This window comes from Sinohyriopsis cumingii, chromosome 14 (assembly GCF_028554795.1).
Source record: "Sinohyriopsis cumingii isolate HCF-2022 chromosome 14, ASM2855479v2, whole genome shotgun sequence".
Lineage (NCBI taxonomy): Eukaryota > Metazoa > Mollusca > Bivalvia > Unionida > Unionidae > Sinohyriopsis > Sinohyriopsis cumingii.
Genome location: NC_142974.1, coordinates 111,426,206 through 111,566,292, shown reverse-complemented (window position 1 = coordinate 111,566,292; position 140,087 = coordinate 111,426,206). Strand labels below are relative to the sequence as shown.

Below are 140,087 nucleotides of genomic sequence, written 5' to 3'. Positions count from 1 at the left end.
AGAACAGACCCCTGTGGAACACCACAACATAGATAACCTGGGCTGGAGTGTATCCCATTTGCAGATACAATTTATGTCCTGTTGACCAAGTAGGACTTGAACCACAGTAAGGTTGTATCATGAATGCCAAATACATGCTGGAGACGGTGAAGTAATATATCATGGTCTATTATGTCAAATGCTGCAGACAAATCAAGGAGGGTGAGGACTGTAATCTTTCCGCTATCCAACGCAGAGAGAATGTCATTAACCACCTTTAGAAGAGTTGTTTCAGTACTGTGGCAAGGGCGATATGCAGATTGTACATTGCTAAAAAGACTATTTGAATTTAGATGAGATACAAGCTGGGATAGAACAACCTTTTCTAAGATTTTTGAAATGAAAGGGAGATTAGAAACTGGGCGGTAGTTCTTTAAATCGTTATGGTCTAGTGTTGGTTTCTTCAGCAGAGGTTTTACAATGGCAGTTTTGAAAAATGATGGGAATTCCCCAGATGAGAGAGAGGTATTAATAACATCAGTTAGTGGAGGCAATACTGGATCTAAGCACTCAAGCAACAGTGATGTTGGAATTGGATCAAGGTCACATGACTTTGGTGCACTCTTCATCCCAATTGTACGTACGAAATCCATAGAGACAGGTTCAAATGCTACTAATGGTTACCGCTCACATTTTGTATCCCAACTGAATGGTGACGACGAGTCAATTGAAATTGTGGTGTCAAGCTTATCTCTAATGGTTTCTACTTTGTCACGGAAGAAATTTTCAAACATGCACGGAAGGTCGACTTGAGAGAAGGTAGTTGGAAGTGGTTTTGATTTGTTCCTTGACATTATCTTGTTAGTAATCTCGAAGAGCTCTTTGCAGCTGTAACTTTCCATGATCTTAGTAGTGTAGTGGGCTGATTTCGCTGCATGGACTATATTCGTGACATTCTTCTTAGCGACTTCATATATTTGCTTATGAATAGTGAGTCTGGTGGAAGGCCAGAGCCTCTCAGCTTTACGGCTGTCTCTTTGTCTCTTTTAGCGGTGCGAAGCTGGTCCCTAACAATGATATACCATGGAGAACACTTTTGAATTGATACTCTGCATTTGGTAGCTGGGGCATGTTTGTCGGTAATGAACGCAGACAGGTATCGAGTACTTATATGATGTGCAAATTTCTTTATATTATGTGCTTTTGTCCTTATTTAATGCGCAAACTTCTTTATATGATGTGGATTTGTATTTACATGAAGTGCAAACTTCTTTATATGCTGTGCTTTTGTGCTTATATGATGTGCAAACTTCTTTATATGCTGTGCTTTCGTACTTGTATGATGTGCAAACTTCTTTATATGCTGTGCATTTGTACTTACATGATGTGCAAGCTTTTTTATATGCTGTGCAAACTTCTTTATATGCTGTGCTTTTGTACTTATATGATGTGCAAACTTCTTTATATTATGTCCTTTTATCCTTATATGATGTGCAAACTTCTTTATATGCTGTGCTTTTGTACTTATATGATGTGGAAACTTCTTTATATGCTGCGCTTTTGTACTTATATTATGTGCAAATTTCTTTATATGCTGTGCTTTCTTCCTTATATGATGTGCAAACTTCTTTATATGCTGTGCTTTTGTACTCATATGATGTGCAAACTTTATTATATGCTGTGTATTTGTACTTATATGCTGTGCAAACTTCATTATATGCTATGCTTTATTCCTTATATGATGTGCAAACTTCCTTACATGATGTGCAAACGTCATTATTTATATGCTGTGCTTTTGTACTTATATGATGTGCAAACTTCCTTATATGCTGTGCTTTCATCCTTATATGATGTGGAAACTTCTTTATATGAAACTTCATTATTATGTGCTGGTCGATAGCTGCCGCCAGAATACAACTCCAAAGTAACATGAATCTGTCATTACCTTGTTATCAGCAAGTGTGAATTTCATTCATGTCAAAACTAATTGCTTTTAGACTCCCAGCTAACTGTCCAGTTATAATGCCCCTATCTCAGTTCGCTGTGTCTGAAAGCTAGCTTTAAATACGGGATATCTAAACTGTATTGTGCACAATAGATTGTAGGTCTATATTTCGTACCAAAATAAGATTAGCCGACTGTTATTGTGATGTGTTTGATTGACAGGCACTCCAAATACATTGTCTGAATAGTGCTGTGATTTTTATTTTGTTTATACAAGAATACTTAGCATTATCTTGAAGACACGGAGTATGTAATATAATCAAGATTTCCAAGAGGAAGAAATGATAAGAAATATATATTATTTGTATTCAGTATTTTGTAATATCACATAATCAGTGTATCACATACCTACACCTACTATTGTGAGCCTCAATTTGATATTTTATGTATGCAATTCTCTAAAAAATTTAATTGGACTGTGATGTTAATAAATTAAATATCGTAGGCAGGTAGTGATTATATTGCGCGGAAGATACCACGATTCCGTAAATTGCGAGTTTTTCCGAGCCTTGATGAGACGATAGATGACGTGGTCCCGTGACGCAATACTAGCCAGTCCTCCAAGACAAACATATACATAGCAAGCGAGAGATACAGGAGGAGACCAGATTTGGGTTGCTCTTTCAAAAGTTTAATATGCTTCCGATTTATGCTCATAACTATATCTGTTGAATTGTTTGTTAACAATGTGTTTAAGACCTGACATCAGATAAATACAACAGTAAAAAGGTGCTCATATTTCATATTTTGGAATTTAAAAAATTCAATGTAATTTTTAAATAAATACTTAAGCATCGTGTGCTGTGCAAAAATGTGATAAGGATTAAAATGATGGTGCCCAATGTAAAAATTAAAAATTTATCACAATGCAGTAAATTCATTTAAGAAGGATGAGGTTCAATCGTATTATATGTAAATGACATATTTATTACCTACCCCGAACACACACACACACACACACACACCACCACCACCACCACTGAAGGTACGATATCTTGAAAATATACATCCAACACTGAAACGCTGAGAGATAATACTGGATTATGGACGAAGAGACTAGAACGGGACCGAAACAATATTCATTACCATGGAGGTGTAAAAGGCATCGAGAACGGTTTTTATCGGTCGTAACTTAAGCATTAGTCACACACACACACACACACACACACACACACAAATACAAATAAATCTGCAAAGCAGAAATCATAAGTAATTAATTTAAACATTAAGAAGCTTCCTTCTTATGATTCAATCACAGTGTATTTTACATGCAGGCTACAGTTTGCGTATTGACAAATCTGATAGTATATGCATGTCTGGTATAAATAGTTTATGTACTGTACGGGTCAGTGCTGAAATAAATTGTGTAGGCCCAGGCCCAGGGCTGGTGACTTAAATAAACTCACTAGCCCTGACTGAAATTCCACAAGCCCGGACAGTTCATGCCTGTCAAATCTCAAGCCTGGTGAAAAACCTCCCGATTTTGGGGGTATTTCCACACCTACCTCTCGATCTCGTACTATCTCTCGAGTTTTCGCAGACAACTCCCTATTATTACATTATGTTTGTCAATTTTCATTTCTCAGAAGAAAAAAACAAAAACCCATACATAAATAGATGAAACGTATACAATCCACATATGCCATATTCTATTTTATCACTTGTGACTATTGTAGTGACGAAATAATAAATATCATATTTTTCTTCAGTAAATAGAATGTTAAGATTAAACATTATTCACGTAAATGTCAGATTTTTTAAAACACTACAACATAATTGTAGTAATAAAAACATTATTAAAAAAAATTGTCACCAATTATCTTAAATCCCATGAATGATCACCGTGAATGTTGCCTACTTTTCTCTGCAGACTAAATCAATCTCCATTTCACCAGAGAAATTCGGCCAGTCAACGCCTGACATTCCTATACCAGTAGTGAATAGGGATAGTATAGGGTCTATGGGACTTATCATTAAAAACAGCCCTGGGACAATATAGGGTCTATGTAAATTTAACATGGAGAAAACCCTGGGACAATATAGGGTCTATGGGAATTAGCATGGACAAAAACCCCTGGGACTGTATAGGGTCTATGTAAATTTAACATGGAGAAAAACCTCTGGGACTGTATAGGGTCTATGTAAAAGTGAAACAGGGAGGGGTCTCTATTTTGTTTTTAAAAAAAATAAATAAAAAAGGGGTAGGCAATTGAAAGTCTATCTCTTTTCGAGAGATTGGAGTGGCCCTGAAAAGGGCCTTTGGGTTTCTTCTTCTTCTTCTAACACTTCCACTTCTTCAACCATCTTCTCACTTTTGTCACTATTCCTGTCTTCTTTTTCTCCTTTTCTGGCATCCAGTCAGGATGGCCTAGAGCTCTAAACTTTTCCTGAACTTTTATCCAATTCTGATTCAGCCTCTCAAACTCTGCCTGTTTCTTTTGTTTTCCTCATCCTTTCTTTCTTTACTCCATGTCTCCTTTATCTCCTTTACTTCTTCCACCATTACTTTTCTTATTAATTCTTCAGCTTTCTTCAGCTTTTCCAGACCTCTTTTGACAAAGGGCCAATCTAACCATTTCACCATTCCTTCCAAAAAGCACCTTACTTCTACAACATTATCCAAGGCCTCTTTTAACATTCCAATTTTGACATATGCAGGATTAATAAACCCTCTCAACTTCTTCACTTCTTCTTCTTTTATTAACTCCTCTATCTTCTCCCTGGCTACTTTTAGTTTGTTAGCAAAGTCCAGACTGTTTCTTATCCTCCATTCTCTTTCAATCCTTTCCACTACATATTCACTGTATATCATCCAGTAGCATGTTTCCTTGAAGTTGTTGAACAGGTCAGATACAGCTATCATTTTCTTTCCGTTATTCCGTAGAATGGTGCGAACGACGAACACTGTGGGTTCTTATAGTTAAAGCGCGGACGTGATGGAAAACCATAAAAACCAAAAGTTATATTATCTAGATCATAACCAAACAACGCGCGGACGTGAAGGAAAACATCCCCTACTTTTCAAAGCAGCAATAAACAAACCCAAAATCTAGTATTCACACACGCAAAGCAATGAAATCAAACCCAAATCTACTATCCACACAAACCAACTAAAGCTCTTACAAAACCCAATAATCTACTATCCACACAAACGTGCTTGAGCGCTTACAATCACAAACACATATAATTACACCAGGAAAAAAAGAGTCAGTGTTTATATTCACACTACTCTACATACACACACAGGCAAATGGCTTACTATTTCTTTTCTAAAGGTTTGGGTAGCCCTGAAAAGGGCTGTTTGTTTTGAACTCCAGGGCACCTGGTTAATGGTTGCACCTTCCAGGCCTGGCACCACACACACATCTCCTACTCCAATCTCCTTTCACTCTTTTTTGGGGAGAGCAGAGGCGGAATGAGTGGCTTCAGAATCCCAATCTTCTGTCTCTGTGATTCTGAAATTTCCTTCTTGTGTCTGTAGTACAGCCATTCCTCTCTCCTTTTCCTCCTCTTCGTTTTTTTCTTCTCTCCACCTCTTCTTTCTTTCTTCTCTCCTCCTCTTTCATCCTTCCCTCTTCGACGATGGCCTCCGCAGCCAGTTCATTTAGTATGAGCCTGGCATATTCCAGGTGCACATGAAGTTCCAACACTTTCGCTAGCCTTCTGCTCGTTCTCTAGTGTTGATCAATCACCAAAGGTAGCTAGATTGCCGAGCGATTTTCAATTTATAGTTAAAGAGCGGACGTGAAGGAAAACATCCCCCTAAAACAAAAGTTATATTATCTAGATCATGACCAAAAAACGCGCGGACCTAAAAGAAACACTCACTTTTTTACTACCCATTACTATTTAAAAAAATTTCATTAAAAATAATATACTATCCACGTACACGGAGAAACAATAAACAAACCCCAAATCTACCCTCCACGCACGTCAAACATCAAAAAACATTATAATTATCTACTATCCACACAAACGTACGTGAGTGCTTACAAACACAAACACATACACTCACACCACAAAAGAGTCAGTGTTTATATTCACACTGCTCTACATACACACACTGGCAAATCGATTGTTATTTCTTTTCTAGAGATTGGGGTAGCCCTGAAAAGGGCTGTTGTTTTGCTTGCGTGAAGTTGAAGCTAGGGCGATCTTTTAGTTTCTAAGAATGCGACGTCCTCTGACGATAGACTTTCTGACGATAGGTCTGCTTCTTCGGAAAGAGAAGAACTCTTTGGTGTCGATACGACAATCGACAAAGCCTCTGTCAGGTTCAGGTTGCTGCTGATGCTGTTGCTGCTCTCTCTGTTGTTTCTGAAGTCTGTACTTCTCTGTCCATTCTTCTTTCTCCCTGTTCACTTCTTCTCTGAAGAGCTCTTCTATCAGGTCTTCAGTGACTTTTAACATTCTCACATTCTCTATCTCTTCAGGCTTCGGTATCAGACTGCGTCTGACCTTATGCAAATTCACGTAGGCTTCGTTTAGCTTAGCTAGTTTGGAGCAAATCTTCGTAGGAGGATGAGTCGACAGTGAATGGTTAGACTGGAAATTGCCCCGTTTTTTTAAAGTCAAAGCGCGGACGTGAAGGAAAACATCCCTCCACGGTTTTCGAGCCGGACCGTTCAATGAGTGTCATGAGAGGGATAGTAAGAAGTCAAAGAGCATGAATCAAGATTCCTATGTCCAAACAAACCACAAAGGCATTTTTTTTTCTTGAAAACACAACATTATTTATTTAAAATCACTTAACACTAACAAACAACTCTAACATTTTTAACAATAATCAAACAATATAACATCAAACATTTTTTCAAATCACAAACATTTTTTTTTTCAACTAACACATTATTTTGGACAGGGTTGACAACTTTGTGAATGAAATTGTGATTTCCACTGTTGGAAGTCACTAGGCCATTGATGGACACTACGTTTCCTAGCTTGAGACAAAAGATAAGCATAATGGTCACAAAACCATTGATCTACTTTCACATCGTTTCTAGAAGAAGAACGAGGATCAAAATGAGTCACTAAATGTTCTAAGGAATAGCCCAGGCTGCGATGATGCAGAAAATACACTCAATATTGTCCACACACCAAGGAATCTGTGCCTTGTAATTTCACATTATTGAATCGGGTGGTCTGAGCATTTCTTCTCATAAAGTTAATGATATCGTCTTCCAAAGGGGGCAATCCATACGAATCGAAATATTCCACACATCCTTCTTGAGGAAAGTAAACGGCTACCCAGTGGGTTCCTGGGAGATGACTGTCGTCCGTGTTGATCACATAAGCTTGATGGTCTTGAGGTTTGTGATGAGGGAGTTCATCTTTAGCACAGACGACAGGATTCCAAGAAGCAGTGTACGAACTGTGGTTCAAAAGATAATAAAGTTCCCAGGTATCCATGTTTTTTTCTTCTTCTTCACAGGTAATAATAAGTGATCAATTCGATCCTGACATTTTGCTTGAAAATGTCTGACAAGTAAAAGGCGTTTAGCTTCGTCTCCCCACTCTGATTCAGGACAGCTTCGATACGATGAATCTCTTGAGTGATTAATGGTGAACAAGAATGTTTACGCAAGTCTTTATACCACTGATGCAACACGACTTCGTCCGAGATGAGACTCCAAGCTTCGTCCAGATACTCGTCCAATTTTTCTTCTTGACTCAGCATCAGACATTTATCGTGTTGAATTTGACTGGGATGATCGTTATGACATCCATAGCAATCTTTCTTGATCAATTCCGTCATTTTCTCGAGCAAGTGTTTGGCAAAACAGGAGACTAAATGGGCTTCTTGTTCTGGCCATCTCGACTTCATCATGATAACTTCTTCTTCCACGGTCTCCTTACATTTTATGTCTAAAGTTTCTCCACTAGGTAAAGAGGGATAACAGTCTTCCATGGCTTCTAATAGTCTAGAATGACTTCTCTCAAGCTGTTGATTTCTATGGTATTGTCGAATTCTGCATACAGGATGACGTTCACCATCTCTGGTAGATTTGTAGTAAACTGAATTTCCACACGAATCTGGCCCGATTTTAAAGGGTGGAAATGTCCCTCGTCGCTGCCTTGGTCTGGAGTGAAATCAAAAGCCCACAAAGCATAGCCTCCTGCATAATCTTCGTACGAAATACCGTGACTGGTGTTGGTTCCTAATTGTCCCGTGGCTTCGTATAGGGACAAGTACGATCTCAAGTAATTCTTCTTGTCAAAGTTAGGTTCGAAAGGCCGGGTACACAAGGTCTTGCCATCGAGACTGACTTCGATCTTGGACACGTTAAAGTGTTCGAAGTGGAAAGGATTTTTAGCGATAGTTCCGCTGAAGGCTGCATTCTTGACGATACCAACGATCAAACGTTTGGGTAACTGTCCTTGGAACAAAGGATCTTCTATCATGGATCGTTGCCCCGTAGGAATGGTGAAGGTTTTCACTTCCACGCGTCGTATCGGATACTTAGCGGTCGTTCTGCTCAACGTCTGACTGATGTCGTTTCCCACTTTAGGTAACACTTCCACGCGTCGTACGTAGAGCCTGGCTTCCTCGATGACAGTTTTGCAAGCAGCAGTACCTATCAAATGGAAAGCGGCACTGCTACCATTCAGTCTCAGGTGAACATTCACCCCATTCAGCAAATATTTCTCTTGCAACCACATGTCCAAATGCAAACGATCCATCAGTTATAAACTCTGTCCGTCTTTGATTTTATCTCTTCGTTCTACAAATCCCGCATTGTGTGCTTTTTTGTATCAGTTTCTAATGTTTCAAATTCGCCCGCATCGTCAGCTTCCCATACCACACAGGCATTGAGATGAGTGTTCTTGGCGTCTATTCCGTACGTCAAGAGATTTTCCAGGTAGGCACGATAAGGGTAAGTATCCATGCTGCTACTGACCAGTTTGTTATTCAAGTACAAATCCACTCCACTGAACAAGGAATGCATGAAATTGTTGACGGGAACTATTACCTCATCACCTTCTAGGGGCGTATTGTCATCATCTACAACTTTGACTTTCAGGTACAAGTAACTGCTATTCAGATCGATATAATCTTCGGGCTGTCCTTTGATTTCAAACTCGATAGGAGCTGAGGCTGTCAAAGAGGAGACGGGGTGAAATTCCACCCACTGGGATTCTTGCATCGTCATCATGGTGGGGGGGGGGGGCATGGCAAACAGATCCAGTTCCGACTTGGAACAAGCGCAAGATTCTAGGTGCATCATTTTTTTTCTTCTATTTCTTAATAATCGAAAACGTCTAAGTCTCGAACGGTTCTTCTTTTCTTTGCCTTTCTAGCTTTAGACGTGTGAAGTCTGGTGAAAGGGTGTTTTCTTCGTCGTCTCTTTCTACCTTGTCCTTGCTGAATGCCTGACTCGGTAGCGTGCAGAGCATTTATAGGTGTTTCTCGTCGGCCCAAAAGGTCTTTACCCGTTTGCAGCAAGACATTTTTGCCTGCCCTCAAGAAAGCTTCTTTGGGGTTTTGTTTGTCGATGATGACATTTTGGAGAAATTCTTTGCCTTGCGTCAGTACGGCGTCTTTCAAGGCGTGCAATCCGCGTGTCACCATCGGTTTCAACACCGGGGCCACCGAACATATCTCCTAAACCGTGTCCTCGCTGTCGAGCAACCCCTCGGTACACTGGATACATGACTTACAACTCGTGAGAGAACCGTTTTCGAAAATGGAGTTTCACTGTGACTTTTCCTTTGGTGAATGAAATATTTTGTCCCAGATCTCCTTTTATAGCAATGTTGACCGTGTCCAAATACGACTTGCTGACAGGCAAATAGTGAGGATGTACAAATTCGCTGTGGACGTGATAAGTGTTTCCACCTTCCTCGTCAGCGGCCGTGGCAGAATCCACTTTGAAAGGAATGACACGCAGTAACGGTACGGAGGTGTGTCCCACCACGTTGTACTCCACCACATCGGAGTACACAAAGATCAAATTCAGTCCTTGGTTCAGTTCTACTGGGAAACGAAATAGCTTGGCAAAACAATCGTTGTCGGAAATGACTGGCAATTCGTTCTTCTTGAGCATGACCATTCTCATGTCCGTGTCCCCGCCCAACATGTCAAACAATTCAGGACAAAATAAAATGGACATGATTTTATCCCCCTCAGGAAATTTCATCAGGAAGCGACGAGCTGCTTTGTGGTATTCCAGGGTGACACTTTTTTTGACACTCTCCAAAGCTTTAAGAAACACGACATTAAACCTGGAGGCTATGGTGCTGACCAAATGTTGACCACTAAAATAATAGCCTGGGGGAATGAACAACTGATAGGTGGTCCACTTTTGAGTTTTTGAGCTAGGGATTTTTATGTTATATTTGCCATGGGTATCCAAGTACTGTTGCATTGGCTCGTCATGAACTTCCACCGTAAAAAAATTTTGATTGGGAAGGACATTGAGGACTTGGGTCGGGTGAATGATTTCTACTAAAGCCACTTCCCAATGAGCTTCGTGATCTAATGGGATGGCCTGAGGAAATTTGGCCGTGTAACAGCACAACGTGTTATGGGGAAACACTTCCATGGAACTGTGACTAGGTAAGGTTAAGTAAAATTGATTTTGGTGACTCATAATTCCAGAGTTCTGTGGCTGTCCGAGGGGTTACTGGACGTCAGAGGAGTGTCTCCGCCCAAAATGGGGTTGTTGTGGTTGTTGTTGTTGGAGTGGTGACTGCCACTGGCACTGGACACAAGGTTCCCGTTGTTCCCGTTCGAGGAGAATTTCAGGGAGGGATTGGGAAGCAGGTAACCGATGCAACTGCTTAATAAAATGGTCCACAGTCGTTTGTCTCCTTGTTGCAAACTCAAATTGGCGATGGCTGCCCTGATGACACAATACACCACGAAGATTTGACAGAAAAAGACGATTTGCGTTTTAGGCACACGTTCTCCACACCACACCCACAAGGGTTGTTTTTGTAAATCTTGCAGAGAAGAACTGGGTGAAGGAGCGGTCGACGTAGCTGCGTCTGTGTGAAAGGGCATGATGGTCACTTCTTTTTATAGTCGATGACTTGCGAAGCGTCGATCCAAGAATCAAAACTGGGTGGATATCCTTTCCAACGTACTTTGACTTCTTTGACACGTTGTTTGCCTACTTTACGGGTTCTGCGTTCGAGAATGCTTTCGATGTCGTACACGTCGTCTTCTTTTTTGGTGACACGTTGTAACTCGGGCAAATAAAACGTTCCTTTGAGCACTTCTCCGTTCATGTCTTCTAATTTATAGACGGCAGGATGACGGCCATGCACTCGTCCAGTGACACGAAACAATTCGGTCGTCCAGTTAGGTAAGTAACCTTTGTCGAAAGTGCGTTTAGTTTTGCCAATGCGCACCCAATCTCCTACGGCCAACACTCCACTTTTCTTGGGGACAGCTCTCGTCGGGGACGTACCAAACAGGCGCTCAAACACCAACACTTCGTTCTTGGGAGTCACTTCTTGTGGGGCATGTCCAATGCTTCGATGGTAAGATTGGTTGTACGCTTGCACCAGGTGCGGTAAGATGTCGATGTACTTCAGAGTATGGTGATGCGTAAAATATTTCCACATGCGTTCTTTCAAAGTGCGTTGAAAACGTTCCACGATGCTGGCTTTGGTTTCGGGGTTCTCGGTGGTAAAAAAATGAATGTCACGTTTCCTTAATTCTTTTTGGAAAGCTTGGTTCAGAAATTCGGTGCCTTTGTCCGTTTGCCATCGAAGAGGGTGACGACCGCTTTGTTTCAACACCCGTTGCAGGGCTCGCACTAACTCACTGCTCGATTTGGAAGTCAAGGGTACCACCCAGGCAAATTTGGAAAAGACGTCGATAACACAAAACAAATATTTGTTCCCACGATTGTAGCTGGCCAAATGAGAGACATCGGTTAAATCGGCTTGCCATTGATGATCGATGCCTTCCACTCGGGGGCGACTTCTGGAAAACTTGCGTCGAATGGGTTTGTGTAAAGTGTAAGTAGCTTGTTCTTGTAACCATCGTTGCACTTGAGGTAAACGGAGACTTTTCAGTCGCGTTTTGGCAGCACGATACAATTTTTGAACTCCTGCGTAATCTGCAGGATGGGAGGGATCGTAGTAAATGCTGGCTAACACCTTCTCCATTTTTTTGTGTGTTAATAAGTCACCCACTCCTCGGTGATGCTACTTTGGGTGGGACGAAAGGCTGATTTGGAAACGGATTTACGTGTCCGATGGGCTACGGGAGTAGAGGTGGAAGGTGGTGGTGGTGGAGGTGGCAATGGAATGGCTTTGATCTTCTTTTCTTTTTTCACTTCTGGTTTCCCTTCTTTCTTTTTCACTTCTGTCGAAGAAGGAGTGGACATCATCTTTTTAACCCAAGCTTTAATTTCTTCTCGTTGGGGTGTGGGGGACGGGGTCAACAAGGATGCTGCAATCTTACTTGAAATGGGAGCTGCTGACGGTGTTTGAAACACTTCTCGTATCTCAACTTCCTCAGGTCTTCGTGGGGTAGCATCTCTGGTGACCCCTGGGGATGGTAGTAGTGGTGGTGGTGGTAGTGATGATGGTGCTGGACTTTTCATCAAGGCCTTAAAATCTTTCAGAGTGGGTAGAGCTGTTTCGTCTAAAGCTTTCTGGTGAAAGAGTTGCATTTGTTGCAAGAGTTGACCGTACTTTTGCGATATTTCTGTTTCGAACAAATCTTGGCGATCCAGCAATGACTGCAATTCGTGTTGTAACTGGGACATCTCGCTCAAATTGGAATTGGGAGGTAAATGCGGGGTGCGTTGTTCTTGCCAACGATGGTATTCCATCCATCGTTTGTAAGGCACTAAAGCTAGTTTTCGTCCTTCCATGGGATGTCAGGGGTCGATTCTGAGATCTTGGGACTTCAGAGGGCTTTTTTATCTTGCTCCCACCAGTCCTCCCAACATGGTTCCCAAGACTCCTTTCAGCAATGGACCTAACAAGAGGGGTAAAATTCCTCCACGTTGGACCAACATCTTCTTTTTTGACGAATGGGGATTTTCTTTTGAACCATTTGGCGAAGAACGTGACGATGTTTGCCTAAGCATTGTTTCTGGTGTTTGGACAAAGGGATCGTACCTTTCAAAACGTTCAAACAACATTCGCACACGGTATCGATAACCTCTTTGGAGGCCGTTTGAATGAGTTGTTTTCGTAGGGGTGGAGAAGCTTTGGACAGGACAGATAACATGTCCCCATGTTTGACTAAACGAGGAGGTAGTCCTTTCCTTTTCTATCCTTGGGGTTGTTTAGAAAAGGGATGTTTTCTGGAGGGTGACATCTTTGAGTCTTCAGGAGCACCAAAAACACTGATACCCCTACTTGGTCACAGGCCTTTTTTATACTGGAACGCGTCGCCACTGGTTGTCTTTACGTCGTATCAACTTGAAGACAGGCATGCCACGTCGTGCAGGGGTACGCAACGGACTAAATCGAGCCAGTTCTTGCTGGACAAATCCAGTAAACTTTGTAACATGCCCGATCTTTCTTGAACTTTGATTTTGGGAGAAGGTACTTTGTGAGCAGCGGCCACTGCCGCTAAATTGGAGGGACCTGCCACTGGAGAAGTTCTTGGGGTTATCAACGGAGAAGTTCTTGGTGTAATCAACGTCTCCAAGTACTCTTCAGTTCTTGGTGTCATGAACGGAGAAGTGAATGAACCTGAGGCTACCGGAGACTCGGTCACCGCCGTTGCAGGTCGTGGTTTGCAAGTGTAAGGCTGCGTCCTGGCCGAAGTGCCTCTCTTGCGATTAGTTTTTTGTGGACTTTTCTTTTTCTGGGGACTTTTTCTCTGCTTCTTTTTCTGGGGGCTTCTTTTCTTTTTCCGGGGTGGTGTCTGGTAAGAGGAGGGTCCCGCCACTAGAGAAGTTCTTGGAGACACAGGTCTTCTTGGGGACCTGGTCTTTTTCTTCTTCTTCTTCTAGCTTCGTTTGACTTTTTTCTTGGGGAGAACTTTGGGGGCATTAGGATCCCATCTTAAGAGAGAGAGAATGATGACTCCTCCTAGAGTACCGCTCCCTCCAGGTTTCAAAATAATTTGTTTTTTGGTTTGAGTGTCGATGCGAGAATCGGCCAGTTGGGTCAAAGCGACTTTGTTTCGATCAAAAAAACGTTTGGTTTGATGAGGAATCTGAATGATCCCTTGCAGTAATTGACGTGCAGTCACCGTGAACCATCGTAAGACTTCTTTGAGACTAGTTTCTAAGACACAAGCCCGTATTTGTGGATTTTTTTCTCGACTGATACCATACAAGGCACGAATTAATTTAATGGGGAGATGTGATTGAAAGGACGTCATGTTGACGTTGTGTGAGACAGACGAAAAGTGTCTGAGGTTTTTATAGATTTTTTGGTGCGGTTAAGTCGAGGACGGGGACGTGTATAGGACAGGCCCTCCGTCTTGGCACCAGTGGTGAAACAATTGGGTACGAAATCGCAAATCATCGGGGGTCGTAGGTTTCAAATCAACGAGTAAATAGGCGTGTGGAGTATGATTGGCATCGTCGTACGCCTGAGTCAGCCACGGCGTTCCTAACTGTTTGGCTTAGACTTGCACTTGCGATTTATCTCGAGGGCTTTTAAACAAGACCACGTAATGCGCATTGAGACTGATGGTGCGATGGGCTTTACTTTGTTGAAACAAATTTTGAGTGATGTAAACGAGACTGGCATTACTGTGATGCCCTTTGCGCGTGAACCACAGTTTAATTTCTTCTTCGTCTTCTCCTAACATGTCGTTGAAAATGACCAAATGGGTTTGACGGGAGTCAGAGACGATGCCGTCTTCTTCTTTAGGAATGCCTTCCACAAACACGATGGAATCGCCTTGACTTTCTCGCAAGAGGCTGTACGCCGATTACCACTCTTTGTAACACCACACGATGCGTTGAGGTGGACGATCGATCAAATGATGTTTATCTTCGATCAAACGTTTGACGAATTCGGTTTTGCCTGAACCGCTAGGTCCAGCAATGAGCATGTTAAAGGGATGGCGAAGATACAAAGCCTCCCAACTGGCACGATCTAAGTGTTCGTCGATGACTTTGACAGTGGAGGAAGAGGGAGTAGAGACAGCAGAGGTAGCCATAGTGTTAGGAATGTCACTTGTGACACGAAAACAAATAAGACAAGAGTTTATATACTTTTTCAGGACACGTTTATTGAATGTTTCAAACATGAACACGAAAGACAAAAATACATAAAAGCCAAAGGCTTAAGTGCAACGATAAAAGGCACATGATAACTATCAACGTGGAATAAACACAAGTGTCTGTACAACATGTTTTGGGTAATGTTCTGACCAGTTCTATAGGGGGTAAGGTCACACAAGTGTCCTCCCGAAAGGGTCTTTCAGGCATGTCCACGACAGTCCTGTCCTAGGTAACGGGTTCTTCTGGCACCGTCACTAACACTGGTTGAAAAGTGACTTTTTTCCTTGAACAACTCTCGTGCATACTGGGCCACTTCTTGGGTCCAAGCCTCAAAACCCCTTTTTTCCAGGCACGGACATCTGTCCAATGGGGGTGTAAGTCACAAGCTACACACACATCGTCATAAACGTCTTGGGTAGCTAAAAGTTGACGAATCTTTTTTCCCGTAGAGGTCGAGAAGTATCCAGATGAAAACGCAAGGCTTTGAGTAAAGGGAGTCTTTCGTGACCATTTAAGGCCATTGGGGTGGTAAGTACTGATCGTAAACAGTCCACAAGGAATCGGCTGGTAAACGAAATCCTAGAAAACAAGTCACTAAGACACACGCCACTTGTCGACCCAAATTGAACGGATACAGTTCTTGTAATAATTGATGGTAATGATCCACGGTTTGAATATGGTCATTGAGTTCCTTCCATGGAATCTGTTCAATCACTTGTGACATAAGCCGTGGCATGGATTCCTGATTTTATAGTCTCTTTATTTCGAAAGCAATAAAGGTACTTTCTAACTAAACATCTTCGTTCTCCAGTGGGGAATCTAAATCTTGCATACTGTAACCTACACTTCAGAGTTTGTTTAGATGTTTCCTCTTCCGCTAAGCAGATTCCACGTAAAATATATTGGTAATCCTTTAACTTGTCTTCCTCAATGCGTTGCTCTAGGTGAATCTCGAAGTAACCAAAATTACAAACATTTCGTTCATTCACTAACTCAAAGTGTTCAACAAGGTCTGACCACTGAAACAATTTCTGACGAATCAGTCCTCTTATGCCATTCAGGTACCAGTGGTTAAACATCTGGTGACGTAACGAATGCAACTGTTCTTTACGTTTGACTTGTATTTTGACCAGCTCTCGGTAAATGCGTTCTCTCAACTCCACAGGCAAAGCACGAATGTTCTCTTGTAAAGTATCCATGAATAGGTCATACTAAATTCTCTTTCTGACACAAGAAATGTACCGTTTGCACAGACATGGTTTTACTTCAGTGTCGAATTTAAATCGTTTAATCACTAATTTACACATTACAATTCGTTCAGAAGTTTCCTCTTTCACTAAGTTGACATTGCGTAAAAGATGTTGGTAATTCGTTAACTCTTCCTCTGGAATTCGATGCAGTAAGTTTACAATGTAGTAGATAGAATCATCAATAGCAAACCAGTCCTTTTTAAAACTAGGGGATCGTTGATCAATGTCTGTCCAATGGAACACTTTCAACTGAATCAGTCCTTGTATAGCATTCAGGTACCAGTGGTTCAAACACCGGTGACGTAACGGATGCAATTGTTCTTTACGTTTCACTTGTATTTTGACCAGTTCTCGGTAAATCCTTTCTCTCAACTCCACAGGCAAAGCACGAATGTTCTCTAGCAAAGTATTCATGAATAGGTCAGTTCGTACAATTCACAATCTTCTCCTAGAGTAAAAGTAATCCACATAGTGAGCAATTTCTGACCACTGCCACTCAGGGTAACGTTCAAGAATCTCATTGAACTCTTTTCATGTAAACGGTCTAAAGTGATATAATAGGATGAATGCACACTTGACCTAGAGAAATCTAACACACTGATTGACTTTTTTCACTTTCCTCTTGTGAATTTCTCAGCAACAAAAGATCTACAGTTACCCATTGAGATTTCACTCTAGCAAGTCCCTGCCAAACTTCCTTGTAAATCTTCTCTTGCAGTTCTTTAGGTAATGATTCAATATTGTTGTTGAAATGAAGTTTAAATACTGGTCTCGGTGATGTCCAACATTTGATTCCTAACCAATCTGGTTTCTTCTTCTTCTTCAACGACATGGTAAGTTACTTCAATGTCTCGGTCCCACTAAGGGTAAGTAATGACAATTCGGTGACCATCGAGCATGTTCTACGTAGGCCGAATCTTGCGGTTCCCAGTGGTGAAGTGACACACCGCAACTGAAGCACTTGACTTTATCCCCTTCGCCCAAGTAGAAAAATCCGACTCTGGCTAATTCTTCGGGGGTCCGTCCTCCCAGATACTTAGGCCATTTTCCTTTGAACGACTGAAGACGATTTTCAAAGTCGCAGTATTCCGACAAACGCACAGGGAACGAATATTCGTCTTTCACAGGTTCGTTTCGATGAGGGTTGGGTGACATAGACAGGAGTTTGCTCAGGGCTGGATGACATCCGTAGGGGGGTAGACGTGAAAGTGGACATCCACCTTTAAAACGAAACCCAGTAAAGTGTCCAAGAGGACGAGCAGCATCGCTTTCGCATCCCTCAGGTTTGACACGCACAGCATCACTTTCCATGATAGGGGTAGTGAGAACAAAGTTCCCATGATGCTTTACGGCATCACTAAGGTCACAGCGTACAGCATCGTTCCCATCGCAAGGCTCACAATCGCATTCCACTTCAGAAGCTCCAAACTTGAATTGTGCCTTTCTGAACTTGTTTTGTGTTTCTCTGAAAGCATTCATCTTGTTCGCTTGGTCTTGGTAGTCCCAATGAACTATCGATCTTGACCATAGCCCATTTTTATACTAGTCGCAATTCAGTCTTAAGCTTGTACATCGTTCCTTTTTTATGTCTAGTTTTGGAAGGTACTGTCTCTAAGGTGCCGTCATAATTGTACCGTAGTGTAATGGGTGGAAAGGCCATAGAAAGGTAAGGGCAGTGCGGAAACCATCGAGTATGTTCCAGAATAGCTGAATCTTTATAGATACATAGATCCATTCGTAACTTCAGTCCACAAGCGAAACACTGTACTTCGTATCCCAATCCTGACTCAAGTCCCAAGTAGACAAATCCTGTTCTAGCTAAAACAAGCGAAGTAGGTAATCCTTTCCTATCCGTAGGCCATTTTTGAAACGTGTCCAATCCACGGGCACAATCACAATAGTCAGGCAAGAAAACGGGAAAATGGTAGGGTCTGAACTTGGAGTTCTCATCGGGTTTCTCACTCGATTCTTGCTGTGGCGAAGTCATCCTTCTGGTGGGTGGCTGTCCTCTTACAACCAATGTTTTATACCGACATGTCCATACGGCAAAGTAAATTGGTTGGGAAGTCGCACTCGCTTCTGGTACACGATTTGATAGACTTTTTCCAAGGGTCGACTGACGATGTGGTGAGTGGGTAAAGGTACAGTCTTGTTCGGCTCCTAGGTGGCCACTTTAAAGTGTTCATCTTCTTTAGACTGCAAGGCTTCTTTCAACACCCCAAAGTTCACCACTCGACTGGTACGATAATTCAGAGTCAGTCCTTTCACTTTACACTTCGTGTGCACTTCTTGTTTGTCTCGGTATTCGTAGCCGTAATTTTTAGGACCGCCACTGACTAAACTTAGAATCTCGTCGTCGGGGTGCTCGTCTGTCCAGGCTCCTAAACGGTCTCCTTCGATGTCAGGGTGATGCTGACTCGGGTGATGGATGTAAATGCAACTGTCCGTGTCAAAGTACAGGACACGTTCCCCTAACAGTTCTAAAGCTTCGTACAATTTTAAGCGAGCATGAGCTGTCACGTAAGCCGCAATGATGACATTTCCAAAGGGGTCGTCTTGTACAAAGTCCAGATCTTCTTCGTAATTGAACAAGATCAAATTTTCGCGAACGACGTCAACGTGTTTCATGAATTTGGTTTTCTCGTGAATCATCTGGAAGTAGCGGGAAGGTTCGGTCAAATATTCCGTCTTGGGTAAACACGGTCGTTGTGCCATTTTACATCACAAGCAATTTAACATCACTTTGGCAAACGATCGCCTGCCTTCGTTTTTCTCCATGTGGTCCAAAGTGATGCCTTCTTGTGCCCAGTATTTCTCTTTGAATGTCTTTTGGTGTTCGGGAGTGTGACACCAGGAGGGATAGCCGCTGGCTTCTTGCTTTCAGTTTCAAAAAGGCATCCACGTAGTCTGCGAAAATGCCTTTCTGTGTGGGGTCACCCTTGTAGTACTGTTGTGTCTTGGGAAAGTGGCAAATTTCGTACACTTCTAACAGTTGATATCCCATGTCCAGAGCTTTGAACAATTCTACGCTGACCCACGTCCCCGTCAAGGCCCGTTCTTCCTGGGTGTGATGACAAGGCTGATCTTGGTTTCACGTTTCGGCACAAGTACGGCACAAAGGAAACATCAGTTTGCCTTGGCAATGGTGAGGTAAGAAGGGATGGTACAAGTCCGTGGGAGGCAAAACTTTGCATTTGATCAAGCCTTCGTATTGTCGAATGTTTTTCAGGTCGATGTGTTCCGTTAACAATTGTGGGTGTCCTGCAGGAAAGCGACAATATTTGCACACGTAGGGATACAGCGAACACACATCCAAGTATTTGATTTCTTCTCCTTTCTCTTCGTCGGCTTGGTACAGCAAACAGGTGGCATTGGTCCTTCCTCCGTACAAACTATCCCTCGGGTTCAGGGGGTCCATGAACTGGTAGCTTTCCACGAGGCGTTTAAACTCGGGATCGGTTTTCAAACGGTGATCGTACTCGTGTTCCCACATTTCCATCACTTGGTATCCTTCGTGTTCTAACTTTAGGCATCGCTGACAAGTGGCCTGTTACAAGTCTTCCATGGTTCGTTGTAAAAACTGATTTTTAGTGCCGCGATCAGGGTAACAGACGGGACATCCGTGAAATAAGCAACCGTTAAACTCGTACACGATCTTGGGGTTTTCTAAGTCCCAGCCATCGACCGAATGCGTTCCAATGGTCTTTTCGCCTCCTCCGTTGCGGACATGCTGAATCCATTTGTCTTCCTTGTCGCACAAGTAATGTAACCAGCGTAGGGCTTTGACCGAGTATTGACGTTTGACATAGTTGGTCGTTTGAGGACTGATGACAGCCACGGTGTTTTCAGGCATGAATCGTTGTTGGTAGACTAAGGAACACGCTTTGGCAATGGTGTAAGCTTCTTTCAAAGTATCGACCCCTCCGTGTTCCATGAACAGTTCTCGAAATTTTCCACAGCAACGCCGTAAAATGTCCACGTCGGAACGACAATACTTTAACATTTCTTCCTGAAAGTCGAAAGGGTCGGAGGCGTGAGCCTGGTACCAAGCGTAGAAAGCTTCTCGTTGTTCGGTACGCATGTTGTCAGGGTCGTAATAGTGAGCCTCAAGCAAATGGGGCAGAACGGCATGCTGATTGGCTTCGGTATTGAAAGAGTGTGGAAAGTACCCTTTAGCCATTTCTGTCATTCCAAACGTTTTAGGCATTCGACTCAAAGGCATGGCCAAGTAACTCATCGAATCTTTAAACTGCACTTGTCCCACTTGCATGAAAATGATTTTGGCTCCGTTCAAAGTGACTTTAGGACGCTCGGTGCCTTGTTCCGTACAGTATCTGACAAGAAACTGTCCATCGTATCCGGAGAAATTGTGAGCCATCACCGTGGCATGACGATGACAATCTCCGTAACGTTCGATGTCCTCTTGGCTCCATGTCTTGTCGATGGGGTCTAAGACCCATTGTGCGAAATCGGCTAGCGTCTTCGTTCCCCGAAAGATTTTTTCACGCCCTCCAGGAATCTTGCTGCAGTGAGGGCAATAACTCAAGATAGGTTCTTGAATGCACTTTTCGCACGCTCGATGAGCCATGCAGAAATTAGGAATGTGAATGCCGGTCTCTTGCATGCATTCGAAATCGAAAAAGATGAAATTGCCTTTCTTCTTGTGTCCATCCTCTTTCTCTGGTTGGGGTTGGTATTTTTGCACGTATCATTGGTGTTCCAAGTCCACGATGTGATGACAAATGTGACATTTTTTCTTTCCTCGACATACGTGTGCCTTGACAGTATTGGTACATAGGCCTTGTCCACAGGTAGGGCACAATCTCAGGAGTTGACAAGCACAATTCTTCTGTGAACCTTGCGTCTTCAAATGTTGTTGGTAACAGGCAGGGCTGACAAACGTGCGGAGACAAGTCGAACAATGCACTGGTTCTTGTCCTACTCTCAGACAGGGTGGAGAGGCCAAACATCCTGAGCATTTCGAGCCACAATGTTTGTGTTGCTCTCAATTATTATAACCACAGTCACATTTCTCACAGTAATAACCGTATCCCAGGAATGCGGTGATACTGGTAATGGTATCGAAATGGTCATCGTGATGATAGAGATGAATCTATTTTCCATCTTTAAAGTCTTGGCATCGAAACAACAGAGGCCCACGCACTTCTTGAGGGTGCACTTTCAAGGTGTAGCGTGGAGCTAGGACATCTTGCAAGTTTTGCATTTCAGGAATGCCACAGGGTGTGTCTTTGGACAGGCCGGCTTGTTGTAGCAGGAGTTCTGCTTCACTTCGTTGTTTGGCTCGGTCCGATTGTCGAATGTTCTCCCAGTCTGTTTTCCATTCTACCGTGTCGTTCTTGTTGGTATAGGTTCGTCGCACCACAATAGCCCGGCCTAAACACAACTGGTCTTGAGAATTGTGAATTTGGACGAGGCTACGCTTAATGCTGCGAAGGCCGTTCACCAATAATATCTTTTTGCGTCCAGTCCCTTGAGGAGGAGACACGTGGGTCATAAACAGTGTGACTTTTCCGTCGGTGATGTCAAACTGGTAATTGGATTGTTGTACGTGTTGCATTTTGCCCATGACTTTGGAAGGGGTCAATTCTGCATGGCTACTAAACTGGATCCAAACAGGGGATTTCAAGAGATCGTGTTGTATGGAAAGTCTCAAGCGATCGTCTTCTTTGGCTTGACATTGTCGCTTGAGTGTGGTGAGCAAAGAATCCCACATCTCGGTGATGAACCCTTCTGCTTTCTCTAACGGTACGTCGGACTTGAAATTTTTAAACTTCACCGTGTAGGTGTAAGCCGTGGTTCTAAATTTTCTAGAGGAGCGCTTTTCTGTCTCTCGAATGTGATAGTACTTTTCAGGGTTGACTAAGGGTGGTGAACTTTGTTTAGAGGAAGACTCTCTGGGTTTGAATTCTGGTTCACTCATGTCCTCTTCAAAATCACTGGCATGAATATGTGTCAAGACTTCAGCTCTGGTATGATGCCATAGATCACGTTTCTGCCTCTTACTTTCTTCTTCTTCTTTCTTCTTGAAAGTTGAATTGTTTGAATTGAATTGTTTCATCTTGACTGCAAAAAGTCAAATGACTAAAATTTAAACAACATGGGTTACTTTATAGTCATGGCAGACCAGCGTATATAAAGGGTATGTGTCTTGTCCTTTCACTATTCATTTCACTCTCAAACCGAGCACAACGATGGAAGAGACTACACAAATCGAACATTTCATCAGAGCGTTGCGAGGGGTCATTAGAAAATTTCTTCAGACCAGTCGTCGGACTACTCACCTACCTTTCGGGAAAAAAGTCAAGATACTTGCTATATCTGTCAGAAGAAAAGGCATTGGTCTTCAGAGTGTCCAGACCGTCAAAAAAGAAAAAAAGGGGCTAAAAAAGACAAAAGTCAAGATACCTGTTATTATTGTCAAGAAGAAGGACATTGGTCTCCAGATAGCCCGAAAAAGAAACAAGAGGAGTCAGAAGAAGAGAGGGATTCTTCAGAGGAAGAAAGCAGACAGGTGAAGAAAAAGACACAGGAAAAGAAAAGAAGAAGGGAAGAAAGTGAGGAGGAAGAAGAGAAAAAGACTGTGACGGTGAAGAAATTTAAAAAACAGAGAGACTAAACAATGAGACAGAAGAAGTGCATGAACTTTTTAAAGTGTTATGTTGTAAATTGAATTGCAAAATTTGTACCAGAATAGAAAGTCTATAAAATGGAAGTGTCTTTGAGTTTTGATTTTAAAATAAGAACCTACACTAACGCACACTCATACACATGTAATATACGGGTAAAATGTTTCTTTTTGGAGTTATTGGCAATTGAAAGTCTATCTCTTTTCGAGAGACATGGGTGGCCCTGAAAAGGGCCTTTTTTCTTGGTGCAGGGGTGAGTTTAAGCAATCAACTTTAACTGTCTTAAGCCTTTGCCACGGCTAAGGTCTACTTCTGGACTGCGTACTGTTGATGATGATGATTTGGTTGAAATCACTAAGGGTGGCACGATAGGTTTAGTCACAGGGTTGGAGTGTTTAGCTCGGGAAGGTCGTATTCTCTTCGGTCGTGATAAAGAAGTCTGATACATTTGTTTCAGACTTCTTAACTGTACTAAAATGTCTAACAGTACCGTGACCGTTTGATTTTCACACCCTTGTTTCTTTGCTACTGCTACTTCTTGTTGTTGTTGTTTTTTCTTACCTCTTCTTCTTGCTGCTGTTGCTGTAGGAGAAAAGCTTGTTCCGCTTCCTTTTGCTGTTGTATAAATTTCTCGAATTTTTCTTTCTGTCTCTGTCTAAAATTCTCCACGTGCGGTAATGAAGAAGAAGGTGGCGAAAGTTCCGGAACAAATTCTTGCGAGGTAAGAAAATCCACAAAATCCCAATTCACCTCTTCTGAAAGTAAGTCCGGGTTCCCTTGGGCGGTCTCCACTGCTGGTGCACCCCAATTGATCGTTTTCTGAGTTTCCGTCATGTTGAAAAAAAACTGTCGCATGGATTGACTGCACACAGGCGATAGCGAATCTATATAGACCACGTGACGTCACAGACTGCTCTCTTCCGATTGGATGTGGGGTAACTGAATTTTGTAACGCGTGTTTAGATTGGTCAATGAACTCAATCCGTTTCAATCCTTCCTCTACCTATAAATAAGCGCAGTTCACTGCATTCATTCACCTGTTCTCGGCGCCTCAACATGTGGACCGACGTCCAATTTTCAACCCTTGTATCTTCTATGATGCTCCGGACGGACATACCGATGTATGTCCGATCCAAGTGGACAGTTGTCCACGGGACAGACACCAGTCTGTGGATGCGAAGAGTATATGTGGAGCGTCAAGGATGCCTCAAAAGAGTCCTGATTTACGGTCCTGCAGTCAGGCGCAGCCTAAGGACAAGAAGAAGACCAATGCGGTGCCTTTTATGTTAATATATCTTAATATTAACATAAAACCCAAAGGCCCTTTTCAGGGCCACTCCAATCTCTCGAAAAGAGATAGACTTTCAATTGCCTACCCCTTTTTATTTTTTTAAAAAAAAAAATAGAGACCCCTCCCTGTTTCAATTTTACATAGACCATATACAGTCCCAGAGGTTTTTCTCCATGTTAAATTTACATATACCCTATACAGTCCCAGGGGTTTTTGTCCATGCTAATTCCCATAGATCCTATATTGTCCTAGGGTTTTTCTCCATGTTAAATTTACATAGACCCTATATTGTCCCAGGGGTGTTTTTACTGATAAGTCCCATAGACCCTATACTATCCCTATTCACTACTTATACCGTATATGTAAAGTTTAATTTAATTACCATGATTAAATGAAAATAATGAATAAAAGAAGATATCCACGCAGTATATGTGCCCCCAAAGAACTAATTCCGAATAAATATTTTGTTCAGTAAACAGTAGTAGTGAATAGGGATAGTATAGCGTCAATGGGACTTATCATTAAAAACACCCTTGGGAACATATAGCGTCAAGGGAAATTTAACATGGAGAAAAATCGTGGGAACATATAGCGTCAAGGGAAATTAACATGGAGAAAAATCGTGGGACTGTATAGCGTCAAAGGAATTTAAACAGGGTGGGACTGTATAGCGTCAAGGGAAATGGAACATGGGATTTTTATTTTTTTAAAAATTTTTTTTAAAAAAAAGGGTAGGCAATGGAAAGGCTATCTCTTTTCGAGAAATATGGCTGGCCCTGAAAAGGGCCTTTGGGTTTATGTTAATATGCCCTTAACATAAAGGGCATCTGTGGCATCTTCTTTTCCTCAAACTTCGTCTTACAGCAGGGCCATACATCAGAGTCCTCTTGAGGCAATCTTGTCTCTCTATGTAGACTCTTCGTATCCACAAACTGCTGGTGGTCCTGTGGACAACGGTCCACTTGGATCGGACATACATGAGCATGTCCGTCCTGAACATCATCGTTGACACAAGGGTTGAAGATTCAACGTCGGTCCACATGTTGAGGCTCCGAGAATAGGTGAATCAATGCAGTGAACTGCGCTTATTTATAGGGACAGAAAGGATTGAAACGGATTGAGTTCATTCACCAATCCGAACACGCGTTACAGAATTCAGTCAGCCCGCATCCAATCCGAAGAGAGCAGTCTGTGACGTCACGTAGTCTATATAGATTCGCTAGCGCTTGTGTGCAGTCAATCTATGCGACAGTGATTCAACATGACGGAAACTCAGAAAACGATCCAATGGGGTGCACCAGCAGGGGAGACCGCCCAAGGGAACTCGGACTTACTTTCAGAAGAGGTGAATTGGGATTTTGTGGATTTTCTCTCTTCGCAAGAATTTGTTCCGGAACCTTCGTTACCTTCTTCATTACCGCAAGTGGAGAATTTTAGACAGAGACAGAAAGAAGAATTGGAGAAATTTATACAACGACAAAAGGAAGCGGAACAGGCTTTTCTCCTACAGCAACAGCAACAAGAAGAAGAGGTAAGAAAAAAACAACAGCAAGAAGAACTAGCAGCAAAGAAACAAGAGGGTGAAAATCAAACGGTCACGGTACTGTTGGACATTTTAGCGGAGTTAAGAAGTCTGAAACAAATGTATCAGACTTCTTTATCACGACCGAAGAGAATACGACCTTCCCGAGCTAAACACGTCAACCCTGTGACTAAGCCTACCGTACCACCCTTAGTGATTTCAACCCAATCATTATCATCATCATCAACATTACGCAGTCCAGAAGTAGGCCTTGGCCGTGGCAAAGGCATAAGGCAGTTAAAGTTGATTGCTTAAACTCACCCCTTCACCATGAAGAAAAAAGGCCCTTTTCAGGGCCACCCACATTTCTCGAAAAGAAATACAATTTCAATTTGCCAATAACTCAAAAAAAAAAAAAAACACCCATTTTACCCTTATAGTACGTGTCTGTGTATGAGTGCGTGAGTGTACGTTCTTATTTTAAAATCAAAACTCAAAGACACTTACCTTATATCATTCATTTATTCTTTTATCCATTTTTACAATCCAATTCACAACACAACACTTTAATAAAAAGTTCATTGACTTCTTCTTTCTCCTTGTTTACTCTCTCTGTTTTTTAAATTTCTTCACCGTCTTTTCCTCATTTTCTTCCCTTCTTCTTTTCTTCTTCTGTTTCTTTGCCTCTTGTAAATAGAATTGTCTTTTTTCTTCCTCTTCTTCCTCTGAAGAATCCCTCTCTTCTTCCGAAGAATCCCTCTCTTCTTCTGAAGAATCCTTCTTTTCTTCTGACTCCTCTTGTTTCTTTTTTGGGCAATCTGGAGACCAATGTCCTTTTTCTTTACAATAATAACAGGTATCTTGACTTTTGTCTTTTTTAGTCCCTGTTTTTGTTCTTTTTTGACGGTCTGGACACTCTGAAGACCAATGCCCTTTCCTCTGACAGATATAGCAAGTATCTTGACTTTTATCTCGAAAGGAAGGAGAGTAGTCCGTAGGCTGGTCTGAAGAGAATTTTCTAATGACCCCTCGCAAAGCTCTGACGAAACGTTCCATCTGGTTAGTCTCTTCCATCGTTGTGCTCGGCTTGAGAGTGAAATGAATAGTGAAAGGATAAGACACACACCCTTTTATATACGCTGGTCTGCTATGACTATAAAGTAGCTCATGGTGTTTGAACTTGAGTCATTTGACTTTTTGCTTTCAAGATGAAACGATCCCATTCATTTGAGAAGAAAGAAGAAGAAGAAAGTAAGAGGCAGAAACGTGATCTATCGCCTCGTACCAGGGGTGAAATCTTGGCACAAATTCATGCCAGTGATTTTGAAGAGGACATGAGTGAACCAGAATTTGAAACCACCCTTAGTCAACCCTGAAAAGTACTATTCCATTCGAGAGACGGAAAAGCGCTCCTCTAGAAAATTTAGAACCACGGCTTACAAATACACGGTGAAGTTTAAAGATTTCAAGGCTGAAGTGCCGTTAGAGAAAGCAGAAGTGTTCATCACTGAGGTGTGGGATTCTTTGCTCACTGCACTCAAGCAACAATGTCAACCCAAAGAAGACGATCGCTTGAGACTTTCCATACAACACGACGGTTTGAAATCCCCTGTTTGGATCGAGTTTAGCACCCCTGCAGAATTGACCGCTTCCAAAGTCATGGACAAGATTCAACACGTGCAACAATCTAATGACCAGTTTGACATCACCGATGGAAAAGCCACATTGGACATGACCCACGTCTCTCCTCCTCAAGGGACCGGACGCAAAAAGATGTTATTGGTGAACGACCTTCGCAGCATTAAGCGTAGCCTTGTCCAAATTCACAATCCTCATGACCAGATGTGTTTAGCCCGTGCCATCGTGGTGGGACGAACCTATGCCAACAAGAACGACACGGTAGAATGGAAAAGAACCTGGAAAACTATTCAACAACCGGACCGAGCCAAACAACGAAATGAAGCAGAACTCCTGTTGCAACAAGCTGGCCTGTCCAAAGACACACCCTGTGGCATTCCTGAGATGCAAAAATTGCAAGATGCCCTAGCTCCACGATACACCTTGAAAGTGCACCCTCAAGAAGTGCGCGGGCCTCTGTTGTTTCGAGGGCAAGATTTTAAGGACGGAAAATACATTCATGTTTATCATCACGATGACCATTTCGATACGATTACCAGTATCACCGGATTCCTGGGATACGGTTATTGCTGTGAGAAATGTGACCATGGTTATAATAATCGAGAGCAACACAAGCATTGCGGATTGAAATGCTCAGGATGTTTGGCCTCTTCACCCTGTCTGAGCGAAGAACCAGTGCCTTGTTCCACTTGTCTGCGCACGTTTGTGAGCCCTACCTGTTACCAACAACATCTGAAAACGCAAGGTTCACAGAAGAAATGTGCTTGTCAACTCCTGAGATTGTGCCCTACGTGTGGACAAGTCATATGTACCAACGCTGCCAAGGCACACGTATGTCGAGGAAAGAAAAAATGTCACATTTGTCACCACATCGTGGACTTGGAACACCAATGTTACGTGCAAAAATACCAACCCCCACCAGAGAAAGAGGATGGTCACAAGAAGAAAGGCAATTTCATCTTTTTCGATTTCGAATGCATGCAAGAAACCGGCATTCACATTCCTAATTTTTGCGTGGCTCATCGAGCGTGCGAGAAGTGCATTCAAGAACCTATCTTCAGTCATTGCCCTCACTGCAGCAAGATTCCCGGAGGGCGTGAAAAAATCTTTCGGGGACCGAACACGTTAGCCGATTTTGCCCAATGGGTCTTAGACCCCATCGACAAGACGTGGAGCCAAGAGGACATCGAACGTTACGGAGATTGTCATCGTCATGCCACGGTGATGGCTCACAATTTCTCCGGATACGATGGACAGTTTCTTTTGAGGTACTATACGGAACAAGGCACCGAGCGTCCTAAAGTCACTTTGAACGGAGCCAAAATCATTTTCATGCAAGTGGGACAAGTGCAGTTTAAAGATTCGATGAGCTATTTGGCCATGCCTTTGAGTCGAATGCCTAAAACGTTTGGAATGACAGAAATGGCTAAAGGGTACTTTCCACACTTTTTCAATACCGAAGCCAATCAACACGCCGTTCTACCCCATTTGCCTGAGGCTCACTATTACGACCCCGACAACATGCGTACCGAGCAACGAGAAGCTTTCTACGCTTGGTACCAGGCTCACGCCTCGAACCCTTTCGACTTTCAGGAAGAAATGCTAAAGTATTGTCGTTCCGACGTGGACATTTTACGGCGTTGCTGTGGAAAATTTCGAGAACTGTTCATGGAACACGGAGGGGTCGATCCTTTGAAAGAAGCTTGCACCATTGCCAAAGCGTGTTCCTTAGTGTATCGACAACGATTCATGCCTGAAAACACCGTGGCTGTCATCAGCCCTCAAACGACCAACTTTGTCAAACGTCAATACTCGGTCAAAGCCTTACGCTGGTTACATTACTTGTGCGACAAGGAAGACAAGTGGATTCAGCATGCCCGCAACGGAGGGGGCGAAAAGACCATCGGAACGTATTCGGTCGATGGCTGGGACTTAGAAAACCCCAAGATCGTGTACGAGTTTAACGGTTGCTTATTTCACGGATGTCCTGTTTGTTACCCTGACCGTGGCACTAAAAATCAGTTTTTGCAACGAACCATGGGAGACTTGTACCAGGACACTTGTCAGCGGCGCCTAAAGTTAGAACAGGAAGGATACCAAGTGGTGGAAATGTGGGAACACGAGTACGATCACCGTATGAAAACCGATCCCGAGTTTAAACGCCTCGTGGAAAGTTACCAGTTCATGGACCCGCTGAACCCGAGGGATAGTTTGTACGGAGGAAGGACCAATGCCACCTGTTTGCTGTACCAAGCCGACGAAGAGAAAGGAGAAGAAATCAAATACTTGGACGTGTGCTCGCTGTATCCCTACGTGTGCAAATATTGTCGCTTTCCTGTAGGGCACCCGCAATTGTTAACGGAACACATCGACCTGAAAAACATTCGACAATACGAAGGCTTGATCAAGTGTAAAGTTTTGCCTCCCACGAACCTCTACCATCCCGTCTTACCTCACCATTGTCAAGGCAAACTGATGTTTCCCTTGTGCCGTACTTGTGCCGAAACGTGCAACCAAGACCAGCCTTGTCATCACAGCCAGGAAGAACGGGCCTTGACGGGAACCTGGGTCAGCGTAGAATTGTTCAAAGCTCTGGACATGGGATACGAACTGTTAGAAGTATACGAGATTTGCCACTTTCCCAAGACACAACAGTACCGCAAGGGTGATCCCAGTCAGAAAGGCATTTTCGCAGACTACGTGGATGCCTTTTTGAAACTGAAGCAAGAAGCCAGCGGCTATCCTTCCTGGTGTCACACTCCCGAAGACCAAATAAAATTCAAAGAGAAATATTACGAACAAGAAGGCATCACTTTAGACCACATCGAGAAAAACGAAGGCAGGCGATCGTTTGCCAAAGTGATGTTAAATTGCTTGTGGGGTAAAATGGCACAACGACCGTGTTTACCCAAGACGGAATATTTGACAGAACCTTCCCGCTACTTCCAGATGATTCACGACAAAACCAAATACATGAAACACGTGGACGTCGTTCGAGAGAATTTGATCTTGGTCAATTACGAAGAAGATCTGGACTTTGTACAAGACGATCCTTTTGGAAATGTCATCATTGCGGCTTACGTGACAGCCCATGCTCGCTTAAAATTGTACGAAGCTTTAGAACTGTTAGAAGAACGCGTCCTGTACTTTGACACGGACAGTTGCATTTACATCCATCACCCGATTCAACATCACCCTAACATCGAAGGAGACCGTTTAGGAGCCTGGACAGACGAGCATCCCGACGACAAGATTCTAAGTTTCGTCAGTGGCGGTCCCAAAAATTACGGCTACGAATACCGGGACAAACAAGGAGAAGTGCACACGACGTGCAAAGTGAAAGGACTGACTCTGAATTATCGTACCAGTCGTGTGGTCAACTTTGGGGTATTGAAAGAAGCCTTGCAATCGGGAGAGGATGGAAACTTTAAAGTGACCACTTACCAACCGAACAAGATTGTACGTTTACCCACTCACCACATCGTCAGTCGGCCCTTGGAAAAAGTCTATCAAATCGTGTACCAGAAGCGAGTTCGACTTCCCAATCATTTCACCTTACCGTACGGTCACGTCGGTATTGGTCTGTATATAAAAAAGGAACCCTAGGCAAGACCGATAGTTCATTGTGACTACCATGACCGAGCGAGCAAGATGAATACTTTGAAAAAGACATCGTTCCAGTTTGGGGATTGTAAAAAAGTTGTATCTTCCTCTAGTGTGACTAATACTGGATGGATAAGACCCAGACATTGCGACGGAAAATGTCCGGAAGGAAACTGCGATTGTCCATGTGGTTACCATTGTAATTGCGTAACGGAGTTTGCAGACGAGTGCGATTGTGAGCCTTGCGATGGGACCGATGCTGTACGTTGTGACCTGAGCGATGCCGTAAAGCATCATGGGAACTTTGTTCTCACTGCCCCTATCATGGAAAGTGATGCTGTGCGTGTCAAACCTGAGGGATGCGAAAGCGATGCCGCTCGTCCTCTTAGACATTTTACCGGGTTTAAAGGGGAATGTTCACCTTCACGTCTACCCCCCTACGGATGTCATCCAGCCCTGAGCAAACTCCTGTTCCTGTCACCCAACCCTCATCGAAACGAACCTGTGAAAAACGAATATTCGTTTCCTGTGCGTTTGTCGGAATACTGCGACTTTGAAAATCGTCTTCAATCGTTCAAAGGAAAATGGCCAAAGTATCTGGGAGGACCGACCCCCGAAGAATTAGCCAGAGCCGGATTTTTCTACTTGGGCGAAGGAGATAAAGTCAAGTGCTTCAGTTGCGGTGTGTCACTTCACCACTGGGAACCGCAAGATTCGGCCTACGTTGAACATGCTCGATGGTCACCGAATTGTCATTACTTACCTTTAGTGGGACCGAGACATTGAAGTAACTTTTTACCATAATAATCTGTTCATGGATACTTTACAAGAGAACATTCGTGCTTTGCCTGTGGAGTTGAGAGAACGCATTTACCGAGAGCTGGTCAAAATACAAGTCAAACGTAAAGAACAATTGCATCCGATACGTCACCAGATCTTTAACCACTGGTACCTTCAGGCTATACAAGGACTGATTGAGTTGAAAGTGTTCCATTGGACAGACATTGATCAACGACCTCCTGGTTATAAAAAGGAATGGTTTGGTATGGACGATTCTATCTACTACATTGTAAACGTTCTGCATCGAATTCCAGAGGAAGAGTTAACGAATTACCAACATCTTGAACACAATGTCAACTTGGTGAAAGAGGAAACTTCTGAACGAATTGTAATGTGTAGATTAGTGACTCAACGATTTAAATTCGACACTGAAGTAAAACCATGTTTGTGCAAACAGTACATTTCTTGTGTCAGACCAAAGAGGATTTAGTATAACCTATTCATGGATACTTTACAAGAGAACATTCGTGCTTTGCCTGTGGAGTTGAGAGAAAGGATTTACCGAGAGCTGGTCAAAATACAAGTGAAACGTAAAGAACAATTGCATCCGTTACGTCACCAGATCTTTAACCACTGGTACCTGAATGGTATAAGAGAACTGATTCGTCAGAAATTCTTTCAATGGTCAGACATTGTTCAAAACTTTGAGGTCGCTAATGATCGACATGTTCATAATTATTGTTACTTCGAGATTCACCTACAGCAATACATTGAGGAAGACAAGGTAAAGGATTACCAACATTTGTTACGTGGAATCTACTTAGCGGAAGAGGAAACTTCTAAACGAACTCTGACGTTTCGGTTACAGTATGCAAGTTTTAGATTCCCTACTGGAGAACGAAGATCTCTGGCTAGAAAGTACGTGTATTGCATCCAAAAAAAAGAGAATATAAAAACAGGCTGCCATGCCACGGTTTATGTCACATGTCATCCAACAGATTCCGTGGAAGGAACTCAATGACCATATTCAAACCGTGGATCATTACCATCAATTATTACAAGAACTGTATCCATTCAATTTTGGACGACAAGTGGTGTGTGTTTTAGTGACTTGTTTTCTGGGATTTCGTTTACCAGCCGATTCTTTGTGGACTCTTTACGATCAGTATTTACCACCTCCATGGCCTTAAATGGTCACGAAAAACTTCTTTTGCTCAAAGCCTTGCGTTTTCATCTGGATACTTCTCGACCTCTACGGGAAAAAAAGATTCGTCAACTTTTAGCTACCCAAGACGTGTATGACGATGTGTGTGTAGCTTGTGACTTACATCCCCATTGGACAGATGTCCGTGCCTGGAAAGAATGGGATTTTGAGGCTTGGACCCAAGAAGTGGCCCAGTATGCACGAGAGTTGTTCAAGGAAAAAAGTTACCTTTCAACCCGTGTTAGTAACGGTGCCAGAAGAACCCGTCACCCAGGACAGGACTGTCGTGGACAGACCTGAAAGACCCTTTCGGGAGGACACTTGTGTGACTTTACCCCCTACTATAGAACTGGTTAGAACATTACCCAAAACATGTGGTTGTGGTACAGACACTTGTGTTTATTCCACGTTCATCGTTATCATGTGCCTTTTATCCTTGTACTTAAGCCTTTGGCTTTTATGTATTTTTGTCTTTCGTATTCATGTTTGAAAAAAAAACATTCAATAAACGTGTTCTGAAAAAGTATATAAACTCTTGTCTTGTTTGTTTTTCGTGTCACAAGTGACATTTCTCACACCATGGCTACCTCTGCTGTCTCTGCTCCCTCTTCCTCTACTGTCAAAGTCATCGACGAACACTTAGATCGTGCCAGTTGGGAGGCTTTGTATCTTCGCCATCCCTTTAACATGCTCATTGCTGGACCTAGCGGTTCAGGCAAAACCGAATTCGTCAAACGTTTGATCGAACATAAACATGATTTGATCGATCGACCCCCTCAACGGATCGTGTGGTGTTACAAAGAGTGGCAATCGGCGTACAACCTCTTGCGAGAAAGTCAAGGCGATTCCATCGTGTTTGTGGAAGGCATTACTAAAGAAGACGACGGCATCGTCTCTGACTCCCGTCAAACCCATTTGGTCATTTTCGACGACATGTTAGGAGAAGACGAAGAAGAAATTAAATTGTGGTTCACGCGCAAAGGGCATCACCGTAATGCCAGTGTCGTTTACATCACCCAAAATTTGTTTCAACAAAGTAAAGCTCATCGCACCATCAGTCTCAATGCTCATTACGTGGTCTTGTTTAAAAGCCCTCGAGATAAATCGCAAGTGCAAGTCTTAGCCAAACAGTTAGGAACGCCTTGGTTGACTCAGGCGTACGACGATGCCACTCAAACACCACACGCCTATTTACTCGTCGATTTGAAACCTACGACCCCCGAGGATTTGCGATTTCGTACCCACTTGTTTCACCACTGGTGCCAAGACGGAGGGCCTGTCCTGTACACGTCTCCGTCCTCGACTTCATTTCACTCCCCATGAAAAAATCTATAAAAACCTCAGACCCTTTTTCGTCTGTCTCACACAGTGTGAACATGACGTCCCTTCAGTCGCATCTTCCCGTCAAATTGATTCGTGCCTTGTATGGCATCAGTCGAGAAAAAGATTCACAAACACGAGCTCGTGTCTTAGAAGCTAGTCTCAAAGAAGTCTTACGATGGTTCACGGTGACGGCACGTCAATTACTCCAAGGAATCATTCAGATTCCTCATCAAACCAAACGCTTTTTCGATCGAAACAAAGTCGCTTTGGTCCAACTGGCCGATCCCCGCATCGACACTCAAACCAAAAAAACAAATCATTTTGAAACCTGGAGGGAGCGGTACTCTAGGAGGGGTCATCATTCGCTCACTCTTAAGATGGGATCCTAATGCCCCCAAAGTTCTCCCCAAGACAAAAGTCCAACGAAGCCCCAAGAAGAAAAAGAAAAAGACCAGGTCCCCAAGAAGAATAACTTCTCCAGTGGCAGGAGGCTCCTCTTACCAGACACCACCACCCCGGAAAAAGAAAAGAAGCCCCCAGAAAAAGAAACAGAGAAAAAGTCCTCAGAAAAAGAAAAGTCCACAGAAGAAAACTAGTCGCAAGAGAGGCACTTCGGCCAGGACGCAACCTTACACTCGCAAACCACGACCTGCCACAGCGGTGACTGCGTCTCCGGCAGCCTCACGTTTATCCACTTCTCCGTTGATGTCACCAGGAACTGAAGAGTACTTGGAGACGTTGATCACACCAAGAACTTCTCCGTTGATGACCCCCAAAAGAACTTCCCCAGTGGCAGGACCCTCCAATTTAGTGGCAGTGGCTGCTGCTCACAAAGTACCTTCTACCAAAATCAAAGTCCATGAAAGATCGGGCATGTTACACAGTTTACTGGATTTGTCCAAGCAAGAACTGGCTCGATTTAGTCCGTTGCGTACCCCTGCACGACGTGTCATGCCTGTCATGAAGTTGATACGACGTAAAGACAATCAGTGGCGACGCGTTCCAGTATAAAAAAGGCCTGTGACCAAGTAGGGTATCAGTGTTTTTCTGGTGCTCCTGAAGACTCAAAGATGTCACCCTCCAGAAAACCCCAAGGAAAGAAAAGGAAAGGACTGCCACCACGTTTAGCCAAACATGGGGACCTGTTATCTGTCCTGTCCAAAGCTTCTCCACCCCTACGAAAAAAACTCATTCAAACAGCCTCCAAAGAGGTCATCGATACCGTGTGCGAATGTTGTTTGAACGTTTTGAAAGGCACGATCCCTTTGTCCAAACACCAGAAACAATGCTTAAGCAAACATCGTCACGTTCTTCGCCAAATGGTTCGAAAGAAAATTCCCATTCGTCAAAAAAAGAAGATGTTAGTGCAACGTGGAGGCATTTTGCCCCTCTTGTTAGGCCCCATACTGAAAGGAGTCTTGGGAACCATGTTGGGAGGACTGATGGGAGCAAGATAAAAAGGCCCTCGGAAGTCCCAAAATCTCAGAATCGACCCCTGACAACCCCATGGAAGGACGAAACCTAGCTTTAGTGCCTTACAAACGATGGATGGAATACCATCGTTGGCAAGAACAACGCACCCCGCATTTACCTCCCAATCCCAATTTGAGCGAGATGTCCCAGTTACAACACGAACTGCAGTCCTTGATGGATCGCCAAGATTTGTCCGAAACAGAAAAATCGCAAAAGTACGGTCAACTCTTGCAACGACTGCAACTCTTTCACCAGAAAGCTTTAGACGAAACAGCTCTACCCACTTTGAAAGATTTTAAGACCTTGATGAAAAGTCCAGCACCATCACCAGTACCAGTACCGGTACCAGTGGTCAAGACAGAAAAAGGAAAAGAAGAAGAAGAAGAAGGGTTTCAAACTCCACCAGAAAAAGTACGCAAGTTAACAACACCACCTACCTCCAGAATTGGATGGATTAAAAAGATGATGGCCACCCCTTCTTCCTCACAAGAGAAAAAGAAAGTGAAGACAGAAGTGAAGACAGAAGTGAAACAAGAACCGATATCCCCCGCTCAGATATCCTTCTCCTCTTCGACACCTATTGCCGGTCGCACACGCAAAGCCTTGCAATCCAAGAAAATACCCCAAGAGAAAAAGAGTAGCCTCTTCCAAGAGTGGGTGCCTTATTAACACACAAACACAAAAAATGGAAAAAGTCTTAGCCAGCATTTACTACGATCCCTCCCATCCTGCAGGTTACGCAGGAGTTCAAAAATTGTATCGTGCTGCCAAAACTCGACTGAAAAGTCTCCGTTTACCTCAAGTGCAACGATGGTTACAAGAACAAGCTACCTACACTTTACACAAACCCATTCGACGTAAGTTTGCCAGAAGTCGCACCCAAGTGGAAGGCATCGATCATCAATGGCAAGCTGATTTAGCCGATGTCTCTCATTTGGCCAGCTACAATCGCGGCTACAAATATTTGTTTTGTGTCATCGACGTCTTTTCCAAATTTGCCTGGGTTGTGCCCTTGACTTCCAAATCGAGCAGCGAGTTAGTGCGAGCCCTGCAACGGGTGCTGAAACAAAGCGGTCGTCACCCTCTTCGATGGCAAACGGACAAAGGCACCGAATTTCTGAACCAAGCTTTCCAAAAAGAATTAAAGAAACGTGACATTCATTTTTTTACCACCGAGAATCCCGAAACCAAAGCCAGCATCGTGGAACGTTTTCAACGCACTTTGAAAGAACGCATGTGGAAATATTTTACGCATCACCACACTCTGAAGTACATCGACATCTTACCGCACCTGGTGCAAGCGTACAACCAATCTTACCATCGAAGCATCGGACGTGCCCCGCAAGACGTGACTCCCGACAACGAAGTGCTGGTGTTTGAGCGCCTGTTCGGTACGTCCCCGACGAGGGCTGTCCCCAAGAAAAGTGGAGAGTTGGCCGTAGGAGATTGGGTGCGCATTGGCAAAACCAAACGCACTTTCGACAAAGGTTACTTACCTAACTGGACGACCGAACTGTTTCGCGTTACTGGACGAGTGCATGGCCGTCATCCTACTGTCTATAAATTGGAAGACATGAACGGAGAAGTACTCAAAGGAACGTTTTATTTGCCCGAGTTACAACGTGTCACCAAAAAAGAAGACGACGTGTACGACATCGAAAGCATTCTCGAACGCAGAACCCGTAAAGTGGGCAAACGACGTGTCAAAGAAGTCAAAGTACGTTGGAAAGGATATCCACCCAGTTTCGATTCTTGGATCGACGCTTCGCAAGTCATCGACTATAAAAAGAAGAAGTGACCATCATGCCCTTTCACACATCAGACGCAGCTACGTCGACCACTCCTTCTTCACCTAGTTCTTCTGTGCAAGATTTACAAAAACAACCCTTGTGGGTGTGGTGTGGAGAACGTGTGCCTAAAACGCAAATCGTCTTTTTCTGCCAAATCTTCGTGGTGTATTGTGTCATCGGGGCAGCCATTGCCAATTTGAGTTTGCAACAAGGAGACAAACAATTGTGGACCATTTTATTGAGCAGTTGCATCGGTTACCTGCTTCCCAATCCCTCCCTGAAATTCTCCTCGAACGGGAACAACGGGAACCTTGTGTCCAGTGCCAGTGTCAGTCACCACTCCAACAACTACAACCAGAACCCCATTTTGGACGGAGACACGCCTCTGACGTCCAGTAACCCCTCGGACAGCCACAGAACTCTGGAATTATGAGTCACCAAAACCAATTTTACTTAACCTTACCCAGTGACAGTTCCATGGAGGTGTTTCCCCACAACACGTTGTGCTGTTACACGGCCAAATTACCTCAGACCATCCCCTTAGATCACGAAGCCCATTGGGAAGTGGCTTTAGTGGAAATGATTCACCCGACCCAAGTCCTCAATGTCCTTCCCAATCAAAATGTTTTTGATGTGGAAGTTCATGACGAACAATTGCAACAGTACTTGGATACCTATGGCAAATATGACAAGAAAACCCCTGGCACAAAAAATCAAAAGTACACCACCTATCACTTGTTCATTCCCCCAGGGTATTATTTTAGTGGTCAACATTTGGTGAGCACCATTACCTCCAGGTTTAATGTCGTGTTTCTGAAAGCTTTGGAAAGTGTCAAAAAAAGTGTCACCATGGAATACCACAAAACAGCTCGTCGCTTCTTGATGAAATTTGACGGGAGTAAAATCCTGTCCATTTTATTTTGTCCTGAATTGTTTGACATGTTGGGCGGAGACATGGACATGAGAATGGCCATCATGAAGAAAAACGAATCACCCATCGTTTACGACAACGAGTCTTTTAGCAAGTTATTTCGTGCCCCGGTAGAACTGAACCAAGGACTGAATTTGATGTTTGTGTACTCCGATGTGGTGGAGTATAACGTGGTGGGACACACCTCTGTACCGTTACTGCGTGTCATTCCTTTCAAAGTGGATTCTGCCACGAACGCTGACGAGGAAGGTGGAAACACTTATCACGTCCACCGCGAATTTGTCCATCCTCACTATTTGCCTGTTAGCAAGTCGTATTTGGACACGGTCAACATTACTATAAAAGGAGATTTGGGACAAAATATTCCATTCACCAAAGGAAAAGTCACGGTGAAACTCCATTTTCGAAAACGGTTCTCTCACGATTCGTAAGTAAGTCATGTATCCAGTGTACCGAGGGGTTGCTCGACAGCGAGGACACGGTTTAGGAGACATGCTGAAATCGGCCTTTCGTTCGGTGGCTCCGGTGTTGAAACCGATGGTGACACGCGGATTGCACGCCTTGAAAGATGCGGCACTGACGCAAGGCAAAGAATTTCTCCAAAATGTCATCATCGACAAACAAAACCCTAAAGAAGCCTTCATGAGGGCAGGCAAAAATGTCTTGCTGCAAACGGGTAAAGACATTTTGGGCCGACGAGACACACCTATAAATGCCCTGCATGCTACCGAGTCAGGCATTCAGCAAGGACAAGGCAGAAAGAGACGACGAAGAAAACACCCTTTCACCAGACTTCAAGCGAGAAAGGCCAAGAAAAGAAGAACCGTTCGAGACTTAGACGTTTTCGATTATTGAGAAAGAGAAAAAAAATGATGCACCGAGAGTCTTGCGCTTGTTCCAAGACGGAACTGGACCTGTTTGCCATGCCCCCCACCATGATGACCATGCAAGAATCCCAGTGGGTGGAATTTCATCCCGTCTCCTCTTTGACGGAATCAGCTCCCATCGAGTTTGAAATCAAAGGACAACCCGAAGATTACATCGATCTGAATAGCAGTTACCTGTATTTGAAAGTGAAAGTGATCAAAACGGACAACACCAATCCAGGAGGCGATGCTAGAGTAGCTCCTGTCAACAATTTCATGCATTCCTTATTTAGCGAAGTGGACTTGTACTTGAATAACAAACTGGTCAGCAGCAGCATGGATACTTACCCATATCGTGCCTACTTGGAAAATCTCTTGACGTACGGAAAAGAAGCCAAGAATACTCATCTGGATGCTTGCGTGGTATGGAAACCTGACACAGCAGGTGTAGGCACGTTTAGCGACACAGTCCTGACAGAAGATGACAATCCTCACAATGTGGCGTTTAACGACCGTCGTAAGAAAATTCTGCAAGGGCGAAGTTTAGAACTGATGGATCGTTTGCATTTGGACATGTGGTTACAAGAAAAGTATTTGCTCAACGGGGTGGATATCCGTCTGAGACTGAATCGTAGCAGTGCCACTTTCCATTTGATGGCCCATGCCAACGAATACAAAACTATCATTCAAGAAGCCCGACTTTACGTGCGTCGTGTTGAAGTGTTACCTAAAGTGGGAAACGACGTCAGTCAGACGTTGAGCAGAACGACTGCCAAGTATCCGATACGACGCGTAGAAGTGAAAACGTTCACCATTCCTGCTGGACAGCGATCTATGATCGAAGATCATCTGTTCCAAGGACAGTTACCCAAACGTTTGATTGTTGGTATCGTCAGGAATTCAGCCTTCAACGGAACCCACGATCAAAATCCTTTTGAGTTTCAACATTACAATGTGTCCAAGATCGAAGTCAGTCGCGACGGCAAGACCTTGTGTACCCGACCCTTTGAGCCCAACTTTGGTGTCGCAAAGAATTATTTGAGATCGTACTTGTCCCTGTACGAAGCCACGGGACAGTTAGGAACCAACACCAGTCACGGTATTTCGTACGACGATTATGCAGGAGGCTATGCTTTGTGGGGTTTTGATTTCACTCCAGACCAAGGCAGCGACGAGGGACATTTCCACCCTATAAAATCAGGCCAGATTCGTGTGGAACTTCAGTTTGCAAATCCACCTCCAGATCACACAGTGAACGTCATCCTGTATGCAGAATTTGACAATACCATAGAAATCAACAGTTTGAGAGAAGTCATTCTAGATTACTAGAAGTCATGGAAGACTGTTATCCCTCTTTACCTAGTGGAGAAACTTTGGACATGAAATGTGAGGAGACTGTGGAAGAAGAAGAAGTGATCATAATGAAGTCGAGATGGCCAGAACAAGAAGCCCATTTAGTCTCCTGTTTTGCCAAACACTTGGTCGATAAAATGACGGAATTGATCAAGAAAAATTGCTATGGATGTCAAAACGATCATCCCAGTCAAATTCAACACGATAAATGCCTAATGTTAAGTCAAGAAGAAAAATTGGACGAGTATCTGGACGAAGCTTGGAGTCTCATCTCGAACAAAGACGTGTTGCACCAGTGGTATAAAGACTTGCGTGAACATTCTTGTCCACCATTAACCACTCAAGAGATCCATCGTATCGAAGCTCTCCTGAATCAGAGTGAGGAAACAGAACGAATAACCGTTTATTCGTCAGACATTTTCAAGCAAAAAGTCAGGATCGAATTGACGACTTATTATTACCTGTGAAGAAGAAAACACAAAACAATGGATACCTGGGAACTTTATTACCTTTTGAACCACAGTTCGTATACGGCTTCTTGGAATCCTGTCGTCTGTGCTAAAGATGAACTCCCTCATCGCAAACCTAAAGACCATCAAGCTTACGTGATCAACACGGACGACAGTCATCTCCCAGGAACCCACTGGGTAGCCGTCTACTTTCCTCAAGAAGGATGTGTGGAATATTTCGATTCGTACGGATTGCCCCCTTTGGAAGACGATATCATCGACTTTATGAGAAGAAATGCTCAAACCACCCGATTCAATAATGTGAAATTACAAGGCACAGATTCCTTGGTGTGTGGACAGTACTGTGTGTATTTTCTGCATCATCGCAACCTGGGCTATTCCTTAGAACATTTAGTGACTCATTTTGATCCTCGTTCTTCTGCTAGAAACGATGTGAAAGTAGATCGATGGTTTTGTGACCATTATGCTTATCTTTTGTCTCAAGCTAGGAAACGTAGTGTCCATCAATGGCCTAATGATTTCCAACAGTGGAAATCACAATTTCATTCACAACGTTGTCAGCCCTGTTTAAAGTAGGTTGTAAAATGAGAAAAAAATGTTTGTGATTTGAAAAAATTGTTTGATGTTATAGTGATGGATTATTGTTAAAAATGTTAGAGTTGTTGTTTAGTGTTAAGTGATTTTTGAATAAAAAATGTTGTGTTTTGAAAAAATGCTTTTGTCTTTTGTTTAGCTATAAGAATGTTGGATTGATGCTCTTTCATTTCTTACTATCCCTCTCATGAACGTTGCGGCTCGAAAAACCGTGTGGGGGATGTTTTCCTTCACGTCCGCGCTTTGACTTTAAGAACCGGTTTGTTCCCAGTCTAACCATCCATTGTCGACTCATCCTCCTAGGAAGATGTGCTCCAAACTAGCTAAGCTCAACGAAGCCTACGTGAATTTGCATAGGGTCAGACACAGTCTGATACCGAAGCCAGAAGAAATAGAGAATGTGAGAATGTTAAAAATCACTGAAGACCTGATAGAAGAGCTCTTCAGAGAAGAAATGAACAGGGAGAAAGAAGAATGGACAGAGAAGTACAGACTTCAGAGACAGCAGCAACAGCAGCAACAACAGCAGCAACCTGAAGCTGACAGAGGCTTTGTCGATTGCCGTATCGACACCAAAGAGTTCTTCTTCTCTTTCCGAAGAAGCAGACCTATCGCCAGAAAGTCTATCCTCAGAGGACATCGCATTCTTAGAAACTAAAAAAGAATGCCATAGCAAAACAAAAAAACCAGCCCTTTTCAGGGCTACCCAATACTCTAGAAAAGAAATAACGATCGATTTGCCAATGTGTGTAGGTAGAGTAGTGTGAAAATAAACACTAACTCTTTATTAATAGTGGAAGTGTATGTGTTTGTGTGTTTGTGTTAGTAAGTGGTTAAGTAAGTTGGTATGGATAGTAGATTAAAATGATGTTTGTTTTTTTGGCTGTTAGAGGTGTATATTTGGGGTTAGATTGGATTGCTTTGCGTATGTGGATAGTCTATTGAAGTGATTTATAAAAAATTTAAAAATAGTGATGGGATGCATAAAAAGTGAGTGAGTGTTTCTTTTAGGTCCGCGCGTTGTTGTTTTTTTTTGGTCATGATCTAGGTAAGATGAATTTTATGTTATTAGGGGGATGTTTTCCATCACGTCCGCGCTTTGACTATAAATTGAAACTCGTTCGGCAGTCCAGCTACCCTTGTTGATTGATCAACACCACCACCACCAGAAGAATGAACACCAGAATTGTGAAGCTGCTAGAACTCCAGATGCACCTGGAATATGCCAGGCGCATAGTAAACGAACTATCAGCGGAGGCTATCGTAGAAGAAGCAAGAATGAAGAAAGAAGAGGAGGAGAGAAGAGAGAGGGAAGAAGAGGAAAAGAAAAGAGAAGAGAGGATGTCGTTCAATATTCCCGAGACAGAGGATTGGGGTGTTGAAGCGAATCATCCTCCGTCTGCGCTCCCCAGAAGAAAGGTGAAAGAAGACTGGGGAAGAAGATGCGTGTGTGGCGCCAGGCCAGGACGGTGCAACCATTAGATAGGTGCATCAGGAGTTCAAATAAAACCAACAGCCCTTTTCAGGGCTACCCAATACTCTAGAAAAGAAATAACTATCGATTTGCCAATGTGCGTAGGTAGAGTAGTGTGTATATAAACACTAACTCTTTTTTAAGATAGTGTGAGGGTATGTGTTTGTGTTTGTAAGAGTAAAGGTATGTTTGTGCGAATAGTAGATTATGGGTTTCTTTAATGTTTCTTAGCAAATGTGGAGAGTATAGTTGGGGTTATATTATATGAAATGAAAAAGTAGGGGGATGTTTTCCTTCACGTCCGCGCGTTGTTCGGTCATGATCTAGGTAAGATCAATTTTATGTTTTTAGGGGATGTTTTCCTTCACGTACGCGCTTTCAGTATAAAACTAACAGTGTTGGCCATTGGAACCCATTCTACGGAATAAGCAAACAAGAAGATGCCAGCAGCTTCAGCTTTATACAACGATCTTATGGGAAGTTGGTATTGGATGGTAGATGGATTGAGTGTAGTAGAAAGGGTTGAACAGGAATGGAGGTATGCAGTGACAAAAGACTTCGTCTCAAGACAAGTAACCAGCCTCCACTTATCCGTAAATATTGTAAAAGAAATGATAGAGGATGAGGAGAAGAGAATCAGAGGTTTAATTAACCCACCGTATGTCAAAGTGGGTAAGTTAAAAGAAGCGATAGATCATGTGACGAGTGCAAGGTGCTTTCTAGAAGACATTGTAGAATGGACAGATTGGTGTTTAGCGAAGTGGGGGTTAGAAAAACTTAAGAAAGCTGAAGAACTAATGAGGAATGTGCTGACCGAAGAGGTCAAGAAGATCAAAGAAAAGTGGTCAAAGGAAAGAAAAGAAGAAGAAAATAGAAAAAAAAGGGATGAATTCGAAAAACTGAACACGAACTGGATGAAAATCCAAGAGAAGTTCCGGGCCATGGGCCACCCGGACTGGTTGCCGGAAACAGAAAAGAAAAAGAAGAAAGGAATGATGGACAAAATAAGAGGATGGTGGAAGAAGTTAAGAAGTTAAAAGAAGAAGAAGAAAAAACCCAAAGGCCCTTTTCAGGGCCAGCCATATGTCTCGAAAAGAGATAGCCTTTCCATTGCCTACCCTTTTTTTTTAAAAAAAAACTTAAAAAAAAAAAAATCCCATGCTCCATTTCCCTTGACGCTATACAGTCCCACCCTGTTTAAATTCCTTTGACGCTATACAGTCCCACGATTTTTCTCCATGTTAATTTCCCTTGACGCTATATGTTCCCACGATTTTTCTCCATGTTAAATTTCCCTTGACGCTATATGTTCCCAAGGGTGTTTTTAATGATAAGTCCCATTGACGCTATACTATCCCTATTCACTACTAACAGTGTTACACGCCTTAAGACTTAAACCCAAGGAAATAAGGTGGGATTTAACTGTGGGAAAAACAGATTTTAACTGTTAAAATGAAGTCCTAAGTTACGTAAGTTACAATAAAATAGGGCATCGTTTATTTGCCAATCAATGCTGATGTTTACATATACATATTATAGAACATGGTTTCTTTGACGTATGTCCGAAAGGCAGTCCTTTTCACAAGATAAATGAATTGATGAGGACTAACTGTTAATTAGTCACACTGGCCTTATGCTTGCGTACTCAAGTCTAACCTTTAGCTATTATGCAGCTTAGCCACAGCTGCCCAGAATATGAAATAAGGGTATTGTCCTGGGGGATAATAAGGCGTATCACAGGGAGAAATGGCGCGTCCCATGGGCGCTCGCACATTGGGACAAGGGGTGGGGTCAATAGTAGCCTCCCCCCAATTTCTATTGTCAGCCAGTTAAATGAAACTTTGATTTTATAACTGACCTCTTTTCTTTTAGTCGCCGCTATTTAAACATGTCAAGGGATAGTTTTCTATCAGTTCCAGTTATTACAGATTACCGTTTATACATACTACGTGTAACAGGCATAGACTGAAATATTTTTTAATTTTTAATTTTTGTTTAAGATTACTGAAAATGTTTTCTCGAAACATGACCGTGTCAGGGGTTCAGAATCTTGTTTTTTTTTTAGCAAAGCTTCCATTTGATTAAAATCAGATCTCAATTTCACCTAGGACAGAGGTGATTTGATTTGACGATGATGTGTTTAGGTATGTATGTCAACATCTTGAAAATACATTTACTCATTTCATCAGCGCGATCAAAGTTTCCTCAGGCAAACAATTTTTTTTTCCCGACAAACCCGACGGGTACCTAACTTTGAAAATAGGATGGGCCCGAACTAAAATTAGAGAGGCCCCGGGTGTCGGGCTATCACATTTTTAGCACTGCTGGTGTAGATAAAAGATTTGAATTGATTGTTGCAGTTTGTGGTCACTTACTCGGCTTTCTGCCTATTTTCGTAACTCACATGTTTAACACTTTTCGCAGGATTTAAAATATCCAACAGTATGTTTGGAACAGCGACAACTTTTAGTCTAGGCCTAGCATTTGCGTATCCTAGAGCTGTCATTTTTGTTCAGGATCCTTCTCGTAACATTCCTTTAGAAATGTAATGATCACAGAGTTCTGTATGGTGTTGCTTTGAAATCGACTCGCTTGTAATAATTTATCCATACTTTCTTTATGCCTTTATCTTTGGAAATGAAAAAAAAAAATGTTTTCCACAGGCTTTTCTTAATGTGCTATATTACACCCGTCAGCAACGCAAAACGGCATTGGATTTTACTCTGGCAACTTCCAGTTGGAATGCTGGAGTCGCTACTGTGACGTCACACCCCGAAAGTAACCGAATAGGCGCGGAAATTTTGCATACGAGGTCACGGAAATTCAGCTGCTAGAAGATATGCCAATATTTAAATATTGGCATTACGGTCGCAGATGATACTTCAGAATCAGGTTTTCTTCTATAGTGCATTTATTATTATTCTGTTATTACATTGGGTTCTGGTCTCCTTTAAGTTCAATAACAGTTCAATAGCAATAAGTTCAATAACAGTGCTCTCTTCAAAATCAATTTTGGCAATTTGTTTAATTTACATATCATCAATAGGAAAATAAATATCAAGTTCGTTAATTGGATGGGGAGGTAACAAATAATATCACCGTGGTATATTATGTTACACATTTGTATTAGGGAAGACAGCTCTGGCGTTCCATAAAGATGCATGCAGCAAAACATCGAGTGGTGGCTCCAGTTTTCGAATCGACCAATAAATTAGTGTGCAGTGCACACAATTCGATCTCCAAGTTCCCATTCGGTGGTTAATTAAGAAGTCGGTGCATGTCGACATCAACCGGTCGTGCAAGGCAGAAATGTGTGCATATTTAACGTACAGCATAAACGTTCTCCAATTACGAATAAAACAAAGGAATGATATATTTTAAGATAGTTTGAACAATTATTATTAGTAGTAGTATTTATTCATTCTGAATCGATGCCCACGATGCATAACGGATGTGTGTGTGTGTGTGTGTGTGTGTGTTTTGTGTTTTTCACAATTTCCCATTTAAAAAAAAAAAAACGATTTACTACTGTATTGCATGATTATTTCAATCTGCGGAATTTACAACGCATTTGGAAACCATATAGGCAAGTCAATTTTTGTTGTAAAGGTTTTCGATAACTCGGAATTGGTTATCAGTAACTTATTAACTTGCAAGTAAACAAAATTAGCTTCGAATTATGTAGTAACAATAGTAAACAGCTGACTTATGTTTAGATCAGCCTCCCAGATGGCTTCTAGCACCCCGCTGAAACATCTGGATGCTGGTCATGTTTCATTACGAGTCCATATATGGCTTTGCCGTATACATGCAGACGAATTTTCCAGCATGATTGTTTCCCTTGGGCGCCATTTGCTATTTAGATTTACAAGGTGTGCATCGTACAAACATTAATACGCAAAGCCTGGTTACATATATTATTAATGTTGTGCACTATCCATTTTCATTACATTACATAGCTAATTACTGCAGCTGAGGCGTGTATTGTTGTAATGCAGCCGAAAACTCTTCTTGGGTGAAGATATAAAAGTGGTTACTTCCGTATTTTTATTTTCAGGCGTGTTTCAAAATATTTCAGAGGTAATTTTCAGTTCTTCTCACCTTATATTCACGTGAATTACAACTTAAATTATTTTTTGGGAAGATTACTAAAAGCATGTTTACTTCGTTTTCAGATCGTGATAATTTAGCTTTCAGTTGTCGACAACCCTACCGGTTCAGTACTTGCCCTCTGCCAATGCTATTTTGTAACATTACTTTCTTCCTCGAACAAAACTTATGTTTTCCTTTTATGTTTTACATCTTCCTGGACCTTATTACGTCTTTATAATGTTTTTCGTGCACTTTTGTTGGTTTTTTAATTTCTTTATTTATTTAAAGTGTCCCATAGGGTCTTGGCATGGAGGACGCTGCATCCCTAAAGGAAGAGGGCAATACTTTCTTCAAGGAAGGGAAATATGAGGAGGCCCTAAGCAGTTACGTGAAGGCCATGGAAGTGTCCACTTTAAAGGACGCAGAGAAAGCCATCCTATATAAAAATATGGCCCAGTGCCATCTGAAGCAAAAGAGCTATGAAGAGGCTGTTAAGACTGCCTCTCTAGGTGAAATATATAAAATATTTCTTAGCCTGCCCCCTCCCCTCCCTCTCTCTCTCTCTCTCTCTCCGATATCTTATAATAATCAGGCATCTTCTAGAACTGAGATATTGAGATTTTAAAAAACATTCTGTGAGATTTTGTAAATTCTGTGGGATTCGATATTTCTAAGATTATCCACTTACACAAATATGTAAGGTTAAAGTTTACATTGATATGTATGCAGTAGTGGGTGCAATACATAAATTTACCATCACATACATGCTTTTTTGTTTGCTGCTTTTGGGAAAGATAAGCATGTTGTAATGTTTTACATATATATATGTATGTAGGGGTGAAACAATACATTGGTGTCACTTGTTGATGTGTTTCTCAATACACAGCCTACAGTATGATGATACATTATCAGTATGCTAGGCTTTGCATTTGGCGACAGATGGGAAAGAGTGTTGAAAGTGGCACTGTTTGAAATTCTTATCAAATACATTTTTAATTTTTCTTTTGATATAAGCGACTTGGGCCACTTCATACCTGTTTTCACTAACTGCGGCGGTGGATCATGTCAGCAGATGAATAAGACTTTATTCGAACATGATTGCAGCTGGCTGCAAGTTGTCAATTGGTTCTGAGAAGCAATTAAATGCAATTAGTAGGAAATAAGGAACGACTGGGTATTATTGAACAGGTCAGCAAAATGATTTGGTGTCATTTGCACGTGTTGTTAATTTATGTTTGTTGCAAACTGAGAGTTTGGAATGCACTTGGGACTGCTTAGAGTTGTAGAGATTATTCATTTATATAACACTTCTGTGGTCTGAACTTAACTGAGTAACACAGGATGACATGACAAGGATGCCAGTCATTGACTGTAAAGGGCCAGGGTCACTTATATCAATGACAAATTCAAGATTTACATTACAAAACAAGTCTGTGTCAGGCACAAATAATATGGCTAATCTATCTCTGAGAAACAAAGATTTATATCCAGCTCCATCTAAGACAGCTACTAGGTTATTTAGTGACACAATTTGATAGGGGGGTTCATTTGCCATAGTCTGATCAAAACAAACTTACGAAATTCAGTGGGTACATCTACTCTAAAATATTTAATGAGAATTTCTATTGATGGGCCACGTGCTGAGAATTTGGATTTCAGGAAGAAAATTAAAAATGGTCTGGGTGAAAAAATGAGGAAGATATTGATGAAGTGTCACTGACATTGTTCATAAAGACTAAGCAGTATTTTGTATTATCAGTTGTAAAGAAATATTCTTATTCATTCTTGCTTTTCATTGAATGTCATGTGTATCTAATGGTATTATATTGATTAGTAATTATTCTTGTGCTTTAAAATGTATTGAAAACATGTAAAAAAAACTGTTTTATTGTCATGTTTATATAGACTAAAAATAGGGCCATTATAATATTATGCATATATTTAAGTCCTGCATCATGGCATAAAATGGCTCCCTTGGCTGAAAAGTGGCTCCAAATTTTACAATTTGGTTAATTTCATGGTGAAAAGAAAAACATTTCCAAGGGATTCCCTGCATATATCAACTTATCAGTATTGTCACAGTTAGGGTGGTGCCACTTCATATGTGTCAGCATAATTATAAGAAAAATTTCCAGTAGAGACAGATCTTGACTCAATATGCCGTTGTTTTCCTTAAATGGATAAAAAAAAACGACTACCCGTGACTTGTCATAATCACCAGACTCATTGTTTTTAATTGCATAAATGATAAATGCTTTAAAAGGACTAATTTCATGTCTTTGTTTAAATTTAAAATGCATATGGGTAATATCTGAGAAAAAGTAGAAAGAGTACAATTGTCTCAGAGAAGCAAATTCTTAGCTATAATAGGTCAGAGTGCAGGGGTGGAGATGAGTATCAGTACTTGGTAGTTCCTGCAGGCATGAAATAACTGCTACAACCACAGGCACTCAATTTTGTCAGTACAAATTACAGTTATTGATAAAACTCACTACCATTCAACAAACTGGCACAATTTGACTAAGCTACACTGCTCAAAATATACCAACTTGCTGATTCTTTGATCATTATTTTGTCTTTTTGGCACATTTAGTCATATTTGCATCAACGTTAAAGAGACACTCCATACTTGTTCCCATTTGTAGTTTACAGGTTGAAGTAATTTTGTGATGATTTAATAACCCTTTTCATGTTAAGTTTCAATGTTGCATCCAGTTGGATCAAGTTTGGATGGTTATATTTCCATTTCATCATGGAGTGCATGAGCTGCATTCATTTGTAATTGGTGATTGTTGTTTACACCAGGCTGGAATAAACAATAATTACCAATTGAGAATTGAATCTATCATGACATAGAAGAGTATGTATCTCCAAATTTGATTCATGTAGACAAGATACAAAGTAGTATAATAAAAATGTAAATTTAATAATCACTAAATTATTTAAATTACGCTGTCATAGAGATGGTAATATTTTCCATATATGTTGCTGTTATCTTGAAATTAAAAATGTAAGCAATAAAAAATATAAATAATACACTTTAATAATAAAAAGTAACTAATACACTTTATAAATAAAGATGATTATAATATATTTCTTCCATATTTTCAGTTTTTCTTGTCTGTGACCAGCCAAATACTTATTAAATGATATATTGTCTGTCATCCATGATTGTTATTGCTACTCCAGGTATAGATGAAAAGAGTTTAGTTTGGACGTTCAACTTGGTCATTTGATGATTTCCAAACATCTGTTATTGCCCAGTAGATTGCCAATCACTTTGAATTGATATTGACATTTTGGCATAAAAAAATAAATGTACGTGTTGACAGAAGCCCTAGATGCCAAATTCAACAAATTCAACAATTCCTTTATTTTCTAATCATTTGTTTTGACAAGCTGCCATTTATGACTGTTTTACATCTTTTTGATGTTGCCACTGCAATAACAAATGTGTATTTGTTTAATCCTCCACAGCTGGCCTTTCATGGCAACTTCAGTAACATGTGCATCTTTTATCAAAGCAAACAAGCTACAATCTTCAATAAAAAACATCTCCTTCATCAAAGGATGTCAGCACCAAAACTTCACTAAAATCATTGGAATCTAATTCATTGTTGCATTATCCAAAGTGTTTGGAGCATGTTTATTGTGCTGTAAAAGTTTCAGTTTTGCAGGAAAAAAAACTTTATGTCTAGTCTATGATGGTTACCATGGCAGAATAAAACACAATCTAACTTAAAAATCCGTTGAAACTAGATATCTGGCCATCAATTTAATTGAAAATTAGACATCTTACAATGATATTTGTGAATTTTTTTTTCTTCACATGCTTTTATTTTCCTATGAATAGCTGCTTCCCCATGGTAGCCTCAGCAAGATGATAGTTCTCTCATGCACACCAGAATCTAGGCCAATTTAAGTACATGTACATGAGCCATATAAACAATAACTATACATCCCCATACTACTGGTGACAGTATCATAGTGATTTATTTAGTGACACATTTGTTGACAATGGAATATAGATCAAAAGAGGACTACCAGTATTTATATACATGTTTTCTAGTGGGGTGTGACTAATCCATGTATTTTCTAGCATGTGATCCATACTCGATTTCATGGATTTTTCATATATATATGTATGGCACTTAATGCATTATGGATGGTACTGCAGAAATGTAAGTTGTGAATATGCAAGTATACATCTGAGTTGTTTTAACTTTGTCTTTCTTTAATGAAAAGTTCCATTAGTGTTAGAAAGAAGACTTATTTTACTACATATCAGCACATCATATGAGCTAATGGTAACCTTAGAAGAGCATATCTTCTGTTTGTTTTCAGACTCCATAGTAAAGAATTTAATGGTTTTTATGACAAAAAAGTAAGTTTTGCCATCTGAATCCTTCAATAAATACAGTATGATGTATTGATTTATTACTATATAATATTTTGACTAAGATAGTCCAGAATTCTGTGAATTTTTCACATTGGCATAGACCTAATCAGTGACATTGTCATTCAGTTATCTTATGATAGCATGCCTTCTAATCACAGGTTTAGTAAAATTTGTTTTCTTGCCTTCTAATGAAAACTTTCTGATTATGTGATTTCAATCCATGCATGTCTGTGTTTGCACACTCTCTTGTATGCATCATGTTATAGAACAACATGTATGGTACTTAAAATAAAGTTCTGTCTAATTATGGCCAGACTCTGTAGCTCCAGCTTGATTCTGTACAGCAATAAACTATATGGCAATGCATTTGTGAATTATCCTGCTTTTCGGAATACAAACGAATATTACTCCTATCAGTGTAGCTCGCATAAGAGATAATTTGTGCATCTTTGTTTACCTGCATATGATTGAATTGTACACTTTTGCTTACCTGCTGAGAGAGAAATCAAACTTGGCATATATTAGTCAAAGTTACCAGAAAACAATTCCTGTCAATTTTAGCACTTTAAAGCAGGGCCTATAACATCTTGTAAATACGAACTGGTGGCTTACTGGTCGGGTTATTGTATGGTTGGGTTGGCCGTACTCAGATCAATTAACATGATACCACATTAAAACTTAGTGTGAATATATGAGATTCAGCACGTTCCCCTCTGTTTGGTATATAGCTGTCATTTATAATTAGGAAGGAATTGTCATTGACATTTATTGCCGTTAAATAATTGTTATCTATTAAAAAACTTGTCCATTTTAGCCCTTGAACTGTTTTCCAATGATCCCAAAGCTCTGTACCGTCGCTGTCAGGCATATGAACAACTAGGTCAGATAGAAGAAGCTTACAAAGATGCAGCAGCCATGTTGAAAGCAGATCCGAAGAACACAGTAGTCAAATCTGTTATAGAGAGATTGACCCCCATTATACAGGAGAGGGTAACAAATACTTGGTTTTTTTCTTCCCATAGTAGCAGGAAAAGGTTTACATTTTAATAATGATAGTAATTTTTGAAAATTTGAAACATATGTAAGGCTTTTGTATGCACCCAGTGTTACATGACCTTGTTTTATTGAATATTCAAATGGGCACTTACAATAGCCATTTTTTAGTATTTGTTTCAAAATGAATTTGTTTGTGTGTGACATCACAGCTGATGTTCATTTTGAGAGCCATGGTCGTTCAGTAATAAGCATACCAGGCTCATGACTGAAAGGTACAGGTTCAAAACCTGCTGTTGGACCAGCCTGAGCCTGGATTGTCCTTGGGCAAGGCACTTTACTTCAGTTAGCTTTCTTGTTATGCTGTACAAAACAGAACTAAAACCTGTTTATATGTGGCGATTTTGATGATGATAATGGTGATGATTAATAATGGTATTTGAAGAAAATAATTGTTTTTGTAATATGAAATGATTCTCAATATATGTTGTGTTGGTAATACATTTGCAAAGTTTTTTAAGTGTTTCTATTTTGTTCTGTTTTGAATATACACATTAAGCATTGCTTGATAGAGGCATTGAATTAATAGAAAATCATGAGGGTAAATTCTTATAACTACAGGTACTTTCTTGGTATCAAACTTGATAGCCACCTAAATAAATCAGAGAAATGCTCTCATTTAAATATAGTAAAAGTATTTACACTAGCATTCACTGACAAAGATCACTTGCATTATGTTTTCAGCATTGCTGTATTTGTTTATATGCCAAATCTAAGTGCAGACCTTGTAGCTGGCAGATCAAGGTTCATATTTGTTCTGTTGATTACTAGTACTTTTAGCAGATCTGTCAGCATGTTATAAGATGGCAGTTCTTGGCTTGTGAAATTTGTACTTGGACTTGTATGATAGGTTACATGGTGAACTGTATTATATTTACATTTCACACCCTCTGATGTTTCATACATTATCAGTTCATAAAAATAGTAATAACATTTTTGTTCGATTTAGAAACTTCTGTCATCATTTAGAGGAGTTGTAGCCCCTGATTGTCCATCCTCCTAACTTTCATTTCTGCAGCTTACATTTATCAATGATTGTTGGAAAATTCAATTGATTTTGATTTACTGTTATCCTGATCCAATTTATTTTCTTATTTATTTACTGTCATCTTGCTACCTGCTTTTTCTTCCTCTGTTTGTACGTATAGTGCAGAAATAATTCATCTCTGACCTTTGAAATTTAATAGGCTTATTTTTAAGCATAATAGAAAAGGTTGCTGGATCTTGTGTATTGCTTTATATTGATCAAATATTGAATAAGTTTAATTTCCTGCATATCACATCATGTACAGGAGTTATGCCCCTGAATTTTGTTTTCTGTCAGATAATTTTACCGCAGAATTTGTGATGTGGCTTTATATTGATGAAACTTTCCTGAAAATTAGAAATGATAATTAGAAATGAAAATTATAAATGCCACCTATCTGGTACGTGGCTTTATGTTGGTGAATCATATTTGATTTTACAACATTCCATGCTATTATGTACAGGAATTATGTCCCCTGATTGTCAATCTTTGTGACTTTGGTTTCTTCAGCATTGCTTTACCAGGTCTTTTGGGGTTTCAATCAAATCTGGCATGTAGCTTTGTATTGCTTTACCAAATCTTTCTGGATATCAATCAATCTGGCATTTGGCTTTGTATTGCTTTACCAGGTCTTTTTTGTTTTCAATCAAATCTGGCATGTAGCTTTGCAATGCTTTACCAGGTCTTTTTGGATTTCATTCAATCTGGCATGTAGCTTTGTATTGCTTTACCAGGTTTTTTTGGATTTTCAGTCAATCTGGCATGTAGTTTTGTATTGCTTTACCACGTCTTTTTGGATTTCAATCAAATCTGGCATGTAGCTTTGTATTGCTGAGACCAGAAATGAGTTCAAGTTTCAGTGTTCCCCATCATTTGAGGAGTTATGTTCCCAGATTTTCTGTCCTTCCAACTGTGGTTTATCCATCAAATCTTTTGCCTGATATAAACCATCAGATATTTTACCTGATCACTTTACATTTTGATAACTTTCTCGGCTAACTCTGTTTAAATCTGACCCTCTGATAAAGATTATATATTTCAAAGTCAAAGGGATAAATTCTTGCAGGTTAACTCCTATTTCAACTGGCTAGGTGGCTACAACCGTATCTGGTTTAAGCCTAATTTTACTTTCTCTATCATGCTGTACAGCTGCCCTCCATAGTATCCATTTAATCTTACACTCCTCTGTTGCTTTTTTTCCCAGTGATATAGTAAGTTTAAGTGTTTTTTTATGGTGCATTCTATACTGTTTGTTATTGTTAAATTGATTCAGTTTCACCAGAGACATTGTCAGGTGCTGTAATTATCAACTATTGCAACTCCAAGTGGTTTCAATAACACAGTTTAGATTATTTCAATTTATATATATTTGGTATATGTACTTCTTTGTTCCTGTTCTTCATTGCAGAGATCTGAACGAAGTGCATGTAGTGTAAATGATTTAAGGCCATGAAGGATGGACACAAGACATGTCTATACATATAGTTGCTTACATGTCTATACATATAGTTGCTTATAGAGGATGGACATGAAATGTGTCAATGCATTCAATCGCTTGCGCTTTGGTACATTGATAAAATGCAACTCAAGGTCCTCAAAAAATAAGCATACTTCAAGCAAGACTTTTAACATACATCTCACACCTGATTCCTTGATTAGTCGTATGGAGGGTGACAAAGTGCCCTCTCCATCAGAACATACTGCATCCACGAGTACAGTACACTCGCTGATTAGTCTCATAGGTAATGTTGAGATGACCTCCTCACCTCTCAGTCCCATGAAAATACTGATCAACCGGACAGACCATTCCTATAAAATTCTTAGCAAAATGACATTACTTGTGGAGTGATGTGACTGTAATTCCTTAACGTGATCAATACTGACAGCATATCCAATGGTAATATGATCAATACTGACAGCATATCCAGTGTTGTTGTTTTAGGGTTTAACGCCATTTTTCATCACACAATAGGCTATACATGGCGGCCAGTATTAATGGTGGAGGAAGAACCTGGGAAAACCCCAGAAAGAACCACCAACCCACAAGAAGCTGCCTGCAAGCTTTCTCACATGCCCACATTAGCCAAATCTAAGACTCGAACCCACGCAGACAGAGGTGAGATGGCAGTGATCTGTAATGGAGAGTGCGTTAGACCACTCGGCCACTCGGGGCCCCGAATGCAAAGTGTTATTCCCTGTTGATGAAGATGTTGAAACAGAAATGCTTGTAAAAAGCAGTGTAGTTAGTACAAAAACTACACACACAGGGCTTCTAATCCAGTACATTAATCCTATCAAGTCCAAGAGCATTTGAAACCTGTGCAGAGACGGGATAAGTACATGATCAGTTTTAGCATGTCCAGTGTGTATTTCGATACATCTATTCATCTTGTACCAATCTAAGTTCATGGGCCTTCACTAATAGTACAGAATGTCTCCTGCAAAGATGTCAACATCCCTGAATGACACACCACAAAACCATTTGGTTTGTGGTTCACAACATGAACAGCCTTACTTCCTGCATTATAGACCGCTCCGGTGACCTAGTGGTTAGAGCGTCCGCCTCGGATGCGGGAGGTCATGGGTTCGATCCCCGGCCGAGTCATACCAAAGACTTACAAAAATGGTACTAACAGCTGCCTCGCTTGGCGCTCAGCATTAAGAGGTTAGTGTTAGGACTGGTCAGCCCGGTGTCAGGATAATGTGACTGGGTGGGACATCATGCTACATGTCTGCGGCATGATGCCCCAGTGCTAGACATCACTATAAACTGCCACATTGCAGACATCGTAGCGATATGACTGAAAAATTGTTAAAGCTACGTTAAAAATCAAAATCACATCATATCACATCCTGCATTATATGGTGGATAATCAATTTAAAGAAGTCGAACCATGTCCCTTCTCAACTTTGTGGTTCATCTAGGTGTCAGGTATTGTCAGTGTTGATGTAACACCACTCTTAAAGGAAGTTATTAAATCAGTGTACTCTGAACTCTCGAAAGACCAGGTGCACTAATGGAGATTTCAACTCTCAATTTCAACTCATTTGCATGACATGGCCTCGTTGAGGATAGATCTCAATGTAAGATAGGTTGTTGGGCTTGTGATAGTTGCAGAGACAGTGACCACTCCCCATTCATGAAAGTACATCCTTGGACCCACACATGAATTTGCCTCTTTCAGTGGATTCTCTAGAGACAATAATCAAGTGTCGGATCCTTCAAATTTTTTTCTCAGTGTGCTAAGCTAACATTAGAAGTTCATTCTTTTAGTAGTGCAGTCACACTCCTACATGGTGACACAGAGACTGGATGCTCACATTTTTCTCCTCCTCTTGCCTAGATATAATGTGATCAGGTAATCTATTTAATGGAAAAAGCTAATTTGCTGTTAAATGATATTTCTACAATAATGCTTACCTGATATTACAAATAATAATCCCCACTCTTCCCTGCAGTACGAGCATCCTTTAAGGTTTCACTTGGCTAAAATTGGTTTTAGATAGTATAGTAATGGACACATGGCAGGTAGAAACGGGACTTTTCCTGTAGGATTTGATTCTCTTTGTCCATATAATATGTTGACAGCTGGATTCTGAGGGAGGGCTGGATTCTGAGGTGGCAGAGAAACATATCCTAATGTAATGTGATCAGGTAAATAACCCTGGGCTAACATAATTTAATAAAAGATTTGCTTTTTGCAGCATTTCTTAACTAAGGATTTGCTAATTTGAACCAAATTTAGTATGTATAGTTTTATTTGTAATACCTTGAATTCTGGCATTACATCACATATACAGAAGTTATGTCCCTTCCATTGTCTGTGCACCTGACTTTAGTTTCTACAGTGTTTCTTTATCATGGATTTTCAGATTTTAACTATACTTGGCAACTTTATGTTGATGAGATCTCCAAATGAATGTCATTTTTAGCATTGGAAGGAGTTATATCTCTTATTATTTTCTGTTGTCTTTGGTTTCTTAAACTTTGCATTATCGTGTATCATTGAATTTCATCTGCAGTTTTATACTGATGAGATTTTGAGTGAATTAGAGTTCCATCATTTCTCATTCTCATTCAAAGCAGATTTGGTCATTGTATAGACATTCCTGTAACATTATTTCACAGCACAAGCTGCCAATAAAATGTGGACAAAATCAAACAACTGATTTCCTCCATTGTATGACCTGCTAGTGCAAATTGCAATTAATATGGCCCCTTTAAGTGCATCCATTGCTAATAGATCTAGTAAATGTTAATATAGTTACATACACCTTGTTATTCATCCACACAAACTAAGTATTAATGTTCATTAAAAAAATGTATATGTTTTAAAAGTAACCCAACTCATAGTTTTCTGTAGCAGCAAGATGAAGTCAGAATATATTCATGGCAATATTGATTTTAAAAATTAGTATAAAGAACGGGTTTAGAGGTATTGTTGTTGTGCACAGATGTACATGTACAAATATGTTATGTAAGAATACTGATCTAGTTTAATTGATTTCTTTATTGTATGATGAAGAAAATTTTCTTCCCCAAGACCATTTTTTCACATGACAGAGTTCACATTTTCTTTCAAACACCTTTGAATTTTGCATTAGTTGTGGAATACTTGTTGATGTATTAAGGAATCATTTATGTCTTATGATGTTTTCTAAAGTTAATTATTTTTTGTGATGTGCAGGCAAAACAACAAAGTAGCACTCAGTCCAGAGTGTCGCAGATGTTCAACATAGCCTTTGATCCAAATGGCGCAGTGGATAAGCGGATACAGGTAATTTTTTTAAATGATATGAAAGAGATCATATATAGGGAAATATAGAGTATAATTTGTGCTCAGAGACATATATTAAAGATATCATATATGGGGAGATACAGAGTAAAATTTGTGCGCAGAGACATATATTAAAGACATCATATATGGGGAGATATAGAGTAAAATTTGTGCTCAGAGACATATATTAAAGACATCATATATAGGGGGATATAGAGTAAAATTTGTGCTCAGAGACATATATAAAACACATCATATATAGGGAGATATAGAGTGAAATTTGTGCTCAGAGACATATATTAAAGACATATGGGGAGATACAGAGTAAAATTTGTGCTCAGAGACATATATTAAAGACATCATATATGGGGAGATATAGAGTAAAATTTGTGCTCAGAGACATATATTAAAGACATCATATATAGGGAGATATATAGTAAAATTTGTGCTGAGAGACATATATTAAAGACATATATAGGGGGATATAGAGTAAAATTTGTGCTCAGAGAATATATAAAATATATGTACAGGAAAATATAGGGTTCATACTGTATAAGGTGTTATGACTGTATGGTCTTAAATTATGTATAACTGAAAGTAAAATTAGCAAAATTAATAAAATTCAAGAAACAATTTATTTACCTAAAATTCAAAAGAAACTTAGAGTATTGTGAATTACCTCCAAAAAAATCATAAATGCTCTATCACAAGTCCAAAAGTATAGAATGTTCTAAACAAATTCCTGTAGACTTGAATGTTCTGATGTGCCATTAGTCTTGGATCGGTTGATGTACCAATAGTCTTGAATATATTTATGTACCACAGTGATGCAATGCAGTGTCTTTGTATGAGTTCTCAATAATCCCAATGAAGTGTGTGAGTAAAAAATGCCAATGTGCACTTTGTAATTAAACTGAATAATTTAAATAAATAATTCCTTTCAGAGCATATCTGAACACAGCTGCAAACCCTGATCATAGATTCCTAAAGAATAATATGAAGCAGGAATTAATTGTTTACCAGTTCCTTTATATACACATTTTACTTGACCAATGTCACAGTAGAGTTTTCTATAAAAAAAGTACCATTCTTAATGTAAATTTACAGGGTCTAGCATTGATGCAAACAAGACTTGACATTGAACTCGTGCTTGTAAACATCTTGTTTACTTCTTAGAATTATGACAAAAATCAAGTAGGCATTCACAACTCTCAATCACAGACAAAAATTAAGAACACAATTGAAATTAAATTTACATAACAAAGGTTTTCTATATAAGGGATATAGGGTACAGAGTATACAAGTTACCATCTGTAGGGGGAGATATGGTATCACAGTACATTACATCTTTCTTTCTTTGTTGGATATTGATTGCTCATGGATAAAAGGATTAATTTTTTTCCATAAAATCATGTTATTGATCTGAGGAAATTGTTCCATTTCTCTTTCACAGAAAATGCTGGGACTATAAATGTTTTGTTTGCCCATGCATATACAATGTTACATGAGTCTTTTTTAGAATCTTCATACATGGGGAAGGGCCCTGAGTGGCCGAGTGGTCTAAAACGCTCACCGTTCCGGATCACTGCCATCTCACCTCTGTCTGCGTGGGTTCGAGTCCAAGGCTCGGCTAGCGTAGGTACGTGGGAAAGCCTGCCAGTAGCTTCTCGTGGGTCAGTGGTTCTTCCCTGGGTTTTCCATGGTTCTTCCTCCACCAGTTATACTGGCCACCATGTATAGCCTATCTTGTGCTGAAAAATGGTGTTAAACCCTAGAACAACAACAACATACATGGGGACACATTTAGAAGTGAATTTTAGCAACTGCTTACCAGTATAATAATTTAGATTCCACCTCTAGAAGAGAGAGACAGAGTTTGGACATACAGATTAAAGTGGATGGGGATAAAACAAATGAGACAAGAGGAGGAAAAAAGTATGCTTTCCTTACAACCTATATGTCTTCTTAAATATTTATTTGTATCACTCATCAAAGGCTATGAACAATTTGCTGGTCTTGACGAGAGAAGAGGCAGGAGCAAAAATAATAATTCAGCATAATGGCATCCCAAATCTGAGGGACGTAATGGATCAATCAAAGAATGATGAGCTGATGCAGGCAGCAGCTCGAGTTCTGGCAGGTCTTTGTGAAGGAAACAAAGATAGGGTAAGTACAGTCCTCTTAGAAGATACTGCAATACAGGATTCACTTTTTGACTGTAGTAGAGATAATGGCTGTGACAGATTCCTTCATTAATGCGAACATATTTGAATTAGACATTTGTCTTATCTGTCAAGGACGAGATATTTATGTCAATTTTCTGTAACGGTGGCATTAAAGTAGATGATCAGATGTATTGTGCACACTGTAGTATTTATATATTTTGCTTTCCATGAAGCTATATTTTAACATATTGATAATAAGAGTTCGTACAGAATGTTGTCTACATCAGTTTAGACTGACTCTTAGAATTAAGGCTTGAATTTTTGTCCTCCCCAATTTCTCATACTTGGGAGTTTTTAAAAAAAATATCATTTCATCAGTGTTAATACCAAATATTTGTAGTTTTGAGTACATACAACTAATGACAAATATGCTTTTGGTACCTGCTTTAAATTTTCAGGCATTTAATGTGTTTAGAGAGATTGGAATGGGCCGCTTTCGATATCTGATGAGCAAGCATTCAGAAGGTGTAGCCACATCTGTTGGTCATGTAATCCAGAATATTTTGACGACGGTGTCAGATATTGAGACATATAAGGAGGAGGTCAGAAAGTTTGAGGAGGCAAGGAAAAAGGGAGACAATAAGTTGCGTCCTCAGTTCAAATTAAGTGAGTGTTCTTCATCTGATCCTAGTTTGTGCAAACATTAGTCTGTCCAAAAGTTAAAGGGCTGTTTGTTTCTTATTTTTTTTTTAGTTGCTACTGCCAGAATTATGATTTTGCATGGTATCATGGCTTTAATATTTGTGGATGTAAAAACACACATTTCATGGTTGCCAAACATTATTATGTGAGATCCATGTCTCAGATACTTTTGCATAATTGAAAAGAGGATTCATCATAAAATATTAGAAAACAGGTTATAATGAGTTGATTTCCATTTATTATGATTATGTGGTCTTAAAATAAATATTAGATAAAAGTGAGAAGCAACAAGCTTTGTAAAATTAAATAAATAGTAAATAAGTCTTTTGCTGGAACACACTAATTCAATCCAAGATTATAGCCTTATTTGAATTTTCTCTATATATTTAAGTCATTATGTAAAGAATATTTGTTTTAGATGAGCACCATGTATTTCCTGTAAATAAATAATTTGATTAAATACAATTCCAGCCTAAATGAACTATTGGACACAACAATAATACAATTGATTCTGTTTAGATCTTAAAGTACAAATGAATACTTTATAGAATTAAAACACTATTTTATAGCCCTCTACTTGACATCAGGTCACAATCAGCATTTTCTAACAGAAAAACTATTATCCGATAGAAAATAACCCCTAGAAGGTTCCTAATGTTTACAAAATGGAATCTTAGGAATAGAATATAAAATGTGGTAAGCACAATGTCCTTGACTCAGGCCAAGATAATAATCCTATTAGTTAACCAATACTCATAGGAAACTATTTGCTAGGTATGAGTTGTTTACAGTATTTTAAAAAATCAATGATTCAGGTCAAGTTGAAAATGAACTTGATTTCGGACAAGAACAAGTTCAGCATAACAATTTTCCATAGCATATACAGTAGTCCCCCTCTTCAATGGCCCCCCTGACCAGTGGCCACCCGCTTCTTACAGCCAGAATCCATTGGCACCGATTTGTTTGTGTTCAAAAGGCCACCTGGCTAATGCGACCAGCAGTCAGCATATTAGTGCAATAATAATAATAATAATGAGGACTTTGTATAGCGCCTAATCTTTAGAAGCTCTAAGCGCTTTACAGCATTAGACAACACCTATAAGATAAAAAAAAACAAAAAAAACATATAATAATATTATTACAAAAACAAACACCACGAAATTAGAAAAACATTAAAAAATAAAAAACATGCTGAGAATATTTCAGGTAGGAAACTTTATTAGGTCTTTAAGTTTGTTCTTGCAGTTGAAATAAGTGAGTTTTGAGAGCCCTCTTGAATGTGATCACTGTGTCTTTGTGTCTAAGTTCAGTGGGTAATTAATTCCATGTTGCTGGGCATTGGTATGCAAAAGAACGCTGTCCATATGACTTTGTTTTCATAGTGGGAATAATGAGTATACGATTGTCAGAAGAGGAGCGTAAGTATCTTGCTGGTGTGTACACACGGGTGAGATCGGATAAGTATGTTGGACTAGAGTCCAACAGTGAAACGTAGCACAGAGAACAAATTTTGTGTTTGATTCTGGATCGAATGTACCCCTCACAGGGCCACATTTTATTTTAATATATATCCAGAACCAGTATTTTATTCATAACGTGTGTTAAGTAATCCGATTTCTGTTTCCCAATGTCAGATTTGTATTACTGAAAGAAGTGTTGACTAAAGTACATGTACCATTATGGTTAATATATCATTTACACCTCACGAGAAGCCACATTTATTTCATAAAGCCGAGAAAGACTCAAATTATAATCCATACAATAGGGTAAGTACCTGTAATCCAGTTAGCCTTACTGCTGTGTTATCGTGAGATGTCCGATTTAGTCACTCTGATAATTGTTAAGATTACAGTTAATGAACAGTAGTAACAGCTGAGAAGTGGCAGTATTGATGTACAATACAAGTTACCAGGAAAACAGTTTGATAGCCTTTATGGCTTCCCTTGGTAAGATGTTGACCTTGTTCACTTTGATAATTAGTGGCTATTACTACTGACAATATTTGTCAAGATTACTTATTCAAATCTGCGTGATGTTAATGGTACATATTGAAGCCGTTATGGCTTCTCTCACTTAGTGTAAAGAAATGTGTAAAAACAATAGGGTACCAGACTACAAGTAACGAATCACATGACAAGATCACTTCCTTTAAAAACACATGGTAATTTGTTTAAATGCATACAAAATTGGTTTATCAGTCTTGTAGTTGGCAACATTGGAATAACTTACTGCAAAAAAAATCAACATGTCATCAAGGAAAAGAAAAATTCTCAGTTTAGAAGAGAAAGTGAATTTAATTCAACTGACTGAAAAGGGGTGGGGGCTTCAAGGATCCTTGCAGAAAACTGTGATGTCAGAAAGACTCAGATAAACAATACCATGAAAGATAAGGAAACAATTCTGCAGAAGTGGGAAGGTGGAATGGACGGAGAAAGGAAGATTGTTAGAGCCAGGAGATGTTTGTATCCTGATTTGAATGACAAGGTTTTTGAATGGTTTTGCACTGAGTGTGCTAAGAAAATTCCACTCACCGGTTGAATGATCCAAGAAAAAGCAACAATTTTATCAGTTGAAATGGGATCTGATGACTTTACTGCAAGTAAAGGATGGTTGCACAGATTTCAAGTCCGACACAATATTAAGTGTTCTGTCTTTAGTGGAGAATTAGCTGATGTTAATAATGAAGTTGTTGAAGATTGGAACAAAATACTAAATGATATGTGCAGGGGATATGACAGCAAGGATATTTTTAATTGTGACTAGACTGGTTTGTTTTTTAGACTGTTACCAACAGAGTGACAGATGATGTGATCTGTAACATTATTATACAGACAGTTTTAAAACTATATCGATGGTTATTCATAACATTTTTTTGAAAATGATGAAACAGTTTGTTTCACATTGATTTCACAACTTGCATGTGATTTTTAAATGAAAATATTAAATGTTTTAGAATTAAATGTAGGCGTGACTTTCTTCATATGTATTTACTATTCGCATTTGTCATCCCCCTCTAGAAAGACCACCCTCATTATATGGCCACTTCCATGCTGCAATAGGGGTGGCCTTATAAGAGGGAGGCTACTGTAATGAAATAAAATAAATATAAAACCCTCTAACAAACAATGCAAATTAAATATACATAACACAATACAACCACAGTTTTGGGATTAGGCAGTAGTTAAGAATGGGAGACATTGCATTCTTTCAAACTCTAGGCAGTAGTTAAGAATGGGAGACATTGCATTCTCTCAGACTCTAGGCAGTAGTTAATTGGGAGACATTGCATTCTTTCAAACTCTAGGCAGTAGTTAAGAATGGGAGACATTGCATTCTTTCAAACTCTAGGCAGTAGTTAAGAATGGGAGACATTGCATTCTCTCAAACTCTAGGCAGTAGTTAAGAATGGGAGACATTGCATTCTTTCAAACTCTAGGCAGTAGTTAAGAATGGGAGACATTGCATTTTCTCAAACTCTAGGCAGTAGTTAAGTGGGAGACATTGCATTCTTTCAAACTCTAGGCAGTAGTTAAGAATGGGAGACATTGCATTCTTTCAAACTCTAGGCAGTAGTTAAGAATGGGAGACATTGCATTCTCTCAAACTCTAGGCAGTAGTTAAGAATGGGAGACATTGCATTATCTCAAACTCTAGGCAGTAGTTAAGAATGGGAGACATTGCATTATCTCAAACTCTAGGCATGTAAAGTGATGTTATTTAGTGCTTGTGCAATTGTAATCACCCTTATTCTCTTCTTTTGTCTACCTCATATTAGCTATATCTATACCATATTTCAAAATCTGCAACTTTCCATTTCTATAATGAGTTTTCTGGCTATTTCTTTTGGTTATGAAGGGTGAAATGGTGTCTTTGGAAATCACAATTGTGAGATAAGATCCAATATTTCATTCTTTAAGCTTCCACATTTTTATTCCAAATATAATGGCAGCTCCTTCTGTATTCAGAACTTTGTTTACCATTTTCTTGCCATATATAATGGCAACTCCTCCTGTATTCAGGAATTAGTATACCATTTTCAGAACAGAGCCTGCAGTCTATGGATTTGTTGTTGTTGTTGTTGTTGTTGTTGTAGAGTATAACACCATTTTTCAGCACACGATATGCTATACATGGCGGCCAGTATTAATGGTGGAGGAAGAATCTGGGAAAACCCCGGAAAAAACCACCGACTCACGAGAAGCTACTGGCAAGCTTTCTCACATACCCACATAGGCTGAATCCGAGACTCGAACCCACGCAGACAGAGGTGAGATGGCAATGATCCGTAACGGAGAGTGCTTTAGACCACTCGGCCACTCGGGGCCCCCCATGGATTTGCAAATTTGCATGAGTAAAAGGGTCAGATTGAGAAATTCTGATTTCTTCCACATACTGTATTCCCAGAAGATTTGCAAAGAAAATATTCTGGAACATTTGAAAAACAGTAGTCGAGGTTTTGTTCTTTTCTTGTGTCTTTTTCTACATTCATGTGATTAATTTTGTAGGTCATTTACATGAGGTTTTTGGAAATGTTCTGGTTGGGAATTTTTTGTACTCAGCTCTAGGCATTGGAAATAAGGCCTCAACTCAGGCCCTGAAATAAGCTTGCTATCGCTTAGAAAAAAGGATGTGATAGGGATAAGTGGAGGGCATGTATAATTCAGAAACATCATTCCTCTACATTGGATTGACTCATCACCTTTTGAACATTTTTAGGCCCACACTATTCTACTATTCTTTATTTCCTTTGTTTTACCTACATTTTGTAAAGAAATCATTGCCATCTCTGTACTTTACTGAACTGTTCTCACACCTTTTATAACAGAATCACCAAACTTTAGCATGGTTTATAGGTGTATTAAGTATTGAATTTGTATCATATTGTGTGACAGGACTAGTGAGGATATAGTTTTGAAATCAATTGAAAAATATCGAGTGAATTGGGGCCCAGGATGGTTGAGTGGTAAAAAATGCTTGCCTCTGCCAGTCATTGTCATTTCATCTCAGTCCACGTTCAGTTTGAGTCACAGGCTTGACCAGTATCGGTATGTGAGAAGGCTGCCAGTAGTTGTCTGTGGATTGGTGGTTTTTACCAGCATTTTCCAGGGTTCTTCCTGCACCACCTATACTGGGCACCATATATAACCTATCTTGTGCTGATTAATGTTTTTAACAACAAGAACAACAATTGAGAGAATTTTATGGTGAATTATTTAGATTTGCAGCAGAACTAGTTTCATATTTTAAGCCATTTCAGTTGGGACATGATTCCACTTGTACTTTACCATTTCATGTGGTCCATGTCACCACACCATGTCTACCATTTCATTGAAGTGTGCATTTAACTGTGTGATATGACATTATTTAACATGTACTCTTCTGGAAAGAAGGAAATAAAGGCAGAAGGTATGCAAACACTATGTCAAGCAGTGATAGAATGAGTTTAAAAAAACCCAACTAAATCTGGTAAAAATTGAATGTCCAGTGATGCAAATTGCTGTCATTACTGAAAAGAAAACTGTTGGCAGTGATGTGCTTGCAGAATTAGTTGAAAATATAGACAACTTTGAAATATTTACATTATAGGCAGTGGGGATCATTATATTTACTTCAACTGGCTACTAGTGATCTTGATTTCAAAACTGAAATTTACTTTGCTGATGATCTAAATGTGGGACAGTACAGAAGTGGCAAGTAATGGCAGTGATGTGATTGTTGATTTTGATGAAATAGACAATTCAGGTGTGGTGGATTTTAGGCAGGGGGCATTGTTATTTTAACAACATCAAAATGAACTGAGTGGATGATAACTTGTTAATTGGTATTTTTGACAATGATGCAGACTTTTATAGTTTTCAGGCTGACTGGAGTTATGAGAACTACATATAAAATACCAATATTGGATGTGTGCATAGTATGAAATTTTAAAACATTCCTTGATCTGTTATGGTTGATTTCCAATTCTCATTCAAGTAAATTTAATAAAATTATAACAGCTTTTGACATTCTTGATGGATTTTTTATAATTTTGTCTTTAATGGTGCAGAATTCCACACATTTCATACACTTACACATATGACATAAAAATATTGTAGATAGAATAATTTCGTTTAAGGTGAATTATAAAAAAATGTAGAGCATGTTTTTTAGCTTACTTAACTTTTCTTGCAACTGAATTATTATATCTGAAAACTTGCAGTGAAAGAATATATGACTTAAAACCAAATTTTATTCCTTTTAAAATATTTTATAAGATAGAAACATTGTTTGAAAAACTTTTCATGCAAAGCAAGATCAACCAATGTCACTGCATTCTCTCTTGTTGATTTTCAAGTTCTATGCAGCTGCCTTTCTGATTGGGCTTATTATGAAAAAGGCATTCCCTGCTGTTTTTTCCATTGTTGTATTTTTAATTTCTTTTAAAATTAGTATGTATTTGTATTAATATTTTTAGCTGAGGCTGCTGAACATCTAATAGATGAGGTGTTCCATGTGCTGATTGTCATGTTGGAGAGTAACAAGGTTTCAGGATATGGGCGTGACTCGGCCATGGAGCTCATCATTAAAAATGTCACCCGTAAAGATGGACTACACTGGACCAGAAAATTCCTTGACACTCAGGGTATCCTAATTATGTGAAAACAATTTTTGCTAATGTTTATCTACAAATAATAACAAGGCAATTAAAATTTTAAAAATTCTTTAAATGCCACCAGAAAGAAACAACACCTGCAACAGACGTATTTGTTTTTTTACATTCAGAATGTAATACTACAACCTTGTCATTTGAAATAAGGCCATTTAGACCTTTCAGTTCAGGCAGCTTTGGTATTTTGGGAGATTATGCTTGTGGGCTTATATTCATAATGTTAAATAAGCTATATCTGAAAAATTCTGTCCCAAATTTGCCGTCGTTCTTTCATGACTTGCCCATGATTGATGAAAAGCTCATCTGTCACTTTTGAAAAATTGTGTCTGAGGTTTTTAATGAGAAATCCTTTCCAATGATAAAGCCACAACTCATGTTTTAAATAAAGAACAAGGCAGTCATATTTGTGATTATCGTCAGAGGAAAATTTAATATTGCCATGAAATATGTCTTTTATATTTGTTGAATATACAGACAACTATTGCAATTTTGTGATCTGTTAGGTCTCGAGTGTGTGATAAAAGGCAGGAATTTTGTTAATGCTATGTACTTTTTCAGGCAATAATTAGGTAAAGGAAATTAAAAAACAAAATAAGGCAGTTTCTTAAGGCTTTGAAGAAGATTTTTTGGCTCATATAAATATTTAGTCTTTTTCATTTGTGTGAATTTAGCAAAATTTAGCGTAACAAAAATGTAAAATTATATCACATTGTACTCCAACAATGTACACAACTTTGATAATATTAATATCAATACAACTTCATCTTAATTAGTATGGTTGCGAGACAAATTTAAATATATAAATTGACATTATACCATATGTAATGAATTTGTTTTCAGGTATTGAGGCTTTACTCCTGATTGCTGGGGCTGTAAAACAACATCAAACACTGCAGATTACAGACCTATCTAAAATGCATGCCTCTGTTGCCTTGAGCAAGATCTGGGATGATACAATCAGTGATAAGGAGAGAGACATCTTCAAGGAGAAATGCAGTGCATTTTTTAAGTGAGTACATTATATATATAGATTTCAGTTGAAGCCAGGCCTGCTATAGCAACCACCCATGTTGAAAGACCATGTTACAAATGCCGTTTCTACAGGAATCAATACATATTTAACTATGCACAACTAACCTTTCGTTAGTTATCCTTATGAATACCCCAAAACATAGCACAGAAAATGATTCCTAAAATATGTATGGTTGTGCTCAAACCACTGCTGTACAGTTGTTGATTCTTACATTGGCTGATTTGCCTTTTTGTTTGCAATGAAAATATGACAAATTTAGAGTCATTGTAGTCTCTTGAGAGACTCCTGTGAAGAGCTCACTTTTAATAAGAAGCCACTTTGCCAAATACCAGTATCTTTTTGTACTGTTTTATTCCCCATCAAGAGAGACCTCCCTTTTAGAAGACACAGAAGGCATGGCCTTGTAAGATGGTGCCCTCTTTATATATCCATTGTATTTGACTTCTGTCATGTAATTACTGATGTTTCCATCTAGAATATACTATGTCAAAACAGCAGTTAATATCAGTAATTACTGATGTTTCCAAATGAGAATATACCTACATTAAAACAGCAGCTAGTTAACAACAATGTAGTATGCCTTAGCTCTTAGAACTGTGGCGCATCAATATTATTGTATAAGGTGAAACCACTTCACACTAATCAGAAAAAAGGTGCTGCCTGATAGGATGTGGAGGTGTTCCCTCCCATCTGCTGGGGTTCTCTTGTCACCACCCCCCCCCCCAGTACCTGACCAGTTTTGTTATCTTTTTTTTGTAACTCGTCTGAGGGAATTGGTCCTGTTGATTCATATTTCAACTGACCGTTGTGTTTTGTTGATGTATAGTTTTTACACTCCTAACCACCTGTGTTGCCGGTGCAGTCATTGTTTTGGGTCACGTGATGTTTATCATATCCACTTTTTAGGGAAGTTATTATCAGGGCAAATTGGTGCAGCGGTTGTACTGTTTTTATGACTGCTTTAATGTGTAATGTATCTGGGTTGCAGTTAGGATTGACTTAAGAAGCATACAGACAAAATGGAAATTTTTGCATAAAAGTAGGGATAAAAGATGGAATGGCTTGAAAGCTTTTTTAAACAGTTATTTTATATTTACATGTATTGTGTGAAAAAATACAGTTAAGTTCTGATTGCCAAATTTAGGACTGCCTTGGTATTTTATAAGTCCACTGTTTTTGTTTGTTTTTTTTGCCAGGAAATTTATCATATTTGTAAAATACTAATCCTGGTTGAATCATGATATTTTCCAAAGGATTGATGAGTGGATGAATTGTATCATTGTCAGTTGGATCCTAGAATTGGGTATCGTATCATTTTCCTAAGCTGTTTGGGTGTGACACAGACCCAAACTGGGTGGAATTTTCTTGAATGGTATTAAGATCCAGTTTATTGTAGGACTCACTACTAGACAGTGTAGGATATAAATGGAATAGATTCCAAATCCATATCCCTAACAGTTTGATTCTGGGGTCCAACCAAGAGAAGTGGTATCGATGGAAGCGTGATATTTTTTCATGATTTTTATACTTATTCCTTTCTTTTATATGCTTGGCATGAATTTTTTTAATCTATATATTTCAATTTTTATTCGACACCTGAGAGATTGGTGATGTGTATACATTGCTTCACACATGACACACTGAGGCTTCATTTTTTCATTGTAGTATATGATGTAATCATTCCAATACTAGGCTTTAATTGACTTTATTTCCTCACAACAGTTCGTTTACTTCCAGCAAAAGATATTAGGCCCTGAACACCCAAGTTCTCATTGGAGGAGCATGGTAGACTATGCTTGGTCATAATAGACAGATGTTGATCGCTATATTTTGTAGAGTATGTAATTGGTATATCTCATAACATTCTCTATTTTTACAATTAATGTTGTTACTAGAATGTTCAGGATCAGATTGGATAATTTATATTATCTTATTCTGAACATAATTTATGTTGTGTTCATGTTGGTTAAAGTGTATCAGCACCAAGGTCTCCTGAGGAATTCTTTTATTCTCACTTGGGGGCCCTGAGTGGCCGAGTGGTCAAAAGCGCTCACCATTACGGATCACTGCCATCTCTCCTCTGTCTGTGTGGGTTCGAGTCCAAGGCTCGGCTAGTGTGGGTACGTGGGAAAGCCTGCCAGTAGCTTATCATGGGTCGGTGGTTCTTCCCTCAGTTTTCCAGGGTTCTTCCTCCACCAGTTATACTGGCCGCCATGTATAGCCTATCTTGTGCTGGAAAATGGCATTAAATCCTAGAACAACAACAACAACAAAATTATTCTCACTTAAATTCCCTTTTAGTCTCACTTATATGCTGTTTACCACAAAGCTGGAAGGTGGATAAGTAAATAATGAATCCATTTTCATTGAAAAGTTGCAATTAATGGTCTTGTAATCCACTGTTTTATTTGCGAAAATTTTACGAGTGAAGGTCTAAGTTCACAAGTTTTCACTGGTAAAATGTTCAATAAGAAAATACTGGATTGTAACAAAAAAATCTCTGTAGTCTTTGCACAGAATTGGATAGTAGGTGAAGTACCTATTACTAAAAGTTCTTATTTTCAGTTCTAATTTTGATGGAGTTAGTGCCCTTTTCCATCAGTTTTAAATGTCCACTAAAGATCTTAGTAATTAGTATAACTCAAGAACCATCAAAAATATTCATAGACAATATCGGGTCTGTACATCATCTTTAGACTAGATATTCCTTGTATGGGTTTTTCTCATAAGCTTCAGGGGCCCCGAGTGGCTGAGTGGTCTAAAGTGCTGTCTTGGATTCGGCTAATGTGGGTATGTGAGAAAGCTTCCCAGTAGCTTCTTGTGGGTCGGTGGTTCTTTCCAGAATTTTCCCAGGTTCTTCCTCCACCATTAATACTGGCCACCATGTATAGCCTATTGTGTGCTGAAAAATGGCGTTAAACCCTACAACAGCAACTCATCAGCTCCAAAAAAACATTTGGATAGAGTTATGGCTTTCTGGCAGCCAACTTTATGTCTTAACATGGTGTTTTGTTTATAACTGGCATAGCTCGAGAACCATTTAAAATATTCTGATGCAGTTAGTAAGAAAATTGTCTCTGAGACCTACCTGTATCTCTTATGTGTATGGTCTTATCATAATTAACTTCATATCTTCACATAGGATGTTTTTGTGGTGAGCATTACTTAAGAAACATTCAACATACTCAGTTGCAATGAGGTGTGAACATTGGCTTAGATTTTGATGTGCTATTGATGTTATTTTTCTGGTCACTGACACCTCTTAGAGTTATGACCATTGGCAGTGGACTTCATATCTTTCTATGGGATGTTACTTGTGAGTGGTAGAAATCAAGAACTGTTCAACATATTCTGATGCAGCTTAGTATCAACACAGCATGATGGACTTTCATATGGTCTTTGATTGGTATAATTAGTTCCAGTTTGGATAGATTTATGCCCCATGTCCAGCAAGTTTTTGTTTTCAAAAGGGAAACTTGGAACATTGCTTGCAGTCAGCATAGATTTAGAACCATTCAACATATTTGGATGTATTTGGTGAGATCATTGCCTCATAAATTTAGATGTGTAAATATAGATGTGGCTTTTATTGCTTTTGTCTTGTCTTCAACATTTGTACAGAGTTATAGCTCTAGTTGGTCAACAAATGGAAACTTAGAAAATTGCTTGCAGACAGCACCATTCAGAATATTCTGATGTAATTTTATATGAAGATTAATAGACCTAGATGTGGCTGTTATGAATCTTTTCTCATCAACTCAGTTTGGACAGAGTTATGGCCCTTGTTAATTGCCTACATATCTTTTAGCCATTATGACATTTTGTACCATCATAGTTGACATCATTGCTGGTACTGGGCATCCAAACCAATGAGTCAGAAATTATGATTAAACATTATTTTATCCTCATTTAGATGGACAAATACTGTTGTATGTGCTGATGCATGAATGCAGAACCATCAAGGTGAATTCCAAGTGTTATACAAACTGACTATTTTGGGCCTTTGCACTGGTAGATAGTTGAAACTTTGCATGTTCATATGTTTTTTTCACACGGTCAACTGTTGTAATGTGCAAACTTTTGCAAATATCAGAGGCAAAGGCATAATCAGATATAAGTATTAGGTTAAATAATGGTTGACCAGTTTGGTACCAGTTTTAATCACATTTATTGATATGAATAATCTTAAATTTCTTAACTTTGATGTATATTGCAGAGAAGTAAATTTGCTTCTAAATATTGTAGTTTTATATATTTTCATGCAAAAATTTGCAATTAACAATGCCACAATACACAAGTGAAATGAAATAAATGATTTGAATTTTTTCTCTCCCCCATAAGTGATTTGTTTTACAAATTTGATTACTTTTTACAAGTATGTATTGAAATGTATTTTACATCTAGTATTAAAAAAATATGTAACAACTGGAGCTTCTTCCCCTGAGTGGAACACTTCTAAGTAAAGTTGCAACAGTGTTTTCCTCATTTTCCAGCATGGTGTATAAACTGTGCATTTACTTGGAAATTGTGTTTAGTCATAATACTTACAAGTTGCATCTGAAATGAAAAACTACGTGGAAATAAAAATGAAATGGGAAGTGCAGCTAAGTCCAATCTTGGCTTGGAAAATTCTAACTAATGGAGGACTTTCATAATTAAGATTTGCATCACTGACATGTTGATTTTTTTCATGTACATGCCATATCAAAGTTGATGTTTATATCTGATTTTATGAGTGTGTTTCCATTGCAGAGAACTATTTGGAGATGCCAACCTGGACTCCAAGGTTGAAGCTGTCAAGGCTATTTCTACTTTGCTGCAGGTAAATTAGGGATAATTTATTATTTATACAAGATCAGATGATTGGAAATTTACTTCTGTTCGCTATTAGTTTAGAAGATTTTACTTTATGAATCATAAAACATTTACTTCTAATTTGTCAGATGGCTAACTTTCATAACTTAGTAGTTTCTTTTAGCATGCTCATAACTTCCATAGAGTGAGTATTAATTTTTCACTTTGATGGTGGAAATATTACTGTTTTGTTTACAATGAAACAAAATACAATCCACATGACACAAAATGTAATACTCATGATGACAAAATGCAATACTCATGACATGAAATGCAATACTCATGACGCAAAATGTAATTCTCATAATGAAAAATGCAACACTCATGATGAAATGTAATACTCATGATGACAAAAGATGCAGTACTCATGACAAAATATGTAATACTCATGCCATTATTATGATGCAGACATCCTTATCTGGTTGTTAGCTTTAACATATAGAAAATGAATATGTTCTTTTAAAAGAGCATTGTATTCCAAATGTGTAATGTCGGAGCACTTTGGTGCATAGAGTATTGTTCATGGATGTAAAGTATGTTAGATCTGCACTCTTGCACCTTGTAGGAGGCATCTAATGGAGGCAGAAGCCAAGTTGACTTAGTGTTATGTATGCCAGGCTTGCAACAGAAACAGAATTAATTCGAATTCTGCAATCAAATCAGCCTGGGTCAGTTATCTCTTTGCATCCTTGAGTAAGGTACCTTACTCCAGTTGCCTCAACAATAAATAACTTATAGTACATATACACATACATATGAACTATAAGTTGATCTCCCCATGCTGTTCAGGCGATAAAGAGTGAAATTCTCTTTGACTCTCATGAGAAGTCAAGTTTTGCAAGTCTGATTTTTCTGCAGGGGATGACTCATCATCAATGAGTAAGAGTTGCACTTTGGAAAATTAAATTAGCCAAACTCACTGAATAGATAGATAAGAAAAATAATGACAAAACCAGTGTAAAATATATACAGTGATATTATGGAGTGGACTTTGTCAGAAATAACTTGACAACCTATATTTTGTCCATCTTCAAGTCATCAAATCTATCCAAATCAATTCTTTATATGATAATTCTTTGAATTATATTATTGGTCACATACTGGGTTAAAATTAGTAGATCTGAATGAATCATTTGACTGCATCCCTTAACATGCTAATTCAGTATACTTTACAAACATCGAAAGTAAAGTCCAGACTTTCATGATTTGTAGTATCTTGTAAATATCATTGTCTAATGCCATCTGTTCAAGGCCCAAGATTTCATCCTCATTGTCTGTGTCACAAAGTAGAGTTCCGAAATCATCCACTGCCATATGGACACATTAAACATCATCCAGCTCCGATTTTACATCTTTACTGTCATCTGTGGGTGCTTATGATGATTCTGAGCTTTGGCTGTTTAAGTGACATTGTGATTATACAGTCAGAACTCTGTTAAAGGATATGCCACATCTGAATAGGTGTAACTTGGATATCACACATCTGAACAGGTGTAAATTGGTTGTCTTGATCACTGAGAGTTCAAATTGAAAATTGGTGGCTCCATAAAATTAATATCATTTGGGAAAACAAAGTAGGTACTGCCTTTACAAGTAGTGGGATTAAGGTCAGCTGTGCAAAGGTAGTGGGGGCCCCGAGTGGCCGAGTGGTCTAAAGCGCTTTCCATTACAGATCACTGCCATCTCACCTCTGTCTGCGTGGGTTCGAGTCTCGAATTCGGCCAATGTGGGTATGTGAGAAAGCTTGCCAGTAGCTTATCATGGGTTGGTGGTTCTTTCCAGGGTTTTCGCTGGTTCTTCCTCCACCATTAATACTGGCCGCCATATATAGCCTGGCGTGTGCTGAAAAATGGCGTTAAACCCTACAACAACAACAACAACAACACAAAAAAAAGCAAAGATAGTTGTGGGACATTGGTTGGATCAGAACAGATATCCATTTTATGGCTCATTCAAAGGACAGTTGGGGAAGCAAAGTGGATGGTGCCTTTAAAAGCAAAGGGCTTTCCAGCCCACATTTTGCAGTTAGCTCAGGAAATATCAGTTGGGAATTAGATCTGGCTTATGGAAAAGGAAAATATAAATCAAATGAAAACATTTATTACATTAACAGTGTGTTTACAGCAGAACACAAAATTTACTACAAATACAGGTTGTTCAGACATACCAATATACTTACTAGCAAATACCCATGGTAAAAAAATATTGACAAACACTCATCTTCCTGTGGGTAATTTTAAATTTAATATTTTAAGACAATTAAGATCAATAAGTGTAGATATGATTATTATGAAATGAATATTGTAATGTACCACATATTCATTTTGTGGTGCTAATAGTGGCATGAAAACTTACAAATATTTGAACTGACAGTAATTTGTACATACTGCACACATACAGTGTTTCCAATATTACCCCTAGATTTATAAAAAATTTGGTATGTCATCCTTGTAAGACACTGCCTAGAGTGTATGAAGTGAGCAAATATGGTAGTTGTATGTCTGTGCCATACAATAAATAATAATAATAATAATAATGAGGACATTGTATAGCGCCAAATCTTTAGAAGCTCTAAGCGCTTTACAACATTAGACAACACCTATAAGATAAAAAACATATAATAATATTATTACAAAAACAAACACCATGAAATTAGAAAATACATTAAATAATAAAAAACATGCTGGGAATATTTCAGGTAGATCTTTAAGTTTGTTCTTGCAGTCAAAATAAGTGAGTTTTGAGAGCCCTCTTGAATGTGATCACTGTGTCTTTGTGTAAGTCCAGTGGGCAATTCATTCCACGTTGCTGGGCCCTGGTATGCAAAAGAATGCTGTCCATATGACTTTGTTTTCATAGTGGGAATAATGAGTATACGATTATCAGAAGAGGAGCGTACGTGTCTTGATGGTGTGTACACATGGGTGAGATTGGATAGGTATGTTGGACTAGAGTCTGACAGTGAAACGTAGCACAGAGAACAAATTTTGTGTTTGATTCTGGATCGAATGGATAGCCAGTGTAGGGTACAGAGCAGCGGGGAGGTGTGCTCTGATCGTGGTACTCTAAGTATGATCCGAGCAGCTGTGTTTTGAACTTTTTGAAGTTTCTGGAGTAGATACTGAGATGAACCAGACATAATTGAGTTACAGTAGTCTAGTCTTGAAAGTACTAATGAACACACAAGTGTTTTAGTGGCATCAACTGAAAGATATTTGCGAATCGAGCTGATGCGTCTCAGCTCAAGATATGCAGCCTTGCATATGTTCATGACATGTTTGTGCAATGTGAGAGTACTGTCCAGAGTAACACCTAGGTTTCATACTGATTGTGTGAATTTAATGTTGGTGTTGCTGATATTTATTGTTTGAGGTAAAGAATGCGAAATTTATTGTTTGAGGTAAAGGATGCGAATGAGAAAGTCTTTATGTTGCGATCAGAATGGCCTCAGTTTTATCATCATTCGTCTGTAGCTTGTTACATGTCATCCATGATTTCACATCAGAAATGCACCTCTCTACACCTTGGATGGTAGCATCAACTTCAGTTGGTTGGCTAGATTTGTATATTTGGGTGTCATCAGCGTACAGTTGGTGAGAAACTGGATGATGATCTATGACACTTGGGAGTGGCCGAGTGTACAGAATGAACAGAACAGGTCCAAGAACAGACCCCTGTGGAACACCACAACATGGTCAACTGGGCTGGAGTGTATTCCATTTGCAGATACAATTTGTGTCCTGTTGACCAAGTAGGACTTGAACCACAGTAAGGCTGTATCATGAATGCCAAATACATGCTGAAGACGGTGAAGTAATATATCATGGTATATTGTGTCAGATGCTGCAGACAAATCAAGGAGGGTGAGGACTGTAATCTTTCCACTATCCAACGCAGAGAGAATGTCATTAACTACTTTTAGAAGAGTAGTTTCAGTACTGTGGTAAGGGCGATATGCAGATTGTACATTGCTAAAAAGACTGTTTGAATTTAGATGAGATACAAGCTGGGATAGAACAACCTTCTCTAAGATTTTTGATATGAATGGGAGATTAGAAACTGGGCGGTAGTTCTTTAAATCGTTATGGTCTAGTGTTGGTTTCTTCAGCAGAGGCTTTACAATGGCAGTTTTGAAAAACAATGGGAATTCCCCGGATGAGAGAGAGGTATTAATAACATCAGTTAGTGAAGGCAATACTGAATCTAAGCACTCAAGCAGCAGTTGATGTTGGAATTGGATCAAGTTCACATGACTACGATTCACTCTTCATCAGGATTGTACGTACGAAATCCATAGAGACAGGTTCAAATGCTGCTAATGGTTACCGCTCAAATTCTGTATCCCAACTGTATGGTGACGACAAGTCAATTGAAATTGTGGTGTCAAGCTTATCTCAAATGGTTTGTACTTTGTCACAGAAGAAATTTGCTAACATGTCCAGAAGGTCGACTGGAGAGAAGGTAGTTGGAAGTGGTGTTGATTTGTTCCTTGACATTAGCTTGTTAGTAATTTTGAAGAGCTCTTTGCAGCTGGAACTTTCCATGATTTTAGTAGTGTAGTGGGCAGATTTCGCTGCATGGACTATATTTGTGACACACACACAGACAAACACACACACACACACACACAGATTAGTATAACTTTGAAACAAAAGGTGATGCAAGCTCAAATTTCTAGGTTGATCTTAGATTGTGATGGATTGTTCGAAGTCACAGACATGAGAATGCCTTACATGCCATTAAGATCTGATGACGAACAGAGTGCTTGACGTTTAAGTTATCAAAGTTTTACTGTATTACAAGGACTTGATTCTTTCCAAGTATTTTTCAAGATATATTAGTAAATGTTTTGAGAATTTTCTTTCTGATGTAGGGTCCATTTGAGGTTGGAAACATGATACTTGGCTTTGAAGGAGTGACACAGCTAATGTTGGCCCTTGCAGATAGTGATGTATCCATTCACCAGGTAAGTTTCAGTGGATATCTACACTTGTTAGCATAGACAAGGAAATATAATTATATGTCATGAATAAAGTGGAAATGTGTCGTTGGAAGTTGCCAAATTCACCTATGTAGTTAATAACTATATGACTACAGTAATAAAAAAAAATTTCCAAATTTGAAGAGACTTATTACTAAATATATATTTATGTAGTGTGTCATTCATAGAAGGGTTTGGAATAATAAGAATAATAATAATGATGATAATAATAATGTGAGCTATGTACAGTGCCTAATCTTTAGAAGTTCTAAGCACTTCATAATATTAGATAACTTAGAAAAGCATATGCAATGAAAAGGTTACAAAAATAAACATCATGAAATTACAAAATAAAAACATACTGACAAAAATTGAGGAAGTAAACATTATTAAGTCTGTTAAGTCTGTTCTTGTAGTTGAAATAGGTGAATTTTAAGGGCATTCTTGAATGAGATCACAGTGACCTTATGTCTAAACCTAATATGCATTTCATTCCATGTGCCTTGATATGCAAAAGAATACTGTCCGTATGACTGTTTTAACAATGGGAATGGTGAGAATAGAATTGTTGGAAGAGGTCTGTAAGGTTCTTGATGAGTTGTACACATGGGTCAGATAGGATTATCGGACTGTAGCCTGTCAGTGAAATAATAGCATAATGAACAGATTTTGTGTTTAATTCTGGCTCAAGCAGGTAGCAAGTGAAGGCTACAGAGCAGGGGGGAGGTGTGTTCAGTTTTCATACTCTGAGGATGATCCAAGCAGCCATGTTTTGAACTTTTTGACGTTTATGTAATAGATACTAAGATGAACTAGACGGGTGTGAATTACAGTTGTCCAGGCTTGAAAGTACAAAGGAACACAGATTCTGAAGTGTTTTAATGGCATCAATTGAAAGACAATTTTGAATGGGACCGATGCATCCCAGCTCCAGATATAAAGCCTTACATATGTTCAGGTGCCCAATGTCTTGGTGTGAATATCCTGAAATTCTGAACCTCTTCACGCTGCCATAGACAGAAGTCACGATTTTCCTTAAAAATTAACCACCAGAAAAATTTGGTGGAAATTGAAGACATATTTGAATATATTTGATCCATTCAAATATTTTGTGCTAATTGTAATATATCAGTTTCTGGCATATAACTTGAGAATGGTTTTGATCCTTTCCATCTTTCTGGTCATTGCAATATAAGTCTAGACCAGTATCCAGCATAATCAGAACAGTTTGTTTTGGTCCTTCCCAGTCTTCTCAGGTAATGCATGTCATATGATCAGCTTCGTGCCACTATTTAGAACTCTTTGATTAGGTTGATTGTGTTTTCTTCATGACGTTATGTTTTGTTTGTTTTTTCCTAATTAGATATCTACAACATTTGTGTTTACCCATGAACTATAATCGGCAGTATTTCTATAAACTTTTCATATGTGCAAAGGTTCATTCATCAAAGCTGAAATGAGCCAATGGCGGTTTGGAGGACAGTAATACACAGAGCAGTATACTGTAAATAGTGTTATATAAATTTTCATGTATATGTTTTGTAATTTAAAAAAATGTTTTTAATTAGAATAATGTATTTTGAACCCTCTTGTCCTGAATTTCCCTAATTGGCAATGGGCATCTCTTCATGTTAGTGTAATGAGAATGTCCTGTCAAAAGTAACACTTAGATTTTGTAATGACTGTGTTAATTTAATGTTGGTATTGCTGGTACTTATTGTTTGAGGTAAAGAATGTCAATGAGAATAAATCCCACTGCCCACATTGTGAACCTGTTCTCATTATATCTGTGGTCAGAACATACCATCTTTTAAATTAGAGATTGTAATGATTGTGTGTTTAATCTTTAATTTTTAATAAGTTTATATGTTTCTGCATTCAGTGGCCTCGGGAAGTTTGTGGTCTGCATCTTTTATAGACAAATTTTAATGGTCATTGAAGTTCAGTTTGTGATCAGATCTTGTACAGTTTGCATGAGTCATGTGAAAACTATTTAAAATGTTGTATTACCTGAAACATATTTGTTGTTTTCTGATTTTTTTTATGGCACCTGCTCGCCACTTACATACATTTAGAGTGTTTGCTTTTTCGTTTGGATGGCGAGAGAGAGAAATGAATATGTCCCAAATATTGAAATATAATTTCCATATTGGGAAAATAAATTGGTTCTATGGGTGATATCACCCTAGTGGCAATTTTTCTACACCGCTAATTTCATTATTTTGATAGGAAATATATAATAATAAAATCTATCAATAAAATTTTTACAAAATGTGAAATAATAGCAGTGACGTATTCCACACACTGCATTGCCCAAATTTATGATCTAGTTGTATGGAAACAAAGCTGCATTTTCAACCTTAGGGTTAACAGTGAGAGGTAGCTGCAGTTTGATACGAAAGAGTAAAATAGAAGAAACCTGTCCTTAATACATAATTTTGTTCGAAGTGGGCAGAGTTATTGAATCAAGATTTGTATACATATGCTGAAATAAGAAATGTATTTAATATAAAAGCAAATCAGTCTCCCAACATAAAACTCTTGCACATTACTCCTCCTGTAAAATTGTTTTCAGCAAGTGGCTGTAGAGGCCATTGTCCACTCTGCCTCCAAGAAAGAGAGATGTACAGGCCTGTTGGCAGATGCTGTACCAATTCTGAAAAAACTGTTCCAAAGCGGGGATGACCATGTGAAAGTTCGTGCCTTGGTGGTAAGGATGTATCGTATTTGAGTGATAATATACATTGATTTTTTGGGGGTGATAAATACAGTCAAATTAGATAAATGTACTTACCTTGTTTTTGTTTTGGTGACCTGTTTGTAAGGGGTAATGTAGACTTGTACTGTCAACTTCTTTTTATATAAGTCTGTTTGATTATATTTATCTACCACATCTCTGTTTTGGTGTGCTCACTGTCAACTTTTGTTTATCACAATACATTTGTTTTATTATGATTCAGTGGATTAATCCCACTGGCAAATAAACAAATATTAGTTAAAGACCTTGTAATGTCAGTAAGTGTGCAAGTACAACAGAACTGGACAAGTGCATTATTGGTGCATTCTGGTTTTTTTTGGTGTAAAACCTGACAGTTGATGAAGACAACTGCTTTTCTGAGCTTTGGAAATGCACTTTAAGTAACACAAAGTACACTAAACTTGCCTGTCCATGAAATACAGAAACTAATTTCACAGTCAATTGTTTTCTCAAAGTGCATTAGCAAAATGTTAAAATATAAAACCCAAGAAATGTATTGGCTTGTTTTTTTTTTAAATAAAAGTTTAAAATAGCCATGGAAAACTCCATATAGTCTTCCATGAGATGAACATTAAAACGTCTTGGTATGTACTCTCAAATTTAGAGAAACCACCCATTATTAAAAATTTTTAAAATTTAAAAAAAGTTTTTTAAAATAATTATGGGATACACACATTTCTGTTTGTTTAACAAGGATTTCTAGCATGAAAATCAGGGGAAAACCTTAACACAAATTTAAGATTTGCATAGTTCATTTTTGGTTTTTGATAATATCATGTATGATAAAATTTCACATTAATTATAATGCTGTGTATGAAAGAAGCTACTGATGTCTATTTTGTTCTGCCTCATCTGACATGCCTTTATTGTGTATGAAATGTACCTACTTATGATTTGTATTAGTGTGGTCCGTCTCAAAATTACATTATTTGATGGTCCCCCTAGTTCCGAAAGTTAAGGATTTGTTATGTGTTTGTGTTTCCCCCTTTATACTGATGAATGTATGTGTTCATTTATTATAATTTCAGTTTTTATGAGAAGTCTAAATGTCTTAGATCATTGTAATAAAATTACTTAAATTTTAAAATTGCAATATAAGATGAAAGAAAAATACAGTAACACTTTTTGTATTAATATTTTTTTAGTAAAATTGAAACAACAAATGATGAAAAAGCAGCTTGACATGTTTTCATATACTGGCATTAGCAAACTCTTATTTTTACATTTGAACATTATGATCTTGACCTGTTTCATCTCTATTCAAACTGAAGAATTTATCAGTAACATCTCTTGAATAATTGTGTAAACTTTGTTCATATCTTTTAGCCTAATTTTGGTTGCCATTTTATTAAAGAGGGTGCAACGTACATGGTGCAAATAACTCACTGTTCACCTTTGTGTGTACTGGAGGTTGTTTTTTTGTGAAACTGCAGTCACAGAATTTTAATTGTAAGCACCTTATTAGAATTTTCCTTTCCTGCTGTCAAGTAATGGTTTTACAGAATGACATTGCCTTATATGCTTATAACTTGGGTCCTGCTGCCAAATCATGTGCCAGCAGATTGGGGTTTAAGGTCTGTTCTACTGATTACTCATTAATTGATGTCACTTGCATTTCCTTTGTAGCAAGCAATGGGGATATAAACAGAGCTACCAGAATTGATTGGAGCAAGTGTGTATAATTTTTATCACAATATTTATGTAGCATATACAAGCTATAATTACTTCATTTTCCCAGGAATGATTGACCAGTGTAAGCTAGTACTTAAGCCTCTGATTTTTGACAAGGAATTCTTTTTTATAGGGGCTGTGTAAACTTGGGTCATATGGAGGATCAGATGCCAGTATAAGGCCAATGGCTGAAGGATCTACTGTGTCTCTGGCTAAAGCTTGTCGAAAGTAAGGTTTATAAACAGATTACTTGCCTTCATTAGAATAGATCATTATATTGATAATCTAACAGCTGTTTACCCAGCAATTGTTTTTAAAAAAGGAATGATTTATTGCTCATCATTTATAGTCTTAATAGTAATTAATATGTGATTCTTACATATGCCAGTATTGTCGTGCTCCAGTATAGGGAATAAATCAACAACAACAATACCCTCTTTGACTTGCTGTTGAATGCAGTGTATGAACAGTCTTGTGAATCATGTTGTTCCTGATTATGACTGAGTTTTGTACATACTATGGTCATCATCAGTTTTTATTTAGTTGGAGCTTGATACAGTTGTTGTGGGCTTAACACCATTTTTCAGCACACGATTGGTTATACATGCCTGCCAGTATAACTGGTGGAGGAGGAATCCAGGAAAACCCTGGTAAGAACCACTGACCCACAAGAAGCTACTGGCAAGCTTTACTGCATACCCATATTGGCCGAACCCTAGAATTGAACCCACAGGGACAGAGGTGAGATGGTAGAGGTCAGTAATGGCAAGCCCTTAGACAATTTAGCCATCCAGGGCCTGACAGCATATTTTGTATACATCTACTTTTCAGTGGATCACTGAAACTATCATGTCATGACCATGACATGACAATGTGCATAAAGTGGTCCCATTCTTGTAAGGTACCTCTCCTCACCAGCGGCCACTCATTTTATATGGTCCGAATGGCTTGGCAACAGTGAGTGTGTGTTCAGGAGTACCACTCTATGACATCCAACGATCCACCATGATGGTATGCATTATAATAGTGCAAAAAATGTCAAATTTTCCTGGTCATGTAGTAGAGATTACAGATTGAATGTCATAGGTATCTGTTGATTTCTGAATTCAGCACATTGACATTTGTCTCAACATGCTGATAAAATATCTAATTTTAATTGTTACAAAGAGGTCTGTAATCTGATTACCATTGCTACAGTGTGCTTGATACATGTAAGATTTTGTCATGTTGATAACGTACTGGTCATTATTATTATTGATAATTATAAAGATGACAAAAGCTAATCAGTGATAAACACCATTCTTTTCTACTCGGGTCAGCATAATATCCAGTTGTCTTAAAGTAGTTGTTGATTCTTTCACATATTGGGAAGGGATTAGAAAGGGTTTCAGATTAAAACCAGTCAATCATGCTTACTAACTTATAAATACTGAACTTTTCATGTATTAACTGCAAATTACTAATTAAGGAATACGTTATTCAAAGACGCAGAATGTTGACATGTTTTGAAAGGGAAAGGGAAAGTAATTTAACTAAATGAAATTATAGTGATTCCTTTGAGAAATATGATGTCAGAAATGTTAAGATAAACATGTCTTTCATACATTCCACAAAAGTGGGAAAATGTAATGGACAGCACCATTTGTACCCTGATTTTATGGACAAGCTGTTTTTGCACACCACTGATGAATATTGGAATTATTTTAAATAATTATTCTATAAAAAAAACAATGATGCAAATATTAATACAAGTTTCAGTGCATTGATCTTTATGTTTACCACAAGTTTTGTCACACTGATTCACATCATTTGTACAAGTTTCATTGCTTTGATCCATATCATAAACACAAGTTTCATCACATTGATCCATAACATTAACACAAGTTTCACCAGATTGATCCATAACATTAACACAAGTTTCAATGCATTGATCCATAACATTAACACAAGTTTCATCACATTGATCCATAATATCAGTTCAAGTTTCATCACATTGATCGATATCATTAATACAAGTTTCATTGCTTTGATCTATAACATTAACACAAGTTTCATCACATTGATCCATAACATTAACACAAGTTTCATCACATTGATCGATATCATTAATACAAGTTTCATTGCTTTGATCCATAACATTAACACAATTTTCAATGCATTGATCCATAACATTAACACAAGTTTCATCACATTGATCCATAATATCAGTTCAAGTTTCATCACATTGATCCATAACATTAACACAAGTTTCATCACATTGATCGATATCATTAATACAAGTTTCATTGCTTTGATCCATAACATTAATTCAAGTTTTATTGCATTGATCCATAACATCAATTCAAGTTTCATCATGTTGATCCATGACATCAATTCAAGTTTCATCACATTGATCCATAACATTAATTCAAGTTTTGTTGCATTTATCCATAACATCAATTCAAGTTTCATCAAAATGATCCATAACATCAATTCAAGTTTCATCACATTGATCCATATCATAAACACAAGTTTCATCACATTGATCCATATCAATAACACAAGTTTCATTACATTGATCCATAACATCAGTTCAAGTTTCATCACATTGATCCATATCATTAACACAAGTTTCATCACATTGGTCCATAACATCAATTCAAGTTTCATCACGTTGATCCATATCATTAATTCAAGTTTCATCACATTAGTCGATAACATTAATATGTCTTTCATAACATTGATTCCATAACAGGAGCTCCAGGTGGTATAATGGTTTAAAATTCTCACCTTTACTGATCACTGCCATCTTCCCTCTGTCCATGTGGGTTCAAAGTCGCATGATCAGCCAGTGTGTGTTTGTGCAAAAGCTGTCATTAGCTTCGTTCTGGTCTGTGGTTCTTACTGGAAATTTCTTGGGTACTTCCTCCACCAATAATACTGGCCACCATTTATAGCCAATCTTCTGCTAAGATATGCTGTTAAACCCAAAACGACAACAATGACAACAACATTTCATTACATCAATACAAATTTCATCATATTGGTTCCATAACTTGCCTGTGATTTTTTTTCTTCTCAATTTAAATATTAAATGTTTATAGATTAATTATAATGTTTCTTACTCTATATGTAATTATTCTCAAATTTATGTTTGATGTTTATTCATCATCCATTTAGGTTTCTGAAAAGTCCCAACAAGGAAGCTGACTTAAAACAGTGGGGGACAGAAGGGTTAGCATACTTGAGCCTTGATGCAGATGTTAAAGAAGATCTTATTACAGATGAAGAAGCACTAAAATCTCTTATCTTTGTAGCAATGGTATGTATTTACCTTGTATTTGTAGCAGTGGTATGTATTTACCTTGTCTTTGTAGCAGTGGTATGTATTTACCTTGTCTTTGTAGCAATGGTATGTATTTATCTTGTATTTGTAGCAGTGGTATGTATTTATCTTGTCTTTGTGGTAGTGATATGAATTTATCTTGTCTTTGTAGCAATGGTATGCATTTCTCTTTGTAGCAATGGTATGTATTTCTCTTGTCTTTGTAGCAATGGTATGTATTTCTCTTGTCTTTGTGGCAGTGATGTGAATTTCTCTTGTCTTTGTAGCAATAGTATGATTTTCTCTTGTCTTTATAGCAGTGGTATGTATTTGTTTTATCTTTGTAGCAGTGGTATGTATTTCTCTTGTCTTTGGGTATGTGTATGTGTGATTTGGATTTTTAACGCACCTTTAACAATATTTCAGTCATATCACTATGATGTCTGCAGTGGGGCAGTTTACAGTGATGTCTAGCACTGGGGCATCATGCCGCAGACATGTAGCATGATGTCCAAACCAGTCACATTATCCTGACACCAGGCTGACCAGTCCTAACGCTAACCTTGTAATGTTGAGCGAAAAGCGAGGCAGCTGTTAGTACCATTTTTATAAGTCTTTGGTATGACTCAGCCGGGGATCGAACCCACAACCTTATGCATCTGAGGTGGATGCTCTAACCACATGGCCACCAGAGTGGTCTCTTGTCTTTGTGACAGTGGTATGTTCTAATGTTGTCTTTCTGGCAATGATACGTATTTCTTTTGTCTTTGTAGCAATGAAATGTATTTCTCTACAAGATTAGTGTGTGTATTTCCCTTTGGCATTGTTTTGTATTTTCTTCATGGCTTTGGTATGCATTTTGGCTTCTTATTGATAGAGATCCTTTCAGTCATGGCATAAAAAGTCATAAATGCACATGAAGTGCATTGTACAAAATGTCAGTTGCATGAAAAACAAATGCAAATAAAATTCCACTCATGGAATGAGTTTTTGATGCCTTATCAATTGTCAGACTTACAAAAATGATACTAACAGCTGCCTCACTAGGCACTCAGCATTAAGAGGTTTGTGTTAGGACTGGTTGGCCTGGTGTCAGGAGACTGTGTCTGGGTGGGACATCATGCTACATGTGTGTGGCATGATGCCTCAGTGCTAGACATTACCATAAACTGTCACTGCAGACATCGTAGTGATATGACTGAAATTTTTTTAAAGCTATGTTATAAATCCTAATTACACACACAGACACACCCTATCATTTGTCAAAGCATATATGAGACATGGGGATCGCTTTCTTCATTGGTATGATCTACATAGACTTAGGTGTCAGTGTCAAAGTTTTTCATATAGCTCAGTTTCTTTGACACTATTGCATGTATATTCATGAAAAATGATTAATGTATTCATCTTCGGACACTCCTGAATCTAGTTGAGTGTATTGAATGCTGCTATTCACCATAAGTAAGTGTAGGTCACCATGACCTATTTTTCTTGCTGTAGCAATGTTGGAAAGTCTCTAATTGATGCCATCATGGAGCAGGTGAGAAATAACACTCTGCATGATATCTAATGAATATCTATGTTAAATCACCCATGTTTGTAACACAGAACATTCTAATTTTGTTCCAGAATCCTACCAAAAGCACAGTGTATGCCACTGCTACGGTATTTGTGAACCTCACCAATAGTTATGATAAGCAGGAGTTAGTTCCAGAAATGGTGGAGCTGGCAAAATTTACCAAACAACATGTCCCTGAAGAACATGAAAAGGTTATAATTTAGAATAATGATGTTTCAGTTTTTGATGCTTTATCATAAATATTCGAGTGCCATAGTATTATTGGTGTTTGTTTGTTCCATCTTTTTGGCCATCACACTCTCTATCACCATCCATTTTGAAAGAGCTTTTGGTATACTGCTATACCTTACTTATGTCTGCCTACCTGTCAATCCATCCATCATCAGGTCTCATAAGCCATGAAACTTTGTGGTTACTATGACTTATGGTAACCATATGCAGGGGGTGTTTTCTTAGGGCTTTGAGCCTTGTGGGGTGAGTACATGAATGTTACATTGTTACATGTACAAAAATTTCATATGTAATATTTTCAAACATTTTAAAAAGAATTCAAACTGGAACCATAACTTAGAAGACACATATGAAACAGAATTTTCATGATGACCCCTGGGTCACAATATGGTGGTGGGTTGAGTACAGAATTAAGAATATACAGTTAAAACCATGGGGATTATTGATGAAAACCCATTGCAATTGCTGTTGCAGGGCAAAACTCACTTATTTCGACTGCAAGAACAAACTTAAAGACATAATGTTTCCTACCTTAAATATTTTCAGCATGTTTTTAATGTTTTCTAATTTCATGGTGTTTGTTTTTGTAATCATATCAGTATATGTTTTTTTTATCTTATAGGTGTTGTTCAATGTTGTAAAGCGCTTAGAGATTCTAAAGATTAGGTTCTATACAAAGTCCTCATTAATATTATATTGTTATATGTATTTCATAAAGATATATGTTTACAATTATTATTATTATTATTATTATACAATTATTCGTTATGCATCAGTCCAAAAACTTATACCTTGCATTCTTACGGCACACATTTTGGTCTGAAGTGATCTTTATGAGGAAAATTCAGACTGGGGATGTGTGACCAGTTATCCTATTTATATGATGGGTTTTGAATGATGAACAATAGAGATGCATGATAATGCCATTACTATTGCACAGCTGTGAATTCAGCATGTGCTTTGGAATGCTGATTTTCGTTCATTTTGTTGAGTTATTTTATTCATGAATTACACTGTTCCCACAGTAGTGGGAAATTAGGGAAAAGGTTAGAAGAGATTATAGAAAAGTTCTCCATTCAGAAAAATCCATTAATTTTCCAAATATTGTTCAAAATTTGGGAAAAACTTGGAATATTCAGTTGCCATTCGGTCAGAGAAAAACAAAAATGATAATTGAATTACAGGTAAAACCCATTATGATGTGATTATGCTTATAATGTGATGGCAGCATGGTTCCCATTTTTTAATTTAAGGTGACCTCTTTTTAACATCCTGAATACATGCTTTTGGAAAAGCCAACCATTTGTATCCCTTGCAAATTTTTAATCCTAGCACTGTGTTTAATGTTGCCTTAACTTCACCATGCACCGTTTCCACCATATTGGCATGTATAAATTCCAAAACTGAAGTGTATTTGATATCTGATGAAACCCAGCAAACAAAACAAGTGATATTTGATCAAGAGGTTTGTTAAAACTGATGACATTGAAATTTTAATGCATATTTTCTAGGGTGAAAATAATAACAAATTTTTTTAACGCATCCTGCTTAAATTGCGATGTTATTCTTTGGACCCCAAGCATAGCATTATAATTGGTTTTACCTGTATTATGGAACTGATCACAAGTTAAACTGATTGAGTTCTGACTGGAATTTTCACAGGTTGGGAAACTTCTTAGTTGAGGTACAGTTGCTGTATGGAGAATTAGCCAATCCAAGCAATCAGTCTGTTGGATTGGTTAAGTAGACTAATTACACTATAGACAGCTCCGTATATAGTTTTAAGAAGGTGTGAAGACATCATTTACAAAAAATAATGGCCTCTGGTTGCCATACTACTGACTTTTGTTTGCATTGGATAATATTTTACAACTTTATTGCATTTCAGCCAAATTTAGCATGGAGCCTTATATGGCTGAGACCTTGAATAAGTTTAATAGCAAGTGTTCCACATGATTATTTAAAAGAGTTACAGCCATTAGTTTTCCATTGTCCTGACTTTGCATTCAGCTGTATAACATTATATATATATATATATATATATATATAATTTAGGCCTAAGTTGTTATGCACCTGATATTGAATAAGTTGAATTTCCAGCATTCCATATCATCAGTTGGAAGAGTTATTGCCCTTTGGTGACTTTGGTTTTCCAGCTGAGGTTATTATGTTTAATGTCCTTCTGAATCTATTTCAAGTGGGTTGGGCCAGTTACAAGGGGCTGGGCCAGTTACAAGTGGGTTGGACCAGTTACAAGGGGCTGGGCCAGTTACAAGTTGGTTGGGCCAGTTACAAGTGGTTTGGCCAGTTACAAGTGGTTTGGCTGGGCCAGTTACAAGTTGGTTTGGCCAGTTACAAGTTGGTTGCACCAGTTACAAGTGGTTTGGCCAGTTACAAGGGGCTAGTCCAGTTACAAGGGGCTGGGTCAGTTACAAGTTGGTTGGGCCAGTTACAAGGGGCTGGGTCAGTTACAAGTTGGTTGGGCCAGTTACAAGTGGTTTGGCCAGTTACAAGTTGGTTGGGCCAGTTACAAGCGGGCTGGGCCAGCTACAAGTGGGTTGGGCCATTTACAAGCGGATGGGGCCATTTGGAATGGGCTCATCACTACTAGCTATAGTTCTGATATTCTTATTTCTTGTACATACAGTTTAATATTGTTTGTCATCCTCAAGGAAATGTTCTGCCCTTAGGACTTTTTAAAATCTTTTCTAAAGTCACTTGTAAATTGTTTATTTTTCATACAAGCTGTAGAGCCATTGCATTATTTAAATTCTCTATTAGTTTGGCCTTTTGTACATGCATAATTTTGTATGGTATTTTCAGCAACCATTTTAGTTCAGATATTCAGAAGTGAAATCTCATATTAGGATAATGAGCTCATTATCACATGTCATGCAACTCATTTTTACCATTTTGTTTCTTATGTGCAGGACAAACCAGATTATGTGAAGAAGCGTGTTCACAAGCTTGCTGCAACTGGAGTTGTTAATGCATTAGTGGCCCTTAGCAACACTGAGAGTGGAAACAGCAGAGAACTAGTGTCTAGGTAAATTAGTGTTTACCAGCTGAATTACAAAATCAGTCTTTTGGATCAAATAGTTACATAAGTGATAAGAACAAATTGTAACATGAAAGCTAAGATTTCAACAACCCTTTTGCCAGTATTCTCTTTCAGTAAGTATACCTATGTTCTCTCCTGCTAGCACCAGCAGACTTGAGTGACACTCATGCTAACACCATTTGTTTATGTCTTGGATGAAACTTGTGCTAACACCATTAGTTGATATCGGGATAAAACATTTGCTAACACCATTAGTTGATATCCAGATAAAACTTGTGCTAATAATATTAGTTGATATCGGAATAAAACTTGTGCTAATACTGTTAGATGATATCAGGATAAAACTTGTGTTAATGCCATTAGTTTATATCTTGGATGAAACCCTGGAGAGTACCCAGCTCTTATTGGTAGCATCAATTAAACTAGAGTTTTAAATCACAAAGTTGATATTGCTGATTTTAAACCATGTCCTAGCTGTCAGTTTGCTGCTTGATTTTTTTTTAAATTATGTTTTTTTAAAATATACAAATTACCAAATTAATGTAATAATGTAATCCAAATTAATGTTATTAGATTGTCCACATAATGTTTTAATGTAATAATGTAATCCAGATTAATGTTATAATGTAATAATGTAACCCAAATTAATTTTATAATGTAATCCAAATTAACATTATAATCTAATAATGTAATCCAAACTAATGTTATAATGTAATCCAAATTAATGTTATAATGTATTTCACATAATATTTTAATGTATAATGTAGTCCAAATTAATTTAATAATTCAAATTAATGTTATAATGTAATCCAAATTAATGTAATAATGTAATCCAAATTAATGTTTTAATGTGATAATGTAGTCCAATTTAATGTTATACTATAATCCAAGCTAAGGTTGTAGTGTAATCAGCTGTATAACATTATATAAATATCTGATAATCTAGTCCAAATTAAGGTTATAATGTAATTCAAATACTTGCTATAATGTAGTTCACATAGTGTTATAATGTATAATATGGTCCAAAATAATGTAATAATGTAATCCATATTTTTAAATTATTTACATGAAATAAACTATTTTCGATACAGGTTCTCTTCTTAGATCATGTTGCTGTTTTACTTTTCTGTCTTCTTGGAATCTAACACTGCAGATTTACATGGTATAGAAGCCAGTTGACAGCTTTCTATGATAGGACACCGCTACATATAGACCAACTTTTATACACATTTATTCTGATTTGCAGAGTGTTTTTGACATTGGCTGTAGAGGAAGATCTCCGAGGGCTTATTGTTCAACAAGGAGGAGTTAAGGTAACAAGGACTACATCATAGTATTGTTATTAAGGTTACATTTTATTTTTGTTTGACTTTTGTCTAACACATAAGGTGCAGATAATGCATTTTCAGTCAAGGTTTCACTATTCAGCATTAGCAAACACCTAAATGACAATAAATCTATACCTGTACTCTATCGATGACATTATTTGCCATCAATTGATAGTTACTTTACTTTTTCTGAAGCAAAATTTTCTTTTATTTTGAAACTTTGTATGAATTGAATCAGTTGTTTTAAAAACTTTGTTGGTTTCAATCAAAGACATATTTTTTTCTTCAAAGACATAGTAGCAGCCACCAGCTACCAAGATACACTGTGACCCAGCTTTAACTTAAATTTGTTGGGGTTCATAGAACCTGACCATGTTTTGTAACCAACCATGTTACAACCAACCAGACAACTGAAGAAAATGATGCATATACTAAATGAATAGCTGGCTGGGGGATTATAACAAAATGGGGTGCAAAGATATGCTTCACTTGCACAGTTTCCATCTAAAATTACAGTATATTATATGAGAAATACATATGTGGTAACTATCAAGATTGCATATATAAAATTTTGAATGTTTAGCATGAATAGAGATGTATTTCCATAAAAATATACACACAGATTTAAAATATTAAATTATTTTGTCACATTTTGTGTCAGAATTTAGTAGGCTAAAATGAAGCAAAATTATTTAATGACAGATGAAGCTTATTTACAGTTTATTTAGTACATCCCATGGTCAGTAAACAGTGTCTACATAAATTCACACTGCTAAAATTTTCTTCTCTGCAAATAATAATTTGTTTTAAAATATTTTTAACAAAATTGTTTTCTGCTTTCTGTTACTTGTCATGTTTGCTCTTGGCTGAGTCAATCATAATTGTGATTGTTTAACATTTAATTCTATCCAGAGCTTCAATTTTCTCTTGAGCAGTAAAAGCTTTTGGTTCTGTGTGCCATTATCCATTGTACATGTCCTCTAATTAACACTTAGAATTGTTTGTTGGAATGACTACATCAAGAATAAGTGTCACTCAACATGTGGTCATTATTATAAGGAATTGATGACATTATTAAGAAATCAACTGCTTGCATATAACAACACCTCCAAGCCATGTGCACATGTTGTTGACCGCTCCACTGGCCTAGTGGTTAGATCATCTGCCTTGGATGTGGTAGGTTGTGGGTATGATCCCCGGCCAAGTTATACCAAAGACTTACTAAAATGATACTAACAGCTGCCTCGCTAGGCGCTCAGTGTTAAGAGGTTAGTGTTAGGACTGGTTGGCCTGGTGTCAGGATAATGTCTGCTGCATGATGCCGCAGTGCTAGACATCATTATAAACTGCCACACTGCAGACATCGTAGCAATTTGAACAAATTTATTTTAAAGCTACGTTAAAAATCCAAACCACACATGCACATGTTAGTGGCTTTCATTTTTTAGTGTATGATAAATCGTTGCCCCAAGTTGAACAAGGTTTAGCTCAGCAGTTGACATTGATGATTAACAATGTACTTAATTAATTTATAAGTTCAGATGAGAATCTTGTAATAACCATTGCATTGTTTTGTTTTTGGATGTGTATGCATTTTAAAAAACAAACTTATGTCTGATATTGTTTGAGGAACCATTGTGTACACAATGCATTGAATGCACACAAAAAAAATGACTTAATCATTCTATTTTTGCTGGATCAGTAATAATAAGATTAACACTTATGAGCTGACATTTTCAACAATAAACTAAGATCAGTGTTCTCAAAAGGTTCAGCCATTGTTTCAGATAATTGTGTTTCCAATGGCATAAAACTTCATGAGATTGGGACCGTTCTGGTGGCCTAGTGGTTGGAACATCTGACTTGGTTGTTCGTTCGAACCCTGGCTAAGTCATACCAAAGACTTATAAAAATATAATAGCTGCCTCGCTAAGTGCACAGCATTAAGAGTTTAGTGTTAGGACTGGTCGGCCTGGTATCAGAATAATGTGACTGGGTGGTAAACGATGCTACATGTCTGTGGCATGATGCCCCGATGCTAGCCATCACTATAACCTGCCACACTGCAAACATTGTAGTGAGAAGACTGAACCTTTTTTTAAAGCTACATTAAAAGTCCAAAACACACACATTCATGATATTTGTGAAATTTGAAAAAATTGGGAGTCACACTACAGTTGTTTTATTGTCAAATTGATATATGATCTCTTGCCAAAATAATAATTAACTTTTTACATGCTATTTGTCATCCTTTTAAGAAGAAAAAAATGTTTTTTATGTGTATGAGAAAAATACATGTATATAAAATTTCATGAGATGTGCCAAAGTCATGTTTTATCTGAATTTGTGTTATAACAGACCATGCTGTAGTGGGATCACAGTGTATATGGAACCTTTCAGGGATGAAATTTGTCTTTTAACTCACAAAGATAATCATATTTTTAGGTGAAGGTGATTTTAGTTCCATAAAGAAGTGCCTGGGTTTGAAATTTGTTGTAGAAGCATGATTGGCCAATTTTCTTACAATATTCAGCATTTGTTCATGAAAGATTGTCAAGACAGATTTGATCTAAATTTAGAAGCAGTTCTCTCCATCAAGCTGCTTGTGTCTCATCTGACTTGGAAAATAGCAAATTTTAGCATGATATGAAAATTCAGTATTCAGAAAAGGAGGCATATATAGTATAATTTCACTATTAGTTTGCAGATAATATTTTCAGGACCTTAATAATAAACTTCATTTTAAGCTAATTGAGTCAAGTTTTAGTGATTTTGAAATTATTGTTCACATTCTTTGTTAAACATGGTATATAAATGAGACTAGATTGTAAACAATTTTTTTTATCATGATACATTTTTCATTTGAAAGATTTGTTTACAAAAACACATACCTCATCATAATTAAATTTCAGTTTCTTCATAATTTCATAGTTTGATAAGTTTATTAATATAGTGATTTGCAAGATCATATATTGATTTTGCATTGTCAAGAAATTTTTGCAGAATTTAAAATAATTTTATAAAAAATATTAATTAGTTTTGTTTGAGAGGTCTGTTTTGTAGTTTTCATTGTATTTTTTTTTTACCAGGTTCTTTTAAGTCTCGCACTTGACAAGAACACAGATAATGGGAAGCATATAGCAGCACAGGCGTTGGCTAAGATTGCAATCACCTTAGATCCAAACCTTGCCTTTCCAGGACAGAGAGTAAGTTCTAATAGAGCTGCCATAGCTCCGAAAATTGCCAATATTTTATAATACAGTTGCCCAATATTTTAATGCCACTATAATGTTTATATACAGTCATGGATTACATTTACTAAATCCTTTCACACTTACATTTACATCTGGATGCCCAGATATAATTTCAGTGCAAGCTATTTCTGACACCTATCATATTTCAGTAAAAGTACTTTTCATTACCTCTGCCATATTTTCACACAAGCTGTTTGGATGACCCTGATAAACACTGTTCATGTCACCTGATTAATTTATTTTGTCTTGTAAAACATGTATGACAGACCTGCCAACCCTTACAATTTTGCCGTACGTCTTGCAAAAATAACCCTTTAAATAAGATGCATGCTATGTAGAAAAGTGTTAATTTAAACATTGTTGAATATTTCATTTATACTGCATTTACTTCCTACATGATTTCACATTATTTAGGATATCAAGTTTTCTTCATTGTCAGTATAAATCAATAATTACATAAATTTGCATTATTTATTATGTTTTTGTTGTTCTGTATACAGCTGTGTTGTTGTGCCAATGAATTTAAGGCACTCAACTTTTATGGCTTTCAAAAATGGCATTAACATGGGAAGCACTGTACCCAGAGATGAAGATTTTCAGCTTGAAAGCCTCCATTATGATTACATAATCACAGATCAAATCACTCTTAGAACAATGTACAAAGACAAGTAGGAGTTAGCTAGCTGCCCACTCATTACCCTAAAATTCAGTACTGTCCACTCATTACTCTGAATTTCAGTAGCTGCCCCACTCACTGCCCTAATTTCCAGTACTGTCCACTCATTACTCTGAAGCCCAGTAGCTGCCCAATCATTACCCTAAAATCCATTAGATGCCCACTCAGTACCCTAAATTCCATTAGTTGCCCACTCATCATTCTGAAGTCAAGTAGTTGCCCATTCATTACCCTAAAACTCATTAGATGCCCACTCATTACCCTAAATCCAGTAGCTGCACACTCAATACCCTAAATCCAGTCGCTGCCCATTCAATACCCTAAAACCCAGTAGCTGCCCACTCAATACCCTAAATCCAGTAGCTGCCCACTCAATACCCTAAATCCAGTAGCTGCCCACTCAATACCCTAAATCCAGTAGCTGCCTATTCATTACCCAAAAACCCATTATATGCTAACTCAATGCCCTAACATCCAGTAGCTACCAACTCATTATGATAAACTCCAGTAGCTACCCACTCAATACCCTAAGAAAACAGTAGATGCATACTCAATACACTAGAATCCAGTAGTTGCCCACTCATTGCCATAAATTCCAGTAATTGCCCACTCATTTCCCTAACATGCTATAACTGTTATCCATGAAATAGACACATGGAATTGATTAATTGAAAACTATGCAAAAATTAGTCTTTGATTTTGTATTCCATGACTGCATCAAGTTTTATTTGTCCCATATTTTTGACCTTTATATGGCTGTAAGTTTTTCTTGTTAAAAATCAGTTTTTTAGTAAAAGAATTAAATTAAAAATTCTTTGCAATTTTCTGTTTATAATGGGCACCAGTTCCATTCTTGAGAGTAAATTTATTGCATGGATATATAGATATAGAGTTCTACAACATGATGGATTCATTTGAAATCGAGGCTACCATGCCAGTGTTTAACCACCATATTGGATTGCGCAAACATTTGCCACTATAACTGTTTCTCATCTTCGTAATGTTCAACTTCTAAAAGCAAGCAGAAGATTCAGAATCTTCCACAGCAAAGAAAAGAAACCTTTACTGGAAGGACAACTGTCATTCTGTTTAGATTTGTGAAATCATCTAATGAAGAAGTAAACCTTGTGCTTTGCAAACTGTGTAATTGTGATTTTGCTATTGGGCATGAAGGCACTAATGACATAAAACAGCATGAGAAAGATAATAAACATCAGCTTGCTGCTTCATTATCAACAACTCAGCCTGAACGTGTGACGTTTATAAATGGCAGCAAGTCGGTTTACTTAATTTCTTTTGGTAATAAACCTTACTCAGTTACTAGTGTTGCTGGTGATTTATTTCATTCACTTCTTCCACACAGTAAAATTACAGATTATTACTTTTGTGCTAGAATGAAAACAGTTCAGTAAAAAAAAAAAATTGCACAGAATTCAGATCATCAATGAAAGATGGTACATTCAACTGATCTTGATTAAAAAAAACAAGGTGAAAAAGCTTATGTAAACAGCCTGTGCCTTAGTGTGTGTTGCATTCTTGCACCTTCTGAATCTGCACCTGAATGATAGAGTGCCTATTCAAAAGGTGTAAGAGTGCAACATATGCATCTTTGACATGAAATAATTAAGTAAATTACTTTACTGATGGTTGTAGATGTTGTAAATAGTTACATATGCATTAAAGTTTTAAAAATCAGTATTTGTTCCTGAAAATCAATATTTGTCTCATAAGTAGTCAGTTTTTCTGTACTATGGGTTTACAGCTATGTCTAAGAAGCTGGCCAGTACAGATTGTGGCATCTCACCTATGCCTGTATGGATTTGAGTCTCAAGCTCGTCCAGCGTGGATATGTCAGAAGGCTTGCCATTAGCTTCTTGTGGGGTTGGTGGTTCTTCCCAGATTTGACTGAGTTCTTCTTACACCAGATATACTGGCCGTCATAAATAGCGTTATCATGTGCTGAAAAATGACATTAAACCCCAAAAGCATCCAAAGCATCAACATCAAGGAATATTTCAAATTGTTGACAAATTCTTGCTAATACAAATGAGCAAAAGCCACTTGAGGTATATAGTAAAATTCAGTATCCATGTTCAAAGATGATATGGTTAGATTTACAATAATTGTTCATATTGTTCTAAAATGTTTGATTGTTATAGACTTGGATGGTATAACCTACAACCAGACAGTGTGGTCTACAACTGGGGCATAATTTTGGAGTATATTTTACAAGCACAAATCTACTTTATCATCAAGGGTCAGTGGTAGAGATTTTTGTCATGTGGTAAAAGTAAAATCTCAACCTAATTTGCAAAATATATTCAATTTATTAAACGTCAGTAATTATGTCTAATGACATTAAACTTGTGTCATGAATTTAAAATCTAATAAACACTCATCCACTATATACATGATTATGATTTTATCTGTTATTTCAGATATATGAAGTGGTACGTCCATTGTTACAGCTGCTGCACATAGAGAGAACAGGGCTGCAAAACTTTGAGTGCCTGCTGGCACTCACCAACCTGTCATCTATATCAGATTCTGTCAGGTAGGTTATACGATGTTAATTTTTTCTGTTTTTTTATTTCTTTTCTCATGATGCCACTTTTTTATACCCTCACTGTTTGCAGCATGTTCATCTTGATTTTGTCATATCCATTCATCTGTCCATATATCCATACAACTCAAGAAGGTATTTCACTAAAGCTACTTAAGAATTTTAAGTCCATAACAGCACATTTTTGGGGTTCTACTTGTCATAGATCAAAGGAGCTTATGGAATTATTGTTATCACTATACTTTCACTCTCCATGCATATCAGATTCTAGCTTTTAGTAGTGATAGTTGTCTAGAACATTAAAACTAGCATTCTGGATATTTGATGCCAGAGACTGTCAATAAGCACTGTTCTGTTGTTTATCTTCCCATGGATAACAGCCTGGGCCAGCTTATGCCCATGTTAAATGTTAAATAAAATCCCTTATCTCAAACCCTTACTAAGGGAGAGGGCAAGCAGTTATGTACTTTGTTAGGTAATGGTGTTTTTTTAAATTTTTTTATAGATATTTGCTTTATTTTACATAAAGTTGTAGGATCCTTACCTGGTGTTTGTGTGTCATTTGAAACCAAATATAACAATAACCTGTTGTCCATCATCCATTCAGCCATTAACACAACTTCTTCTTGGAATGCCATGGAACTTTATACAGCATTCATTCCAAGGTCTGGTGATGAAATGAAAATGAAAATGGTGATGCTTGACACCCATGATCAGCACCACTGGATATATTGATAATCTTTTTATTGTCACTTCTCTTGAAAATGGATGGTTGTATCAACATGGGATTTTCAATGATAGTTTCATTATGATGTATTGTTGGTCTTTAATAAAAATGGTGCTTATCTGACATCTAATATAGTCACCATTGCTGCCAACTTTAAAATCTTAATATTGCTGCCTCTCTTGAATGGAAAGTTATATTGATATAAGGTTTTCGCTAGAAGACTTCTTATTATATCCAGTTGTTCCTAAAGGAAAATAATACTAATCTGACACCCAATATGGCCAACACAATGGCCATCTTAAAAAAATCTTGCTACTCCAATTCCTAAATGGAAATTCATATTAATGTAGGGGTTTTGCCAGAAGACTTATTATGGTGTGTGGTAGTACAACTAAATAAAAATGATACCAATCTGACATCCAATAATGGCCACTACAACTGCTCTCTTGACAGTCTTGTTATCATTACTTTTCCTGAATGATGATCATATCCACATGTGGTTTCAGAAAGACTTATTATGATGTAGAGTTGGTTCTAAATGAAAATGGTGTTATCTTACATTCAGTATGACTGCCATGGTAGCCATGTTAACAGCAGTTAAAAAGAAAGAACTGTATTAACTTGGATTCCAGAAAATTTCTTAAGGCCAGTAGAGCATCAATCCATTCATGGAACTCTTCTTTAGACATTGTTGATCTTTTCTTAATTTGACTTTCTTTTTTATGAAAAGCTGGTTAGGATGATTAAGCAAATACCAGTTGAAGTTGACAAATGAAATTTTTAAAAGTACAAGTCATGCAAATCATGTAAGCATTCACCACCTATTTCAGTAATGGGTGTAGTTTTATAAAATTTAATTACACATACCTTTAAATGGCAATTATTCACTTTATTTTGATTTTCTTTGGAAGGTCATTATTTGCATGCCCTGAGAAACACATATTGCAAAAATTAATTTAATGGCAACCATCATTGTTAAAGTATGTGTGTATTTTTGGATGAGGTAAATTTTAAGGTGAGATTCAGTACAAACGAGATTGAATATTGTGTTCTGTGATATCAAAATATAAGCAGCACATGTTCTGAAAACAATTTGTGCTACCCTGTTGTTTGTTATGATGGACCCAAGGTCCTCTTTTCTTGACCCATTTTACTATCAGCTACCATTGTAAATGTCCATAGCAATAAATAATCAATGTTGGGAAGTTTTTTTGATGACATTTGAGATGCACAGCATTCATCAATCAGGATTGAATAGACTTTGGTTAAACTATGTTAGTATTAAATTTTAGAACAAAATCTAATATTTAATTTGAATAACTGCATATACATGGACCATTCAACATTTAATATTTGTACATATATGTTGATGACCTGACCTGATGTAATTTTTAGATTGTGATAACAGTTTTTAGAGATTTTACAATTTTTCAACATTTTGGCTTGGAGTTTTATGTCTGCAGTTGGGGACATGAGTTTTACAAAACAGATGTCATCTTTTCTGTAGGGAGCAAAATTCACAAGTGAGAATCAAACATCCAAATACAGCCTGCCTAATTGTGCTAAATTTGTTAGTTGCCCATTCTTTTTTGTAGTTTATTTTTAATATTGCATACTGTTGAGTCTTTAGCTTACCTGGCCGTAAGGTATGTTTTTGGATAGCATGCCCCTGGAACAAAGACGATATACCACATTAAAAATACATGTTGAACATTGTTTCAAATATCCATTTTCATTGGTTGAAGTACAAGTAATTTACCACTGATTGAAAATTGGTTCCACTTACATTGCCAGGTAGTATCTGCTAACATTAACAACTGCACATAAAAATTGACACCAAAGAAAGGTGTTGTATGTATTTGCAGTGCATGTAATGGAAACATGACTCAAAATCCATTTGCCTTAGGACAGAGAAAGATAGTTGTGAACTTAGGTATTGAGTTGTGTATTAACAGTATTTTTGTGAATTTTAGACACAGGTCTATGCTCTTTTGGTACTAATTTCAGAGATAGAACTATCATCTGATGTCACTAAGCAATTTCAGAGACAGATCAATGCTAAGTTGCTACTAATAAATTTCAGAGTCAGACCAATGCTCAGTAGGCACTAATGTATGTCAGAAATAAAACTATATTTGTTGGTACTGACAAATTTCATAAACAGGCTATGCTGTATTGCCAATAATGAATTGCAGAGACTTATGTTCTGTTGGCACTCTTGAATTTCATTGATAAACTATATCTTTTGCTACTGAAAAATTTCACTGGCAGGGCTATGCTTTTTTTTGGTGCTAATTAATTGCAGAGACAGGCCTAAGCTCTGTTGGCAGTAACAGTTGCTGTTATCACCAAAGCTGATCAAACATTAAAGTTACATTTTCATTAAAGGCAACAAATTTGGCATTTGAATAGTTTGATTCCACCCATGTTGTTAGCAGATTGTGACACTCATCCTCTGAAAGTCACAGATGGCAAACATAATAATTGATTTTTGAGGTTGTATTGCTGATACTGGTGACTCACTTCCTAAAGTACTTTACACAACTCAAATGATAGCAATAATTCAAGTAACAAGCACATACCTATCAACAACAAAACAATTAAGGAATTTGAGGATGGGAGGGGTGAATTTATAAGAAAAACAACAGGTAAATGAAATGTATAAGCTCCATTTTTATTACATCAAGTGCTGCAGAACAAAATGTATTTCCAGGTATCATAAACAATAAATTTGACAAAATCATGAATGCATTGTTATTTTTGCTCATTGTATTTTACAATAATATACATTGTATCCAAGTGACTTCCTGGATTGGCTTTCTGTCTATAATATCTGACCTGCTACATAACTATTCCTATTTATCCTTGTTTGCTGTCTTTGACCCTTTAAAAATATACAGCGCTTCAGTCTGACCCACTGACAAATTATCCTAGTGGCAGCCCTGGTGTATAGTAGACAGAAAATACGGAGCATTAATTAGATGCAGATGATATCGTTCTTGATGCCATTGAATATTTTGTTATTAACATTAAAAATGTTTTGTTTTCAGACAGCATATTGTGACCGACAAAGGCGTTCCCATGATTGAACATTACATGTATGAAGAGCATGAGTTGATAAGACGGGCAGCCACGGAATGTATGTGTAATATGGTGATGAATGAGGAGGTAAGTAACATGCCACATTTGGCCAGGATGAATGCATATTGTTTATATCAGTAAATCACCAGTGTTACATGATGCTACGATAAATGCATGTTGTTTATACCAGTAAATTTCCAGCATTATATGACAGTAGGACACTAGGACAAATGCCTGATGTTTATACCAGTAAATTGTTTGCATAATATGACAGTAGAACAAATGCATGACATTTATGCCTGTGAATTTCCTACATTATTTGACAATAGGACACTAGGACAAATGCATGACATTTATACCAGTAAATTTCCTACATTATATGACAGTAGGACACTAGGACAAATGCATGACATTTATACCAGTAAATTTCCTGCATTATATGACAGTAGGACACTAGGACAAATGCATGACATTTATACCAGTAAATTTCCTGCATTATATGACAGTAGGACACTAGGACAAATGCATGACATTTATACCAGTAAATTTCCTGCATTATATGACAGTAGGACACTAGGACAAATGTATGGCATTTATACCAGTAAATTTCCTGCATTATATGACAGTAGGACACTAGGACAAATGCATGACATTTATACCAGTAAATTTCCTGCATTATATAACAGTAGGACACTAGGACAAATGCATGACATTTATACCAGTAAATTTCCTGCATTATATAACAGTAGGACACTAGGACAAATGCATGGCATTTATGCTAGTAAATTTCCTGCATTATATGACAATAGGACACTAGGACAAATGTATGACATTTATACCAGTAAATTTCCTGCATTATATGACAATAGGACACTAGGACAAATGTATGACATTTATACCAGTAAATTTCCTGCATTATATGACAATAGGACACTAGGACAAATGCATGACATTTATACCAGTAAATTTCCTGCATTATATGACAATAGGACACTAGGACAAATGCCTTATGTTCATACCAGGAACTTTCCTGCATTATATGACAATAGGACACTATTAGATAGGTGTCGTATGTTTAGATCGGTGAACCATGGTAATCCAAGGGTCACAGGCACAGTATTCACCCCAGTCAGACCAGAATGGCTGCCTTAGTGTGTTCTTGGGGAAAGACACTTTAGACCCCATTTCCATGGTATGATACAGCCAGTATATATGTAAAAAGTGATATTAATACCACCTACACCGATACAACTAAAAATGAAAGATGAGTTACAGGCAAAACAGATTTAGACATGTTGCCTGCTAAGCAAATTAATCAATTTATTTTCTAAAATAGGAGATTTTGGTAATCTCACTTTAGCACATCTTTAAGAATTTCATGCACAGAGTCAACAAAAGTGTTATTGTGTTCAGAGTCCATGTTGATTGAAGCTCAGTGTATCGATCATTTTGCTGTCTATGTGTGTGTCCATCTGAATATCTGTCCCTGGCCATGCCTTAGTTTAAAGTCATTGTTCAAATATTTCATATTTTCAGGCTTTTTCTTCCTAGCTAAATAAACAAGGCAGGCTCTTGATAAAAATCTCTCTTTTATATCTACGTCACAAAAAACCTTGTGTCATCACAGTATTGTCTCTTGGTTTTGATATCTAAGGAGCCTTATGGCCACAGTTTTGTCTCTTGATATCTACATCACAAAGTTAGCTTTTTGGCCGTGCAGTATTTTCCAAATTCAAACAGTTCCTTGTTGAATAAACTGATATATATATTTCTCTTCTGGCTATAGTCAAAATATACATGCCCGGTTGTGTTTGTACACCCCTGCCAATTCCAGTAACGAAAAGCATGAACAAGAACATAAATCCACAGAAAATACTCAGTTCATTCGTTGATTTATAATTCTAACCTGATTACCACCAGGGTGTCAATAACAACATCATCATCTACGAGTTTCATGCTTAACGGAAGTTTTCATTGCAATAGGTGGATACGCTTGAGATCAATTTCCAGTTCCTGGACAAGTCCATTTTTAGTAAAGCGGTTTGTGCATGACTACAGATGTACATACATAATGTCATCTGCTTCCGATATTTACAATGTCGAATCAAGCAAAAGACAAGAATGACAACACATTTGCATCTTCCATGGATTTAACATGCAGTTTCATTTCATTGTTCATGTCTGCAAAGTGATATAAAATTTACAGAATTATCAGGCAGTTACCGAACAGGATGAAATGTGTACTTATGTTGTCTGATGGAAATAAACTAGCCCACAGTGTATGCAATATGGCACCGTTTTAGTATGGAAAGTCTGTTAAGCATGAAAGGTGCAGTGGATGTCAGTATTAGTGCCATTCTGATCACAGTCAGGTTAGAAATTATAAATCAATGATTCAATTGACTTAGTTCTGTGCACTTTTTATCAAATTAAATGTTTTCGTTTTTGAAACAGTTAGGGGAGTACAAACAAACAGGGCTGTAGAGTCAGATTATAGTCAGCAGTTTACAGTTTCAGGTATGTTAAAATACACCACTTTTATCAGCCTATGTTAGCAAATATAAATTCAAATCAACACACTAATGTCCAATGCAAGGTATCATGTTTGCAGGCCAGCTTGTACCTGCTTATGTTTATAATTTGCTGTTATGTTTATAATTTGACTGCAATGTTGACTCCTTTTTTGTTGTTGCTTTAGGTGGCAAAATTATTTGAGTGTGAGAATGAAAGGGTTAAACTGTGGACCTTGTATTGTGGAGAAGAAGATCAACTTTTGGTGAGGGCTGCAGCTGGGGGGTTGGCCATACTAACTTCAAGCCTGGAAGTTTGTAGAAAAGTTATACAGGTAAGATGTAAAATAGATATTTGACACATTGAGAGATGCACAGACATAAAGATTGATTTTTGACATATTCATCTGCTATTGTATGGCATGACATCCATTATGGTATTATTATAGCATTACATTCAGCCATTTGTTTGTAATCCATTACAATTTGTTGTCAGGCCCATAACTTAGCAAGCCTTGGAGAGATTTGAATGAAGCTTTACATAGTTATTCTATATCATGTCTGAATATCAGGTTGAAACTGTTGCCGTGTCTGGTCCGTAACTTTTCAAGGGACAGTATACCTACAGGAGATATTACGATGAAATGTTCTATAGATGTATGTCATGACAGGATAGAATAGCGCATAATTGGTGTTGACCTCATTGATCAGATCATGACAAGGAAAATTTTGCAAGATGATTGTGTCATGCTTCTTGTTGGGTACTCCATTTGAAATTTCTTGTTGAAAATTTCCAAATTGTGGAATTGGGATAGCTTAACAGTAAAGTTTTATTTTCAACATTAAAGCATTATAATTTGTTAGCATGAAATTGTCAAATACAACACGGATTTATTGTATTTGTGATATCATAACTGTGGACTACGGTGTATTTGTGACTGTTAAATGACATAACACCAAATGAAAACACATATTGGATAATAATTTTTTTCACAACTATTTTATAATTAATCAAGCTAGCTCTTAAGTGATGATGGCTTTCAACAGAGAGAACATATTATGTACTGAAGTAATGTTAGGATTTGTATTCCTCAGTTTTATGATCCAAATAGCCCATTCAGTAATTTGGTGGCATTAGGCTGACAATCTTGCTGTCCAGGCTGCCAGTGGATGGTGATAGCTGACAGTGGCTAATGGTTGAAATAGATAACTTGCTCAGAGTAATGCAAGAGAAATTTGGTTTCATGTACAGAAGAGCTTGCCATTTCAGACATGTGCACAATTGAGTAACTATAGAACCTAAATGCATGGTTAAAATACTAGAATGTTGTATGCCTGATGTATATTTTAACTTATTTATTTGATGATATGGATGAAATATGCATTTTATAAGGACAGGTAGTGTTTATTTGTCAGTCTTTGATGGGCATGATTTAAACATTATGAAGTACATTTTGAGTATTTTTCCACCATGTTGAAAATTCACCTCGAAAAACAGGTAATTCAGTCATTATACTGACTCAATCCCAGGATGCTTCACATTTCCAGAGCTTGTATATTATTTGGACCCATCTGCAGTTTACTTTTGCAACTGTTAACACATATTTGCCTTAAATGGCTTGTTTAGGCAAACATTAAATGGTAGTAGCATCAGCGTGATGCCACCAGGGACCAGAACTTGGTATGTTTCATGTTGCTGCAACTTCTATTTCTTAGACTGCACCAGATGTGCCTGAAACACACTGTTCAAGAAGCCTCTCATTCAAACCAAAACTCCCAATTTGAATAAGGGCCTTCCATTATTAGAATTTTCTTAAGAAGTCTGACACTATCAACTAGAACTCTCTTCTTCTTGCACCAGTCATGCATCCATTTCTCCGACACACCAAATGAATGCTCTATAACTCTAGCATTTATTGTTTTTTTTCTGCAAAGGTTTTAACCTTTAGCTTAAATGCTCTATCATATACATTACGTTTTATTTTCCCCATATTGGTACCTAAGTTTAGCAATTCACGATGTTTGATATTTAGCTGACAGAGCAAACTGGAATTGACAGAACACTGACTATTCATAAACTTCGACCATTATTTCTGTAGAGGTCCAGCTTGGTGTCTGTAAGATACATTTTGACCATACAGTCTTCGAAATCACATCAAAGGTTTGCCGCAACTGAATAGATGTCAGTTGTGACATATAATCAAATGGACTGAACATGGCAGTGAACAAGTATCAAATTCATGCATGGCACATTTTGTATGGATTTCACGGAGAAAACTAACAATAACAAATTCAAAATGCGGATTGTTCACTGGAGAATACAAAGCAGTGTTGCTTTTACATGGTGAAGGATTATGGTCGTATTTATCAAATTAGCAATTCTATCAAATCGCTAAGGGGGATAAAAATATTTTAAAAGAGAAGTGGGATGAGTGAGCTTAAAGGAAAGTTTGAACCTCAAAGTACATACATTGGCAAGATGGTTATTTTCACATCATCTCTCATTTATAAATAGAGGGTATTTGTTTTGTGTTCTGCCATCAATCCAAGCCAGTAACTGTGAGTGTTTAAACCCTGAAACTGGCTTGGGTAAGAGGGAATTTTGTTTTGTTGCTAAGTGCTTTGATGTTTTATTCTGCTGTACTCCATAATGGTAGCATGATTAGCATACATGTGTAAGCAGTTATGGTCACTAACATCAAATCAAATTAAAATTGGGTTTACAGTTATTTTAAGAGCATTATTTCTGAAATGTATTCAGAAATGTATTGGGTTCTAAGTGTTGTCATCTCCTGGGGCAGATGTGGGAGATAAGCACCCACTTCCCTTGGAAATCTAACAATGGCTTGACAACCAAATCCAGCTCTAGGCTTTCACGAGTGGCAGAACCTGTTTAAACTGACTGGAGAAGGGATGACTGGCACGTTTCTGGCACCTCAAAACCAGATGCTTTGGGCAGATGGGGCTCATTAACCTTGGGTGGTCGCCTATCTAGGAGAAGGTAAACTCCGATTTCAAACCTTCACTGCCTTGTGACTATACCCTCTCATAGGAAAGGCTAAGGGAGTAAACCCCAATAGAAAATCTGTAGACAGAGTCCCTAAGGTGACTTGGCATTGATTTCAGTGTCATCTTGTCAACTCCTGCGACGCAGCTGGTACCATGATGTATCGACTTGTAATTTCCCTTGGATCTATCAGCTGCATGGAGAGGGGGGGATCAGCTGCATGGGCAACAGTTGATTCTCCATATCACTCTGACCAGGATTGCGCCCTGGAGAGGACACTCCAGCTTCGCTCCATGGCGTCAACACAACACAGGATGCAGCAGTTTACCAGTTGTAAGTCACCGCTCAATTGGCGTAGAGCCAGATGCCAGGGTTTGCTTCTGACGGTGGGATAGATCAACAGGTTTCACTGGACAGCTACTGCCTGCCTCAAACTGGCCAGTCCCCAGCCAATAAGGTGCCATCCCGCCACAGTTCGCCTGCCTTGCTGGGTGCATAAGGATTAAGGTATGTGAGTACCTGACAAGTGGACTGCATCTACTGCACCAAGAAATACCAAAAGAAAACCAATAAGGAAACCTCCAATCCTCAAGCTAGGTACCTGGAATGTCCGGACCATGCTGACTGGGCTTTCAGATGATCTCCAGACAATCAGCGATGTTCAAAAGACTTAAGTCATCAACGCCAAACTTGCAAGATTCCAGATTGACATCCCCTCACTACAGGAGACATGACTACCAGATTCCAGGTCCCTCACAGAAAAGAACTACACATTCTTCTGGCAAGGAAAGCATGCCGACAGAGCCAGAGAGTTTGGCGTTGGATTTGCTGTCAGGAACACTTTGCTGAGGATGATAGAACCCTGCCAACAAGAAAATAGATGACTGCTATCCCTCCACCTCCACACCACAACAGACCTGTCAACCTGATCAATGTTTATGCTTCCACACTAAGTGCCTCCACAGATACCAAGGATGAGTTTTACGATGAGTTAAACTTGCTCATTGACAAAATTGCCATAGAAGAGAACTTGATTTTGCTGGGCGACTTCAATGCTAGGGTGGGTGCTGACCATGACTCTTGGCCCTCCTGTCTTGGCAACTTTGGCATTGGGTAGATGAATGAGAATGGTGAGCGCCTTCTAGAGATGTGCTCGTACCATGACCTCAACATCACCAGTTCATTCTTTCAGACAAAGCTACAGCACAAAATGTCTTGGAGGCATCCCCAGTCTAAACACTGGCACCAGGTGGACTTGATCATTACAAGACGATCAGCTATGAAGGGTGTTTTTCTTACCTTACCTTCCACAGTGCTGACTGGAATACTGCAAAATGATGCTTCATCTGAAAAAGATTCACCACTTTAGACAAGAGGGTAAACCACGCATTGGTGTGAGCAAAACATCATATCCAGACAAGGCTGAGGAATTCACCTATGCTTATTCCAAGACATTTGATTCAGAAGCCCCCCAACGAAGTGCCAAAGAAAGATGGGATCACATCAGAGAGACTGTGTACAGCACAGCCACATGGATCTTTGGTAAGAAGCAATCAAAGAACAATGACTGGTTTGCGGCTAACTCTGCCACACTCATGTCAGCCATAGAAGAGCATCGCAATGCTCACCTGCAATACTAGTGATCCCCCTGCCAGAAGACACTACTGGCATACAGGTCTACACAAAGCAAAGTGCAGAGATTAGCATGGCAGTGAGCCAGTGGATACTAGCTTCAGCTCTGTCAGAGCATCCAGTCAGCAGCAGATATCAGAAACATCAGAGGCATGTATGAAGGCATAAAGGAAGCAGTGGGTCCCACAAAGAAAGTGACAGAACCACTGAAGTCTGCATCATGGTTAAAGTTTTTGCACACATAATCCTGAACAGACTGTGGACGCTTGCTGACAGAGTATGTCCAGAGTCGCTGTGCGGGTTCCGCGCAGACAGGTCCACAATCGACATGATCTTCTTCATCAGGCAATTGCAGGAAAAATGCAGAGAACAACACAAAACCCTCTTCCTGGCCTTTATAGACCTCACCAAGGTGTTTGATCTGATCAGCAGAGACGGACTCTTCACAATTTTGACAAAAATTGGATGCCCTCCAAACCTGCTAAGTATGATCCAGTCCTTCCACGATGACATGAAAGGCACAGTGCAGTATGATGGCTCAATATCTGACCTGTTTGACATCCGCAATGGAGTTGAATAGGGCTGCGTCCTTTCCCCCATGTTCTTTGGCATCTTCTTCACAGGCCTGCTCAAGCACGCCTTTGGGACTCCACAGAAGGGATTTACCTGCACACGTGATCAGACAGCAGACTGTTCAACTTGGCATGACTGAAGGCACAGAGCAAAGTGCAAGAAATTAACATCAGGGATATGCTGTTCGCAGACGATGTTGATATAGCCACCCACACAGATGGACATCTTTGCTATAGCATGCGATGAATTTGGGTTGACAATAAGCCTAAAGAAAACTAATGTGATGGTTTAGGATGCAAACCCCCCAAGCATCATCATCAACAACTACGAACTTGAGGTGGTCAGTCAGTTCATGTATCTCGGCTCTACCATCACTAATAACCTCTCGCTCGAGCATGCCAAGATTCCCAGATTGGTCACACTCCTTTGCCAACGTCGGATAAATGATGGACAGTTCCACAAAGACATTTTTTATTCAAAACTCGCCTCTGGCAAAAGGTCGATCGGACGGCCACATCTCCACTTCAAGGATGTCTGCAAGCACGACATAAAAGCCCTTGATATCAATGTCAACACCTGGAAAGGGCTTGCTCTAGACATATCAAGCTGACGACATGCTCTAGTCACTGGTCTGAAAGCTGGTGAGGACAAGCTATGCATGCTAGGTGATGAAAAGCAGTCACAGAGGAAGAAGAAGCAGCTCCAACCAACACCAGACACAACCTTCAAGTTCAGCAAGGACTGCCACTCCTGTGTTGGACTACATAGCCACATCAGATGCTGCACAACCACCAACCGGGACATCTCTCATGGGCGCACTTCCATCGTCTCCCAAGACTGATGGATGCCAACAATTTCTGAAATGTATTGATTGTATTTTATACAGTGACTGATAAGTAGAAACAAAATGGTGGTTTCCGAAGACTTATAATACATGGCACAATTGTTATAATTTCATGTCCCAACATTTCTAGGTCAATAAAAAGGTACTTTTACAAATAATTATGGGTGACCGAAGACCTTAGTATCCGAAGATGTACAGTCATTATGGTAAGGTTGGATTTTAAATTTTTTGTTATATCTCACTTTTAAGATTACCCCTGCATTAATATATTTTATAGTATAAAAAAAATGGGAGGTCAAAAACAAGGTTGTAAGGACTGAATTTTTGAGACAGTGGATAAACTCTTAATATTTAGTGATTAGGTAAGTACAATCAAAAGTATTTTTTTTAGTCCAAATGTTGGTATCTCAAATCCTACACTGTTTCAAAAGTTGAACAAAGTTTCATGTTCTGGTTCATTTTTACCTAAATCTTACCCTTGTTTGTGGCAATATGATAATTAATGCATGTGCACATGGTTCCAGTGTTTGATGAATTGCTTTGAACCCTGGCAGGCATTATTGACATAAATTAGCAAGCACATTTCATTTTGTTGTCATGCTCTAATGTGTTTGTCCTGTGTTATGCCCCTTTTTGATGTTAAATGATACAGGATTATTCTAAATTGTGTTTGCAACTTAAAATTCAGTTTTTGATGAATTGCATTAAAGTCTGGCAGACATTTTTTACTTGAAAGTAAAATAAACTTATCATTCTCTTGTCATACTTTAATGTATTTGTTGAGAGTTATGCCCCTTGTTGTTAGCTCTATGTATTGTATTGTATGACTTGCCTCACTTATTCAGTGAGGTGGGGGGTGGGGACTACATGTCTTAAAGACACATTTCCAATTTTTAAAAGTCTTTTTCTTTCCAAAACATGATCCATGAGGAACATAATATGGAAAACATAGAGTAATGCAAAAATGAATATGTTTCTTTTACAGGTGAATCATTGGTATGAAATAATGCTATCACTAATTGCCACAGAAAATAAGGAGATTATGCACAGGGGTTGTTACATATTAAGAAATCTTATTTTTGCGGAGAAGGAAATTGCTGAGAAAGTTTTGGAAGGACAACTAACGGAAGCCCTGATGGCTGTGTCAATTCTTACAGAGAAGACTATGGAGTCTGCAGTACTGTGTGCCAAAGAGGCTTTGGAGAAAGCTGTGGAATATGGATTCATTAAACATGCAAACAAGTCTTTGGAATCTATCTCAGAATAATATTTCATTATGATCCTTGATTCATTACTTGAAATCATTCACTGCTACATTTTTGTATTTATTACCATTAGTGATGGTCTAAAATTGTATATTGCAACAGTGTACTATGTAATTTTTACCATTTATTATGGCCATAACATTCATTGATACAGTGCATGTAATGGTCATAAAATCAATTTTACTGTCAAACATCAGTAACTGTTGCATTTGATTCAACCTTGAGACTAAATTCACTTGTCAAACTTTCCAGTACCATGCTGAGAATATAACACTTTGAATAAGATATAAGAAACAGATGTCATGTTTCTCAATGGCCATGAATATGATACAAGAAAGATGTCCTGGTACAAGATGGAATAAATCAGACCTCTTTTTGATACTTCATTATTCAACATTCATTTGCAAACTCATTTGTACTCTTTCTACAAATTCTTGAACAAACTGCAGCTGACATTGAGTTTGAATTTATTTGAAAGTCAGAATCATTTTGCAGTTAATGAGCATGCAATCAAATAGTTCAAACTATCCAATGAAACATGCTCAAAATAATTGGCATAGTTTTCTCATACAGTGTTTATCAAAATATGCAAAAGTTCAATAGCGGTAGAATTCTTATAGCTTTAAAAATAAAAATATTTCCCTAAAGCCAGAGCGTTAAGTACACGGTGAGTGAGATTATGAAGTCTGGCATATTGACACCATTCTCATGCTGTGCTCTAAATGATAGTTGCTTGATAATTAGACCAGGTAAAGAGCATGCTTGAATGTCAGTCAGTGCATTTAAAGCGTGCAGGAAAAGTTCTTTAATATGTAATATTCCATGTTTCTTATACAGGAGGTATAATTATGTTTCATTCAAAAGATCTCGATTTTGATCCATATGAATTCAGATTCTCCAATTGTTGCTTTGATAATCAAGACATGTATGAATGTAAGTTTTGCGTCTGTAATAGAACTGCTGATTTAATGCATGGACGTACAAAATGTTAAGAAAAAAATGATGTTAACCCTTTACCTCATACAAGCGTCTTTGGACGCCTCTACTCCATTCGCATGGAAGCACCTTTTGACGCCTTTACAAGATTCGCATGGAAGCGCCGTTTGACGCCTGCTGTAAACATCAGCCATTCAGTACTTACGAAGTTTTTACGATTAGAATCACAACCACGAAAGATTCAATAACTTAGGTAAAGGCTCTGATATTTATGTAAGCAGCAATTAGTTTTTATTGATTATCAAATTCAGATGACTTAGTGATGTAGACGCAGACGAAAAACGTAAATTTCGAGTATGGGAAATGGCAGCTACGGTCGGTCACACGGCCTCACTGACATTACGGTGAATGAGTTCTCTCTCTATTTTAAAGCACATAAAATATTCTGCCGTGAAAAATAATTACACAGCTATAACAATCGGACTTTACTCTTACATTTTTCCACATATAATAGCTGTCTACCTAAAACATAAAATGGTTAAAACTGCTGTTAAACGTAACACCACTACATTGCTTAACAAATCACAGGCATGTCTATGGGTATGCGGTCTGCTTGGTAACATGTTCTATTTATAGCATGCTGCACTTTGTCACTATGCTCTATGAGGTAAAGGGTTAAGGACTATTATGAAAAGTGTGGAAAAAATGTTATGTATTGTTAAAAAAATATTAATTAACCTGTTTATATATACCTTGGATACTTGATTTAAAAAAAACATATCTGTCAATCAGCTTTAATATTACACATAAAAAATGTTAGCATTGTAGTGCAATTATTCTATATAATTGTGAATGGTGCTTAAAAGTATGTGTGTGTTCCGGAGAGAAAATGCCTTGTAACGTCTTGTATATAGTGTTATTCATTTTAAAGTAAATGTCTGTTTGGTCATACCAGTTATTTGTATAGGTTGTCCAAATTTATATTTATTATTTTGCTTTCACAATGAAATTCCCACATATTCCTTGGTGTTACTGTCATGTTACAATTTGTTATAAGATGCATGGACAGGACATCCTTCTGTATGTATTGATTGATGCATAGACTAATAGATAATTGACATCTACCTTGTATACTCATTTTGAAGTCGATTTCAACTGCAAGAAACATAAACATTGATATGCTGTTGCATAATGTGCAGGCAGGTCAGGGTCCATATTTTTTTTCTACAGATTCCTCCTAACACTGCAAAGACCAAGATCTGCTGGTTCATTATCAGATGCAAATTTGGATCTGTGTGGTATGCAGTTGGACCTGACTTGCAAGCATGTGAATATGGTGCTTGTTGTGTACATCCTTGATGTTGAATAATCAATTGCGACATCTGACTTGCAAGCATGTGAATATGGTACTTGTTCTGTACATCCTTGATGTTAATAATCAATTGTGACATCAACTTTTGCCTTTGAATCAGTAGATCTGAATATATTTTACAAAATTTATTAAATCATATTTTCCTGTACAAATGTGACACAATGTAAAATTGAGTCTTATAATAAAAATGTATTAAAGAGCATGAATAACAATATTTAATGATATTTTTGATGAAATAAAACAGCAGAAGAATTTGGATGCACTGATAATTTATGTTTTTTATATAGTGGTGTTAGTGGTGTTTTGATAGTCAAGGGTGCCTCTTGTTTATTTAATGGTGTTAGTGGTGTTCTGATAGTGAAGGGTGCCTCTTGTTTATTTAATGGTGTTAGTGGTGTTCTGATAGTGAAGGGTGCCTCTTGTTTATTTAGTGGTGTTTTGGTAGTCAAGATTGCATCTTGTTTATTTAATGGTGTTAGCGGTGTTTTGATAGTCAAGGGTGCTTTTCTTTATTTAATGGTGCTAGTGGTGTTGTGATAGTCAGGGTGCCTCTTGTTTTTTTAATGGTATTAGTGGTGTTGTGATAGCCAAAGGATGCTGAAGAGACTGGATCCGAGTCACTTGCTTTCACCTGTGAAACTTAATGACCTATGCAGACCAGGAGATGAAACAAGCTTTTTTTTAAAATTAAATGTTGTGGCTTTTACTTGAATGTGTAGTTTTTACAACAGCTAAAACAGTCTTGAGAAAGTTGTTGTTGTTGTTGGGTTTAACGCCATTTTTTAGCACATGATAGGCTATACATGGCAGCCAGTATTAATGGTGGAGGAAGAACCCGGGAAAAACCCAGGAAAGAACCACCGACCCATGAGAAGCTACTGGCAGGCTTTCGCACATACCCACATTGGCCGAATCTGACAGAGGTGAGATTGCAGTGATCCGTAACGGAGAGCGCGTTAGTCCACTCAGCCACTTGGGGCCCCTCTTGAGAAAGTGTAAACTAGTAGCACATTTCATTTCAGATTGTATTTTACATGTCTTCAGCCAAGTGATTAATGTATTGTGTGGGTCAAATATTGCTCCTTTAAACAAAAGGTTTGTCTGGGTTGCATAGATATGGCTGATGAGCAGATTTCAAAATGTTTTGTTATGTTTTATATGTAGACTTGGAAATTTGAAATATGGTCAAGAAATGATGAAAATAAATATCAACTTACTGAGCTAAAAATCTTGTATTCGTAAAGAATAGTCATGTCATCATGGTGATGAAAGAATACCATTCATAAGGAATACAGTGATCTCATCATGGTGATGAAAGAATACTATTCATATGGAATACTATTCTTATGGAATACAGTGACGTCATCATGGTGATGAAAGATTGCCATTCATAAGGAATAGAGTGGTGTCATCATGGTGATGAAAGAATATCATTCATGAGGAATATAGTGATGTCGTCATGGTGATGAAAGAATACTCTTCATAAGGAATACAGTGACATCATCATGGTGATGAAAAAATATCATTTATAAGGAATACAGTGATGTCGTCATGGTGATGAAATAATACCATTCATAAGGAATACAGTGACATTATCATGGTGATGAAAGAACACCATTCATAAGGAATACAGTGATGTTATATTGGTGTTGAAAGAACACCATTCAACTGCACTATTAAGTTGGTATGAATACCATACATAAATAATAAAGTCATTTGATCATGGTCACATACAGTATTGAGTTGGTATGAATACCATACAAAAATAATAAATCCATGTCATCACAGTCACATACAGTATTGAGTTGGTATGAACACCATAAATAAATAATAAAGCCATTTGATCATGGTCACATACAGTATTGAGTTGGTATGAATACCATAAATAAATAATAAAGCCATTTGATCATAGTCACATACAGTATTGAGTTGGTATGAATACCATACAAAAATAATAAAGCTGTGTCATATTAGTCACATACAGTATTGAGTTGGTATGAATACCATACATTAATAATAAAGCCATTTCACCATGTTTTTCAGTTTAACAAAATCCCTTTTCTCTAACATTTTTCGGTCATATAACAATCCGTAAGTCACGTCGATAAAGCATGTTTCACTTGATAATATTTTGTGCCATGTTTTTTTCAATATAGACTGATCTGCTTTATAAGTATTAAATTATAATCAATCTGTGATGCATGGTTTCAAATTTAAGAGACCCATCTGTTTCCTTGGAAACGTGTCATGTTCAGTTACTATGAATATAAAATAAGGAAACTGCTCATTGTAAATAGGTATCCTATTGCTAATATTATTACTAGTGGTAATTCTGAAAAGGCATGTATCTGAGTACCAGGGTACCTGTTGACACCTTTAGTCACCAATGTGCACAGTGGCAGATGTAAATTGATTAGTCATCATGATGTGCAAGTGACACTAAATGTCATTATTAAATCTATCCCTAAAAAAACACAAAAAATGTATTATTGTAAACTACTTTCTTTCTTATAAGTGCGTGAGAATATAGGTGCAAATTCCATAAAAGTCCACATTTGAGGGTTTAAAAATATACTATCCATGGAAATATTATTATGCTTGGAGTTGTGGCGATAGCTTATAATATGACATTGATACCACTGATTTATGAGTCCTTTGTGATTCAATTTCATGAAAATCGCAAAATTTGGAGGTGCAAGAGAGAATGCAGTGTGCATTTTTAAACAATTGCAATAATTATTTATAAAATGGCCATCAAGGTATATTTTTTATAATGGATATATAAACTTCAAACTTCACAACATCATTCATTTAGCTCTGCTGGTCATAGACTAGAATGGCTTGTATGGTGTTCTGTTTTTCTATCTGTCGTTCAGTATTTGTCTAAATAAATTTGTTATCACTACTCCTAAACTACTGCAACGATGGCCATGAAACCTCATTTGTCCCAAGCTTTACTTGGTCTTAAATGAAAATGGTGCCCTGCTTTGTTAAATTGGGACACCATATTGACCATCATGAAAATCTTGTTATGTTTACTCCATCATGGATCATGATAGTGATGTGGGTTTTTCATTATAAGACTTATTATAACGTGTAGTTAATTCTAAAGAAGATGATGGCATTGATTAATTCCAGTATGGCACCCAGGGTGGCTATCTTCATAACCTTAATACTAGTACTTCCCCATATCAGATTGCCATATTAGCATGGAGTTGTCGCCTAAACACTTCTTATGATGTTTATTTGTTCCTGATTGAGAAATGATGCTTATGTGACATCCATTATGGCCACCTTAGTGGCCATCTTGCAAGTGTTATTGCTACTCCTTTTTAATGAATGATATCAAATTTGTCCTAGATAAAAACTATGATTTTTTGGGTATCCAGTATGACATGCTGGCCCCTTGAAACTTTGAATTGTTTCCCTTCTAATACAGTGTCCCATTGAGATGGGGTTTGGGTTAAAAGGAGTTTTTCAAGAATATCAGGTATGATTTCATTAATAAGAATATAAGGACTGAAGGAACAGACTTGCTTTAGATTCTTTGAAGTTTTTCATCCAGTTGGGCATGAAATGATGGACATGCTTCAGTCCTACTGTTTTCATACATGTGGTTCTACTGGCAGTCAGACAGTAGCCCAGTTTTAAAGGCCATCTGTCAAATACTATATAATGGTTGAAAAAAAAATTAAATAAAGCTTGAAAACATGGTAATTTTACATGTTTACTTCTTATAGAAACAAGTCTGAACCAGACTGGTTTCACCAGTGCAATGACCCAAGATATGATGCATGCAAAAAAATCTGATTAAAACTGACATGTTTGAACAAATAGCTGTAAACAGATTGCCTTATTAGTGTAATGTATTAATCTATTAAGTAATAAAGGGATCAAAGATGGTTCATGATGGCAAATGAGCCTTTCATATAATATTTGACAAGCTTTGGTGGAGGTGAGATGAAAAGTAGAGGTGGACAAAAAATGAATTGGTCTGGGAAACTTGCACAAGTTTTATTTATTCTTTAATTTTTGTTTTTCTAAGATGTGTTAAAATGAATTTAAGACAATTCTTACATTTCTTTTGTGGACCCTTGGGGACAAATGGTCTAAAATTGTTGCCTCTGCCTATCAGTGCCAGTTCATCCAGCCTTGGTGGAGGCATGAAAAAAGAGACAGACAAAATATGGATTCAGCAGAAACATTTGCAATAATATTTTTATTCTTTAATCTTTTATGTGTTTTCTAAAGGTGTTTTAAGATGACTAGGTAAGGCAATTCGTACATTTCTGGGGAACGGGGCCCTGGATTCCTCACCTTTACCAATCACTGTAATCTGCCTCTACCAATCACTGTTATGTTACCTCAGTCCATGTAGATTTGGGTCTTGGGCTCAGCCGATGTGGGTAGGTGAGAAATCTTGTCAGTAGCTTCCTGTGGGTCAATGGTTATTACCTTGGTTTTCTGGTTTCTTCCTCCACCAGTAATACTGGCTGCCATATATAGCCTATCTGGTGCTGAGAAATGGAGTTACACCAAAAACTAAAGCTATTATTGCTATATTTTTGTGGTAAATTCAAGGCTAAATGCTAAAATTGAATACTTTCTCTCAGTGGTAACACCATCTGCAAAGCATTGCAACAGGTTCAATATTGCTTGGAAATCTAAATTTAGGTGTGTAGCAAATGACCTGAGTTTGTGTTGTCTGTTTCATGCAAATGGATTTAGGATGGTATATAGGGGAAGAAACGTTATCTTCATGCATATGCATTGTGTGTTTTGTGCAAGTGGAGTTTAAGATAGTGTATGAGGAAAGAAATCACATATCCACACATATGCAGACACCAGTAGTAATGGTTCTCCTGTAACAAAGGTACCAATTTTAAAGACTTTATTTTATAACAATCCTACCAAATTCAGAATCCCCTACCAAATTCAGAGTCCTTAGTTGATAACAAACAGACAAAATTTTAAGTCCTTATTTTAGTTTGGATCAGATGTTCATCTGATTGCCACACTCTTGCATCCAGTCTCGTCTGTCAGCCATGCCAGTGGATTAAAGACGTGCCAAATGCTTTGCTCGCGAGTTTTGAGAAAATAAATCATATTCTTATCGATTTCATGCAAGTATATGCCGATGAAAGATCCTTCAAGTTCGTTATGCCGATAGGCAATGGGCTCTGACCCTCCACGAAGCCATATTTGAAATGGGTTGTCAATGGTCAGAGGAAAGTTGGACTAGTAAGGGTCGAGATTAGCTCAGGAACAAACGTTGACTCTACTACACAAGCACGGTTAGAATAACGATCTTACTCAACACTTCTTAATCATAAACACTGCTGCAATAACTATCGCTGATCACAGTTCACTTTCACATGCACTTTAAGAATACAAATTCTTGTAAAACTAGTTCACAAATATAAGCTTATTGGGAATAACAATATTTTGCCACACTTCATAACCATATATGCACTTCACAAATTTCACAGCCAACATGGAATTAAACTCCTTGACCACACTTTTGAATCATAAAGCACATATCACATGAAATATCGTTGGCCACACATCACATCCATAGAGAATCTTGAAGAGCAAATCTTGACAACACTTCTCAATGACGAACGACGGCCCAATAAACTATCGTTGGGCACACCTTATAAAAATAGGCGCATTGGAGTAAAAGTCTTTCAACATACTTCACAAGTGTATCAGCTTGTGGATTGACAAAGTTTATCCGCACATCCTAATTATACAAGCACTTCACAAATTTCACATCCATTACAGGAGCTGGAATAACATTGGCCACACTAAATCATAAAGCACTGCTGGAATTACTATACCAGGCACCGCTTTCCACTTATCTGCACATATTAAAGAACAATCTTGGGCGCACTTCCCAATCATAAAGAACTGATGCAATAACATTATCTGACGATGCTTCACATCACAGGAACACTTAGAATCAAACGTTTCCTTTACCACACTTCACACTGAAAAATCGTCTCCCAATTATAAAACATTTGGAATAACAATCGTTGAGCACACTTCACATTTGTCATGCACTGCATATATATGAATCCCTGACCACATTTCAGAATCACAAATCACTGCTGGAATTATTCTTTTACACTTAACTTCACAATGAGATAGATGGAGAACACGTGGTTATTCTCAACGACAATCTTTGAATGATTCGTGAAAGTCCAAGCTACACGAATCTAAGAATAGTCCTTGAATGACACTCACGGAAACACTTGATTCATAATGAAGACTCCTGTCGCTTTGAAAGAACATTGATCACACTTGTATGTGGAAAGACATTTTTCCATTTATAGCACAAAAAAGCTGAAAAATGAGAAGCTAGTGCATTACACGGATTAGTGATCTTGCAATACTGCACAAGATATACTCCAAAAAAGTGAATCTCCATTGTTAGACATCAGGCATCATACTATTTCCTGGCAGAAAAGAAATTTACCAAAAAGCCGTATTATGTCATTTAAAAATGAGTGCCATTTTTATTAGCCTACTAGTACTAAAACGAGTCCCACTAGTACTATTTTCATTACTATCAGTAACAAAAGGAGTACCAATAATAATATAAATATTACAAACACAAAAAATAATTATAATAACAATAAAGTTATTAATGCTAAGGAGAAGAACGTTAATAATAATGACAACAATGGAATTATTAATAATAATAATAATAATAATATAATAATATATTTGTTAATGCTAAGAAGAATAACGTTAATAACAGTAATAATATTTATAACTTTATTATTGATATTATTATTATGAATAATTTATTATTATTAGTTTTATTATTATTATTGGTTCAATTATTATTATTATTCGTTTATTATTATTATTATTATTATTATTATTATTGTTCTCTAAAGAATGTGTTGAAAAAATTGTAAGCACCGCATTAAATAAATAACGGAATGTCTCTCCACAGACGTGTGTATTCATGTTCATACGTTTATCTTTACTAACTGCTCCGTATTGCTTGTGAGTTGACATAGTTTTATATGTAAGCTACTAGTCCAAGTTTTCTCTTAGCCTTGCCATCCTATTTTTGATATTTGGTTATTTATGTTTGTGTGTAGGGTCTGAGTCCACTACATGTCAAAGATCTGGACACCACACCATTTGGTATCGGCATAGGGTAGCCGCTTTCTAGCCACCTAACAAACTATAACGAACTCTTTATTGAGGCATACCTGCATGAACTCGATATGAATATTATTCCTTTTTTGGTAGAAGTTGAGGGCATACTATACATTATTTCTTTAATTCTCTCAGACGAGACAAAACTACATCATTGCTGAAGTTTGGCCTGGATCTCACCTTCTGCATTCCTAGTCAGGTGGCTCTACAAATCTCGCATCAAGGTCAAATTTCAGCAGCCATATACTTCCATCTCGTCTGTCAGCCATGCCAGTGGATTAAAGACATGTCGAATGCTATGGTCGCGAGTTTTGATAAAATAAATTATATTCTTATCGATTTCATGCAAGTATATGTCGGTAAATTATTCATATAGTTTGCTAGGCCGGCTAGTAAGCGATGAATTCCAACTCTTCGTTAGGCAATGGGCTCCAACCCTATACCCACCATATATGTCCTAATATTTAAAATGGGTTGTTAAAGGTCACAGAGCAAAGTTGGACTAGTAAGGGACGAGATTAGCGCAGGAACAATCGTAGCAGCAGAGAGGGCGAATCCCACAAACTATTTCGCTTAACAGAGCCTTCTATCGAGAACATTTTAGATAGAGTGATTCTTTTCACAAAATAAACCCTCCATTCAGAAAACATAACAAAATGGGCTTTCTCTGCTGACTTTAAGGGTTATCTCATGAAAATATCTACCTATACAACTATTTCTGTTAATACAAGGGTCTATCTTGCGAAAACACTCGGTATTGTTCAGCCCTCTCTGCTGCTCTGTGTTTTTGTGTCTGCCCCTGGAAAATATCCTGGTAGGGTTTGCCTGTTGTCGCCCTCTCTGCTGCTCTCTAGTTAAAAATTGTATCTAACCCGACTCAATACCGTATTCGAGGATCATGTAAATTTATCGTTACAAATCCATGTGGTTTTACCTGAGCACGACTAAAGAAATGTTTAAACTTATTTATATCCATATCGCCGCTGCACCAAGTCTGATGTATATTTCGTAAAGTGTGTGTGTCAACGCCGTTAAACACCGCAAGAATGTTACAGTTATCTCTGATCACTTTTGGTATTTGTGTATATCGTTGAGTTACATAAATCACATCAGTGTTTTTATGTCTGCCGCGTGAGAATATCCTGGCAGGGTTTGTCTGTTTGTCTAACATCACATCATCGTACATGACTAAATTATTTACATTTCCATCAGTGTCATCAATACTTGGCGCTTCATTGATATCAGTGATAAATTCAACGACGTCCTTATCATCCTCACTTATAACTTTTGCACTTTCGTTAAAATCTTGTATTACATCATAGCACCGCTGATCGTCCACAGACGGAGCTATCAAATACAACTTATCCCACTTCATCCACTTCATTATTAAATTAAGTAACAAATGCTTCTTACCGCTCCCAGATGGGCCTATAATTATCATTCGAATTGAATTTGGTAACACCGAGTTATGTTTGATTGGCTCTGGTCGTTTTGTAGCAGAAAAGTCAGTGATCTCCATTAGATATATTATAAAATAATATGGATTTATATTGTGTGAAATGTAGAACACGTACCCCAACTGCGGACATGACAACCACTACAACAAAAAATAATCGACAAGCGCTTACAGTCAAGTGTGAACGATGCGGAACAAAAAAGTTCAAAATTTATTTCGTCAGGTAAAAAAACAAAAAGGAGGTGATATCGCAGCCAAGTTAACAAAGTTACCAGGAGCTCCGTGGGCTAAATACCCAGGAGAAAAACATCTTCCAGGATATAATTACTGTGGTCCTGGAACCCGACTTGATATCAGACTTGATGCCTTAGATCAGCCCAATCAGGTGAGTATCCGATAAACGCTATTGATAAGGCGTGTCATGCGCATGATGTAGCTTATCGAAGTAAGGATTTGCAACAGCGCCATCTCGTGGATGTGAAATTAATTCACGCGTTAAAGCCATCACTGATAAATCTTTCAAAGAAAAGTTAGCTAGCTGGTTAATAAAATCTGCAATGAAAGGTAAATTAGCGCTAGGTGCTGGTAATTAGTTATAATGGAGTCGATTTATTATTCTCCAAAAGGATATTGGAGAGGGAGCGCAGCAATTAGTAAACTTGCTGAAGCAGCAAAAGTTACGCGAGTTACTGCTAAAAATTGGTTATCCAAACAAGCAATATGCAAATTTATCTACCGCGTCCTAAACAAATTCACTTTGCAAATTTTAATGTTAGTGTACCAAATGAAGTTCACCAAGCCGATATATTATTTCTGCCACATGATACTATTAAAATCCGAAGACATCAAAACACATACAAGTACGCGTTAACTGTAGTTGATGTTGCAAGTAGATACAAAGATGCGGAACCGTTAGCGACTAAAACAGCATCCGAGGTTGCTTCTGCTTTTGAACGAATTTATCAACGAGGTGGTGGAACACAAAGTGGTCTGCGATGGCACAGCTGCTACAAGTTGATCCTGGCAAAGAATTGCAGGGTGCAGTATCGTCGTTGATGAAGAAACATAACGTTACCATCAGAAGAGGGCATACTGAAATTCATCGTGATCAGGCAATTGTTGAGCGATTTAATCGAACACTTGCTGAACGGTTATTTGGATATCAATACGCGAAGGAATTCGTTCAGGGTACGAGATCGCGTGAATGGGTTGCAAGATTACCAAGTGTGATAGCTGCGCTAATTAATGAAATTACTCGAACAACCAACATGAAACCTGCCATCGCGATCACAAAAAATATATACCTGTACAACGTGATTCTTCAGCGCAGCCAATATTAGGTGATGTCACTGTGAGACATTTATATGAACCAGGTGAACTTGAAGGTGGTAAACGAAGAGCGACTGATCCTATTTGGAGTGTTACCGCATATAAGATATCTAACATAACAAGATCCACTTGTAGACCAGCAATCTACAGACTGGATTCGACTGCTCCTCAACGTGGATTCACACGTGAGCAATTACAAGTAATTCATGAGGACACACAATTGCCACCCCGATCACTTAACTAGCACCAAGGGTGCCAGCACCCCGACGTCGATTACACTCAAGACAGGTCAATATCACATTATCACGTGTATGACCGCGACTGTTATCTTTTCTATCTACGGTAAATTGTCTTGAATTTTTATTCGAATGCTGCCATAGCATTATACAATTACAGCTCGCACAGTGATTATTCTGCTGTTGTTTTAGTGCGCTGATAAAATCAGTGTCGAGGTCAAATTCTCTATTATTTTTTTTTTGTTACTCTGTTTGTAACCGGCTAGTTTTCTTTATATTATGTCGCTGTTGTTTTCATTGTCCGCATTTGACTGTTCCAAGACAATTCTTCGCAGCTGAGATATTCTTCTGACTCTGGACACAGCCAAGTAAACTAAGTTTGACCACTCAATCCGATCATCAACGATCCAGACAGTTGTATCACTGATAGTTAGTCCTTGAGATGAATGTATTGTCATTGCGTATCCTAGCGTCCACGGGGATTTATTCATTTTTAATGCATCTTTGACAACATTGACATCAACTGTGACAATATCATTCAATACTAAATTCTGTTTCCTTGACTCTGTCCCAGGAATATCAACATCTATATTCTGTAACCGCGTATCAGCTGGTCTATAGCATAACGGCACTGGCAACATTATAAACTTTTCTTGTTGTAATTGAAATAGCTGTTGTTGAAGTGTGTCTCTGACTATCTTTCTACTTGCCACTATCAAATCGTCTGGTTTCCATGTTTTCCAAAAGTCGCTCATTGAAGTTTCAGGAATCATCTCGCACATGATTTCGCATTGAATTTTATTCGGTTGTAATCCGATTAATGTTTTAAATTCCTTCAACGTTGCATCAAGTGCTCTATGATCATCAGACACTTCTTCATAATAATCAACAAAATCTTTTAACCAATCATGTGGAGATGGACCAACAAAAGGTGGTGGCTGACCGTGGTCGCCGCACATTATCACTGCAGTATTCGCTGTTAGCAGCAATCCAGGAATAATTTTAATATATCTAACGGTACCGTACATATCTCATCCCAAATTATTTTCCCGGGAATATATTTTGTTCCCATTCGATCTGGAGTCCATACACCGCCGCTGTATTTGAAAAAGCTGTGATAAGTACAAGAATTAACCCCTCGTTGTTTCATCTCCCTGGCGAGTCTGTGTGTAGATGTTAGCCATGCCAGTGGATTAAAGACGTGCCAAATGCTTTGCTCGCGAGTTTTGAGAAAATAAATCATATTCTTATCGATTTCATGCAAGTATATGCCGATGAAAGATCCTTCAAGTTCGTTATGCCGGGTAGTAAGCACCGAATTCCAACTTTTCGATAGGCAATGGGTTCTGACCCTCCATGAAGCCATATTTGAAATGGGTTGTCAATGGTCAGAGGAAAGTTGGACTAGTAAGGGTCGAGATTAGCTCAGGAACAAACGTTGACTCTACTACACAAGCACGGTTAGAATAACGATCTTACTCAACACTTCTTAATCATAAACACTGCTGCAATAACTATCGCTGATCACAGTTCACTTTCACATGCACTTTAAGAATACAAATTCTTGTAAAACTAGTTCACAAATATAAGCTTATTGGGAATAACAATATTTTGCCACACTTCATAACCATATATGCACTTCACAAATTTCACAGCCAACATGGAATTAAACTCCTTGACCACACTTTTGAATCATAAAGCACATATCACATGAAATATCGTTGGCCACACATCACATCCATAGAGAATCTTGAAGAGCAAATCTTGACAACACTTCTCAATGACGAACGACGGCCCAATAAACTATCGTTGGGCACACCTTATAAAAATAGGCGCATTGGAGTAAAAGTCTTTCAACATACTTCACAAGTGTATCAGCTTGTGGATTGACAAAGTTTATCCGCACATCCTAATTATACAAGCACTTCACAAATTTCACATCCATTACAGGAGCTGGAATAACATTGGCCACACTAAATCATAAAGCACTGCTGGAATTACTATACCAGGCACCGCTTTCCACTTATCTGCACATATTAAAGAACAATCTTGGGCGCACTTCCCAATCATAAAGAACTGATGCAATAACATTATCTGACGATGCTTCACATCACAGGAACACTTAGAATCAAACGTTTCCTTTACCACACTTCACACTGAAAAATCGTCTCCCAATTATAAAACATTTGGAATAACAATCGTTGAGCACACTTCACATTTGTCATGCACTGCATATATATGAATCCCTGACCACATTTCAGAATCACAAATCACTGCTGGAATTATTCTTTTACACTTAACTTCACAATGAGATAGATGGAGAACACGTGGTTATTCTCAACGACAATCTTTGAATGATTCGTGAAAGTCCAAGCTACACGAATCTAAGAATAGTCCTTGAATGACACTCACGGAAACACTTGATTCATAATGAAGACTCCTGTCGCTTTGAAAGAACATTGATCACACTTGTATGTGGAAAGACATTTTTCCATTTATAGCACAAAAAAGCTGAAAAATGAGAAGCTAGTGCATTACACGGATTAGTGATCTTGCAATACTGCACAAGATATACTCCAAAAAAGTGAATCTCCATTGTTAGACATCAGGCATCATACTATTTCCTGGCAGAAAAGAAATTTACCAAAAAGCCGTATTATGTCATTTAAAAATGAGTGCCATTTTTATTAGCCTACTAGTACTAAAACGAGTCCCACTAGTACTATTTTCATTACTATCAGTAACAAAAGGAGTACCAATAATAATATAAATATTACAAACACAAAAAATAATTATAATAACAATAAAGTTATTAATGCTAAGGAGAAGAACGTTAATAATAATGACAACAATGGAATTATTAATAATAATAATAATAATAATATAATAATATATTTGTTAATGCTAAGAAGAATAACGTTAATAACAGTAATAATATTTATAACTTTATTATTGATATTATTATTATGAATAATTTATTATTATTAGTTTTATTATTATTATTGGTTCAATTATTATTATTATTCGTTTATTATTATTATTATTATTATTATTATTATTGTTCTCTAAAGAATGTGTTGAAAAAATTGTAAGCACCGCATTAAATAAATAACGGAATGTCTCTCCACAGACGTGTGTATTCATGTTCATACGTTTATCTTTACTAACTGCTCCGTATTGCTTGTGAGTTGACATAGTTTTATATGTAAGCTACTAGTCCAAGTTTTCTCTTAGCCTTGCCATCCTATTTTTGATATTTGGTTATTTATGTTTGTGTGTAGGGTCTGAGTCCACTACATGTCAAAGATCTGGACACCACACCATTTGGTATCGGCATAGGGTAGCCGCTTTCTAGCCACCTAACAAACTATAACGAACTCTTTATTGAGGCATACCTGCATGAACTCGATATGAATATTATTCCTTTTTTGGTAGAAGTTGAGGGCATACTATACATTATTTCTTTAATTCTCTCAGACGAGACAAAACTACATCATTGCTGAAGTTTGGCCTGGATCTCACCTTCTGCATTCCTAGTCAGGTGGCTCTACAAATCTCGCATCAAGGTCAAATTTCAGCAGCCATATACTTCCATCTCGTCTGTCAGCCATGCCAGTGGATTAAAGACATGTCGAATGCTATGGTCGCGAGTTTTGATAAAATAAATTATATTCTTATCGATTTCATGCAAGTATATGTCGGTAAATTATTCATATAGTTTGCTAGGCCGGCTAGTAAGCGATGAATTCCAACTCTTCGTTAGGCAATGGGCTCCAACCCTATACCCACCATATATGTCCTAATATTTAAAATGGGTTGTTAAAGGTCACAGAGCAAAGTTGGACTAGTAAGGGACGAGATTAGCGCAGGAACAATCGTAGCAGCAGAGAGGGCGAATCCCACAAACTATTTCGCTTAACAGAGCCTTCTATCGAGAACATTTTAGATAGAGTGATTCTTTTCACAAAATAAACCCTCCATTCAGAAAACATAACAAAATGGGCTTTCTCTGCTGACTTTAAGGGTTATCTCATGAAAATATCTACCTATACAACTATTTCTGTTAATACAAGGGTCTATCTTGCGAAAACACTCGGTATTGTTCAGCCCTCTCTGCTGCTCTGTGTTTTTGTGTCTGCCCCTGGAAAATATCCTGGTAGGGTTTGCCTGTTGTCGCCCTCTCTGCTGCTCTCTAGTTAAAAATTGTATCTAACCCGACTCAATACCGTATTCGAGGATCATGTAAATTTATCGTTACAAATCCATGTGGTTTTACCTGAGCACGACTAAAGAAATGTTTAAACTTATTTATATCCATATCGCCGCTGCACCAAGTCTGATGTATATTTCGTAAAGTGTGTGTGTCAACGCCGTTAAACACCGCAAGAATGTTACAGTTATCTCTGATCACTTTTGGTATTTGTGTATATCGTTGAGTTACATAAATCACATCAGTGTTTTTATGTCTGCCGCGTGAGAATATCCTGGCAGGGTTTGTCTGTTTGTCTAACATCACATCATCGTACATGACTAAATTATTTACATTTCCATCAGTGTCATCAATACTTGGCGCTTCATTGATATCAGTGATAAATTCAACGACGTCCTTATCATCCTCACTTATAACTTTTGCACTTTCGTTAAAATCTTGTATTACATCATAGCACCGCTGATCGTCCACAGACGGAGCTATCAAATACAACTTATCCCACTTCATCCACTTCATTATTAAATTAAGTAACAAATGCTTCTTACCGCTCCCAGATGGGCCTATAATTATCATTCGAATTGAATTTGGTAACACCGAGTTATGTTTGATTGGCTCTGGTCGTTTTGTAGCAGAAAAGTCAGTGATCTCCATTAGATATATTATAAAATAATATGGATTTATATTGTGTGAAATGTAGAACACGTACCCCAACTGCGGACATGACAACCACTACAACAAAAAATAATCGACAAGCGCTTACAGTCAAGTGTGAACGATGCGGAACAAAAAAGTTCAAAATTTATTTCGTCAGGTAAAAAAACAAAAAGGAGGTGATATCGCAGCCAAGTTAACAAAGTTACCAGGAGCTCCGTGGGCTAAATACCCAGGAGAAAAACATCTTCCAGGATATAATTACTGTGGTCCTGGAACCCGACTTGATATCAGACTTGATGCCTTAGATCAGCCCAATCAGGTGAGTATCCGATAAACGCTATTGATAAGGCGTGTCATGCGCATGATGTAGCTTATCGAAGTAAGGATTTGCAACAGCGCCATCTCGTGGATGTGAAATTAATTCACGCGTTAAAGCCATCACTGATAAATCTTTCAAAGAAAAGTTAGCTAGCTGGTTAATAAAATCTGCAATGAAAGGTAAATTAGCGCTAGGTGCTGGTAATTAGTTATAATGGAGTCGATTTATTATTCTCCAAAAGGATATTGGAGAGGGAGCGCAGCAATTAGTAAACTTGCTGAAGCAGCAAAAGTTACGCGAGTTACTGCTAAAAATTGGTTATCCAAACAAGCAATATGCAAATTTATCTACCGCGTCCTAAACAAATTCACTTTGCAAATTTTAATGTTAGTGTACCAAATGAAGTTCACCAAGCCGATATATTATTTCTGCCACATGATACTATTAAAATCCGAAGACATCAAAACACATACAAGTACGCGTTAACTGTAGTTGATGTTGCAAGTAGATACAAAGATGCGGAACCGTTAGCGACTAAAACAGCATCCGAGGTTGCTTCTGCTTTTGAACGAATTTATCAACGAGGTGGTGGAACACAAAGTGGTCTGCGATGGCACAGCTGCTACAAGTTGATCCTGGCAAAGAATTGCAGGGTGCAGTATCGTCGTTGATGAAGAAACATAACGTTACCATCAGAAGAGGGCATACTGAAATTCATCGTGATCAGGCAATTGTTGAGCGATTTAATCGAACACTTGCTGAACGGTTATTTGGATATCAATACGCGAAGGAATTCGTTCAGGGTACGAGATCGCGTGAATGGGTTGCAAGATTACCAAGTGTGATAGCTGCGCTAATTAATGAAATTACTCGAACAACCAACATGAAACCTGCCATCGCGATCACAAAAAATATATACCTGTACAACGTGATTCTTCAGCGCAGCCAATATTAGGTGATGTCACTGTGAGACATTTATATGAACCAGGTGAACTTGAAGGTGGTAAACGAAGAGCGACTGATCCTATTTGGAGTGTTACCGCATATAAGATATCTAACATAACAAGATCCACTTGTAGACCAGCAATCTACAGACTGGATTCGACTGCTCCTCAACGTGGATTCACACGTGAGCAATTACAAGTAATTCATGAGGACACACAATTGCCACCCCGATCACTTAACTAGCACCAAGGGTGCCAGCACCCCGACGTCGATTACACTCAAGACAGGTCAATATCACATTATCACGTGTATGACCGCGACTGTTATCTTTTCTATCTACGGTAAATTGTCTTGAATTTTTATTCGAATGCTGCCATAGCATTATACAATTACAGCTCGCACAGTGATTATTCTGCTGTTGTTTTAGTGCGCTGATAAAATCAGTGTCGAGGTCAAATTCTCTATTATTTTTTTTTTGTTACTCTGTTTGTAACCGGCTAGTTTTCTTTATATTATGTCGCTGTTGTTTTCATTGTCCGCATTTGACTGTTCCAAGACAATTCTTCGCAGCTGAGATATTCTTCTGACTCTGGACACAGCCAAGTAAACTAAGTTTGACCACTCAATCCGATCATCAACGATCCAGACAGTTGTATCACTGATAGTTAGTCCTTGAGATGAATGTATTGTCATTGCGTATCCTAGCGTCCACGGGGATTTATTCATTTTTAATGCATCTTTGACAACATTGACATCAACTGTGACAATATCATTCAATACTAAATTCTGTTTCCTTGACTCTGTCCCAGGAATATCAACATCTATATTCTGTAACCGCGTATCAGCTGGTCTATAGCATAACGGCACTGGCAACATTATAAACTTTTCTTGTTGTAATTGAAATAGCTGTTGTTGAAGTGTGTCTCTGACTATCTTTCTACTTGCCACTATCAAATCGTCTGGTTTCCATGTTTTCCAAAAGTCGCTCATTGAAGTTTCAGGAATCATCTCGCACATGATTTCGCATTGAATTTTATTCGGTTGTAATCCGATTAATGTTTTAAATTCCTTCAACGTTGCATCAAGTGCTCTATGATCATCAGACACTTCTTCATAATAATCAACAAAATCTTTTAACCAATCATGTGGAGATGGACCAACAAAAGGTGGTGGCTGACCGTGGTCGCCGCACATTATCACTGCAGTATTCGCTGTTAGCAGCAATCCAGGAATAATTTTAATATATCTAACGGTACCGTACATATCTCATCCCAAATTATTTTCCCGGGAATATATTTTGTTCCCATTCGATCTGGAGTCCATACACCGCCGCTGTATTTGAAAAAGCTGTGATAAGTACAAGAATTAACCCCTCGTTGTTTCATCTCCCTGGCGAGTCTGTGTGTAGATGTTAGCCATGCCAGTGGATTAAAGACGTGCCAAATGCTTTGCTCGCGAGTTTTGAGAAAATAAATCATATTCTTATCGATTTCATGCAAGTATATGCCGATGAAAGATCCTTCAAGTTCGTTATGCCGGGTAGTAAGCACCGAATTCCAACTTTTCGATAGGCAATGGGTTCTGACCCTCCATGAAGCCATATTTGAAATGGGTTGTCAATGGTCAGAGGAAAGTTGGACTAGTAAGGGTCGAGATTAGCTCAGGAACAAACGTTGACTCTACTACACAAGCACGGTTAGAATAACGATCTTACTCAACACTTCTTAATCATAAACACTGCTGCAATAACTATCGCTGATCACAGTTCACTTTCACATGCACTTTAAGAATACAAATTCTTGTAAAACTAGTTCACAAATATAAGCTTATTGGGAATAACAATATTTTGCCACACTTCATAACCATATATGCACTTCACAAATTTCACAGCCAACATGGAATTAAACTCCTTGACCACACTTTTGAATCATAAAGCACATATCACATGAAATATCGTTGGCCACACATCACATCCATAGAGAATCTTGAAGAGCAAATCTTGACAACACTACTCAATGACGAACGACAGCCCAATAAACTATCGTTGGGCACACCTTATAAAAATAGGCGCATTGGAGTAAAAGTCTTTCAACATACTTCACAAGTGTATCAGCTTGTGGATTGACAAAGTTTATCCGCACATCCTAATTATACAAGCACTTCACAAATTTCACATCCATTACAGGAGCTGGAATAACATTGGCCACACTGAATCATAAAGCACTGCTGGAATTACTATACCAGGCACCGCTTTCCACTTATCTGCACATATTAAAGAACAATCTTGGGCGCACTTCCCAATCATAAAGAACAGATGCAATAACATTATCTGACGATGCTTCACATCACAGGAACACTTAGAATCAAACGTTTCCTTTACCACACTTCACACTGAAAAATCATCTCCCAATTATAAAACATTTGGAATAACAATCGTTGAGCACACTTCACATTTGTCATGCACTGCATATATATGAATCCCTGACCACATTTCAGAATCACAAATCACTGCTGGAATTATTCTTTTACACTTAACTTCACAATGAGATATATGGAGAACACGTGGTTATTTTCAACGACAATCTTTGAATGATTCGTGAAAGTCCAAGCTACACGAATCTAAGAATAGTCCTTGAATGACACTCACGGAAACACTTGATTCATAATGAAGACTCCTGTCGCTTTGAAAGAACATTGATCACACTTGTATGTGGAAAGACATTTTTCCATTTATAGCACAAAAAAGCTGAAAAATGAGAAGCTAGTGCATTACACGGATTAGTGATCTTGCAATACTGCACAAGATATACTCCAAAAAAGTGAATCTCCATTGTTAGACATCAGGCATCATACTATTTCCTGGCAGAAAAGAAATTTACCAAAAAGCCGTATTATGTCATTTAAAAATGAGTGCCATTTTTATTAGCCTACTAGTACTAAAACGAGTCCCACTAGTACTATTTTCATTACTATCAGTAACAAAAGGAGTACCAATAATAATATAAATATTACAAACACAAAAAATAATTATAATAACAATAAAGTTATTAATGCTAAGGAGAAGAACGTTAATAATAATGGCAACAATGGAATTAATAATAATAATAATAATAATAATATAATAATATATTTGTTAATGCTAAGAAGAATAACGTTAATAACAGTAATAATATTTATAACTTTATTATTGATATTATTATTATTATGAATAATTTATTATTATTAGTTTTATTATTATTATTGGTTCAATTATTATTATTATTCGTTTTATTATTATTATTATTATTATTATTATTATTATTATTATTATTCTCTAAAGAATGTGTTGAAAAAATTGTAAGCACCGCATTAAATAAATAACGGAATGTCTCTCCACAGACGTGTGTATTCATGTTCATACGTTTATCTTTACTAACTGCTCCGTATTGCTTGTGAGTTGACATAGTTTGATATGTAAGCTACTAGTCCAAGTTTTCTCTTAGCCTTGCCATCCTATTTTTGATATTTGGTTATTTATGTTTGTGTGTAGGGTCTGAGTCCACTACATGTCAAAGATCTGGAATTCACCACACCATTTGGTATCGGCATAGGGTAGCCGCTTTCTAGCCACCTAACAAACTATAACGAACTCTTTATTGAGGCATACCTGCATGAACTCGATATGAATATTATTCTTTTTTTGGTAGAAGTTGAGGGCATACTATACATTATTTCTTTAATTCTCTCAGACGAGACAAAACTACATCATTGCTGAAGTTTGGCCTGGATCTCACCTTCTGCATTCCTAGTCAGGTGGCTCTACAAATCTCGCATCAAGGTCAAATTTCAGCAGCCATATACTTCCATCTCGTCTGTCAGCCATGCCAGTGGATTAAAGACATGTCGAATGCTATGGTCGCGAGTTTTGATAAAATAAATTATATTCTTATCGATTTCATGCAAGTATATGTCGGTAAATTATTCATATAGTTTGCTAGGCCGGCTAGTAAGCGATGAATTCCAACTCTTCGTTAGGCAATGGGCTCCAACCCTATACCCACCATATATGTCCTAATATTTAAAATGGGTTGTTAAAGGTCACAGAGCAAAGTTGGACTAGTAAGGGACGAGATTAGCGCAGGAACAATCGTAGCAGCAGAGAGGGCGAATCCCACAAACTATTTCGCTTAACAGAGCCTTCTATCGAGAACATTTTAGATAGAGTGATTCTTTTCACAAAATAAACCCTCCATTCAGAAAACATAACAAAATGGGCTTTCTCTGCTGACTTGAAGGGTTATCTCATGAAAATATCTACCTATACAACTATTTCTGTTAATACAAGGGTCTATCTTGCGAAAACACTCGGTATTGTTCAGCCCTCTCTGCTGCTCTGTGTTTTTGTGTCTGCCCCTGGAAAATATCCTGGTAGGGTTTGCCTGTTGTCGCCCTCTCTGCTGCTCTCTAGTTAAAAATTGTATCTAACCCGACTCAATACCGTATTCGAGGATCATGTAAATTTATCGTTACAAATCCATGTGGTTTTACCTGAGCACGACTAAAGAAATGTTTAAACTTATTTATATCCATATCGCCGCTGCACCAAGTCTGATGTATATTTCGTAAAGTGTGTGTGTCAACGCCGTTAAACACCGCAAGAATGTTACAGTTATCTCTGATCACTTTTGGTATTTGTGTATATCGTTGAGTTACATAAATCACATCAGTGTTTTTATGTCTGCCGCGTGAGAATATCCTGGCAGGGTTTGTCTGTTTGTCTAACATCACATCATCGTACATGACTAAATTATTTACATTTCCATCAGTGTCATCAATACTTGGCGCTTCATTGATATCAGTGATAAATTCAACGACGTCCTTATCATCCTCACTTATAACTTTTGCACTTTCGTTAAAATCTTGTATTACATCATAGCACCGCTGATCGTCCACAGACGGAGCTATCAAATACAACTTATCCCACTTCATCCACTTCATTATTAAATTAAGTAACAAATGCTTCTTACCGCTCCCAGATGGGCCTATAATTATCATTCGAATTGAATTTGGTAGCACCGAGTTATGTTTGATTGGCTCTGGTCGTTTTGTAGCAGAAAAGTCAATGATCTCCATTAGATATATTATAAAATAATATGGATTTATATTGTGTGAAATGTAGAACACGTACCCCAACTGCAGACATGACAACCACTACAACAAAAAATAATCGACAAGCGCTTACAGTCAAGTGTGAACGATGCGGAACAAAAAAGTTCAAAATTTATTTCGTCAGGTAAAAAAACAAAAAGGAGGTGATATCGCAGCCAAGTTAACAAAGTTACCAGGAGCTCCGTGGGCTAAATACCCAGGAGAAAAACATCTTCCAGGATATAATTACTGTGGTCCTGGAACCCGACTTGATATCAGACTTGATGCCTTAGATCAGCCCAATCAGGTGAGTATCCGATAAACGCTATTGATAAGGCGTGTCATGCGCATGATGTAGCTTATCGAAGTAAGGATTTGCAACAGCGCCATCTCGTGGATGTGAAATTAATTCACGCGTTAAAGCCATCACTGATAAATCTTTCAAAGAAAAGTTAGCTAGCTGGTTAATAAAATCTGCAATGAAAGGTAAATTAGCGCTAGGTGCTGGTAATTAGTTATAATGGAGTCGATTTATTATTCTCCAAAAGGATATTGGAGAGGGAGCGCAGCAATTAGTAAACTTGCTGAAGCAGCAAAAGTTACGCGAGTTACTGCTAAAAATTGGTTATCCAAACAAGCAATATGCAAATTTATCTACCGCGTCCTAAACAAATTCACTTTGCAAATTTTAATGTTAGTGTACCAAATGAAGTTCACCAAGCCGATATATTATTTCTGCCACATGATACTATTAAAATCCGAAGACATCAAAACGCATACAAGTACGCGTTAACTGTAGTTGATGTTGCAAGTAGATACAAAGATGCGGAACCGTTAGCGACTAAAACAGCATCCGAGGTTGCTTCTGCTTTTGAACGAATTTATCAACGAGGTGGTGGACCACAAAGTGGTCTGCGATGGCCACAGCTGCTACAAGTTGATCCTGGCAAAGAATTGCAGGGTGCAGTATCGTCGTTGATGAAGAAACATAACGTTACCATCAGAAGAGGGCATACTGAAATTCATCGTGATCAGGCAATTGTTGAGCGATTTAATCGAACACTTGCTGAACGGTTATTTGGATATCAATACGCGAAGGAATTCGTTCAGGGTACGAGATCGCGTGAATGGGTTGCAAGATTACCAAGTGTGATAGCTGCGTAAATAATGAAATTACTCGAACAACCAACATGAAACCTGCCATCGCGATCACAAAAAATATATACCTGTACAACGTGATTCTTCAGCGCAGCCAATATTAGGTGATGTCACTGTGAGACATTTATATGAACCAGGTGAACTTGAAGGTGGTAAACGAAGAGCGACTGATCCTATTTGGAGTGTTACCGCATATAAGATATCTAACATAACAAGATCCACTTGTAGACCAGCAATCTACAGACTGGATTCGACTGCTCCTCAACGTGGATTCACACGTGAGCAATTACAAGTAATTCATGAGGACACACAATTGCCAACCCGATCACTTAACTAGCACCAAGGGTGCCAGCACCCCGACGTCGATTACACTCAAGACAGGTCAATATCACATTATCACGTGTATGACCGCGACTGTTATCTTTTCTATCTACGGTAAATTGTCTTGAATTTTTATTCGAATGCTGCCATAGCATTATACAATTACAGCTCGCACAGTGATTATTCTGCTGTTGTTTTAGTGCGCTGATAAAATCAGTGTCGAGGTCAAATTCTCTATTATTTTTTTTTTTTGTTACTCTGTTTGTAACCGGCTAGTTTTCTTTATATTATGTCGCTGTTGTTTTCATTGTCCGCATTTGACTGTTCCAAGACATTTCTTCGCAGTTGAGATATTCTTCTGACTCTGGACACAGCCAAGTAAACTAAGTTTGACCACTCAATCCGATCATCAACGATCCAGACAGTTGTATCACTGATAGTTAGTCCTTGAGATGAATGTATTGTCATTGCGTATCCTAGCGTCCACGGGGATTTATTCATTTTTAATGCATCTTTGACAACATTGACATCAACTGTGACAATATCATTCAATACTAAATTCTGTTTCCTTGACTCTGTCCCAGGAATATCAACATCTATATTCTGTAACCGCGTATCAGCTGGTCTATAGCATAACGGCACTGGCAACATTGGAAACTTTTCTTGTTGTAATTGAAATAGCTGTTGTTGAAGTGTGTCTCTGACTATCTTTCTACTTGCCACTATCAAATCGTCTGGTTTCCATGTTTTCCAAAAGTCGCTCATTGAAGTTTCAGGAATCATCTCGCGCATGATTTCGCATTGAATTTTATTCGGTTGTAATCCGATTAATGTTTTAAATTCCTTCAACGTTGCATCAAGTGCTCTATGATCATCAGACACTTCTTCATAATAATCAACAAAATCTTTTAACCAATCATGTGGAGATGGACCAACAAAAGGTGGTGGCTGACCGTGGTCGCCGCACATTATCACTGCAGTATTCGCTGTTAGCAGCAATCCAGGAATAATTTTAATATACCTAACGGTACCGTACATATCTCATCCCAAATTATTTTCCCGGGAATATATTTTGTTCCCATTCGATCTGGAGTCCATACACCGCCTCTGTATTTGAAAAAGCTGTGATAAGTACAAGAATTAACCCCTCGTTGTTTCATCTCCCTGGCGAGTCTGTGTGTAGATGTTAGCACAATCATATCTGAATTTCGAAATAATTCAATCGCTCGAGTTGTCTTACTGGACCCACCCGGACCGTTCAAATCAACAGTTTTGTGTCTAGTGATTGGATCATACACAGATGTTGCGTTCGACATTCTGATAATTCTGATTTACAATAATCATCCTTAATCGTAACATCAGCGGATTCACAATATCCATGTAACATTTCCTTTTTTATTCTCCACGAACTCCATGATTCATCAGTGCTTGTAAAACGAGCCAGTGATTCTGAGTATCTGCTACTGATATAAAATGAATCCGTTGCAACTCTAACTGCAGTGACAGGAAATCGATTTATCATTGATAGTAAATTTATAGAAACATAAGCCAACATCGAAGATCTTAAATGTGTGTATTGAGGCGATTCTCCGTCGATATAACTTACAACTGTGCCCAACTTTTCCGCGTCGGACAAGAGCGCGTCCTCCCGATTACAAAATATATTTTTCGCAGTGGAATCGGCAATTATAAAATCCAATTCAGC

The 140,087-nt window shown here is 38.0% G+C and overlaps 1 protein-coding gene across 1 annotated transcript; it reads left to right on the top strand.

Annotated features, from left to right (window-relative positions):
- The first annotated feature begins 46,938 nt into the window (after nt 1-46,938).
- LOC149784604 (protein unc-45 homolog B-like) lies at nt 46,939-115,713 on the top strand. The gene is made up of 21 exons (XM_089932657.1): nt 46,939-47,426; nt 47,727-47,947; nt 52,652-52,827; nt 58,606-58,695; nt 60,691-60,861; nt 61,319-61,526; nt 68,017-68,184; nt 69,052-69,220; nt 73,997-74,066; nt 78,972-79,064; nt 81,655-81,789; nt 83,642-83,736; nt 86,668-86,809; nt 88,442-88,582; nt 91,553-91,668; nt 92,930-92,996; nt 96,101-96,217; nt 99,380-99,495; nt 103,282-103,399; nt 106,011-106,157; nt 112,864-115,713. Exons 2-21 carry the CDS (start codon nt 47,746-47,748, stop codon nt 113,143-113,145), a joined length of 2,823 nt encoding a protein of 940 aa, XP_089788783.1. The 5' UTR covers nt 46,939-47,426; nt 47,727-47,745; the 3' UTR covers nt 113,146-115,713.
- The last annotated feature ends 24,374 nt before the right edge of the window (nt 115,714-140,087 follow it).

Bases quoted from the DNA above. Each gene is read 5' to 3' on its own strand.
- LOC149784604 (XM_089932657.1), top strand. From the start codon at position 47,746: ATGGAGGACGCTGCATCCCTAAAGGAAGAGGGCAATACTTTCTTCAAG. The intron at 68,185-69,051 runs GTATCCTAATTA...ATTTGTTTTCAG, and splicing joins AAAATTCCTTGACACTCAGG to GTATTGAGGCTTTACTCCTG. The intron at 99,496-103,281 runs GTAGGTTATACG...TTTTGTTTTCAG, and splicing joins TCTATATCAGATTCTGTCAG to ACAGCATATTGTGACCGACA.